The sequence below is a fragment of the Megascapheus bottae genome, chromosome 22, assembly GCF_031878675.1.
Source record: "Megascapheus bottae isolate mThoBot1 chromosome 22, mThoBot2.hap1, whole genome shotgun sequence".
In the NCBI taxonomy this organism is placed as follows: domain Eukaryota; kingdom Metazoa; phylum Chordata; class Mammalia; order Rodentia; family Geomyidae; genus Megascapheus; species Megascapheus bottae.
The window spans coordinates 29,475,804-29,619,982 of record NC_143530.1 but is presented as its reverse complement, the minus strand read 5'-3'; the positions used below and the strand labels follow the sequence as shown (position 1 = coordinate 29,619,982).

At 42.7% G+C, this 144,179-nt stretch overlaps 1 protein-coding gene, 2 long non-coding RNA genes, 1 other non-coding gene and 1 pseudogene across 8 annotated transcripts; 3 read left to right on the top strand and 2 right to left on the bottom strand.

Annotated features, from left to right (window-relative positions):
• The first annotated feature begins 25,833 nt into the window (after positions 1-25,833).
• On the top strand, positions 25,834-50,760 carry LOC150048447 (uncharacterized). 4 transcript variants are annotated; one of them, XR_016539259.1, is made up of 4 exons: positions 25,834-25,863; positions 25,999-26,101; positions 36,155-36,340; positions 50,665-50,760. It is a non-coding gene; the product is annotated as an uncharacterized LOC150048447 (long non-coding RNA). The 4 variants fall into 4 exon arrangements; XR_016539260.1 differs by lacking the exon at positions 25,834-25,863 and adding an exon at positions 39,070-39,210 and having other exon boundaries at positions 25,877-26,101; XR_016539261.1 differs by lacking the exon at positions 25,834-25,863 and adding an exon at positions 39,013-39,210 and having other exon boundaries at positions 25,877-26,101.
• Positions 50,761-52,583: 1,823 nt separating this feature from the next.
• On the bottom strand, positions 52,584-110,248 carry Ly86 (lymphocyte antigen 86). 2 transcript variants are annotated; one of them, XM_090355427.1, is made up of 5 exons: positions 110,047-110,248; positions 80,034-80,120; positions 78,179-78,307; positions 56,164-56,216; positions 52,584-52,862 (listed from the first exon to the last, which is right to left on the bottom strand). In XM_090355427.1, exons 1-5 carry the CDS (start codon positions 110,180-110,182, stop codon positions 52,779-52,781), a joined length of 489 nt encoding a protein of 162 aa, XP_090211553.1. In that variant the 5' UTR covers positions 110,183-110,248; the 3' UTR covers positions 52,584-52,778. The 2 variants fall into 2 exon arrangements, with proteins under 2 accessions (XP_090211553.1, XP_090211554.1); XM_090355428.1 differs by lacking the exons at positions 52,584-52,862; positions 56,164-56,216 and adding an exon at positions 69,515-69,593.
• On the top strand, positions 72,910-79,029 carry LOC150048446 (uncharacterized). Its single transcript, XR_016539257.1, has 5 exons — positions 72,910-72,985; positions 75,774-75,953; positions 77,849-78,076; positions 78,199-78,399; positions 78,954-79,029. It is a non-coding gene; the product is annotated as an uncharacterized LOC150048446 (long non-coding RNA).
• On the top strand, positions 93,600-93,703 carry LOC150048445 (U6 spliceosomal RNA). Its single transcript, XR_016539352.1, has one exon. It is a non-coding gene; the product is annotated as a U6 spliceosomal RNA (small nuclear RNA).
• A 10,039-nt stretch (positions 110,249-120,287) lies between the features above and the next one.
• Positions 120,288-120,633, bottom strand: LOC150048443 (small ribosomal subunit protein eS26 pseudogene; annotated as a pseudogene).
• Positions 120,634-144,179: the final 23,546 nt, after the last annotated feature.

The window sequence follows — 144,179 nt, the reverse complement described above, 5'->3', positions numbered from 1 at the left end:
AAAAAAAAAAGCTGGACTAAAAGGAAAACTGCTTCAGTAAGCGTTAGGCTGTGTTTAGGCTTGCGATGAGGTGAGGAAAGGAATTTGGGACTCAAAGGAGAAAGAAAAGCTTTGAAAGAAAGTGAGGAGGCATAAAAGAAACATGGGACCCCTTGTGGAGAAAAGGAGCTCAGATCACAAACTGAGCTATGTGAACAGCATGGCAGAATAGTGGTGTGGCAGAATAGTGGTCAGCAGCAAAACCTCGAGAAAACCTGAGATGGTGGCTCTGCGTGGGAGTGCCCACAAGGAAGGCTCTCGCAAAGCCTGTGCTCACCGGTCTACACATTTGCAGAGAGTTTTGGCTTAAGAGCGGGAAAGGGGAGCTGTCAGGGCCCCAAACTGGGAATCAATCCAGAGGCATTAGCCTGCCAAGCAGAGAAGGGAACTTAGTGCAACAGCCAGTTAAACACCTGATTAATAAGTAAGCTGCTGGCTGCTTCAGGTGTGAGTGCACCTGTGATTTATCTAATCCAGCAAAGCTATACCCTGAGATCACTAGGGTTTCTCTCTCCCTCTCTCCCTTTCCCCCTCTCCCTCTTCCTCCCTCCCTCCCTCCTTCCCTCCCTCCCTCCTTCCTCTTCCTCTCTCCCTCTGCCAGGTAAAGCCTGGGTTGTGCTGAGAAGTTTGGGGGGAGGGGACTTTTAGGAGAAAGTTGAAAAGGTAATCTGACTTTTTGGTGGGTGTTTTGCTCTTGCTTATACATGGAAGTGGCCAGGAAAAAACAAATCAACCTTGTTTTACAAACTTGAGAGCTCCAGAAGTGACCGTGGAGACAGACATGAGCACAAGGAACTTGGCTATCATGGATTGTTACAGACTTGACCTTATCTCCCACCTTGCAGGCTTTCTTGTATATATATATATTTTAATTCTTCTTTTGTCCATGTCATTTCCCCCAGTTTTGCTGAAGGTAAAAGTATGTATTTAGAGGACTGCTCCAAACTGAAAATGTATAATGTGATTTTAAAAGTTCACAAGTTGAGCCAAATACAGTAGTGAATACCTATCATCTTAATTCTCTAGGAGACAGCAGGAGGAGGATCACAAGTTTGAGTCCAGCGGTATATGGTTAGAGAAACCCTGTCTTTTTATTTTCCTTTAATGTTTATTTTTGCTAGTACTGTGGCTTAACCCAGGACCTGGGTCCTGTCTCCGAGCCTCATTGTAATCAAGGCCAGCACTCTACCACTTGAGCTACAGTATCACTTCTCTCTTTTTTCTGTAGTTTATTAGAGATAAGGGTCTCCTGGACTTTTTTTTTTGGTCTGGGCTGGCTTTGTACTGAGATCCTCAAATCTCAGCCTGAGTAGCTTGGATTAGAAGTGTGAGCCATCATTACTCATCTGAGAAACCCTATCATGAAAACAAGGTTAAAACAGAAGTGTTGGAGATGTACTACAAATGATAAAGCAAGCTTGAGACCTTGAGTTTAATCTCTAGTAACACTCCACCCCCCAAAATTTCATAAATAGAAAATTTTCATTGTTGAGAAACACTCATCCCCACTCAAACCCCTTCTCTAGCACCAACGGCCCTCATGTCCTTACATCTGTATTATGCTCTCTCTGTCTTTTTTTTTTTAAGTTTTGTGGCCAGGCACTGGTGGCTCATGCCTATAATCCTAGCTACTTGGGAGGCTGAGTTCAAAGCCAGCCTGGTCAGCAAAGTTGGTGAAACTCTTATCTACAATTAACCACCCAAAAGCTGCAAGTGGAGCTGTGGCTGAGCACTAGCCTTAAGAAAAAAGTTCAGAGACAACACCTAGGCCCTGAAGTCAAGCCCTAGAAATGGCATACATACGCATTTAAAAAATTACATTGCTGAGGACCAAACCCAAGTGCTCTACCACTGAGTTATACCTCCATCCTGGAAAAAAAAACCTAATTTTTAAAAATTTCTACTGTCATGTAACAGCATAAAACTAAAAAGTTTAACCTTTTGGGGGGGGAGGGGTGCAGTATCAGAGTTTGAACTCGGTGCCTTGTGTTTGTTAGGTAGGTGCTCTACTGCTTGAGCCACACTTGCAGTCTTGCATTTTGATGCTTACTTTGGAGATGGAGTCTAGTGGATGTTCTTCCCTCAAAACCACCATTCTTAAGATCTCAGTGTCCTGAGGTACCTAGGACTACAGAGTTAACAGTGCCTGGATCATTTAAACTATTTTTTTTTTTTTTTGCTAGTCCTGGCACTTTAACTCAGGGCCTAGGCACTATTCTTGAGCCTTCTCTAGGCTAGAACTCTACCACTTGAGCCACAGCACCACTTCTGGCTTTCTCTGTGTATGTGGTACCAACTCAGGGCTTTGTACATGCTGGGTAAGCACTCTACCACTGGGCCATGCTCCCAGCTCCTTAAACTATTTTTAAGTGTTCGGTTTTATGGTTTAAGTACATACACATCATTGTGTGGCTATTACAACCAAAGTGATTGTGTGTGTGTGTGTGTGTGTGTGTGTGTGTGTTGGGCCTTAAATCCAGGGAGTCATGTTCTAACTTGGCTTTTTTCACTCAAGACTGGTACTCTACTACTTGAGCCGCATCTCCACTTTCAGCTTTTTGGTGGTTATTAATGGGAGATGAGTCTCATGAACTTTTCTATCTGGACTGGCTTCGAGCCATGATCCTCAGATCTCAGCCTCTTGAGTAGTTAGGATTACAAGTGTGAGTTATCAGTGCCTGGCTCCAGTACATGCTTATTTTTCGAAACAAACTCTGTACCCCTTAATCGCTAACTCCTGACTCAGCCTGCCCTCAGCCCTCAGCCATTGATATCCTCACTAGCATCCTGTTTCCTGTCTCAAAGAGTCTGAGCACTCCAGACACTGCATGTAAGTGGAATCATATGGTATCTGTCCCTCAGAGACTGGTTTCTGTCAGTGAAATGTTCTCAAGTTTCTTCTGTGTGGTAGCACATGTCAGAATTTCCTCTCTTCTTAGGACTAAATAGATCCTGCTGCATACATATCTTTCTGTGTTTATCTATTCTTTATTTAACAGAGATTTGGTTAGCTTCCTTCTTGAACTTTTGTCAGTATGGCTGCTATGAACAAAGGTATACCAGTACTTCTTTAAAAAGCCTGATTTCAGATCTTTCTGAGTGTATACCCAGAAAGAATTGTTGGATCATATGACTATTTTTAATTGTTTATTTGATTTGATTTTAGATTTGCCATTTTATTTTATTTATTTTTCACTTATGTGATGTTTTGAGGCAGGAACTTTCTAGAAAGTCCAAGCTGGCCTACAACGTGGGATCTACCTTTTCTTAAGCCTCCCAAATGCTAGAATTATAAGAGTGAACCCTTGCACTCAGTTCATTTTTGAATTTTTTTTTTTGCTAGTCCTGGGCTTGAACTCAGGGCCTGAGCACTGTCCTTGGACTTTCTCAAGGCTAGAGCTCTACTACTTAAGCCTCAGCACCACTTCTGGCTTTTTTCTATGTATGTGGTACCGAGGAATCGTACCCGGGTCTTTGTGCATGCTAGGCAAGCACTCAACCACTAGGCCAAACTCCTGGCCCCCATTTTTGAATTTTTTAAGGAACTACCAGGCTGGGATTCCACAACTAGTTTTGCTTGTTTTTAAACTGGATGTGCCTGGAATCATCTAGTATGCACTCTTGTGTCTAGATTTTTGTTCAGCTTCAACTTTCTTGCAACTCAGCTCTCCTTCAACTTGAGTTTATGATATTCAAAGTTTATTGATTTAGATTTTTTTCCTTTATCTGTGGTGCCGGAGATGGAACTCTGGGCCTCACCCTCTCCCATCACTGTTAATGCGATTTTTTTTTTTTTACTTCAGATTTTATCAGTCATGGGGTTTGAACTCAGGGCCTACATGCTGTCCCTGAACATTTTTTGCTCAAAGCTAGTGTTCTACCACTTTGAGCCACAGTGTCAGTTCTGGTTTTAAGATGGTTAATTTAAAGGTCTTGTGGATTTTCCTGTCCAGGCTGGCTTTGATCTGCCATCCTCAGGTGTCAGCCTCTTGAATAGCTAGGGTTATAGGCATGAGTCACCAATACCTGGTTGGCATCTGTTGTTGTCAGGAGCATTTCTCTCTGGCCTCTGCTGAGCTCTTGCCCTCTAGGATGTCAGGACCACTTTGGATTAGGGGAACAGCACCTAGCATATGCAGGTGGAGCTAAGGACCCCCTCCCCACTCCAAAGCTTGCCAGAAATGTGATTATTGATCTAGATGCTTAATAACACAGAGCCTTAATTTCTCCATTGTTGTAAACAACAGGACTCTCAGAGATCTTCAATTACATCTTGATTGCCATCATTTTTGTCCCTCAATCCCAGAAAATTGCCAGGATATTCAGCTCTCATCTGACTGGGAGTTTTTACCTCCCAACTGAAGGCAGGCTTTGCCCAAATCCAAGCCCTTGTGGATTTTGTTTTGAAAGCTTAAAGTCACTCTGAAGATGATACTGGCTGGGGTCCGAGGAAGGGTGTGTGTGTGTGTGTGTGTGTGTGTGTGTGTGTGTGTGTGTGTGTGTGTGTGTGTGTGTGTGTGTGTGTGTGTTGGGGGCTGAGGTTTGTTTTCAGGAAGGGAAACAAGCTGTTCAGCTGCTCATCAGAGGCCAGAGAGGTGTTCCTGTGGCTAAGAGAGGGTCAAGAGGGCCAATATTAGTCAGCTTTTCCTGTAAAAACACCAGAGATAAATCAACTTTAAAAGAGTAAAGTTTTGGGCTGGGAGCTTGGCCTAGTGATTGAGTGCTTGCCTAGCAAGCACAAAGGCCCAGATTCAATTCCTGGGTACCACATACATAGAAAAAAGCTGGAAGTGGTGCTGAGGCTCAAGTGGTAGAGTTCTAGCCTGGAGAAAGTCCAAGGACACAGTGTTCAGGCCCTGAGCTCAAGCCCAGGACTGGCAAAAAAAAAAAAAAAGAGTAAAGCCATGTTTTGGCTCATGGTACATGGTTGCTTGGCTCTATTGCCATTGGGCCCCTGGTGATTCAGATCATCAGGGCAGAAAACTTGTGGTGGAGCAAAGCTGCTTACCTCAAGGTGGCCAGAAAGGAGGGTACAAGAGAAAGTGAGAGAGAGAGGGTGGAGGAAGGAGAAAGAGAGAGCCAAGATTCCAATGCCCTTAAAGGAAACCTCTCCAATGACTTAACATCCTCCCACGAGGCCCCACCTCCTAAAGATTTTACCACTATATTACCTTCTAGTAGTGTCAGAGGCTAGAGATATGTCTCTAACACACAGATTTTAGGGGACATGTATCTAACCTATAGTTGTTGGGGATTTCAGAGGGAGCCCTAGGAATCCGAGTTCTGCTCTGTCACATGGCAGTTACCAAAAGTTGGCCCTCACTTGGAAGGGAATGGCCATTGGAGTTTTCTGTGATCAGCACGAGGACTTCATTAAGTACCTATGGTAGAAAACAATGACATATCAGAGATGTCCAACACACTAGAAGGCCAGAAAGGCCAAAGAAGTGTATCCTTTGCTTAAGATCCTGGGACTTTTCAATCAAGTGCAGAAGCTAAGGTGAAACATGACAGGGCATAAGGGCTGATACTGAATGTCTCATTGTTCTAGTGGCATTGGAACCCAGATAACTTGATAACTTCTTTTTCTTTTTTCTTTATTATTATTATTATTTTTTTTGCCAGTCCTGGGCTTGAGCTCAGGGCCTGAGCACTGTCCTTGGACTTTCTCAAGGCTAGAGCTCTACCACTTGAGCCTCGGCACCACTTCCGGCTTTTTTCTATGTATGTGGTACCGAGGAATCGAACCTGGGTCTTCATGCATGCTAGGCAAGCACTTTAACCACTCGGCCAAACTCCAGGCCCCTATTATTATTTTTCTTTTGGTAGGTTGTAGGGCTTGAACTCTGGCCCTGGGTGATTTCAGCTCAAGGCTAGCGCTCTGCCACTCGAGCCACAGTGCCACTTCTTGTTTTCTGGTGGTTAGTTGGAGATGCATCTTACAGACTTCCTATCCTGGCTGGGTTTGAACTGTGATCCTCAGATCTCAGCCTCCTGAGTAGCTAGAATTACATGTGTAAGCCACCGATGCCTGGTCCATATAACTTCTTACGACCTGCATTCCTGGCTCATTTTGTCCACATAGAAATGGAGTCATCCTAGCAGTCGACTAACATGACCACAGTAGGAATGAAGAGGAGTGCAGTGCATGTGGAAAGCATGTAGCAATCATGAAACACCTCAGTGGTTCCCGTTGGGAGATGACCGGGCTGGTTGCAGAGGGAGCCAGGGGAAATTTCCCACTGGGAAGCAGGCTGCCCTGGACTGCATGGGGAGTGGGCTCTGTGGCTTTCCTCAGCTGGCCTTAGCAGGATGTTGACAGGAGAGCTGCTTCCTTTGTTTGATGGGTAATGCATTACCTCTGATGGCTGATGCTGAAACTATTGCGAAGTTTATTATGAAAAAGAGATTCCAGTGCTCCTCTGGGAAAACATCAGAGACTTCTGAAAACAAAGTTCTGTGTCCACACTCTTGCTAGGTTTTGGATTTCTGTGGAGAGTACTGGAAAACCATTTTGTTGCCCCTGAGCGACCTGAGCGTCCCTTTGTCAGTTACTTTGGCAGGGAGAATGTTAGCTGACTAATGGAGATCTATAGCATCTGCGTGACTATTTAAAAAAAGTTTGTTTTTTTTAAACTAGCCACATTATACAAAGTTATAAAGGGTGAATTGAATTCTATCTTTTTGTCAGTGATGGGGCTTGAACCCAGAGCCTGAGACTTATCCCTGAGCTCTTTTTACTCAAGGCTAAAGTTCAACCACTTTGAGCCATAGCTCTACTTCCAGTTTTTGAGTGGTTAAACAGAGATAAGAGTCTCATAGGGACTTTTCTGCCCTGGCTGGTTCGAATCACATTCTTCAGATTTCAGCCTCCTGAGTAGCTACGATTATAGGTGTGAACCACAGATACCTGGCTGAATTCTTATATTTTATTTTAAATTAATATATTAAAATTGTATTATTATAGCATATAATCATTTAAAGTATAAAGGATGTGAACAAAAATTACTATAAAATATTCATGGGATAGTTTATTTTTTTATACTTATTTTTCTTGGAGATGTTTGAAATCCGTGGTATATGTTACATTTACAGTAGATCTCAAGTTGGACTAACCACATTTTCAGTGACCACATGTGACTTCTGAATTAGACAGTATAGGTCATTTTTTTTTTGCCAGTCCTGGGGCTTGAACTCAGGGCTTGACACTGTCTTAAGCTTCTTATTTTTATTAAGACTTTCTTGTTGCTTAATTGGAGATAAGGGTTTCATGGCCTTTCTTGCCCTGGCTAATTTCAAACTGTAATCCTTAGATCTCAGCACCCTTTGGTGGTAGGAGAGATGCTGGCCCTCATACCTCCTGAATTGACCCCCAGATCATTCCAGAACTATCCACCCTCCTCCTGGCATGCAGTTGTATCAGGGATTCCCTATCTTTTTCCAAAACAGCTCAAAGGGTACAAAAGTGAGAGGATCTAATTCACAAGAAAGAAGCCACAGTCTCTGAAAAGTTCCTCAACACAAAGTTTCTTTTGTTTCACTGCAAATTTAGGGGGAACTCATGTTCTTGTCAGAGCCACAGAAACAAAGGAAATGCTGAACTCAGCAATAATTTGGCAGCTGACAGTTCTAGAAGAGGCCTTCAAAGTATAGGATGTCAGAGGGGAGCATTTTGAAATGTGATTGGATCTCTTCTTCAACTCAGAGAAAACCTAGAATAGTTTTATGAATGTCCTGTTGAATGTTTTGTCTTGCCAGTCAGTGGAAATTGCTCTGCATAGAAATGTAAAAACAAAAAGGGGGGGATGGGGAGCAAGGAGCATAGCCTAATAGTAGAGTACACTTCTAGCATGCACAAAGCCCTGGGTTCGATTCCTTGATACCACAAATACTGAAAGGCATTGTGGCTCACATGATAGAGGACTAGCCTTGAGCAAAAAGTGTCCAAGGAGAGTGCCCAGGCCCTGAGTTCAAGCCCCAGGACTGGCAAAAAAAAAAAGAAGAAATTAAAAAAAAAATAAGGAACACCTGTCTTGGTGGCTCATATCTGTAATCCTAGCTACTCAGGAGGCTGAGATCTGAGGATCTGGGTTCAAAGCCAGCCCAGGCACAAACAAAAGATTCTTATCTCCAATTAATCTCTAGAAAATGGGAAGTGGTGCTGTGGTCCACGGGTAGGGTGGTAGCCTTGAGCTGAAGAGCTCAGCTAGTGCCCAGGCTCAGAGTTCAAGTCCCATGACCACCCCCTCTCCCCCAAAAAAGCCCCCCCACAACTATAGTGCTATTTATCTTGGTCTTGGTCTCCTTAGGAGCTGTGTGTGTGTGTGTGTGTGTGTGTGTGTGTGTGTGTGTGTGTGTGTGTATGCTTGAGTGCTGTCCCTTAGCCTTTTTTTTTTTTTTCTTTCAAAAGCTGGTGCTCTTACCATTTAAGCCATAACTCTCTTTTAGTCTATAGCTCTCTCCTAGACTTTCCTTCCTGGGCTGGCTTTGAACTGGAATCCTCACATCTCAGTCTTTTGAATACATAGGGTTATAAGCATGAGCCACTGACATCTGGCTTACTTTGCCTTTTAGTTAGAGCCTGTGGCTTGTTTTTATTCACATTGATATATTTCACTTCTCTGTAGGGGTTGAGGAAGCAGAGCTCAAGAGTTCCAACCATTTTGTCATTAGTACATGTTTTAGGACAGAATTGGGAAGGAGGTGGAAAAGTCTAGAAAATGACTCTCATACATGGCTCAGACCCCAGGCCAAGCTATGTAATCATAGACTGACAATTTAAAGATACAGAGTGGAGAGATTGCTGCTTAGCCATTCTCCTCCATGAACTCTGTCTTTTTTTTTTTTTTTGGTTGGTTATGGGGCTTGAACTCTGGGCCTGGGTGCTGTCCCTGAGCTCTTCAGCTCAAGGCTAGTGCTCTACCACTTCAGCCACAGTGCCACTTTCAGTTTTCTAGTGGTTAATTGGAGATAAGAGTCTCATGGACTTTTTGTGCCTGAGCTGGTTTTAAACTATGATACACAGCTCTCAGCCTTCTGAGTAGCTAGTAGTACACCCTGATTTTTTCATGTTGCCAGTGGGAGACTGAGGTTTCTCTATTCCATTGAGCATGCTGGGTATCATCTCATTGGGCTCCGACATGACAGTCTCAGCTGTTGGGAGTGGGAAAGATGTTGTCTTGCACCTTGTCCTGGAAAAGAACTTCTTGACATGACTTCTAGCTCAGAATGGATCACCTCAGTGCCCTTGGTCATATTATGGGCTGGTCTCAAGGTTGCACTACCAGCCTCCAAAACTTTGCCCACTATAGTCCAGTGTGCTTCTGTGGCTGGTATGTACTCAGAGCGCCTGTGTCAACTCTTCTGATCACCAACCAGCTAGTGGGTGCATTACTATTAAGGCCTTTGTCAATTCAGAGATCTGCTCTCCTTGGTGAATTAGGGATAGTTTGCTTACTTCTTTTCCTTCCTTTCTTCCTTCCTATTTTTCTTGCTTTCATTCCCCCCTCGCCCACCTCCTTGCTTTCATACTGATTCTGGGGATTGAATTCAGGGCCTGGGAGCTGTCCCTTCGATTTTTTTGGTTTTTGTTTGTTTCAAGGCTGGAACTCTACCACCTGAGCCACAGATCAGCTTTCAGCAATTTTGCCAGCTAATTGGAGAGAAGAGTCTTACAGACTTTCCTGCTTAGAACTGTGATCTTCCTATTTCATCCTTCTGGCTAGCTTGAATTACAGATATGAGCCACCAGTGCCTGGTTAAGGGATATTTTTTTTTAAATGGGGTTCTTTTCCTTTTCCTCCTCTTCTCATTGTTTTACTGACCTTAAATACTGTGCAGGACATCCTTCTTAAAGGAGGCGAAGGCCAGCATCTAGGGATCAGGTTTAAAGTGTGACAGGTTCTTCTGATTACTCAGGAGACAGCTGCTGAGTCTCACGGCTTTCTGGCTTTCCTCAATGGGACCAGCAGCTCCATGTGTGCAGGGAGCTCAGCTCAGCATCTCTGGCTGGGCTCCATGGGGGTAGTGAAGTGGGAGGCACTTGAAGCTTTCCTGCTGCCCTGCAGCTGTTGTGACCATGCAGGCAGCTCCTGCAGCTGCCCAGCTGTGTGCATAGCTATGCAGCAGTGGTCTCATGCAGCGTAGATCCTCAGAATGCATACGTGGTTTACAGAAGCCATTCTGTTAGCATCCTGGTGCCTGGTTTTTCTTTGTTTGTGAGGTCCTATTTATCAACCTAATGGATATCATCTTGGTTGAATCTTAATGAAAGCATTCTTTGACAGGGCTGAGTGTGGCAGATGCTTCATGGAACATTTTCAGAGCATGGTGACCTAAGTTCCTCATGGATGCTCTGCCTTGGCAGGGAGGGTTACACAGCTCTGTACTCGCAGAAGTAGATCTGAGACCATACCGACCAACAGGACATTGCACCTCACTCTGTCTGGTTCATCTGCTGCCTTTGTTTTGATTTGAAGAGATAATACCATGTTAGTGTTCCTGGGGTGTGATTACTTAGTGGCACAAAGGAAAACGTATTCTTCCTGTTATTTATTTATTTATAAATTTCAACTGAATAGGTTGAGAATGCAAAAGAAGTCAGGCTTCGAAGGCAGGTTGAGTGCTTTAATAACATACACATGATCTGAAACCATCCATCCCCCAGCTTGTCTGTGTTTGAGAACTGTGAAGCCGAACAGAGCTATAAAAACCATTCTGTGTAGCCATTCTGCCTGGCTCAGCTGCAGAAGTGCTCTGCTCTGCTCTCCCCACCCCACCCCCAGCGTCAGCTGAATCCTGGCATGGCTGAGGCTCCTGTGAGCCATCACTGCTCACTTTTGCACACCCCACAGCATCTCTAGAAAAGAAAACACACTCAGACTCAGGGCCTGGCCTTTCTCTCTCCCATGGCAGCTCCTAACCTCTGCTTCTCCCATCTTCCCCTTTTTCCCCTTCAGCCCAGCCCAGATGACAGCCACAGATGCCTGAGTACTGTGAGGATGTTGTATGCTAGGTGACCGCATATCACCTTTCCTAGTTGCTATGGTCCCCTGCTCTCTCTCTTTTACCTTATTCCCTAGCATGGAGTCACAGTTCCTAGCCATTGGAACTGTGCTTGGAGCACGAGGGAAAAGGGAATATGCTAGTAAGTCTGGGGCCCTCAGGGCTCAGCAAACTTGCCCTGGGATAGCTTCCTTGATTTTCTTCACTTTGTCAAAGGACTTAGACAAGACTCCCTCTGCTTCTTCGCCATCCATTGGAACTGGCCTGTTAGCCTTTTTTTCTACATGTACACATTTATTACAAACACAGAATGGTTGCAAGGGCATGAAAATTCTCTTGGTTAGGACATGTAGCCATGGGAAAATTATGACTTTGGTGTCTCCCAGAAGTAGTTCAAGTGGAAAATGTAAACAAATGCACCAGGGGTCTAGATTGATTCATATATGACCAGTGAATGAATGTTTACAGAGGGATCCAGGAATTCAAGGTAGATCAGTTCTAGACCAGGTCCTGGCAGGGACTGTTGGGCTCACAGCCCAGGAGGAGGAAGCCAAGCACCCACATGAATCCTGATGAGTGATTCAGTGAGGGGCCAATACTAGAACAAAGCAGCCTTTCCTCCAAAGCACCACCTCCTCCAACCTTGTCCAGCAAGTGCCCAGAACAAAGGAGTAGAACCCCAGACTCTTTTTGGGGGGCAATCATAGGACTTGAACTCTGGCCTGGGTATTGTCCCTGAGCTCTTCAGCTCAAGGCTACTGCCCTACCCTTGAGCCATAGTCCCACTTCCCATTTTCCAGAGATTAATTGGAGAGAAGAGTCTCACGGCTGGCTTTGTTTTGTCTGGGCTGGCTTTGAGCCATGATCCTCAGATCTCAGCCTTCTGAGTAGGATTCCAGATGTGAGCCACCTCGCCTGGCTAACCTTAGACTTTTGTAAGCAGCAATGAAGAGTTGGAAAAGTCTGGATTACATGGAGACTTCTGGGGGGAAAATCCCTTTACACATCCCTCTCTCCAGCTTCCCCCCCCCTAAACAAAAAATAAGAGATTTGTGGTACTTCCGTCATACCAAGCAAGTAGTAGCCTCCTCCTGCTCTCACTCATCGTCCATACAGGTTACAAGTTCTCCACCCTCCAACTCTGCAGACCTTTGCTTTCCTTTTCCTTTTCCAAATTTGTTTAGCCCCTGTCAGTTTCCCTACAATTCCTTTCCTGTCCGCCTACTCTGTCCACCCATAGAGGTCTGTGGTGGAGCACTGAACACCAAGAGACATTATCTATACAGGGACTCCCCTGAGCATAATTCCCATACACGTTGACATCAGAAACACCCACTCTTTTTTTTTTTCTTCTGGCAGAATTATTAGAGAGAGTATACTGTCAGCTGGGATGTAGGGGAAGGGGAAAGGAAAAGTAGCAAGGGGGGAAAAGGATAAAAATTAAAAAATACACCCACTCTTACTGTTGTGGGAAAAGGCTTCAAGTAAGGAACCACTTTTCCCCATGTGGCTTAAATAAGACCTCTCTGGTATGTCCTCCAAATCCAGCACCTTGGAACATAACAATATTGGGATACAAAGACTTTAAAGATGTGGTTACATTAAAATGAGGCCCTTAGGGGCCGGGAGTTTGGCCTAGTGGTAGAGTGCTTGCCTAGCATGCACGAAGACCAGGGTTCGAATTCTTGGTACTACATGCGTAGCAAAAAGCCAGAAGTGGTGCTGTGGCTCAAGTGGTAGAGCCCTACCCTTGAGAAAATCCAGGGACAGTGCTCAAGCCCTGAGCCCAAGCCCAGGACTGGAAAAAAAAATAAATAAAATGAGGCCCTTCGAGTAATTCTTAACCCAATGTACCTGATGTGCTTATAAAAAGAGATCAAAGCCAGGTGCTAGCAGCTTTCATGCCTGTAATTTTAGCTACTTGAGAGGCTGAGATCTGAGAATTGCTATTTGAAGCCTGTCCAGGAAAGAAAGTGAAACTTTTTCTGGTGGGAGGGGTTAGGAGTAAGGGATGATCCTGGGGCTAGTACTCAGAGCCGGGGTGCTGTCCCTGAGCTTCTTTGCTCAAGGCTAACACTATAGCACTTGTGCCACAGCTTCAGTTTCAGCATGGGTGGTTTGATGGAGAAAAAGAGTCTCCTGGACTTTCCTTGCCTGGGTTGACTTTGAGCTTCTGTCCTCCAATCTCAGCCTCTGAGTAGTTAGGATTACAGGTGTGAGCCACCATGCTGCTGAAAATAAGAGATTCTTATTACAATGAATTAGACTCTTATCTTTAAAAAAGCTGGAAGCGGAGTTGTGGCTCTAATAGTAGAGAATCAGCCTTGAGTGAAAAGGGCAAGAGGCCTTGAGTTCAAGCCCCAGTAGGAAGGAAGAAAGGAAAGGAGGGAAGGAGACCAGAAACATAGATCCACACAGAGGTTGTCCATGTGATGACATAGAAAGAAGATACCATCTGCAAGCCAGGGAAAGAAGGCTCAGGAGAAATTAGCCCTGCCCACACCATGATCTTGGACTTCAGCCTCCAGAATTGTGAGGAAACAAATGTCCATTGTTCAGGGCCCCAGTCTGTGGTATTTTACATAGCAGCCCTCAGAGACTAAAACGTCTACTTCCAAACACAGTCCTTGTGACTCCCTTAAAACCCTCAAATGACCCTTGCTTGCTGGAGACAAGTTGAGAAACAAACTTTCAAAATTATTATTATTTGTTTAATAATTAGCTGAGCCTGTCTCCCAAACTAGCCAGATACAAAAATAGCTATTCCTGTCCAGCTGGCTGACTGAATCCACCCCGACCACAGCAACATCCTATCCATGCAATGCCCCACCTACGAAAAGTCTACACAAGAGTGAGTGCAGGATGCTCCCATCTTCAGATTTTTGTGCTCCTCCGAGGACCAGAATCATTCTGGCCTCCATCTACTCAGTGCCATTCGTCTCATAGCCATCCATTTATTCTGTATTTTTATTTACTGTGCTTTCCAGTGCTCTTCATCATCTCCTTTGTCCCCACATGGACAGGTCAGAAAAGCGCTATCATGCCCCAGGGCTTTGTGAAGTTTGTACTTATTTCCCTAGAGCCCCAAATGAAGACCTGGGAGATTTAACTTCTTTGACAACTCTGTATACCTCAGCGGGGCATCTCACCATTATTTACTCCGTTGCCCACACGTTTGCTTAAGATCTGTAAAAACCAAATATAAGGATCTAGTCTTTAGTGGTACACACCTGAAATTCTAGCTACTTGGGAGGCTAAGATCTGAGGACTGACATTGAAATCCAGCCTGGGCAGAGAAGTCCGTGAGATTTTTATTACTGATTAATCAGCAAAAAGCTGAAAAATGGAGGTGTAGTCTTAAAGGTAGAATGACAGGCTTAAGGGGAAAAGTCAAGCAAGAGCTGGAGACCTTTTAGTTCAAGCCCCAGTATGGAAACACAAAACTATAAATAAATGAATAAATAGCCAATGACAATGATGTAGCCCTCAATTGTACCATGTTAAGGACCTCAAAATTTCCAGTCTGAGGGTCATGCAAAGCCACTGGCACCCAATCTTTAAAATCACTTTTATGTATGAAAAGAAGTCATTTGTAAAACATACATGTTGAATTCTTAAGAAGGGTTAACTAGGGAATCCATGTGTAAGCAATTTAACTATTCAAGAGGTTGCATGGAGAAAGAAGTCAGTCTTCCTCCTACTTCGGGGTTGAGAATCCCCCTTTTTTTTTCCTCTGTCAAAATAGTCTTAGGAGGACTGAAAAAGTTGGTGATTTGATACCAACCAAACCAAAGCACAGGCCACCAGCCAGCCAGCCTCCGAGAAAGATGATACTCTGGATGGATGTTTTCAGGGCACACAACCTAGGTAGTTGTATTGCTGTGTTGATCACAGATGGAGGGGCACAGTCAAGGGACAGGCTTAATGCAAGAAACCAAGACTCTGTTTCCAGGTTGAATCTGTACTGGTGTTTCTTCTACAACAGTCCAGGGAGGAATATCAGTCAATGGTTAGGTCTCTTCTATGCATCATTTTTGGAGGAATGCAACCTGAGTTCAGGAAGAAAGGGTTAGCTTCCTTGGTTCTTTGGATAGTTTTGGAACTCCATAGCTTTGTGGGTTCAAGCAAAGCGTGGTTCAGATAGAAAGGCTGTAATCTTGGGGGTCTGATGCTCTCACTTACTTGATCATGGACTTTGTACACTCCTCTGTTCTACTGGCTTCCCACCTAGCTGGTCCCCTGGGGTTGTGTGCTCTTGGAGCCTCACCAGTGCCACCTATCTATAGACAGCAGGAAGGCAGACATACAGGCTACGCACATCTCCACTCTTCTCTTATGAAGCTCAAGTTCAAAGATGAAATTTTGAAGCACTTCCAGATGGTGACAGTTGAGCAGTCCACCAAGTTCAGGGTCCTTCTGGGTATAACCCTGGGCAGTGTCATGGCCTGATTACCTACGAAATGCTCCCTGCTGGTCTATATGTGAAACCAGGACAACTGAGGGGCTTGACACCAAGCAACATGAGAAGTGGCCAGAGACAAAAGCCAGTGCTCAGAGGATGGGGAGCCAAGTGCAGAGAGGTACTTGGCTTCTGGGTCTGTTGCTGAACCAGAATTTTTCATGTGCTCTTGCTTGTTTGTTTGAGATGGGATTTTGCTGTTTTGCCCAGACTGGCCTTGAACTTTCCATCTTTCTGCTTTCCCCTGTAGAGAAGCTGAGAGTACAGGCATGTACTACCACTGTGTTTAAATAAATCATCGTTTTAAATCTCCCTGGAGATTTCTGGAGTTATTATTTGAGGCAAAGTCTTTGTTTTAAAAACTGGTTTGAACTAAATATTCTTTTACCTGCAATTGGCAATTTTCTAATGTATGCAGGACATTCTTCCATAATAAGAGAAAGCTATAGCACTGTACCATCTTTCCTTACTTTGTAAGTCTCAGTCTCTCCCCCCACCTCTGAGACAGAGGCTTTGTAGCCAAGTCTGATCTTGAACTTGATCTTGCTTCAGCCTTCTAAGTGCTGGGATCGTAGGCATTCATTACTACATCCTGCTATATTGTGTTTTATACCAAAGGGGACATATGTAGGTGTGTGTGTGTGTGTGTGTGTGTGTGTGTGTGTGTGTGTGTGTGTTGCCAGTACTGGAACTTGAACTCAGAATCTCATACTCTCACATGGGTTTGTTCATTCAAGTCTGGTACTCTACCACTTAACTCATTCCTCCACTCCCAACTTTTTTTTTCAGGTTAATTGAAGATAAGAGGTTCTTAGATTTGTTGGCCCAGGCTGGCTTTGAATTGGGATCACAGATCACCACCTCCTGAGTAGCCAGGATTATAGTGCACAGCTTACCAAGGTAGTCTCAATAAGACTTTAGAACTCAAAAATAAAAGTGGACTAGGGGGAATCAAGGCAGAAAGCAGCAGTTGGATTCTCAATGGAATTCTACTCCCAAAAATCACCTAGACATTTCCCTCCTAAAAGGTGCTATGCTTACATGCACTATCTTCTTAGGTAATGGATTACTTCACAAGAGTCACCTCTGAGGTCTGAATCATTACTCCAACCATACCCAGGGTTCCGTTAACTCTGGAGTCTCATTTCCCCATGTTAGTTCCTTAAGGATTCCATTTTGGAGTCCATTTTGCTTAGGAGGTGAAAAAATTACAGTAAGAATGGACAGAAATTGAAGCAAGACCCCCGAGTGTGACCTTAGACACCACTGGCTACGCTGTTGCACTGTAGCAAGCAAACCCTCATAGACAATTCTACCAGGTACAGATGCTGGTTGCCTTTCTGGGTTGTTGTAGCACAATGGCCTCAGGGAGATACTGTTTTGATTGCCTACAAGCCATCCCCCTTTCCTCACAGGAGACCCTAGGAACAATCACAGCCCTGGCATGGCCTGAGATAACCCCAGCCGAGGAATATTTAGGGGTAAGATGCATGAATAACAGGAAATGCTAATACTGCAGTTTGATGACATGGTTACTAATAAACACCTGGCTTGGGTGCTGTCCCTTAGCTTTTTAATTTTTTGTTGGTCACAGGGCTTGAACTCAGGGCCTGGGCACTGTCCTTGAGCTCTTTGGCTTAAGGCTAGTACTCTATTACTTTGAGTCACAGTGCCACTTCCAGTTTTCTGGTGGTTAATTGGAGATAAGAGTTCAATGGACTTTCCTGCCTAGGCTGGCTTTGCACCTCAATCCTCAGACCTCATCCTCCTGGTAGCTAGGATTGCAGATGTGAGCCATCAGTGCTTGGTTTTGTCCCTTAGCTTTTTTTGCTCACGGCTGATGTTTTACCATTTGAGCTACACTTCTATTTCCAGCTTTGTTGGTGAATTGGAAATGAGTCTCATGAACTTGCTTGCCCAGGCTGACTTTACATCTCTCAGATCTCAGCCTCCTGAGAAACTAGGATTACAGGTGTGAACCATCAAGGCCCAACTTCTTAAATGCCTAGTAATCTTTGAATCATCAAAGTTGATGACTGGAAGTATTCTATTCAGGTTGCCTTGTTTAGCCCTGCCATGATCAGCTGGAGGTCATGGAGGGAAGGGGAACCTGGGATTCACTGTGTTGACTTCTTACCCAATGCCCTTTCTCCACACTCCACCCCCTACTGAGCATGCTCATTTATGGCAGCTCTTATTGCCACAGTCCCTTCTCATTGGTTCATGCTCACCGGCTGTTCTCTTGAGGATAAGATTGCACATATTTTTATATTACTTCCCACTCCTCCCTGTCTGCCAGTGTCCCAGTGCTGTTGGGTCACAGCCACTGAGATGCTGGCTGAAACCAGTCAGAAAGAACTTCCTGCCAAGTGACTTTTGACCAGGCAGCTGGTCCAAGGGACTTGGTACAAAGTAAAGTTTGAGTTATGTTATACATCAGCCCAGACTTAATTTGGTCAGGCTCAAAAGTATATCCCAGTTACTCTGCACACCCTAACAAATATGCAGTGTCAGGTCTGCAAAGAGATTTAGGGTGAATTTAGGCTTTTGGTTTTCTAACAATGACCCCAAGGAATCCCAGAGGGCTCTTGGCAGGCAGGGTTGAATGGGCGGCCTCCGATTCAAGCTCTGAAAGAGAAGATGCAGAGCAAATTTAGGTATAAGAGTTGTCCCCTCCCCTCAGTATTTTTATTTATTCATTTATTTTGCAAAGGAAGTTTTTTTTTGGGGGGTGGGGAGGTTTGTTTTCTTCTTTCCATTTTGTTTTGTGTATTTAGTGGTGTTGACCTCAGGGCCTCCCACTTTGTAGGCAAAGTCTACCATTTAAAGCACACCCCAGAACTGGGGTGACTCACAGCTATGATTTTAATTGCTCAGAAAGCTGAAAGATGTCAGCCAGACTGGGCAGAAAAGCCTGTGAGATTCTGCCTCAAGAAAACAAAATAAAAGAAAACAAAAAAAAAACCCAGCAAAACAAATCTGACTAAAGTGATATAACACCAGCCAAGCAAGCAAGCTGGTTAAATATGGTCTTGAGTTCAAAGTCCAGTATCATCCAAAACAAAAACAAAAAAGACACACATGGGCACACTAACACACAAATACTCTCATTTTGTTTTGTTTTCAGGTAGAGTTTACCTCCTTTTCCAGTTTTGGATCACGATCCTCCTATCTCCACTCCTCAGGTATTTCTGAGATTACAAAGTGTGTATAGTTCACCTAGAAAAAGAAAAAGGGTATTGATACTAGACGACGTCCATAGCTATGAATCTAGTAGAGTGCTCTCATTTTTGAGAAGGGAAATAAAAGTTTAGAGGGGAAAGGGGATAGTGATTGATAGGTGTACAACTTTATATCTGCCTGATGACATAAGCAGGGCTGGAGTATCTAGCTGAAAGTACCACTTGCTAACGCAGGGGAAAGACCTGGGCTCTCTAATGACTTGGCTTTGGGCTTTATTGAGAGTTTCATAAACCAAATCTGTCTTGACTGCTTACCTGGCAAAGCAAAGAGATAAAGTGGACACTTATTCTATGGAAAACATTACCAGCTCAGAGTGGATTCCTCCAGCTCATCTGATAATACATCCTACTTCCACCTTTTCATTTCCATTTCAATAACTTTATTTTTCTCTTTAAGTTATTTTTTTTTACATTATGTCTCAGTGCACTTAAAAATCTTATCCAGTTTGTTTATTTGTAGAGTTGTAGGTACATTCTAGTTACCACAAATGAGGGAAACTATGCAACTTGTGTTTCTCTGGGTCTGACTAACTTCACATAAAATATAATTTTTTTCAAGTCTTTCCACTTCCTTATGAAAGGTACAATATCATTCTTTCTGACAGACAAGTGTGATAGTCTTAGGAGAGAAATGCAAAGGCACAATGGGACATGAGCGATCATATAAAATAATATTTATCAAATGACCTCCAGGATTTGGAAACAAGAGGTTTTCTTTGTTGCTATTTTTTTAAGTTTTCTTCAGGCTTGCTTATTTGCTGATCTGTCTTGGGGGGGGGAAGGGGGACACAGAAATGGAGGGACAAAGACTGAACTCAAGGAACACTCACTGGATACTCACTGGATACTATGTTGAATGAACTATATAGCTTGTGGGTGGAGACAGGAGGGAAAAACTGGGAGAAAATGAGGGAAGAGATGACACTTCTTAGAGACATGTACTTTTTACCTGACTTAGGTAACTATGGCCCTTTTGTATATCACCTTCATAACAACAACAACAACAACAGCAAAAACCACATGGGAAAGAATGCCTAAAGAGAACTACTGTAAAAAAAAAAAAAAAAAAAAAAACCAAAAAACATTCTTTTTTAGGTAGGGTCTGGTGTTCTTGACCAAGATTGGCCTTAGACCACAATTTTCCTATTTACAGTCTCTCATGTAGCTGGGATCTCAGCTGGGTCACCATTTTCAGCTTGTTAGTTGAGATGGGGTCTTGCATCTTTTTGCCTAGGCTTGTCTTGAATCATGGTCATTTCATATACATGTTAATTTCAAATAATTTTTTTCTCTTTAAGCCCACAGATGTCCATGTTCCAGAGGATGAAATGGCTGTCAGGGTAACACAGAACCAATACACCACTTGTAAGTAGCAGAGAGCTACATCAAACTGACAACGCTTTAGTCCAAGTCTGCAGTCCTAAATTGCTTTTTTCCCCTTTTCTTTTCTCCCTCCCTCCCTCCCTCCCTTCCTTCCTTCCTTCCTTCCTTCCTTCCTTCCTTCCTTCCTTCCTTCCTTCCTTCTGTGTCTTTCTTTCTGTCCTTTTGTCTGTCTTTCTGCCTTGTTTTCTGATAATACTGAGGTTTGAATTCAGGACTCTGACACTTGAGCTACAGCTTCACTTCCAGTTTTCATGGTTAATTGGAGATGAGTCCATGGATTTTCTTTCTGGGGCCGTCTTCAAACCTCCCTCTTCAGATTTCAGACTCCTGAGTAATTAGGATCACAGGTGCAAGCCAGCAGTGCACAGGAGAGTTTTGTTTTGTTTTTAAGGTATTGGAATTCAGCAGCTGCCATTTACACGTGAGCCTTGCAAAGGGCTGACACTCATTAAACAAAACTACACTTGGGGTTCCCTTTATCTTGCTGGGCAGTGGTAAAGCCCCCCAGTAGCTGTTCTTACAAGAAGTTTGTTGAGTCCCTTCTATTAAGGCAATCTCTCCTATTCAGGCTTTTGTGATTCATCCACATGTAGCCTCAGTCCCCTTGCAGGCACCCAGTGGAAAATACTGCTCACCTTGCTGCTGGGCCTCAGGGTGGGTCTTGGAGCAGCTGTCCCTCTGGGACGTGGGTGAGGCAGGGTGCTGCACATGCGAAAGCAGGCGATGGAGAGATAAGCAGTGGGTTGTGCAGGGAGAAATGGCTCCTAGGTGAGTGCGCCAACCTTCAATGGTGCAAGACATTTTCAACTGTCCTCGTTTTTCTTTTTGCCAGTCCTGGGCTTGAGCTCAGGCTTTCTCAAGGATAGAGCCCTACCACTTGAGCCTCAGTACCACTTCTGGCTTTTTTCTATGTATGTGGTACCGAGGAATCGAACCCGGGTCTTCATGCATGCTAGGCAGGCACTTTAACCACTAGGCCAAACTCCAGGCCCCCTGTCTTTGTTTTTCAAAAGATGCTGTGTCTCAACAGTGATGGCAAGTCTGAAGCCCTTTCTCTCAGGTGTTACTTGTCAATCAACCCTGAGGGTGGTCTGCCTCCTTCCCAAAGCTGTGTAGAGACCAGGGGTCATTTGAATAAATTGAACTGATATAGGTGTAGGGAGGAAGATGGGATGATGAGAAGAGAATGCAAAAAGAAGTGGAGCTCCTGCTCTGGCTGGAGCTTTGAGGCAACTCATTAGGAAGTGTTTTGATGGTTGTATCTCATACTGGGAAAGGCGATGGTGCTAGGCTTTTTTCTTTTCTTCTTTGTGCTGCTACTGGGCTTAAACTTGGGGATTCTTATTTTTGCTGTCTCTCTTGCTTACATCTAGTGCTCTACCACTTGAGCCTTGTCTCCTATCCAGCTTTTTTCTGGTTAATTGGAGATAAGAGTCTCTCCAGGATTTGTCTTTCCAGGCTGACTTTGAATCGTGATCTTTAGCTCTTCATATCCTCAGTAGCTAGGGTTGCAGGCATCGTCACCAGTGCCTGGTTTCTATATTGCTGTTTTTTTTTTTTTCCACCTAGAAAATCTTTTTACCATGTTAATTAACAGCAAGACAGATACAGGGGTCCTTTTTACTGTGCTCTCTTCTCTGAGAATAATGTACTTTTTTTCCTGTCAGTCATGGGACTTGAACTCTGGGCCTGGGTGCTATGTCTGAGCTCTTCAGCTCAAGACTAGCTCTCTACCACCTGAGCCACAGCACCACTTCCAGTAATGGATTTCTCTTTTTTTGTCAGTCATTAGACTTGATCTCTGGGCCTGGCCATTGTCCCTAAGAGGCTACCGCCCTACCCCTTGAGCCACAGCGTCACTTTCCTTTTTCTGGTGGTTAATTGGAGATAAAGAGTCTCATGGATTTTAGTGCCTGGGCTGGCTTTGAACTGGGATCCTCAAATTTCAGCTTCCTGAGTAGCTAGGATTATAGGCATGAGCCACTAAGCCCACCCAGCCAATGATGGACTTCTTTTCAGCTAGCTAAATGCTAAGTGATGGTGATAATCCTTATTTTTCTATATAACTTTCAAAGAGCCAGGCGCCAGTGGTTTATAACTGTAATCCTAGCTACTGAGGAGGCTGAGATCTAAAGATGGAAGTTCAAAGCCATCCTGGGCAAGAAAGCACATGAGATGTCTCCAAAGAACCACCAAAAATCTGAAAGGGTAGCTGTGGCTCTAGTAGTAGACTGTTAGCCTAGAGCAAAAAGACTCAGGGACAGCACTCAGGCTCTGAGTTCAAATCCCAACATGCACACACACACACACACACACACACCCCAGCATATTCCTCTCTCAGGCAGCTACAAATCTAAATATCACATTTTAAATTTATTATTCATTTATGTATTCATTCGTTCGGCTTCTTCACAAAGATGAGGCAAATATCAGCAAAGAATCTCTGGGCAGGAAGTTCGTGCCAAAAATAATGTTGAAATGACATTTGGCCTCTCCCATATAGATTGCTGGAACTGCTATTTATTTTATTTTATTTTTTTTTACAGAAACGACCCCTGCCATGGGTGTGGGAGAATCCAGTCTCACTGATTCCTCCCCCAGATAAACTCCAGGCCCACAAGGTGCATCTCAAGGACCAAGGACCTGCAGGCTAGTCTCATCTGGAGCCAGCAGGAGAGGAGAAGAGGGACGTGGCAGTTTTTTGGGCTATGACATCTTCACCAGGGCATTCCCTCAGATTCCATCTACTACCCTTCCCCCACCTCTAAAAATAAACTGCAGTGAATTAAAGAACAGGCCCGAATAAATGATCTAGTCACACATTATGCATTTGTGATGCATGTGCATCACAAGCACACACACGTACACACACTGCAGAGGGTTGCCTTTGTTTAAAGAAATCGCATCTCTTCTCTGGCTGTGGGCTTCTTCCCTTTCTTTGTCTTTGCCTTCTGTCTGTCTGGGAAAATCTTTTTCAGCTCCCAGGACCAGAACTGTGGTAAAGGACATCCCAGAGCCTTGCCAGTGGCCCGCTGGAGCTGTAGGGAGATGCTCCCCAACCCTCTCCTCAGAGCTTTAGAGATTTGGCCCTAGTGACAATTGGTACAGTTTTCAGTGTTTGGTAAACAGCCAGTATCCGGAGCTCTGGGAATAGCCTTATTTAGCTCTTTGTTTTGAGTTTGGGGTTAAAAACTCCCAAGAAGTTTGGTGCAGGGGAAATCAATTAACAGCCACAGCTCGTTCTGAACGGAGCAGCCAAATGGACAGCCCAGCTCTGAAAGTCTCAAGCGGATGGCAGAGAACGAAGTCAATCTAACACGCTTTAGCCAACCCTAGGGGAAATCTGGCTTTATTTCTCCAACTGCTCTACATCTGCCTGGCTGGGCGCCAAGGGGCTGTGAGCACTACAGGGTTGGTATGCTTTGGGTGAGGCTGGTGGCCATAGCAACAGGATAGGATGGGAGAGTCCCAGCGCTGGGAATGAGGACCATGGCCAAGAGGCAGAGCAGGCAGGCGAGAGCTTGGAAGGAGAGGCTGAAGCTGGCCCTGCTGGAGGAATCCAGCATGCTCTGGCGGTGGGAGAGCTGCTGCAGTCAGGAATGGATTACAGGCTCTCTCAACTGGTCCCTTCTCAGGAAGAGAATGGAGTTTGTTCCCAGCAGACAGAGTCAATGAACTTCAATGCCCGTGCCACACAGCCACCTTGAACTATTGAAGTAGAAAGTCCCAGTGGACTTGGGGAGGATGTCTGTTCTCTCTCTAGATGAGTTCTTCCAGAGAAAAGGGGAAACCCAACCCATCTAAAAGCAGCAGGAATCTCTCTGCTGAGATTACAGCTGGGATTGGAGGCAGTGAGTTCTAATTCCAGTAGTGTCTTTATCCTCCCCTCCCCCAGCACGCATGCCACCTTTCCAATCTCAATTTCCTCATTGTAAAATGGGGGTAATGGTGAGGTTGTGGACATGCTGCTCCAATCCTGACCTTCTGTGTCTATGGGGCCGTGAATAAAAGATTACGAGGCACTTTTATAGGCTTAGTCTTCCTTCCCTATTTACTTTTGAAACCATCAAAGGAGTTGAGGACTAGAAAAAAAATGACTACTCCCCCCCTTTTTTTTTCTTCTTCTAAATACTATTTAGTTAGTGTTGATGCCAGTACTAGGGCTTAAACTCAGGATCTCTTGCTCTTGCTTGTTTTTTTTCTTTCTTTTTCTGCAGGTTGGTGTTGAAGCATCACCTTCATTTCTGACTTACACCTTCAGTTCTGGCTTTTTGTTATTGTTGGGGATCAGGGGGTTAACTGGATATAATATTCTAAAGATTTCCTACTCAGCATGGCTTCAAACTGCAGTCCTCAGAGCTCAGCCTCCAGAATAGCTAGGATGATAGGCAGAAAACACTGGTGCATGGTTATTTGTTTTAGTTTACTTTTTAGAGAAGTTTTACATCCACAGCAAAATTGAAAGTGGAAAGAATGGAAAGTTCTCACATAACCCTCCACCCTCAAAGCTACCCCAAAATGGGTAGCTTTCCCATCGGCACCCCAGTCACACTGGTCTATCTGTCTTGGCTGCTAAACCGGCCTGGTCCATCAGGATCACACAAAGGCCAGTGTTGACAGCACAGCTCAGTCGTGCTGATGAACATTCAGTGGGTTTGGAAAAATATGTCATGATTTGTAGCCACCATTCAAGCCGTCACACAGAGTATTTCCAATCCCCTACAGAGCTTCTGTGATCCCCTGTAATCCTGTCTCCCTGTCTCAATAGTTTGACATTTCTAGAATATCATGGTGTTGTAATTTAATCTCTCCACACTCGACATGACATTTTTCTTCCTTCCCTCCCTCCTTTTCTTCTTCTCCTCCTCCATCTCTTCCTCCTCTACCTCCACTTTTACCTCCTTCTCCTGTGCCATTAGTAATCTCAGGGTCTTTCTCTCTTGTTTTGATTTTTCACTGGTGGCTGGCGCTCTACCACTTGAGCCATGCCTCCATTTCTGACTATTTGCTGGCTAGAATTAAGAGGCTCTTGGGTTTGTCTTCCCTGACTAGCTCCAAACCAAGATCCTCAGATCTCATCCTCTTGAGCAGCAAGCAGCATGGACTATCGGCATGAAACACCTGACCTGTCTCTCTCTTCTGACCTATTGTTATTACCTAGCATCACAATTAAAGATGTTAAGGTGGATGATTGTCATAAGTTATCGCCTGTGGGTTTTTATTTTTAATATTTATTTACTTGCTTACTTCCAGAATGGTGCAGCAATTCCTAATGCCTAGACACTCTCTAGCTCACTTCTGTCTGAAACAGCCCACCCAGATCAGTCCACGCTACCGGGCCCTACTGCACCCCTATCTTTCCAGAAATCATTGTCAAAGCCCCAGTACTGAGCACCGGAAAATGTCCATCTCAACCTCAACCACGCAATAGAATCAGACAAGGAATTATTATTATTTTTTTTTAGCAAGAAAAGAATCCATGTCTGGAGATGCTGATTCTACTCATCTTGGATAGGTTCTAAGCTCTGCTATTTTTCCCCAAGTGATGCTGTTATGGAAGCTGTATTGTTACCTGTCTGGCATCCTTACCCTATGCCACTGGAGGTACTGCTTTGGTAGTCTGATGTGGATACCGTGTCCAGGCACAGCCTTCAGTGAGGTCACAATGCATCCGTGAGGTAGGCAGCCTCAAGGGTGGTTCTGTGATTTCCCCATCCTTGGCATTTGGGGCCTCAGGTGAGTTCCTCCCTTTAAGCCTGGGTGACACCCCCTAGGCACTTACTTGTACCAGTAACATATGGCAGAAGCAACAGGATGCCACTTCTATGATTTTGTTATAGAAAGTCGGTACCTTCTGTCTTGTCCACCCAGCTTGGATATCTCTGGTCCCTCTCCTTTTGCTCTGAAGAAATGAGCTGAGTGCTGTGAGGAGCCCTGAAGTAGCCACAAGGTCCCAAAGCCTGCTAACACCCTGGTGAGTAAGCTTGAACATGAAACCCTCTTCCATGGAGCTTTGTGGTGAACACAGCCTCAGCTGACTCATGCTCAGCCTTTGTATGTTACCCAGCTTCTGACCTATAAAAGCCATGAGATGATAAATGTTTCTCTCTTTCCTTCCTTCCTTCCTTCCTTCCTTCCTTCCTTCCTTCCTTCCTTCCTCCCTCCCTCCCTCCCTCCCTCCCTCCCTCCCTCCCTTCCTTCCTTCCTTCCTTCCTTCCTTCCTTCCTTCCTTCCTTCCTTCCTTCCTTCCTTCCTTCCTTCCTTCCATTGAATATTAGAGTCTTGAAAACTTTTCATCTTGGGCTGGTTTTACACCATGATCTTCAGAGCTCACTCTCCTGGGTCACTGAGATTATAGATATGAACCATAGCTCCTGGTTTGTTTCTTGTCTTAAGCTATTCAGCTCTGTGATCATTTGTTATAGAGCAAAGTTAATTAATATACTTCTCAAGGGAAGAGCTGGCTCCTTTAAACAGAAGTGCATTATTAGGTGGGACAGGCTTTAATATTGTTTTTTCTTTTCTTTTTCTTTCTTTTCTTTTTTGCTGGTCCTTAGACTCAGGGCCTGAGCACTGTCCTTGAGCTTTCTCAAAGTGAGTGCTCTACACTTGTGCCACAGCACCACTTCTGGCCTTTTCTGTGTATTTGGTACCAAGGAATCGAATCTAGGGTTCTGTGCAAGCACTAGGCAAGCACTCTACCACTAGGCCGCACTCCCAGCCCTTTAACGTTATTTTTGAGAAGTGGACATATAAGATTGTGTTCTTGGAGACAGGGTGATGATCCTGTTGAGCAGGTAAAGCCCAGATGGTTTAAGTGGAAAGCAGGTGTTCAATACGCAGTACCTTGCTGACCAGATGAGTGCTTCTCAAGTGTGGGCCAGTGCACAAACACATGGGGGAATCTTTTGAGGATGATGAGTTTGTTTCACTATGTTTTAGTAGGGTGTGTGTGGGGGGCGGGTAGGTGTGTGTAATTCTACAAACTCTAGGTGTGTGTTTCTGCTGGTCCCGGGACCCAAAATTAGGGAAAATGGAGCTACATGGCTTGGATTTATGTTTCTGTCTATGGCACTTGCTTTTAAATAGTGCTTCTCAGTTCCAAGACAGTGGTACATCTGGAAGGCAGGGAAATGCCCTTCGCCCTTTGGGAGTTTAGAGGGGGAGCAGCGCCCTCTTGTGACCATGTGATGCAAGAGCTAATGAGCCCTTAGAACGCAAGATCTCTGTGGAATCCCATGATAGAAGTGTTTAAATCAAACATACTCAAAGACTGGCAGCCTTTCAAGGTTTTCATTGTTAAGGGATCAAAGTCTAGCTCCAAATCTCCACCAAGCTGTCCTTTTTTCAGTACAAGCTTTTTTTGTTTGTTTGTTTTGTGTTTGGTCAGTCGTGGGGCTTGAACTCAGGGCTTGGGCATTGTCCATAAGTTCTCCAGCTCAAGGCTAGAACTCTACCACTTGAGCCATAATGCTACTTCCAGTTTTCTGGCAGTCTAATTGGAGATAAAAAAGTCTCACAGACTTTCTTGCCTGGGCTGGCTTTGAACATCGATCCTCAGATGTCAGTCTCAGTAGTAGCAGTTTTCAAGTGTCTGTAACTTGTATTTCTAAATATAAAAAAAATACAAGAAATAATTTGTATTTCTAAAAGAAGATTCCCTAGCAGCTTTTTTTCCCCTCTCAAACTTTCACCCAAATTGTCTTTTCCCTGGGAACTTGGATTCTGAGAAACAACAGCAAAATACCCTTGAAAGTCTTTGTTTAAAAATCACCTGTTTCGGGGTCAGGAGTTTGCCCTAGTACTAGAGTACTTGCCTAGCATGCATGGAGCTGTGGGTTCGATTCCTCAGTACCACATACACAGAAAAAGCCGGAAGTGGTGCTGTGGCTCAAAATGGTAGAGTACTACCCTTGAGAAAGCTTAAGGTCAGTGCCAAGCCCTGAGTTCAAACCCCAGGACTAGTTAAAAAAATCACCTATTTCTTGTGGATGAATGGAATGTGTTTACTATAATAGGTATATAATGAATGGAATGTATTTACTATAATAGGAATATAATCTCCTCCCCAGATATATGTACAACACTTCTGCCCTTGGAGGGTGTCTCTGGTCTAAGGGATGTGTTCCTGGCACCAGGCCTCTCCTGACCTGGGCAGTGTCCTCTGCCTCTAGCTCTGCATGTCTGACTAGGAGCGTCTCTGTCTCCCAGACCTCTCAACTTTCTCACCTCCCCATCTTGAGCACTTCTTCCTGTCTTCGCTTGCCAGGCATTTTCTCTGGCCTCCAATTGGCTCTTGGCCAAGGGTGGGTCCAAGGTCAAGCACATAGAAGAAAGTAACAGTTATCAGCCATATCTCAGGCCTCCAACGAACTCTTACCACCCTGGAGAGACTCCACCCCTCAATCTTACCTTCTAGTTGAGAGATCCATCTCTCTGGGTTCAATTCTGCCTTCCTGAATATAATATGACACCTAGATAAACTCCACACCTGGACACACCAGGCCCCCTCTATAAATCCTGCCCGTTGGCATATCATACCTCTAGAGAAGTCCCGCCTCTGGATATGCCTGGCACCCAGATAAGCCCCTTTACTTGAGCTGCTCATCCCTGGTTTAATTTACTCTCCTAGCTAGACCTCATACACACAGATAATAAACTCCCATCACAAGTTTTTCTCCCTTGACTTGCAGACAATGCACTTGAAGAATGTTGTTTCTCTTCAATGTCACATTTCCCAGCCTCTCATGGGCTCTCCTTATAGCTTAAAAGGGCTTTCACTCATGATGTTTTCAAACTTCTCGGTGACAAGATATTCTGAAAAATAGACTTCTGGTCCATTCTGGTTCTAGCAGAGCAGTCTCAGGAGTGGGAATCTGCACTTGTACACAGGCTTCTGACCATTTCTCTCCCAGACTAGCTTGGGGAACACAGCTGTAGCTTCCCCAGGACGCCTTATCCAAACCTCTGGGGCCATTAGAGACTTCACCAGCTCTGTCTCCCATCATCACCCAGCCAAACACTGTTGTCTCCTTTCTCACTTGGAAGATTAAGGCCATCTGCTGTGAGCTAGAAGATTTCCACAGTTTCCATTTTCCCCACTTGGCTCCTTTAGTTAGAAAGTAAACATCTTCACATTGCTGGCTCTCTCTGGATTTATACCTCTCCCTCCCCATCTCTTCTGGCATGAGGATTTTTTTTTCTGATCTTCAATCTCTGCATATTTTTCCTCATCGATGTGTTGCCCCACCTCACTTTTATCTTCTTTCGAACACGCAAACATCTCACAATAACTTGACTTCTCCCTTAAGCAGCTGGCTTGCCTTTTCTGCTTCACTTCCCTTCTCTGGTACTCTCTCCCTGTCTCATCTTCCTTCTTTCTCCTAGTCTCACTTGGTGCCCTGCATAATTCTCAGTGAGGTCAGGGCCTGCTGCAGCAACACAAGGTAGAGATCATGGCTAGAAAGCTGAGGAGGACCTGCCTCATAGACTAAGCAGCGACATTATTGTTGTCACCCAAGGCTCTATTTTGGTGCCTCCTTCCAAATGCACAGGGTCTACCTTTGTGTACACATCCAGCTTTCCTTTACGATAACACAATGCCCAAGATCAACAGTTTTAAAGAGGAAAGGTTTGTTTGGGCTCATGGATTCAATCTGTGCTCACGTGGTCCGGTGGTCCTTGGCTTATGGTGATGAATGCCTCATGGTGGGACCACATGGTGGTGCAAGTTACCCATCTCAGAATGACAAGAAAGCAAGCAAACAACAGAGGAATGAACTGGGATACCAATATCCTCTTCAAGGACACACATTCAAGAACTCTCTCTCTCTCCCCCCCCCCTCACTCCTCTTAAAGTTTTGGGTACCATATGGTAGGGCCATCAGCAAGGGACCAAGCCTTCAGCACCCGAGCATTAGAAAGATCACTTATCTAAATATTAACAGGGTGAATGACTAGAGAGCTCAAAGAAAATGAGAAAAATGACTGCTATGTGTGTGTTGGGGGGGGAATCTTGGTTTTGGATTATGGAAGGCAGAAGGTTGCTGAGGCCTATGAGTATAATTCTTTGCACAGAAGATGGCGTTTATTCCCGAAAAAGGGGGGAAAAGGAAACAAACAAACTAGGGGCTAAAGGATATCTGAGAAAAGTTCCACCTCCAGACCGGACCTAGTGCTGAATAGCATGAAACCAGCCAGGCAGATAGGCTAGGATGGAAATAAAAGTGGGCTGGTGGTTTTGCTCAGCAGCATGGTAGATCAGTCTACCCACATTTTGCTGGATGGAGCTGGCATGATGTGGTGGCACATGAGCTGGAACCCCTGTGTCAGTGAAGACCCCTGGCTTATTCTGAGCCGGAATAAAATAAAAGCTGTGAAGACCAAGTTTGTTCTTCCCCTTCACATCCTCTTCTGAAAGACAGTGGTTGTTCACTGGCTGAGAGAATTCTTTGATAAAGACCCTATTATTGAACCCAGATTCTGAAACTGGTGTAGACACAAAGAAAGGACATTGCCTGGCTGTTCAGAGCAATCTGTTGAACAGATAGCTCTAGGCATCTCTTTCATCTTTTGATAGACATCTTATGGTATCTTTGCTCAATGAAGAAATGATCCAAAGACGTTTAGAGGCTGGGAGGATAGTTCAGTGGTAGAGCCCTTGCCTAGCATGCTCAAGGCCCTGGATTTGATCACTAGCACCACTAAAACAAGAGAATGAAATAAAAGAAGTTTAATAAAAGAAAAGGGAAGTTGAGTTTGAAAGTTGGCTGAGAAGGCTCACCAAAGGAGGTTCTCAAAGATGTTGTATTAATTGTTGTCACTTCTATGGCTCCATCTTGGTCAGCTCAGAGCCAAGCTAGGTCTCCCACGGTTGGCCTATTTTGTGTCCCTATAACAGAACTTCTTGTCTAGAGCTAGATGCTTCACTACAAGTTTAGATCAGATGGATTTTTTGTACATGATTCGTTAGTGTGTTTATAGTATTTAGAGCTATTCTTGCTCAGTTCTGTGTGATAAACGTCAATGAGTGATGAATCCAGGAACTATTTTATTTAATTTTTGTGCCTCTTTTTCTAACACACATGCATACACACACACACACACACACACACACAAACACACACACACACACAAACACACACACACACACACACACACACACACACACGCTCACGCATGCGCACACACACACATCTGACTTTAAGGTGTGGTGGTACATTTCTATTTGGGAAGCTTGAGGTAGAGAATACATTTTGAGGCCTTGTCTCAAAGAATAAATTAGTATGTATGGCAAAACCCATGCCTGTAAGAGGCATACCGACTTGTTGGTTGATGGATTGATTTGGAGTGCTGAGTAGACAGATGCACTGTGTATTTGTGAGTGTCCTTTCAGTGTGAGGCTTCTCCCTAGTGCTGGGGTCACCTCTCCACTCACATCTAGAAACATCTCTTCCTCTTCTTTACCATCAGCAATTCTGGATCATTGTGTATCTGTTGTACAACGTAGCTCTCCCTCTGAGTCGAGAACCTTCTGGACTTGTATTGAGACAGTACTGGTCTTGCCTCTGCAGCTTACTGATATTATAAACCATAAACTTAATGTTGTCAGTGCCTCTCAGTGCTGGTGATGTCATTGCTCAATGCTGGTGGCATCCCTACATAGGTGGCTACCTCATTCAGAGCTTGTCTAGGCCTAGAGGCTTTGGTGTCACTGTGCTTTACTGACAATGGTCATTATGGAGGTGGAGAAGAGGCTAATCACCTTCTTGTCCATCTTAAAGGGTCATAGTCCTCACCCTTAAAACAAAAGATAAGTTCATAAGAAAATATATAATATTAGCTAGGCGCCAGTGTCTCTTCTCTGTAATCCTACTCAGGGGGCTGGGGGTCTGAGGGTTGCCAGCTGAGGTAGAAAAGTCCTTGAAAGACTTCTATCTCCAATTGATTACAGAAACAATCAGAAGCAGTCCTGGTGGCTCAAGTAGTAGGGTGCTAGCTTTGAACAAAAGGCGCTCTAGAATGATGCCCAGGCCCAGAGTTCAAGCCCCAGGACTCGTGAAAAAAAAGTCTCATAATACTTATCCTTTCACATGACATAGTGGCTTCATATTGAAGATTCAAAGGCTCAGAGTAAATGACTCATTTTCATGGGTCTAATAAGTGATGGATAACATATGGAAATAGGACTTGATAAAAAGGATGTGGTTTCCTAACAATACTTGGGATTCTTCATGGCGTCTGGTTATGGGACAGGATCCTTTCTGAGAGTGGCAATCTTAAGACCTCTAGTCAAACAAGGTACATCACAAAATGTCTCCAGTGCCCAGCTTTGACACAGAAATGGGAGGCTAGTAAGATCATATTGTTAAGAGTTTAAAAAAAAATGAAACCTTTTCTTTTTGTTAGTACTGGAGTTTGGAACTCAGGCCTTTATACTTGCTAAACAGGTGCTCTACTACTGAGTCTTGTCTTCAGTCCTGTTTTACCCTGGTTATTTTTGAGACAGGATCTTGTTTCCTGGCCAGGTGTGTGTCTGGCTTGTGGTCTGTCTATTTTTAGCTTCCTGTCATGGTTGGCATGACATTATGGCCAGCTTTTTTCTGTCAACTTGCAATCTTGTGGGCTTTTCTGCCCTAGGCTGGCCTAGAAAGACAGTCCTACCATGAAGCTAAGATGACACTATTGCACCCGGCTCTGAGTCGAGACAGGGTCTCGTGAACTTTTCTGTCTGGGCTAGTCTCACACAACTAGATCTCTGATTCTTGGTCTCCCAGGTAGTTAGGTTGCAGTTTGGAACTACTAGCACCCAGCTGAAAAATGTAAAGCTTTATATCTGGCTTTGGAGGATAAGGACCCTGGTTTCCATATCCCATCTTGGGGAAGAATTTCTGGATTTTGTTTTGATTTTTTTTTTCTATCAGTAGTGGAGCTTGAACTCTGGGCCTGAGCCCTGTCCCTGAGCTCTTCAGCTCAAGGCTAGAGCTCTACCACTTTGAGCCACTGCACCACTTCCAGTTTTCTGGTGGTTATTTGGAGGGTCTCATGGACTTTCATGCCTGGGTTGGCTTTGGACTGAAATCTTTACATTTCAACCTCCTGAATAGCTACGATTGCAGGCATGCACACCTGGCCTTGATTTTTTTCTTTGAGACAAGCCCTTGCTATGTAGCCCAGGTTGGCCTTGAACTCTCAGACCTCTTGTCTCAGCTTCCTGAGTGTTGGCATTAGAATTCTAGTTTTTTGTCTTGCCTCTAGAGGAGAATGAATAAGGAATGATAGGAGGATGGGAAAAGGTTGTAGAGAAACTTAGTGTCTGGGTTAAGGCTTCTGAGGCCTTGAGTTAATTTCTGCAACTCAATACCACAAGTACAAGTGTTAGTAAAGCATGTGGAAAGACATGAGCCATGGCGCATCCTCTGGTTATAAAATGGATTGTTAAAAGAATCAAGATGATGATGACAAGTTGAATTGTAATTTCCAAAAGATCATCTATCTGTCGAAGTCTTTCCTTCTCTTCCCTTTCCACTGCGCCGTCCTGTATCTGAGAATTGAAATTATTTGGCAATAGTTTTTGTAGATTGTGTAGATAAGGTGGTTTGGGTAGAACCTTTTCGAATATGACTGGAGCCCTTAGAAAATGCAATTTGAACCGGGTACCAGTGGCTCATGCCTGTTATCCTAGCTACTGAGATCTGAGGACCATGGTGTTTTGAAGCCAGCCCAGGCAGGAAAGCCTGTGATACTCTTATCTCCAATTAACCACTAGAAAACTGGAAGTGGCACTGTGGCTCAAAGTGGTAGAGCACTAGCCTTGAGCAAAAGAGCTCAGGGACAGTGCTCAGGCCTGGAGTTCAGGCTCAATGACTGCCCTGGCCTCCCATGATATAATTTGGCCTGACATTGTGCAGAAGCCAAGCATTTGCACATTCAATGCATGAGAATTTACCTAATGAGAACAGCACATATCTGCCGCCTCTCCTATCCAGGCCCAGGGCTCAAATGCAGCAAGTGCCTGTTTACCCAGGGGCTCTGATTCAGCCCTTCAAACCTCTGCACAGTTTAGCAAGTGGTTTCTGAAATGAAATGCCATTTTCAAGTAGAACTTGAAAATGCTCCTGCTCCTGTGTTTCGAGAAAAGTCTCTGCTGTGGAGTCACAAGGCATTTCAGGGCTTACTGACAAGCAGGCAGCTATGTTTAATGAGTGAATTCCATAACTTCCAGGTATTTTGTTAGGGCACCATTATCCAAACAGTGCATTGAAGAACTTGGGCTCATTGGAAGAACACTCATTTCCTGGGGTTCTCTGCCAGGTTTTGATTTAGGGAAGTAAAGGGTGGAGGTTTCGGTAGCTATGGCAAGAAGGAGAGGGAGTTGAATAGATGTGTAGAACCGGTGGGTGGGGTGGGTAGGAAGAGTCTGTTGCTCGATGGGGTGAGGGACAAGGCATGTACTTTTGAGGGTTCCCACAGGGTCATAAGTCAGTGTCAACTGGGCAGAATTAAGAACATTGTGTTCTACTATTCCCCTTCAAACCCTTCTGGTTTTAGGAGTGAAGGGAAAGAGGAAACATTGTTCTATCTGTTCCTTTCTCTTTTTCTTTCCCCACTAACCAGACATTCTTAGGAAGCTTTGGGTAGAAGGGAACTAGGTTCTCTTCAAAGTGGCATGTACACGCATACCACAGACAGGTCATATGTATACACATTTCCATGAGGGCGCACACATGCACACACAGACCCCAGACGCGCCCCCCCCCCCGCCCCAACACTTCTGATCTAAACTATGGCATCAGTCTTGCAATTTCTCACAAGGCCAAGGCCTCAATGTGGTTGGTGCTGAGAGAGCTTACCCTTGCCTTAGATTGTCCCTTGCTTCCTCCTGACATGGAGTGTTGCAACTAGTCAGGTTGAACCATGGATCTCAACAGGAGCGAGGTGGCATGGGGTTTGGTGGAGCAAGCAAAGGAAAAGGGGTCCTTCTGCCACCACAGATGGAAATAACACTGCAGAACTCAAACCAAGAGAGTGGTGAGAAAGAATTACCCACTATATTTAAGAAGGGCTTGCGTCATGGTGGAAACCCAAGCTCCTAGGACATGGCTTGCTAAGGGTGTGCTGTAAGTTTACCCACAATGGCGCCTTGGCATTTAGTATTCCCTCTGTGTTCCATCCATTTATCCACATGTACAAAACGGCTGCCTTCCCCTAATCCTCAGTCTTCACCACTCACTTCTAGAGAAGATAAACCCATGACTCCATAACTGGAAAGTCATGATGAAGCAAGTCGTGCGGAGTCTGGGATTGGGCTTTGGGCTTCCTGCCTGCTGTGGCTGGGCCCCACCTTTCCTGGAATCAAGTCTAGAGAAGAAGATTTGCTGGGTTCCTGGAAGGCAGAGATTTGCATGTGCGTGCTTAGGGCATTGCATGTGGGCAGAACACTACTGCAGATGTGCCTAAGACAGGGTGGGGAGAGCAAGCTGGGCCTGGGATGGGCCGTGTGTTCCCTTAACTGGACTTGTCCCCACAGGATGTAGAAGAGCCTTCAGCTCCATCCACGAACGCTATAGGGCAGGGCGGAGCTGGTTGCTCTGTTCATGTGAGTCATGTTGCATAGACTGTACTGAGGAAGATCGCTGTTTGTTGTTGAATATAAAGTAATGGTAGAATAATGATGATGATCCTGATGATGACTGAATTGCTTCCAATGTTAAATTGCTGTTTTTGTATATATTCATGAAAAAATACAAGTCTCAAGACAATCTGTACCCACCTACAAATCCCAGGGAAATCAGAAAAATTCTTTCCCTCTCTCCCTTCTTCCTGTCCCTTCCTTCCTTCCTTCCTTCCTTCCTTCCTTCCTTCCTTCCTTCCTTCCTTCCTTCCTTCCTTCCTTCCTTCCTTCCTCCCTTCCTCCTCCTCTCCTTTTCTTTCTTTCCCTCTCTCTTTTTTTCCCCTTCCTTACCTCTCTTTCCTTCTCTCCTCCCCCCTTTTTTTTTTGTCAGAGCAGTTCTGCTTTACTTTTCAGCCTTTAGGGTGATGCCTGGAGCTGCATACCAAGTGAGGGGAGTCGGGGAGACACAGAGATCGCAATGTACTTGGCATTCGTTCACGGCATTTACATGCGCTGCTTTACTTCTACTCTGACAAGCCTGGGGGACGTGCTGGAATCATCCTTTTTACAGACGAGCAGCTTGGAGCTTAAAGAGATGAGGTAACATGAGCATCACTGAGCAAGTTAAATGAGAAAACCACTTTCTAGATCCACCTCTACCGTCCCCACCCTCAAGGCCTGTGCTGTTTCCACAGTGAACTCCATCCTCCCACCCCCTCTCCAGCTTGTGAACCTGGCAGTTTCTTTCCAGCTGTGTCTCATGCTGGAGAGGTCACCAGGATATACAATCTTGTGCTTGCTTGCTCTTTCTTTCTTTCTTTCTTTCTTTCTTTCTTTCTTTCTTTCTTTCTTTCTTTCTTTCTTTTTTTCTTTCTTTCTTTCTTTTCTTTCTTTCTTTCCTGGGTACTGTCCTTGGAAACTTTTTGTTCAAGGCTAGCACTCTGCCACTTGAGCCACAGTGCCACTTCTGGCTTGTTCTGTGTATATGGTTCCAGGGAATTGAACCCAGGGTTTCATGCATAGTAGGTGAGCATGCTACACTAGGCCATACTCCTGGCCATTTTTTTTTTTTTGCCAGTCCTGCGGCTTGAACTCAGAGCCTGAGCACTGTCCTTTGGCTTTCTCGAGGTGAGAGCTCTACTGTTTGGCTTTTTCTTTTCTTTTTTGTCAGTTGTGGGGCTTGAATTCTGGGCCTGGGTACTCTCCCTGAGATCTTCAGCTCAAGGATACCGCCTTATACCTTGAGTCCACTGCCTGGACTCCTGTTCCTGAGCTTCTTTTGCACAAGGCTCAAACTCTACCACTTGAGCCACAGAGCCACTTTCAGCTTTTTCTGATAGTCTATTGGAGATGAATCTCATGGATCTTCCTGCCTGGACTGGCTTTGTACCACCATCCTCAGTTCTCAGCCTCCTGAGAAGCTAGGATTAGAGGCATGAGCTATCGTGCCTGGCAATTCTGGCTTTTTCTATGTATGTGGTACTGAAGAATTGAACCAAGGATTTTGTGTATGCTAGGCAAGCACTCTATGCTCCCCTCGGGGCTTGCCTTTTTCTCAATCTATTTTTTTTTATTACAGATGTCAGTGTTTCTTTCTTTCCTAAGAATTATTTTAGGGTAACTTAAAAAAATCTAGCTAGGAGTCTGTGGCTCATACCTGTAGTCCTAGCTGCGTAGGAAGCTGAGATCTGAGGATTGTAGTCTGGGTAGGAAAGTCTCCATATTTTTAACCACCAGAAAATCTGAAGTGAAGCTGTGTCTCGAAGTGGTAAAGCGTCAGCCTTGAACAAAAGAGCTCAGAGACAGCTCCCAGGCCCTGAGTTCAAGCCCCATGACCAAAAATAAAAATGTATCTGGCTAGAAGGACAGAATGGAAGAACAGTGGTAGAAGACAATGAATGCATATTAAACTTGGGGGAGGCATGTATCACAGATTCTAAGAGACATAATTGTACCTCTCACCACTCTGAAACCCCCATGCTTTGCATTTGCTGTGCACCAGGCAGCTGTGTCACACCACTGTTCTGGTCTCTCTGGGAGCTTCTGAGGGATGGAAGAAAATCCTGAGGTCATCTGCCAAGGACCATTTTGGAGGTGGGCTTACTACAGAGCCCAGGCTGGTCTTGAACTTTGGACCTTCTTGCCTCTGCCTTCCAGAAGGCTGGGATTATACTAACCATGTAGAGCCTTCTCAAAGGTTCTTGATGGCTTCTAGGACAGCAATCTGAGCAAGACAATATCAAAGACCTTGTCTTCAAGAGTGACAGGACAAGACTTATCCTAGCTACTCAGGAGGCTCAGATCTGAGGATTGAGGTTCAAAGCTAGCCTGGGCAGGGAAATCTATGAGACTCATCTCCAATTACCTACTAAAAAAGCCAGAAATAGGTAGTAGAGCCCCAGCCTTGAAAAAAATTTAAGGGATAGTGCCTAGGCCTACGTTCAAACCTCAATACTGTCACAAAAACAAACAACAAACCCCAAACCCAAATGGAAAAATAAGCTCTGGCCATATTCACTGACTTCTGCTTAGGAAACAGAACTTACTGCAGCTCTCTTGATTGGGCCCACAGTTTTAATCATGAATGTAGTTAACCATATTGTACATGTTTATCATCGGTGCTATAGGCGCATTTCTATACTTCCTTCACTTTTAGAAAGACATGGTGACAAAATCTATGTAGCAAACAGAGATGTATGCTTGGAGAAAGTTATAGTCTCAAGAACCCCAATGCAGATGTTTGGGTGTAATTCCCACCTGAACGAGGCTCACCACATAGAATGAAGTCCCCCTGTAGGCATCTTGTACTCATAACCCTCTCTCCTGCTTCTGGTGGGCCCCACTCCCAACATACAGAGCATGATTGTTTCCTCATTAGGTTCTTTTTTCCTTCCTTGGTTCATTCCTCAATGGGAAAAGAGGGCTAAATCTTTCTGGTCAGGTGACTCTTCTACTTGAACAAGCTTTAAATGGTGACTCTTTACAATTTATGTAAAATCTAATAGACTAACCTGACTTCCCAAATCCTTTCACATGGGCCTGAGTTTCTGCATGTCTCTTCTCCCTCTGTTTTCTGGGACCTGAACAACTCTGCAATGACTGTGAGTGTGACCCAGTTCCTCAAATGTGCCTTTCTAGGCTCATTGCAGGATTCGTGTGGGCACCACAGCTTTTTTGGGAGTCCCAGACACATATCCTTCCTACCTTACACACTGCACTCAGAGCTCCAGTTGCTGCGAACTTACTCGAGGAATCTCATTTGTGCCTGGCAGTTGACCTTTTTAGATGTTGGAAGCTTCCATAGAGATGACTGCATCTTTTCATCCCAGGCTCTTGAGGAAGGACCACGATGTCATTTGCAAGAGGCCTAGGTGACTGATGATGAGCTTCCGATGTGGCCCTGGAAAATGGTGCACTTCCCAGAAGATTGTGAAGTGAGAAGGTCATTTCCACCAGACTCCTCACAATGGGTAAATGATACACCCAGATCTCCAGCTGAGGGCCCAGGGCTGGGGGAGACTTATTTTCTGTGCTTGGTGTGAAATTGGTATTTCTCAGTAGCAGTTTCTCACTGTGTGGCTCTGAGTTCCTGCCTTCCTTCTGCTGTGGTGCAGGCCCATGTTACAGCTTAGCTCAGTCTCAGGATTTTAGAACCAACATTCTCAATTAAAGGGTCTTGGGGCCACAACACCAGAACACCAAGCCCTGGGTTCAATTCCTCAGTACTGCATACACAGAAAAAGCTGCAAGTGGTACTGTGGCTCAAATGGTAGAGTGATAGATAGCCTTGAGAAATCTCAAGGTCAGTGCCCAGACCCTAAGATCAAGCCCCAGGACTGGCAAACAACAACCACCACAAAGTGTGACTTTCTCTGGCCACAAGGGAAACAGAGGCCCGCTCAGGGGAGCCGTGGCATGGACACTCAGAGTCCAGGCCCTCCCGGAATGTGGGGGGACTGAGTCCCAGGGGCCAAGCATGCTCAGACAATGAGAATTATTTCCAGGACATATTAACTGAAGAAGGTAGTAACAGCAGACCTGGCTGGTGTGCATGAGATGGAGGAGGGAATCATTCTGTGTGTATGTGTGTGTGTGTGTGTGTGTGTGTGTGTGTCCTTTGGTATATGTCCCTCAGTGTGTAGGTTGGTAGGTAGTGTATGTATGTGTATATGTAGTCTGGTGTGTGGTGAGCGTATATACGGCATGTATATGTACATATGTGCATGCTATGTATGTGGTGTGTGTATAGAGTATAACATGGATGTGTGGTATGTGTATGTGTGTATATGGTGTGTATACATGTATAAATGGTGGTGGTGATGTATATGTGTGTGTGTGAGTGTGTGTGTGTAGACCAGTTGGGTGTGGAAGCCTTGGGGTTCTCTCAGCATGGCTGGCATCTGTGTGCCGTATTCTGATCACTTCTCAGGGTGAGACCCTGCCTGTGATCCTTATTATTTATGGGCTTAGGTTAAGATTAATTACTTATTAACGCATAAACCTCATTTAGTTGTCCCGATAACCTTGAGGTAGGAACTAGTTTCTTGATTAACACCCATGGAAGAGGTTCTAGAGCTTCTGAGTTGAGAAGTCAGTCTCCTGGGATGCTACATTCATAGAACTAGGCCGCCATCATTCTGTCCTGTGGTATGAGGACTCAAGGCTGGCCTAGGGTTTGCTGTGGAATCCCTGCTTGTCCTATGTAGCAAAACACTGCCTCAAAGAAGAAAAAGTGAAAATCAGGGCAATAGAAACTACTTCCCTTTGCAGCAGAAGGGGGGTATTGTATTCTAGATGTCCTTAGGATGGTTGAGAAAATGTGGCCTGGTGCTTAAATTAAGGGCAGGAAACCTGCTTAACGTGGCCCTCCCTGCCTTCTTCCATGTGCATGTGGAGACAGAACGCTCCCTGCTTTCAGCCCTATCCTGTTGATGGTTCCTGTTGTCCCTGAGTGAGGTGACACCTCATTGTGGCTTCCCAAATCTCCAGGTGTTACCTATGGGATGAGCTTACTCTCATCCATCAACAAATTAAAAGGTAGGAAAAGTGCTTAAAACAGACAGAGCAAGTGTATTTGAAAGCGAAAGGAAAGCTATGAAAGCAGGGAGAGACACTCTGAGGAGAGGGGCCCCACAGATGAGTCCAAGAGAGTCCTTTCTTCTGAGGGAGGGTTTTATTGTGTGGGGCTCCCCTCACATCTCCTCTGGGGCTTTGCCCCAGTTGCTTGCTGGCTTGGGCACATGCCACCCTGGTTCTTTTCATTGGTTGGGCAGGCATCCGGGGCATTATGGGAAGAATCATTTGAGCAAAAGCCTGAGGCACTATGGGAGCATGAAGCTCCATGGCGGACCCCATGCAGTCTGCCACCTATTAGATTCACCACTCTTTGTTGCTTTTTACATAACAGTTCCACTTTCTTTCCCTCAGAAACTTTCATTGTCCAAGCAGCCTCACAATTGTTCAAAAGCTGACAATTGTACCATTCCCACTGATGTCTCCAAGGAAGGCCACTATGAGACCTGTGCCTCTGGGCTGTTGGGTGCTGGAGTGACTCAGGACTTGGAAGACTGAAGTTCTCACCTCCCACCACACGTGGCTCAGCTTCTTGTTGTCAGTTGCAGAACTTCCTGCAGGCTCAGCCTTCTTCAGTGGCATTGTATCTGGCTGGGTGCCCCTTTTACACACCTCTCCTCCAATCCAAGGGTGGATTTCTGGGTAAGGCTGATGTCAATATGAACATTTTCTCCTGCTGAATAGAATGGACAGCTGCATTTTGCTGTTGGGAAAGCATTTGTTGAAGGTTTTCTAGAAATTGCTGGGAGAGTTTGACAGTTTTGTAAAAAACAAACATCCTTTATCTGCAGGATGAGGTTACTTTGTTTGGACTGTGTGTTTTTGAAAGAAGTAAATCATTTTCATAAGCATCAGATTATATCCAGGAAGTATCCTTAGGACAATGTGAAGTTGAGAGAAAGAGAAAGGGGGGGGGGGGGGGGCAGGGTATTTATATTTTTGCAATTAGTCAATACTGCTATCTGCTGGCTGTCTTAGTGAACTACATAGGCTTTCTGGTGAACTCCCTTTCTGTGAGTTCTCTGTGGAGTAAAAGCAAAGTGACAGGAGCATTTATTGGTGTATTTCATTAAACTGTGGTGACAAAGCAGACACAGAATAAAAAAAAGCCACAGAAGAACCTTAAAGTACTTAGACAAAGAATTCATGAGGACAATTTATTGTATTTTCTGGGTTGGTTGGTTTCGGTCAAAGTGAGTGGAGGCAAGAAGATCTCAAATTAAACACCAGTCTGGCATACATAGTGAAACCCTGTCTCAACAACAGCAACAACAACAACAAAATAGAAAAGTGGACATTGAGAAATAAAAATTATGGGGTTCAGCTGGTTGCTGGTGCCTCATATCTGTAATCTTACCTATTCAGGAAGTCGAGATCTGAGGACTGAGTTTCAAAGCTAGCCTGGACAAAAAATGTCCAGGAGATTCTCATCACCAAATTAACCTTTAAAAATCCAGAAGTAGAGCCAGGGCTCAGTTGGTAGAGGGCCATCCTTGAGCAAAAAAGCCAAATGAGAATGTGAGGACTTGAGTTTAAGCCCTAGTACCAGCACAAAAACACACCCTGTTTCCAAAATAATTATGGGGTCCAAAGCCTATTGCTAAATCAGGCACAGAATTTAATCGCTTATGTCATATTGGTTTCCTACATTGGCTCTTACCATCTCTACATATAAATTTTGGGCTAGATGATAAATTCTGGGACCATACATACAATGTACATACCTGGATAGAAAAATTGCTTACATTTCATTCCAGTGAGGGGTTGTACTTGATCCTTAACATTGAAAGTGCTGATGGATATCCAGAGAAGGAGGACATCAGAACTGTAAGAGGGACACTGCTAAAGGCTCCCTTCTTCCTTCTCTTACTCCAGATTCCAGGGGGTTACATGGTTATCCTCTGGGAGGATGATTCTACCAAGGACTGAGCATAAAAGGATTTATTAGGAGAAGACATCTGCCAGAACGGCTGGGAGGGCTGAGAGGAAGGCTAGAAGGCTGCCAGACCACAAGGGAGTAGGTCTGACCCAAGGAGGAGAGGAGAGGCAGTTAGGTTGAAGGCATTGTAGAACACAGAATAGATCTAAAGAAAGTGTGGACTCTTGTGATGGGAAAACATCACAGAAGTTTCCCAGGGTCCCTGTCTCCTGAGGAGCCTGTGCTTGAGCCATCCCCCCCCCCCCACCGGACCCTCAGTGAAGGGTTCTTTGAATGCAATGTGACACACCAGGAGGGATACCACTCTCATGAGGTCACCTTGCTTGACTCTCTCATGGCCACCAGGTCCATCAGAGAAGCTCTCTGCTGACTCATCCCCCTGAGGAGTTTGGTGGCTTGATGGAACCTCATCATGGAGGCAGTAGTGGGTTTCATTCTGCCATTGCTGGTTTTAATTAAGAGATGTAGCGTCACTGTGCTGCCCTAGCACAGTGCAGCTGCTATTCATCATCCTTCTGCTGGTCAGTGAGGGTGGCCTGGTGGTCCCTTCCCTTAGATGTTGCCAGAGTAATGCCAAACTTAACACAGACTCACCATCAGTAGACAGCACAGGAGCCTCAAACAGCTGGGCTCAAGTGATCTCCCTGTCTCAGGGAGCTGGGACTACAGGCTTCCTTCCTACCCCTGCCCTGATGTAGGGATGGATTTATATCCCATGTAGTTAGAAATTGAGAGGCACAATCTCATGGCCCCTTCAGACCCGGAGCAAATATTATACTACACTTGCACTTTTCCTTCCTCTCTCTCTCTCTCTCTCTCTCTCTCTCTCTCTCTCTCTCTCTCTCTCTCTCTCTCTCTCTCTCTCTCTCTCTCTCTCTCTCTCTTCCCTATCCCCTTTTCCTCTGCCTCTTCTCCTCTACCTATCTCTGGATCTTGTTTCTATAAGATAGGCTGTCATATAGGCCATTTGTGAAGCTGGAGCTGCCTGGATCTGGGGCAGCTCTTATGGACTGTGAAACAGAAGCCATGAGTAGAGTAGCCTAGGAATTACCAGGGGCTGTGAAGTAAATGTCTACCTCATGGAAGGCACTTTGTTATTGTTGTTGTTACAGCAGAAGCTACTCCTAACTGAAAATAAGTAAAAAAAATAAATGAAAAACAATCATTTTATTTTTGAAGTATGAAGGTTAAAGGAATGAGCGTTTCTCAGAGGCTAAATTATGTCAAAAAGAAAATCTCCAAGTGCCAGCTCATCAAAGCAGGTATGTTTGCCCTACCTGGTGGTGGCATGTCCTTTCCCCTGCTAGAAGCGCCATCCTCGTAGCTGGCAAGGACAAAGGAAGCCTTTGAAAATAAAGCAGGAGAACGCAGTAAGCACCCTTCTTCTCCCCGGAGTGCTGAGTTAAAAACTCCAGACCTCGGGACTGAGGGTTGGAGCCAGGGAGTCCAAGGAGGAAACTACTTTCATTTTAATTGTCATCAAGTTCCTTGAAAATTTGCTTTAAAGTGATCTCTTTTGACATTTTCAAAGCTAGAGAACATAATAAAATTGTCCTTTATTGGGCTTATTTGTTCAACCCAGTCCTGTTCTTTGGTATTTTCTAGAAGGATATGGATATATATTTTTTTTTTCTCTGTCAGTCAGAGGCCATGAACTCAAGGCCTGAGCTTCACTCAAGGTTAGTGCTCTTAACTCTTTGAGATATAGTGCCACTTTTGGTTTTCTGGTGGTTAATTGGAGATAAGAGTCTACAGATTTTAGCCTCCTAAGTAGCTAGAGTGTGAGCAACCAGAGTCGGATGAGGGTATGGTTATTCTTTATGTGAGCAGTGAAGATTACAGGTGTGAGCCACCTGTATCTGGAGAGGACAAGGTTATTTTTTTTTCCTTTTCCTTTTTCTTTTGGCTGGTCCCGGGGCTTGAACTCAGGGCCTGGGCACTGTCCTTGAGCTTTTATTTTAAAGCTACCGCTCTACTGCTTGAGCCACAGTACTACTTCTGGCTTTTTCTGTGTATGTGGTACTGAGGAATCGAACCCAGGGCTTTGTGCACACTAGGCATGTACTCTTCCACTAGACCACACTCCCAACCCCTAGGATTATTTTTTATGGCAACTTTCAAACATGAATTCATCTTTCAACACTGTGGCTGGGAGATATTGGGTAGTAAACCAAAGCAAAAGCAAATCATAACAACAAAACATTTTGGGCTATGTTGTTCATGGCATTTTGTCAGTATTTGGACTTTCAGTGTTTCAATGCAAAGACAGCAAATTATCTTAAGTTTACTATTCATTGCTTTAGGGGCAGTGTTAAGTGCCTGAGGCTGCTGTTTGGGTCTTAGTTTGTGAGACTGTCCTCTTGCTGTAAATGAGATTAATAACAGTCCTTAGCCAGTAGAGTTGTTAGAAGCATCCAGTCTGATAAAGCTTGAGATTTCAGAGGCTTGGTAGAATATGAATTTGTTGTAAATACACAGCAAACACAAGCTCTTGTTTTCATTGCCATTTACCTTAGCATCTAATCTCCAGGCAGATGGTGGGTATACAGTGGCTCAGTGGCCTGTGACCACTGAACACTTGAGATGAAGCTAGGCCCAGCTGAGATGTGCTATAAAATAAAATACACAGGCTGTATATTAGAGTCTTAGTATAGAAATCACAATGGGCCAAGATCTCACAAATTGCTTTAAAAAGAGATAACATGGTATAATAATAACATTTCACATAATTGGGCTAATTGTGTGTGTTGGTACTGGGGATTGAACTCAAGATTTGAGGCTCTACTACTCGAGCCATACTTCTACTTCTGGCTTTTCATTGGTTAATTGGAGATAAGAATCTCACAGACATTTCTGCCCAGGCTGATTTCAGTCTCTTGAGTAGGTGGAATTATAGGCACAAGCCACCAGCACATAGCTCTAGAAGTTTTCTATTGTTGTTGTTTATAAATCTGTAGGAGGGGTGGGGACTGGGCAAGGATGTGGTAAGGTGAAGAGATTAAATGCTATGACCGTTTGTTGTTTTAACAGAGCAGGCCTAGTGCCAGGCACGTATGCAAGATGATAGACAGAAAGTAGGAGAGAGGCTAAGCACTCTCAACAGTTTTGCCTCCAGAATAACTTTTGGCTGGGAGATTTCCTTATTAAATCGGGGGGTTGGTTGGTGGAGTTGGGGTTCTGGGGAATGGTACGGTTAAGATGATATCAGGCACATCAACTAATAGGCAGAGACTGATATCTGCTTGAGGCAGAATATTCTTTAACTCTTTTTCTTCCATATGTGTAGAGGCAGGAGAAGATTCTGAAACCTGGACTGAGCTGCTAGGTAAGCAGGTACAGGTTGTGACTGCACAAGCATCCCTCGCCAAGGAGAAAGGACAGAGTGAAATCCAGGGGGTGCGGATGTGCTTGTCTTTGCCCACAGGTGAAATCTGCTTGCCAAATTGGATGCCACTGACTCCTGTTCCACCCAGAAAGGGCACTTTTCTCTAACCCACAGAAGTGCCACCTGTGAGATGGTACCATACAGTTTGGGGGTCTGGCTGCATGACAAGGCTTTGTGTCATGAACCAGAGGCCATTGTCCATATTGGAAGGCACAGGGGTCCTTGCTATACAGTTGAAGCCTTGCCCTGGACCAGAAATTATGTGTATTCTCATCTCATTAGCTAGTTACCAGCTCCCAGTATACTGTGTGGCTTCTGGCTCACACACCTTCAGTCAAGACCATATGTAATTTGTGTGGAGCCTATAAAGTCAGGGACATGATAATATTCTGAGTAACTGGCCAACAGATGTCTGTGCTGTTAGAACAATGGCCCTCATACACTAGTTTCTTGCCTAAAGGACACATATTTTATAACCTCCCTGAGTCTGCAGTTCTTCCTTCCCCAGAGACCCCACCCATTGGTTTGGGTGTGAGGCAAATGGATGTCAAAGGGCCAGGTACCTTTGCTTTGCACCAAGGACACAGAACAAGTGCTGAGGCTCATGGGAGGAGGGAGGAAGAGACCCTTGGGGAGTGGGGGAGTGCATCCTAGCCAGCTGAGAGCAGGAAAGCCAGCACTACAGGGAAGAGCCAGCCAGGCCCAAGCTGACTCCCAAATGGCAGTTGTGGAATAACAGGGGAGGGGGGCAGGCTCTGGTGGAACTTGGGATTCTCATCCTGGTATGGATCTGGGAGAGAGAGGGAGGGAAGGATAAAGGAAGGAAAGGAGGGAGGGAAGGAAAATATCACTTCCAGCAGCCCGGAGTCTCTCTAGGCTCTCCTCACTTCTACCTGGTTATATCTAGGGCTTTGTGCCAGCTCAAGACATTCTCACCAGGGTGGTGGACATACCGGCAGCCCCAGCACTTTGGAGACTGCGGCGGGAAGATCATGAGTTGGGGACCATCCTGGGATATAGAGAGAGATGCTGTTTCCAGAGCAAGCAAATAAACCAACAAACCTCCAAGATCTTGAAGCAACTTGAGGGCCCAGCCTTGAGCCTACTATGCTTCCTGTTGTGGATACCTCTAACTCTAATTTTCCACATATTGCTCAAGTGCAGCCAAGCCCTGTACTGGGACACCAAGCACTATACAGGGACACCTCTCTCTGCCCAGCCATTGGGCCTAATGATCATTGTCTTGCCTTGCCATGATCTCTTTTCCATTCTTTCTTGGGATTGCCTAAAAAATAAGCTGACTCTAAGCAGGGATATAATATTTATTATATAATGAATATTATAGTATTTAAAATATGATAAATATCATAATGTTATAACAAATACTAAGATATATAACATGTAAAATAAAATATAATGTATCATGTAACAAAATATACAATGTATAATATATACTATGTTCTATATATTATATTATACTATTCATCACAATGAAATAATGAATTTATTCTATTATAATAAATGCAATATATTATCATATATTAAATATTATAACATACATAATATAATATCATCTATTGTATATAACATAATAACAATTATATATCATATTATGTATAATATAAAACATGTGGCATATGACAACATAATATAATAAAGAATGTATTATAGGTAATACTATATACTACCTATTATATAATTCATTATATTATATAATGCTTATTATTGTTATAGAGTTATAAAATTATAATGAATAATATTTTAAAAATTATTCTAGAGCTCAACAGTAGCAGGTGCTGAATCAAGGTTTATAGAAGGAAGAAATGGAGGATAGGAAAGGAGGGAAGAATTCCCCTCTGCTTGTCCCTTTCTTTAGGGTGGAGTTGACTGTGAGTCAGAGGAAAATGGGATGCATGGGTGCACCCTAAGAAGGGTAGGATGGCTAAAGTAGGTGGATTGCAGCTCAGATCTACCCTAAAATTTACCAGTGCAAAAAGTGCCATAGGTGTGACTCAGTGGTATACTTAGGTTACATTTACAGGCCAATCTACAGCATACATTAAAGGAAAGCTGGATGAGAGGGGATTTGCAAGTGGTTACAAATGAATTAAGTGAAGTATAGTAGACTCTATGGAGAGGTCAAATAGTAGGATCTTTTAAAATGACTAGGCCAAAGCCCAACAAAATCAGCCCCAGGAAACAAGTTCATGTATGTGGGGGTTGAGGAGAGAGGTACTACAAAATTAAGAAAAGGGGGGACGGGGTGGGCCAAAGGGTGGCGAGGATGTTGAAAGGGGGATGACACTAAGACACACTGTATTCATAAACTGCTTTGTTATATTGGCATTTTCCTTGTACAACTACTTAAAGATAATATTTGTTGGGGCCAAACTGAACTACTAAAGCAACCCACTGCTACAGGCATTGGTAAACTGGAGAGCTTTGTCAGCTCTGGTAGGACCTAGCTTGTAAGATGAAGTGAGGGAGGGAGACAGAGGCACTTGGGTTGCTGATGGGGAAACATGAAGCCAGCTCACATCTGAGCCCTAACTGGTGATGTTGAGTTCTCCCTAACGATCCGGGCTAAAATAAGAATGCAAACCTTTTCCATCTCTTACTAGCTATTTTGGGTGTTTTGATTTTCCTCCTGAAAGAAGATGTAATTATTACATTTTCCACTGTTACATTTAGTTTCTTCTTGTCTTTATTTACAGGAAACAAGTTTAATTTAAACTCACATACAACACACACACACACACACACACACACACACACACACACACACACACACTTTCTTCCCAAGGCCCCTTTGGCCTGTTTATAATGTTTCTGTTTCTGGGAGAAAATATTTCCTCTAAATATTGTGAAGAGCCCATTGTCCCAGCATGTAGCTCAGGTACATGCTTCCATTCTAGAAAACAAAACTAGGTGTATCACAATGAGAAGAAATCAAAACACCAGGAACCATTACAGGCTTTAAAAGGGAATGAGGGGGCTGGGAGTTTCGCCTAGTGATAGAGTGCTTGCCTAGCATGCACGAAGACCCGGCCCAGATTCAATTCCTTGGTACCACATACATAGATAAAAGCCAGAAGTGGCGCTATGGCTCAAGTGGTAGAGCTCTAGCTTTGAGAAAGCCCAAGGACAGCACCCAGGCCCTGAGTTCGAGGCCCAGGACTGGCAAAAAAAAGTGGGGGGAATGAGAGTTCATGAGTGCTGTCGTTTAGATCTGGTATGATCCAGGAATTGAAGGTTTGGTCCGTAGCTGATATAAAATTGAGAGGTGATAATACCTTTAACAGATAGGCCGAGCTGGAGGAAGTGAGAGTCTTAAAGAGAATATTGGAATTCTGGCCTCTAACTTTTTGTTGCTTTTTAGCCACCATGAAGTGAGTAGCTTTTCTCTGGTAAGGACTTCTGTTATGATATTCTGCCTTGCCACGGGCCTAAAACCAACAGAGTCAAGTGACCAAGGATTGTAACCTCTGAAACTTCGAGTCAAAACTAAACCTTTCTTATAAGCCATCTTATAAGATTATCATTTCAGGTATTTTGTCACAGTGATTTAAAACTGGCTAATGATGGCGAGTGCTGGCCTTCTACAATTTTCTGGAACAATGATATGGAGGAAATGATATTAGGAAATGAGGCTTGAGCTGCACACGTTCCTGGGGCGGTGCTACTGAGTGGTGGTAGAGCTTTAAGAGATGGGCCTCGTGGGAGGAGGTTAAGCCCCTGCAGTGTGCCCTTGAAGGGATCATCGGACCCAGTTCCTTCCTGTGTTTATTTCACTTGCAGCAGCTATGTGTAAGCAACCTCCTTCACCAAGCCCTCTTCCACGATGGAGTGTGCCTTTATTAACTTGATTTTTGCTGGCATTTTTTCACAGTGTGTACATTTCATTTTAGTCTCACAGGATCCATCGCTCCCAGGTAGATATTATTATAGTTTGCATTTCCAGATGAGGAAACGGAACCTTAGAAAAGACAAGAGATGGGCTGAGAACATGGTTTAGTGGTAGAGTGCTTGCTTAGCTTGCATAAAGCCTTGGGTTCAACTCCTCAGTGCCATATATAGAGAAAAGGCTCTAAGCAGTGGGGTGTGACTCAAGTGCTAGAGTGCCAGCCTTGAGCAAAAGAAGCTCAGGGACAGTGCCCAAGCCCTGAGTCCAAACCCCAGGACTGGCAAAAAAGAAAAAAAAAAAGGAAAGACATAAGCAAAAAAGACAAGCTCCTTGTACATTGAGCAGCCTACAGAGATTCATATGTCAAAGGTGGGCCTGATTCTAGACATGTTCAGAACTTCTAATGTCTTTTTTTTTTCTTTCCCCTTTCCCCTTTTTCTACTTCCTGTTTCCAGGACAGGGCCAGTGTGACTGGTCAGAAGTGGTCATGTGGCTGGTGTTCTTCCAATCAGCATGAATGGCAGGGCTTCAGAAAAAAAGATGGCTTCTCAGGACACAGCCATCACAAAGGCCAACCTGTTCCCATATAGTTAAATCACACTGTTCTGTGTTCTCTTATATAGCCCAAATCTCCCAAGTGAGGCAGTGACCTGTCCCAGAAGGCTCTCCATCACCCTGGCCAGACCTTTGTCTAACAAAGATTTCCTGGAACACTGGAATTTCCTTCAAAACTATTTTTTTTTAATGCTGTATACAAAGGTGTTGGAATTTCCTCTGAAATACAAAGAAATACAAATGGCTATGATTCCTATGAGGGACTTTTGGTCCTGGGCAGAGAATAATCCTGAATCAGACTGTTGCTTCCTTATCAGGAATCTATTATAGATGAATCTTTTTTGTTTTTGTTTTTGTTTTTTTTTGGCCAGTCCTGGGGCTTGAACTCAGGGCCTGAGCACTGTCGTTGGGCTTTCTCAAGGCTAGCGCTCCACCAGCACCGCTTCTGGCTTTTTCTATGTATGAGCTAGTGAGGAATCGAACCTCGGTCTCCGTGCATGTTAGGCAAGTACTCTACCACTAGGCCAAACTCCTGGCTGTATTTGGGATTTTTGATAGTGAGTTTTGAAAAAGTAGTCAACTCTGTTTATGAGAAGAGAAGTAACTTTGGGTTATTTGGTAGATTATCTGGAACTTGTATCCCTTCTTCTTCCTCAAGATAGCTGACTTAAGAGTGCTTGGCTGTGGTACCAGCTCCCCTTAACCACATATCCTGCCTGCTGGGCTACCCAATTCATATCCCATCTTAGTTACTATATTCTGGTAGAGATAAGTAAATGTTGATCATGGCTTTGGCCCTTTCTCTACTTCCATATAACTCATGGTGGGGTAAGTTAATGCTCATGGCAGGACATTAAGACATGGTCCCTTTGGAGACAGAGAAACATTTTCTTTTCTTCCTGTGTTGCATCCTTAATGGCACTGTTGAGTACTAGTGTATTCACTCAGCCTTGTGGAGATCCCTGATTAACCCATAATATTAACCCATGGCTGAGGAAGAGGGGGTGGGGAGGAGGAGGCACAGTGAAAGAGGAGGGGCTGCAGAGCCTGGGCTTCTGAGGTGGCTCCAGCTATGCTTGGTGTGCAACTTGATTGTTCACTGAAGCATTACAGGAGGGTTTCCGCATATGAATGAATGGGCCCACTCTTGGATATGTGGTTTCTTAATATTTCAGGAGACCACTAGTTCTGTGGAGGCAGGGATAGAGTCTATTTTGCTCCCTGATAATCCTAAAGGCATAGTACCTCACAGGTAACATTTAGTAGTAACTCCTGAAAGGAAGGAAGGAAGGAAGGAAAGAAGGAAGGGAGAGAAGAAAGGCAAGAAAGGAAGGAAAGAAAAAAGGAAGGAATTAGTGTCATCACATACAGTTGTCAGGTATAATCATATTTTGGGGGTTTAGATCTTGAATGTTCCCCTGAAGACACATTGTTAAAAGCTTGATCATTGGGAACTGATGAAGTCTTTAAGAGTTAGGCCGAGGGGTGGGCTTTAGGTAATTGGCATGTCCTTGAAGGGGATTTTGGGGACCTGATTCCTTTTTATCCCTCTTACTCCTTCTCTTTGTGAGGTCACATATCCCACTGGTTAAACCATTAGGGCCAAACTAATTATGGACTTGATCTTCCTAGTATCTGTCAGAATGATGGGCAAATGAATGTCAGATGAAGGTAAAATGAGTGTGTGGGGTCTCTGTTATCAACACCCCCTCCAGTTCAAGGGCATAGACATTGTCCAGGAGCAGCAGCAATGACATCATCATCCCTTTAATTTTTGAAATGCTGCCACCCTCTTGACCTTGCTAGAACTGCTCTGCTTGTGGGCACATGTGTCTGGAGGGAATGGCTCTAACCACAGCACAGAACTAAAATTGTTTGTACAGGCAATGGACACAGTTGTGGGACACCTGATTTTATTCTGGGAAATGGAGGGGAGAGACTCTTAAAGAGTGAAATGAATGTGCACCTGAGGTGAGAAGACATTCTGAAAGTTGGTGAGACCACTCAGAGTGTCTCAAGAAGTGGATCATTCCAGGGCCTCATCACATTCACACAGCCTGGTGTCACATGATCCTAGAGTGGACTTCGGCTGTTGCATTCCACTTTCTGTCACTGCTGGTTCTTACAGAGTGGGTGAGGATGGGGGTCCTGGAGTTCCCATGAGATTGAGTTTCCAAACCAGTCAGGAGCAGATAGCAGTTACATTGGCACACGCCACGGTGGAACGTTTTTCATTGTATAATTCCAGCAAGACCTGATATTCTCCCTGAAAGGGCCACAGGTAAAGTATTAGGAACATGATTCAACCATCTACTAAATACTAAATCAACCATCTACTAAGTACAATCATCCCTCCACACCCAAGGGTTTAGCATCCATGAAGTCAACAGTTGATTGAAAGACAATTGCATCTCTAATGAGTACATATTCCTGGAGGAGTGGAAACTGATGGAGTTAGGTAGTGGAGTTAGGATAATAAGTGTTAATAGGATATCTTGTAGCTGGTTGAAGGCAAAGCCAGGAGGTAGGATGGAGGTTAGAGATAGGGATGACTTGGGGGCTGGGGAGAAGGGTGAGACTCTGGATAGAATGTGAAAGATGAGCTAATAGGATTTACTGTGTGGAGAAGATAGAGATGGGCTAAAGGTGATTCCAAAGCTTCTACTCTGAACAACTAGGATAGCCAGAGCCTTTTGCTGGGGTTTGGTTGGAGAGTAATATGTGGCTATGTCTTTTAAAACCAGAACAAAAAAAACAAAAAAGAAAAAACAAAAAACTCAAGCCAGACTCTGTGGCTCTTGACTGTAGCTCTTCAGTCAGAGGCTGAGATCTGAAGATTTCAATTCAAAATCAGCCTAGAAAGACAAATTTAAGAAACTCATCTTCAATTAACCAGCAAAAATTGGAAAATGGGGCCATGGCTCAAGTGGTAGATTGCCAACCTTGAGTGAAAAAGCTACAGGATAAGCCCTGAATTCAATCCATTATTTAAAAAAAAAAACGTATTCAATATTAAAAGTTTTAGGTTCCATGTCCTAAAAGCGAAGAAAAGACTGGGTTTTCTTCTCTTATAAGACTTTTGTATTACACTTAAAAGCCCCAGGAGAAATTTCTGATGAATTCCAGAGAGGGGAGGCTGAAAAGTCTCATTGAGACTTTGAGAAAGTGAGTAGAAATCCAAGATGGCCACTGAGATGATGGCTGAAATGATGGCAACTTAGCAACTCAGAGATTGGGATGGGAATGAAATAAATCCCTGAGACAAAACTCAGTTGAAGAAAGAAAGACACTCTGAACTTCCTTTAGGTTGTGGATGCCTGAGAAGAAGTGGAAAAGAAAAGAAAACCTTGTAAATTATTGCTTTTTTTTTTACAATCCTTTTTATGTATTTCATCAAATTCTTCCCATAGTTGCACACTGAAAATGTCAGAGTGGCCCGAACCCAGATATTTCTTAACTCTCATTTTTCATGAAAAGGAATGAGTCTCAGCTCTAAGTCCTACCAGCAAATACTCAGGATGCAAGCCTTTTGTTTACTTGGTGGAAACCTGCCAGGTTTGGAAGGTTGTCATCTAAAAATGTGTTGAAAATCAAATCCCCAGAGGCCTTATTAAGAGGCTGGACCAAACAGAGCCTTTATGAATGCATTAGGTCATCAGATTGGAGCCCTCCTGAGTGGATAAACTTGTCCATGCACCCATAGTTTAATGGGCCAGGGGATTTTCTGGACAGCAGAGCTTGTTATAAAATCTGGTTTGCTCTGTTTTCTGTGTTCTCTCCTGTGTCCTTTGATATCTTGGGCTTCCTTGGAACTCTGCAGCGATGTCATCTGAAAGCCCCTCAACTGATATGGCCCCTTGACCTTGAACCTTCCAGCCTCCAGAATGTGGGTCAAATCTTCATTCTTTAGGAATTACTCATTCTTTGCTTTGCAGTTAGAACAACTTAGATTTGACCAAGACACAGTTTGGGAGTAAATGTAAGTGTGGTGAAAGGGGGGCCATTATTTGATGGCCAGTCTTCCCAAGCATAGCTCCCAGTCTGTCTACTGCCTCCTACACACACCACCAGCACCCCAGGCGTGTGGAGAGGTGGACATCAGAGGTTCTGTGGATAAGACCCAGCAACCTGGTTCTTTTTTTGTGAGTTCTGGGGCTTGAACTCAGGACTTGGGTGCTATCCCCTGAGCTCTCTCGCTCCAGGCTAGAAATCTATCATTTTGAGCCACAGTTCTACCTCCCTTTCCCTAGTGGTGAATAGGAGATAAGAGTCTGTAAGACTTTCTCCCTTAGGCCGCAGTGATACTCAGATCCCAGCCTCCTGAGTAGCAAGGTTTATAGATTTGAGACAACACCAAGCTCTGAGCTTCTTTGGCTCAAGGCTAACGCTCCACTACTTGAGACACAGTTCTACTTTTGGCTTTTTCTGTGTAGTTTATTGGAGATAAGAATCTTACAGACTTTCTTGTCTGGGCTTGCTTTGAACAATGCTCCTCACATCTCAGCCTGCTGAGTAGCTAGAACCACAGGCATGAGCCACCGGTGCCTGGCAACAGCTCAGTTCTTAGTGGGTTTTGTTCCTGGAGGATTCTTGAAGGTTCAGTGACACATCAGATGCTAAAATCAAACATGTAAGTGCCCGCTATATAGTAATGATTTAAGAGTTTTGTCATTTCTCTCCATTGCTTAAATAAGTGCACGCGCGCGTGTGTGTGTGTGTGTGTGTGTGTGTGTGTGTGTGTGTGTGTGTGGTGTGTGCCAGTACTAGGGGTTGAAGATAGGCATTTGGTGCTGTATCTTAGCTTTTTCAATCAAGGCTGGCATTCTACCACTTGAACCACAACTCACCTTTGGTTTTAGTTTTGTTTGGGGATGGTCCTGGGGCTTGAACTCAGGGCCTGGGCACTGTCATTGAGTTTCCTTTGCTCAAAGCTAGTGTTCTAACACTGGAGCCACAATTCTACTTCTGGCTTTTTTGGTAGTTTATCAGAGATCAGAGTCTCATGGACTTTTCTGCCCAGGCTGGTTTGGAACCTCAGTCCTCAGAGCTCAGGCTCCTGAATAGCTAGGATTAAAGGCATACCAGGGTCCAGCTTAGCTAAAGTCTTGCTATATAGTCCAGGCAAATCTTGAACTTGAGATTTTTCTGCCCCAGTCTCACCTAATTGGGTGCTGAGATTACAATCATATGCTACTAAACCTGGCTAGAAAGTGTTTTCTTAAATGTCAACACAGAAATGTATTGTTTTGGTTGTGGGGCTTGAACTCAGGAGTGCTGTCCCCGAGCTCGTTTGTTTAAGGCTAGTGCTCTACCACTTTGGTGGTTAATTGGAGATAAGAGTCTCAGAGACTTTCTTTCTTGGGCTGGCTTTGAACCACTATCCTCAAATCTTAGCCACTCAACTAGCTGGGATTACAGGGGTGAGCCACCAGCACTCAGAAATGTTTTAAACTATTTCATTCCTTTTGCTTTTCTTCTTTTTCATTTTTCCTTTTGTTTCTCTCCTCTTTCAAGAAATAAACTGTTCAAAACAATAAATAACACAAAACAGAAAATCACGATCTTACCGGTGGAATAATCGCACCAAGATTATTGATAGGACCTGCATAGTAAATTTGCTCTGAAAAACATGAAGCATAGATACTGTTATTTAATCATTTAAAAACTAAAACAGTTTCTCATTATCTGTGCTGACAGATGACAACTGTGGACACTAGAGCGCCATAATCAATAGCCATGGACAAAAATGCTTTAGTTTCTTGATCCCAACAGACTCTTCATTTCATTTATGTGAATACATCTTTTATTGCTCTCCTACCACTTGGCAGGCACTGGGGAGGTGGGTACACATTGTTAACTTTCTACAAAACAGACTGATAATACTGAAACAACTAAAAAGAGTATCTAGGTTGTAAAAGGTATTTAAAAGAAATGAGAAAAGATGTGAAGTTGGGGCTGGAGCTGGGCTGCACAGAATGAAATTACAAGACAGGGTCTCATAACTATTTGATCTCAGACTCAGGCACACATGTTGTCTTTAGTCTTGGGTTCTTTGTTTTTCAGTCATTCTAATGCAAACACAGTGCCCTCCTCACGGCATTGTTAGGACTTGAGAGTTTATCCACATAGACCAGGAATAATAGCATTTGGAAAGCACTTGGTAAGCATCTGTCAGCACTAGCACCCAGGGACACAGTATGTGACAGGATGGTGGGTCCAGGAAAGGCATCTGTAAGGAGAGGACTTTGGAGCTAAGCCATGGATGTAGCTCAGTGGTGGAGTGATTGCCTTGCACGTGTGAGGAGGCCCTGGGTTTGATCCAAAGGAAGAAGGAAAAGAAGAAAAAAAATAACAAAAAAAGAAATGAGGGTGGGAGGGCAGGTGATGGAGAGAGAAGGGAAGAAAGAAGGAAGAAAGGAAGAAAAGGAAAAAGGGAAGGCTGGAAATAAGGCAAGAAGGAAGAAGAAAGCAAGAAACTAAGAGGAAAGTCCCATGGCTAATCCACCAACTATCTTCAACAACTGAGAGAAAATTTTAGGGCAGCAGAGTACAGACAGAGGCCCTGATGTGGATAAAGTTTGGAAGGTGGAAGGCCCAGTGGAAAATGAGTTTGCTGAAGCAAACTGAAACATACTGGGAAAGTGTGGATAAATGGAGGGGCATAGATATTTCAGCACACTGAGGGCGGGGTAGGAGTTTGGGTTTCTGTTCCCACCATCATGCAGAAAGTGTTACAGGCTCCTGTAAAATCCCTTCCTTGTGTTTTACAGAGACCTCTGTGGTGTGGGGAATAGAGGAAGAGCAGAAAGGGGAAGGGAAGGACTGGTGGGAAATGGACTGGTGAAGGTGGAGGTAGAGAAACACTGATGGGAGCATGGCATTCGGAACCAGGACGGCAATGGTATGGAGACCAAGAGCCAGAGAGCACTGCGACCCACACATCTAGCTGAAGGAAGTGCTATTTATCAAGGTGGAGGAACCTGGTGAAAAAATAGCACATGTGGGTGCCATGATGAGACGGCTTTAGTTCAGGGAAATAGTTAATAAACTGTCCTTGAAAGCAATCCAATTTATGAACCTGGAATTTGGAATAAGAGTTCGAGTCAGTTGAATGGAATTTCTCAAGCACTGGGGAGCCAGATAGTAAAGTCTTTTTTTTTTTTTAAATTGTATTTTGTTGTTGGGGTAATGTGTAGAGATGTTACAGTTACATTTGTCAGGTGGTAGGTGCATTACTTCTTGAACATTGATACCCCTTCTCATGTCTTTGTCCCCCTTCCCTTCCCTCCGCCCCTTCTCAATCATCTTGTTTTTCTCCTTCCCTTCCATGCTTCAAACATATTTAATATACCAGGTGACAAAGTCAGATACGGCAACCACATGAGATTAACCATAAGGGAAAAAAAGAGAAAAGAAATAACTTCACATAGTACATTAAGAGCAATCACAAAGGTAAAGCTCTTGTTACCGTATCCTAGAGTTTATTTTGTTTAGTCTCATCCTGTGTGGCCATATGTACAAATGCGTTTGAGCTATTGTGGTCAGAGGAAAGTCTTGATGTGAGATTTTAGGAGTGATATATATATATATATATATGTATATGTGTGTGTATATATAGTTATATAATCTGAAATCATTTAATGGTTTTATTAATATAAAGGTAATGTACAGAGGGCTAGCAGTTATATAAGGTAATGAGTACATTTCCTTTTGGACAAAGTTATCCCTTCCCTCACCCTCTCCTAGTTTTTCCCTCACATCCTCATGCACAAGTTGTATAGTTTATTTTCAACATGGTGTCTATGGTGAATACAGAATTGGTTTGCCCTCAGTCCCTCCATGTCTGTCCCCCCACCCATAAGGATGGGGAAGGAGGTGAAATCGTGGGCGGGTTACTCATGCCACTATTGAAGTCAGCAAAGGGAAGAACCTTACTAGCTCCTCGTTAGCTATTGCTTTCTGATTCCCCTGCTCCATGAACTTAGCACCACAGTGGCTAATACTGGACTCTGGCGTCCGACCATCTGAAGGGAAAGACTGACGATCTTCCTCGTAACTCCAGCAAATGACTTGACTTCTCCTGGGCTCCAGTTTTCTGATCAGTAAATGGAGCAATAGTGACATACACCTCACAGGATCATTATGCACCAGCAGCGGGCCCATGCTAAGTACCTGATAAATATTTTGCTATTAACAAATCCACTAAGCAGTCCATACTAGTAGACAGAGCTCTGCGGGGTGCTGTATACAGCAATGCACATGAATGATATGTGAGGAGTCTTTTAAGTCACTGGCCACCTGAGAATGTAAATCACTGCTTTCTGGGGCTGTGTCTTTTACAGAATTCTGGCTTCTTGTATTCATAACTCCCTGTGCTATGGTGCAGGGTGCAGGGTGGTTGAATGAAGCTGTTGAATGAGTAGAGCCTGGGTCAGGACACAGGTCTGCTAATCCATTTTATTCATGCTCTAATTCACCCTTTCAACCTGCTGGAAGGGTGGGGCCTGGGATAACACTGGATTAAAGAGCAAGCTAGTCAGAGTATTGATGGGGTAACTGGACAGGTGTGGAAAAGAAATAAACCCTTGGTTATTTATTGATGGGGTCCAGCACCAAGCTCTTTTGATGATACAGTGGCTTCCTGCCTTGTCCAACACTTGGCTTTCCATACTGCTAAGAAAGTATTTGGAAACATTTAAACTGTCCCTATTCAAATGGGTTTTGCACCAGCAGCAGCACGGCTCTTATAGAAGCAGCTGTCAAAATTGAGTGAACTGAAAGCATGAGGATAAGTTCCCTTTTAAAACGTCTCCACAAGTGGGAGAAGATCTTCACCAACCAAACAACGGACAAAGGCCTCATATCTAAAATATATCAACAACTCAAAAAATTGAATCACTCCAAAACTAATCTCCAAAGTAACAACCATCCCATTAAAAAATGGGCCAAAGACTTAAAGAGAGTCTTCTCTGAAGAAGAAACAAAAATGGCCTATAGACACATGAAGAAATGCTCAGCATCTCTGGTCATAAAAGAAATGCAAATCAAAACAACTCTAAGATTCCACCTCACTCCAGTTAGAATGGCCAGGATCAGGAAAACGAATAATAACAGATGCTGGAGGGGATGTGGCCAGGAGGGATCACTACTACACTGTTGGTGGGAGTGCAAACTCAGTCAACCACTATGGAAAGAGTGTGGCAGTGCCTCAAAAGGCTAAACATAGAACTCCCCTATGACCCAGCAATTCCACTACTTGGCATTTACCCAACCATCCAGAAACAAGGGCATACTAAATCCACTAGCACAACAATGTTCATTGCAGCACTATTCACCATAGCAAAGATATGGAACCAACCTAGATGTCCCTCAGTTGATGAGTGGATCAACAAGTTGTGGTATTTGTACACAATGGAATTCTATGCTGCTGTCAGAAAGAATGACATCACCCCATTTGTTAGGAAATGGAAAGACTTAGAAAAAATCATATTAAGTGAAGTAAGCCAGACTTAAAGGAACTTAGGCTCAATGGTTTCCCTCATTCGTCATAATCAGTAGAAACCTTGGGCTCTACTAGCAGAGATCTGCAATAGAGCAAAATCTTGATACATAAGGCCATATAGTATGAAGTTAATTGAAAGGACCTCCAGGATATTGAAACAAAAGCCGTATAACGAATGATTGTTGTCCTTAATGTACTATGTTGTCTCTCATCTCCTTTGCTGTCCCTTGGTTATCCCATATTGTTATAGTATCTCACTTTGTTATCTGATATATTGAATTTATTTGTATTTGGTTATTTGAAATTTGAAAGGGAAGGGGGGAAAACCAAGATGGGTGGGTGGTGTGGGGGGGTACCAAGACATGTGAAAGGGTATCAATGTATGTGAATTAATGCACCTTCTATCTGGCAAATATCATGTAATCCTTTTACTAATTACAATAAAAAATGTAAAAAGAAAAAAGAAAAAAAATAAAACGTCTCCACAAACATGGCATTGGTGGCTTATGGCTGTGATTCCAGCTACTCAGGAGGCTGAGATCTGAGGCTCATGGCAGGAAAGTTCATGATACTCTGATCTCTAATTAATCACCATAAAGCTAGAAGTACAGCTATGGCTGAGTGCTAGCCTTGAGCAAAAAAGGGAAGGGACAGCACCCAGGCTCTGAGTTCAAGCTTCAGAACTGGAGCAGACACGTGCACTCATGCCTCCCCAACACACATGCATGCAGGCACATGTGCATGAACGCACCTCTCCACAGCAATCAGGGATTGAACTACTCACTGGACAGAGGAGAGGAGATTCACTGTTAGAGTAGCTCTTGACTTAAGGTCCAGGGTTTCAACATACCTATCTTTTCTTTTCTTTTTTTTCTTTTTTCTTTTTTTATTTTTGGCCAGTCCCAGGTTTGAGATCAGGGCCTGAGCACTGTCCTTGGGCTTTCCTCAAGGCTAGTGTTCTACCCTGAGCCACTGTACCACTTCTGGCTTTTCCTATGTATGTGGTACCGAGAAATCGAACCCGGGTCTTTTTGCATGGTAGGCAGGCACTCTATTACTAGGCCAAACTTCCGGCCCCATACCTATCTTTTCTTTCCTTGGTCAGTTCTTGGTACTTCACAAATATAACACGTAAATATGCAAACATAGCGTGCATACATATTCATGGTGGGTGCCAGATAGTCCTGTTTCACACTAAACATCTTGAAGGTGATCTGAGAAGTACATCTTTTGCTATGCAAACATCATTGGGCAAACATCATAGAGGGTATAATCACTAGATGATATAATCCTGTGGACACCATCATATTATTATATATGGTTTCTGATTGGCTGAAACATTGCTATGTGATACATGGCTACTTGGCTCAGAGTAAGCAAGAGTTGTTCCTTGTTTTGTTTGATGGAATGGGTTTTTGCAATCCACAACTCAAGGATGTGATTTCTAGTGTGCACGAAACACTTGATGAGTCCCAGCCACCAGAGCATGGGAGTCAGAGTCTGAGAACGAAGACAGAATGTGCCAGGCCCTGTGTGGTCTGGCTAGATTCCCTTGAGCATGTTTTAAGTCCAGCTGATGCTTCTGTGCATAGTTTTGGATGACATAAAGTGAAAGTCTCGACCTAGGATGAGTTCAAGGCCCCATGCCCCTACTCACTAGCCAAATGAGGGTGAGCCATTTGCTTAAGTGTCTCCTCAATTCTGCCCTCCCTCACCAAGTGTAACTTGAAATGTCAGCTTGCTAGCAGAGGAGGGCTAGAGAACCTGTATATCGTGGGCACAGCAGGGTCCTCAGGAAGGGGAGAAACTGGTTATTATTCACTGTATGTTGGGGGACAAGGGAGCTGAAATACACAACACAACTAGGTTGTGGAGACCGTTTAGGCTCATTGTGCATTTTCATTACATTTTTTACCTATGAGAGATGGATAAACCTGCTCCTCCCCCCCCCTCTCTCTCTCTCTCTCTCTCTCTCTCTCTCTCTCTCTCTCTCTCTCTCTCTCTCTCTCTTTCTGTGTGTGTCTGTGTGGTACTGGAGCTTGAATTCACGGTCTCATGCTTTCCCTTGGCCTTTTCCCTTGGCTAGCATTCTATCTCTTGTGCCACACTTACACTTTGTGATTGTGGCTCTTGAAGGGACCAAATGCCTGGAAGACCTTCTCCCGTGCTCACTCAGGCCCCTTGATGTGCTAGTGTATATTTTTCAGTATTAGCAGGTTCTTTACTGGCATGGAAGATTTTCATTTTCATTAAGTTGGTCTCCTACACTTTGCACTTTGAATGGTTTTTTTTTTTGTTGTTGTTGTTTTGTCTTTTAACAAGAATTACTAAGATCTTGACAAGAGTTTCAAATAACTCATGCAATTGCCTTTTTGGTTGTTGTTGTGTACCTAATGAAACAACACCTACACTTATACCTCCACTTCTTCCTTTCTCAGATCCTCTCAGGTTCTGAGATTCCTTTAATTAACATCTTTACACTCCAGGACTATAAAAAGAATCCCAATATATTTGCAGCTATTTCTTACTTCCTTTCTTTTGAAATCCTTACTTGCTTTCAAGGATATTCACATCCCTAGTTTTAAACATCTGATACTTTTGAAAACTCATTTCTGTGTTTTGGAGAAGAAATTGATTTCTCTTATTATTTAACTATTTGATTTCATTTACTAATGCACTGTGCCAGGGATCAGTCTCATGCACACTAGGCACGTGTTCTACCACTAAGTTCCACAGCTCTATAATAATAATAATAATAGCAATAATTAATATTATGTACAGGTCCTGGAACTTGAGCCAAGACCTGAGTACCATCTCTGCATTTTTTTTTTGCTCAGAGCTAGTGGTCTACCACTTGAGCCACAGCTCCACTTGCAGCTTTTTGGTGGTTAATTGGAAATCAGAGTCTCACAGAGTTTCTTGTCCAAGCTGACTTTGAACTGTGATCCTCAGACCTCAGCATCCTAAGAAGCTAGAATTACAGGTGTAAGCCACCAGCACCTGGCTGAAAATTCATTTTTAAATGGTGGAGATAAAAGGCCCCCCAAATCTGGAGGACACTGGTGGACACTATGAGACACTGATTGAATGAAGGCTGTTGCCCTGTTTTGCCTTTGTTCTCAATAAGCAGAACAGATTCTGTCCTGGAGTGGGTGTGCTGAGCTCATGCATTCTGCTAGGCAAACCTCCCCCATTTCCCAGCTATTGCTAGCTCCTTACAGCCATTGCCTCCAAATTTGTACAAGTTCTACAAATATATCATCAGTCCTGCTCAGCAATGCAAAAATAATTGAGTACCAATATATGGTGCCTACTTTGTTGGCATCTAGAACAAAGATTTCATTCAAAAAGATTATTTAATTAATTTTGTTCATATTGGGGATGGAACTAGGGCATTTGGTGTGGAAAGCAGGAATACATTCCCGGACCTCATTCTAAGTCCCTTTTCTAGATAAGGCATAGAAAGGCAATCTTCTTTTATTTTTTTGCCAGTCCTGGGATTGAACTCAGGGCCTGAGTACTGTCTTTGGACTTTCTCAAGGCTAGAGCTCTACCACTTGAGCCTCAGCACCACTTCTGGCTTTTTGCTATGTACGTGGTACCAAAGAATCGAACCCAGATCTTCATGCACGCTAAGCAAGCACTCTACCACTAGGCTAAAATCCTGGGCCAGGAAGGCAATTTTCACACCAGTTATATCATGACTGACAAATAAAATATCTTTATATTTAAGACACACGCATGGCCAACATATCCATCCCTTCACCCAGTAAACATTTTTAATGTTTTTTTGTGATGAGAACATTTGAATCTACTTTCTCAGAAAATTTCCAGGGACATTTATGACATCCAGAATGGATTTAATGTCCTCACTGTATCTCTGTCCCGTTGACCAACATCGACCCCCTTCCCTTCTCTGTAGTCCTTTCCACTCTCTACTCCTGTGTTGATGGATTCAGCCTCTCTTCTTCTTGAAAGATCCCACACAGAAAGGGGATTGTGGAAGATTTGTCTTCCTCTGTCCGCCTCATTTCACTCAGAATATTACTTTTTAGGTACATTCAGTTTCAGTTCCCTGGTTCTCTTATATGCTTGGTCTTTTGCTCATAGTTAGCATTCTACTACTTGAGCCACACCTTCTATCTGGATTTTTGTTGGTTAATTAGAAATGGAGTTTCATGGGCTCGTCTTGTTGGGCTGGCTTTGAACCTCCATCCTCCAGAACTCAGCTGCCTGAGTAGCTTAGATTATAGGCTAGAGCCACCAGTGCTTAGCCAAATAATCATTTAAAAAATTATTTCATTCAATGTCCTAGTTTTAGATTTTTTTAACTCTCAGAACTTATTTTTTAGTTAAAAACTTTTTTGGGGGAGGGAATAGGAATTCTGAGGATTGTTCCCAGGGTTTTGCACATTTCTGAGCCATTTCACCCTTGAGCATACAGAGCCTTGGATTTCTTTTGGTTTCTCAATGAACTTTCAGAAGTCTCAATGTTGTGTGCCTGGCTGCATTGTCTTAGAAGAGTCTTGCAGGGCTTCCCAGTTGGTTATACAGATTGGGCCTGGTGACTAGTGAGTGGAATACCAAAATTTGCACCCATTGGGCCAGACCTGGGCTGAGTCTTATGGGCAGATTATTTTGATGTCTGGGTCACAGCCCCTCAGCTTATGTTGGGAGATCCCTACCAGGGTGCCAAAAGGCAGGCCCTCTAACACCTTCCCAGTTCAGGGCTGTCATCTGGCTCAGCGTGGCTTCAGAGCTGCCAGTGGAACCCGGAAAACAGGGAAGTGGAGTCCTGAGGAATGTTCTTAACTGGGTGGAGAGGGGATAGCCTGACATTTAGGACAGTTCTGAGGTGTCCACTGCAGACCCTCAAGGATTCCAATGGATCTGGCCCCAGCTCCCTGCCCTGGTGATCAGCTTCTTGCCACACTTCTGACTGGCTTCTTCTCACTCATTCCCCTCCCTTCTGCCTTTTCCTACTTGGTGTCCACATCCATCCAGGTCCTTGTTTCTGTCTTTGCTAGGAGAGGACACTGAAGGAGCATACCCTGGTAGAAAGTGCCTGCTATGGTTTCAGTATGGTCTGTCCCTAGTGAATGTCCTACTGGCAGTTGGTCCCTGGTTCCATAGAGGTAATGACACTTCAATATGCCTTGGGGTTAAGAGAAATCTATCCTGGTAAAGGTATTGAGGTCTCCTGGGAGTGGGGTCTGCTCTCCAGAAACTGGCTCAGTCATTATGAGAGTAGGGCACTTAGATCTGGGTGTTAACTCTTGTCTCCTCCTATTTCCTGCTTGGCTATCCTGTCCCCTGTATTATAACTCAACCTCAAGTCCTCCTCAGGCATTGTGATCATGTCTTGGACTTCACAGCTTCCAGATCCATCTCATTTCCCCGTCAATCCCTCAGCCCTAGGCATTCTATCACAGCTGCAGAACACAGACTAAAACCACTGCCTGTTTCCCTGTGTACACCAACATTCTCTTTGAGCTAGCTGAGGTACAAGAAACTTGGCTACCAGTACACTTGGACCAGTTTCTGACAATAGGGCCATGAAACCTAGACACTACATCCAAATATCCTGGATGCTGTTCCCTGATTTTTGTGCCAACAACTAGCAAGGAGAATTTTCATACTCTGCATTGTCCTTGTGAATCCTCAGAACCTCACACTTTGGGAGAAGGCAGTGAGAGAGGGGGTGAGGAGGAGACAGAGAGGCAAACAGACAGACAGACAGACAAAATAAGACAGGGAGACAGGGAAAGAGCAGAGAAGACCATAGCTTTGCACAGAAAGGGATAAGGACCAAGCAATAAAGAAAGAGGGGTTAGAGGAGAAAGGCATGACCAGCCTGTTTTCTATAGTCTTTTGAAAAGTAGACCAGTGTGGTGCAACCTTCAATGAAAAAACTGAGTTATTACAAGCTGGATTTGAAGACACTGGGATACCTTGACATATCGGCAGATGATTTTTTGGGAGTGGGGAGATCATTTCTGTTGCTATTGGGAGCTCAGTCATTAGAACTTGTTCAATATGACTCCCGAGCTGGGGCCAGTGGCCCACATCTGTAATCCTAACTACTCAGGAAGCTGAGATGTGAAGATTTGGCTTGAAGCCAGTCTAGTCAGGAAAGTCCATAAGACTCTCATATCCAATGAACCATCAAAAAAACCAAATGCGGAGGTGTGGCTCAAGTGGTAGAGTATCCTTGAGTGAAAAAGGTAAGGGACAGTGCCCAGACCCTGAATTCAATCTCCATAAACACACACACACACACACACACACACACACACACAATATTACTTCTAAATACGTCCAGCATTTTTTTGGGGGGGTGGTTGTGGAGTTTGAACTGAAGGCACTATCAGACACTATCTTGAGCTCAACATTAGCACAGCGCCACTTCTGGTTTTTGCGTGGTTAATTGGAGATAATCTTATGGGTACTTTTCTGCCCAAGCTGGCTTTGAACCACAATCTGAAATGAGTTAATGGCTATCCAAAGCCCCCAGACAAAGCCCACCAGACAAACAGGAAGCTTAACTGAAAATCCCCAGGCAAATGAATCGGGAACTGGGCATTAAAGTTAGAATTATGTGGTTAAAATTTTGCAGACTAACACACAATTCTGTTTCTGTAATCTGCTCACTTGCTTATTCCATCCATTTTTCTTCGCCTTTAAAATGATTGGTTTACTTATATAATTATAGTATAGCCATTGGCCAAGATAATTATGTGTTGTGACCTTATTGGCCACCTGTGAGTTACTATATGTAGCAACTTGTGGTTTTTGTCTCCCTGGTTTTTGAGTTCGGGGCTGCTCACTCTTGAATTGAGTTAGCCCCTAGTCGGTCAGGGCAATAAACTTCAGACTTTTTACCATCAGTCAGAGTTTCAGATCCTCGAGTCTCAGCTCCTTGAGTAGCTAGGATTACAGACCTGAACCACTGGTACTCAGCATTTTGTGTAGTCTCTTTGGCTGTACCAAGGGTGAATGCACTCTGTGATTGCTTAGTGAGATCTTCTTTGAATCACCACCATACTTTAAGGCTCAAAATTATGTAATAGGACTTTAGGTCACTTTTCTACTGAATGGATTATCTTAGCTTAAACTCAGCCATGCTCCTCTGCTCTCTTCCTCTGTATTCAGCCAGGATTGTGAGTAAGTCTTTACTGCATAAAGAGATTTATTGTTATTGACAAACTGAAAATATTCACTGTGAACTTCTAATAGAGCTCTTAAAAAATTACTAAATAAGACTTCTCAGCTGGTACCAGTGGCTTACACCTATAATCTTAGCAACTTAAGTGGCCAAGATCTGAGGATCACAGTTCAAAGTCAGGCAGGGCAGGAAAGTTTGTGAGACTCTTCTCTCCAATTAGCTATCAAAAAAGCTGGAAATGGAGCTATGATTTCAGTGGCAGAATGCTAGTATTTAACAAAAAAAGTGCCTAGGATCTAAGTTTAAGCCCCAGTACAAATATACAGACACACACACACACACAGACACACAGACACACACACACACACACACACACACACACACACACACACACAGTATTCTCTTAGAGCTAGGAGCCTGTAGCTCATACCTGTAATCATAGCTCCTCAGGAGATGGACACCTGGAGGGTCACTGTTCAAAGCTAGTCAAGGCAGAAAAGTCCTTGAACTTATATTGCCAAAAGAACTAGCAAAAGGCTGATTGAGGAATGGCTCAAGTGGCAATATGCCACCTGCACAAGCTAAGTGAGTTCAAGACTCATTGGAGGCCCTCTATTCACACCTCTCCAGTGATTGAGACTTATGCTCACTATCTTTACTTTTTTTTTTTTTAACCCCTAATAGTCGGCTGGTTTCCAACCGAGTTGGTTTCAATATATGAGTCATGTCACTGGCTTTTGGACAAATAGCTTCTTTTCTTGGTAGAGGATGAGGTAGGTGTGGGGGGGGGGATTTTGAGGGGTTTGGGAATTTGTGGCAGTAGCAGCCCAGTAGCAAGCCTTTGATGGAGTTTTGATAGGAAGCAATGTTATGACCTCCCAAAAGAAAGACTCATATCTTGCCTCAGGCCCATAAATAACGATATAATCTGTGACTTTCTCAGAGTTACATGACTTTGCTGAGGACATTTGAATCAAAACATGTACAGTTTGAGATTTCTTGGATTATGTACTTTTTTGCTTTCCTTATCTAGCATACAGTAGTCAGATAAAGTGTGCTAATTTTCTGGGTAGCAATGGTCTCTCACATTCTCAGCCGCAGAAACTGTGAATGTTTTCGTTTATATGGCCACCAATTCTTTGTAGAAAAAGACTTTTGTAGAAAAAATCATACATAATGAATTCTAAGATGGGGATGTTATCTTGCTTTACCTGGGTGGACCAAGGATAATGATAAGAATATTGATAAGAAGAAAATTGGAAGTCAGAGAGACCATGTGAGGATGGAAACAGGGAAAGAATGGCTGACGTGATGAGGAGACAGGTTCCCTTCCATTGTGCTTGCTGTTGCTATACTGATCTTAGATTTCTGACACCTAGACTGGAAGAGAATAAATCAGTGCTGTAATCTGCTAAGTTTGTGATAATCATTAGAGCAGCAATTGGAAATTAATACAGAGGTTTTGAATTAAGAAAGAAGGGACCGGATGATCAGTCTGAGAGGAGTTGGGCTTCCCATACTGTGTCTCTTATAATCATGCATTAAATGTAATCTTGGATTTGAGCAGAAGACAAAGTCTTTGGGTTCGAGCTTGGTCAGGGAGAAGAAATTTCTAGGATAGACATCTACCAATCTGTTCAGAATAGACTTAAAGATAAGTCAGAGGAGTACAGAAATACTAGGGCAGATCCCTATGCACCAGAATAATGTGCAAAACTGCTAGTGTCCTGTATGTAGTTTATCAAATGTGCTAGCTGTGGCTGCCTAGGGGCTCTAAGGGCTTGCAGAGACGTTAAAGTGACATATGAGTCAACATGGAGCTTAGATATGATTGAAACAGCAATGTGTAACTTGTGGTTATCACAGTGGACAGTGTAGTTCTGAGCATTAACAGAAATATGATATGATTTATAAATGTAATTCTAAATTTTCTAATAACCACATTGAAAAAGGAAAAGTAAATGAGACTAATTTGATCAAATGGTTTAACTTGGTGATTAAAATATGACCATTTCAACATGCATTCATATAATGATACACATTGAATTAATGACACGTATTTTTCACACTTTTTTGGGCACCAAGTCTTTGAAACCAGAGCACATTCCCTGCATGTCTCACATCTCCCTTTGAATTGGGCATGGTCCATGTGCTAAACAGCCACAGGTGAGTGATGGGGATTCTTCTGAACAGAGCAGTACCCACTGTTAAATCTTAGATGGGGAAGAGTGGTCCAGAAGGTGAAATCTTGGATTTTCAATGTCCTTCTTCCTGTCAGGTCCGTCTGACATTGCTGTTTAAGCTTTCTTGGAGAATTGCATAATTTCTGGCTGCAAGGGAAAGATTATTTAAATTGTTTTATTTTCCTACCAACCTATTAGATTACTGTGGATGATCAGACTCAATAGACAGCTTGTAGATTGGTGAGCTGATTGGCTCCACTGATATGGAAATGAAGACGTTGGTGATGGGAGGAAAGAGGAGAAAACATGGCTTGATCTGCAGAACTGTAGGCAGCTCTGGATAAGAGGCATCTGACTAAGGATGTTGACTAAGTACGGCAGAGGGCTGAGTTTCTCAGACAAGAGTTCCAGAGTCCATGCACAGCTGAACTTTTGGGAATGTTTACTTGCTTAAAATACAAACACCTTTGAGCACTGGAGACTCATGCCTGTAATCTTCGCTATTCAGAAAGCTGATATCTGAGGAATACAGTTTGAGACTAGCCCAGACAGAAAAGTCTGTGAGACATCTACCTCCAATAACCCAACAAAAAGCTGAAAGATGGGCATGGCTCAAGTGGTAGATCATCAGTCTTGAGCAAGAAGCCACACAAGAGTGTAAGGCCCCGAGTTCAAGCCTTAGTAGTAGCAAAAAAAAAAAAGATTGTAGATGTTAGTATATCATAGTATGGGGGAGCTGTGATTTGTCTTTTTTAAAAGTTTTATTGTTATTATAACAATATATACAGAGGGTTACAATTATATAAGCCTAGTAGAGAGTAAATTTTCTTTTTGGACAATGTCACCCTGTCTCTTGCTCTTTCCCAGGTTTTTCCTCCCATCCCCATTCACAAATTGTATAGTTAATTTTCAACAGAATGGCCAGTGAATAATACTGCTGTATTTGTTCACCCTTTATGAACATTTGGTGGTCCTCTTTCTTAATTAGTTTTTTTAAAATGATTATTGCATGAAAGTATGTAAGACACTGAATTTGATGAAATTTCATAACAGGATAAGGACTTATAAAGAAGGTTGAATTGCCTTAGGGAACTAAAACTGCTTCTGGCTCCAGGTCATCATTAGTTTTCTTATGATAGGTCTCTACTCAAAGAATAAGTTGATTGATGTCAAATAATCCTTTCAATATGCTCATTTGTAAATGCACCCGGATCTGTGGATGGAGAAACCCAGAGCTACTGGATTTCTCATCAGTAGTGTGTGTTCTTTCATGTTACTCAGAAAGGAAGAGTCCTCTTCTGCCTGCTTGTTGCTGGCTCACTTTTTAGGGCAGCCATTTCTCTATGTCTGTGCTCTGTGGTTCATGGTAGGAATTTTCTGCTGATTCAGTAAGCTGTTACTTTGTTGATTGCCCATGAACTTGCAGCCATGACAGCTGCAAAGGAGGAAAGCTACAGCTGCTTTAAGTGTGCAGATGAAGAATACAACATGAAGGTAAGAACGAACATGGAACTTCACATTTTCAATTTCATAGGAAATTCACAAGGATCAGGAAGACTCCATATTTTCACAGTGAGGGAATAAGGAGGCTTGAATCAAAGGCATCTTTCCTGATAATCTTGAAGGAAAAGATCTTCTTAAACTTCCAAGCATCAAAAGAGGCTCCATTGCCTCTCCAGGTGCATGCTAAAATGTATACTTCTGCTGGGTGCCCAAGGCTCATGCCTAGCTACTCAAGAGGCTGAGATCTGAGGGTTGTGGTTCAAATCCAGACCAAGGAAGAAAGTCTATGAGAGGTGTACCTCCAACTAACCACTAAAAAGCCAGAACTAAAAAACCAGAAATGGAGCTCAAGTGGTAGAGCATCAGCCTTGAGTGAAGTCTTGAGTTTAGCTCCCAGCATTGGCACACACACACACACACACACACACACACACACACACACACACACACACGCACATATTTTTGCCAGTGCTGGGCCTTGAACTCAAGGCCTGGGCACTGTCCTTGGATACATTTTGTTCAAGGCTAATGCTCTGTCTCTTGAGCTACAGTGCCACTTCTGGCTTTATCTGTGTATGTAGTACTGGAATAAAAGCTAAGGCTTTGTGCATGCTAGGCAAGCACTCTATCACTAGGCTATGCTCCCAGCCCCAATACAGACTTGTTTTGTGAGACTGATAATCTCTCAAAGCTCAGAGCCCTTGCATGGTTGTTTTTTTTTTTTTTTTGCCAGTCCTATGGCTTGAACTCAGGCCCTGGGCACTATCCTTGGACACTTTTTTGTTTTGTTTTAAAGATTTTTTAATGCTGATTTTTACATCATATTTCAAATGTCATGCTTAACAAACAAGTATTCAAAAAGGGAATCTCTATATGCAATCACTGGCACATAGATTTTAGAACATAATTAAAATTAAGCTGAGGGTTTGGAAGTCACTGATACATATCAATCTATATAATACATTATGTCTATAGTGTATATATCCCATCATAGATTTTCATGTATGTATAGTTATATTTATATCTCCAAGACCAGGTCCATAACTTTGCGTACCTGAATATTGAGTCATCGCTCTTGTACTGTTTGGATCTAATATCCACATATCAAGGAGACCATGCACCTTTTGTTCCTTTGGTCTTGACTTATCTCACTCAACATGATTCTCTCTAGTTTCATCCACTTCCCAGCAAATGCCAGTATTTTATCTTGTCTGTTGGCTATGTAGAATTCCTTGGACACTTTTTGCTCAAGGCTAGCGCTCTGCCACTTGAGCCATCGCACCACTTCTGACTTTTTCCTAGTATGTGGTACCAGGGAATCAAACCCAGGGCTTTGTGCATGCTAGCCAAGCACTCTTACTATTAGACTCTGTTCCTGCCCCTCTTGCATGTTCTTAGCTGCATGAAATAGCTGCCATTGATAATTTGGTGGGTGTTTACTTTCCTCAGTCAAATGCCAAGCTTCACATACAATATTCCATTTTACCCTGATAAGAATCCCATGAGTTGCTCACATTTTCTTTATGGCATAGACAAGGAAACTGGGGCTTAGAGGTTAAGTAAGTTTCCCTAGTCACATGGGTGGGAAATGGAGGTACCATACCAGTCCAGCTCTCTGTAGTCTAGCTTCAAACCCTGTGTCTATTCACTAAGATAGTATAGTGATGCTGTGATGCCTGGACCAGCATCATCAACTCCATCTGAAAACTTGTAAGACATGCAAATTCTGAAGCATCTCTCTCTAGATGTGCTGAAACTTTGGGATATATTCTGTGATGTGCTGCTGAGCAAATAAATCCTCCAAGCCTTGCTGAGGCTATGTTTAACTTTGAGAGCAGCTGGGCTGGGCACCTCCCCCTAGTGGCCAATGGAAACACTGCAGTATGATAAGATAGGGAGCCAGGAATTCTAACAGAATGTTACTCTTAGTAACATCCTGCCTGCAGCTACAAAATGACAGTGGGAAATGTGACGGAAGGAGAAATCATGCAATTTCCTAGGTGGTAGAGACCTATCACTCTCTCCATGAGCCATGGGTAAGAGAATCAGGACATTTGTCATGTGGGATACTTGCAGTGATTGATAAAGGACAAAGCCCACAGCTGGGATTAGAAGCGACTGAGAATGAAGTACAGGGACTATTGGAGCAAACAGCTCATATTAGCAGAGCTCCCAGGCACAGGTGGTCTAAAATGCCCCCAGAAGCCAAAGTTGATAACAGTGGAACAGAGGTGACAAATTTTGTAATCGAGGTTTCAGACATAGGGGCTTAATCCCTTTCTGTTATGGCAGAAATCAATGAGCAAGTTCCCTCGGCTTGCATTTGTTAGCATGTACAGAGAACATTAAATAACTGAATAATGAGGTTTCCAACAGTGACGCCACGTTCCTGGCATGCTTTATAGAGATTGTCAGGTTGTCAGCATAGATTAATGCTCTTGAAGATAGCCTTTATCTGGAAGGTAGATTTTACCTTGTCTTCTGCTATAGCAGTGACAGGATAAGGAATTTTGCAGAAAGTGTTTATGGAAAAATTTTCCCCCAAATCTAGGCCATACACAGATTGCTTTCCCATTGTTCATCCAAAGTTCCCTCCTCCCCTTTCATTAGCCCATGGAAAGGAGCTCATTGAACAGAAATAATGAGAGCATAGAAATCAACCAATGGAATCTGAATTGCTGATCTACATAGAATGCTTATGATTGATTTACAGACATTTCAATTTAGAAAGCTCTGCAGTTAATGACACTCAAATTATTCAGCAAGAACAGGAGCCAAAAAGGAAAATGCCATTGATAAGAGCAAAGAAGGAAAACAAAATAGCCAGCATGAGCATCCATTGTAACCACAGTGGTAGTTTGACTTATTTGCATATGTAAAAAAATATTATAATCCAATCTTTTAGAGCTTGTCAGGGACGATATCTGCCTTGTAGGCAGTATTATGCTAGACTTTAAATATAGTTCTCAGGGGATCTATGCTGCTATACATTGAAATTCATCTAATTATGATATATTCCTCACTTTGGACAAGCACTTAAAGTAGAAAAGTTCAGATTTACACAAAAGATAAACCAGAGAGCAATTATTCCCTAAAGAGTTGTTCTTCACTTGAAAGAGCTCTTACTGTCATATTTCTTTTAGTTACAAGCTTTTAAAATTAATGCAAAATGCAAACTTAAATTTGTCCTATAATGTACATAATCTAAGAACTGAAACATGTCCATATCTGTTGTACATGTTTTGTAATAGAACTTTCTTTTACATTTCTGCTGAAAATTGGTTTTTACAAGAATAGTTGTACCATAAATCAGCAGTTCTTATGGATATCATTCTCTTCTCTATGCTTCTGACTAGCCAGCTCATCATAGGAGAAGCTGCTAGTAAGCTCCATGTTCAACTCGTGGCTAGGAAGCAAGAGAAAAGGAACAGGGCCTCATAAGGTCCTCTCACGTGGCTTTACCTCTCCCTATGCGCCACCCTGAGGACAAAGTCTTTAACAATTTGGCTTTTAGACTATCTATCTATCCATCTATTCTTTATCTATGTAATGGCATAACCCTGCTACAGGTTTCACATAACATAAGGGAAATTGGAAAGTTATCCTTTGTTCAATTTCCGGTTTGTCTGTATTTCAATAGTCGAGCCCATTGGAAAGCAGCTTCACCTCAGGCTGTTTCTCTTCACTGAACATAGCACTGAGGACAACTTGAAGGTGTTGCTTGTGCATCTGTCTTCTCCTCCAGGCAATCAGGGTATCCTTGATAGTAGAAAACACGGTTGGCTCACCTTAGCAGTACCAGAGCACTTGGTACAGATTAGGACTCAGCCATTGTGAAAGGAGATAAAAGAAGGAAGGGAAAAAAAGGAAAGGAAAAGGAGAGAAAAAGGAAGGACAAAGGAGGAAGTAGATAGAAGAAGGAGCGAGAGGGGGAGAAGGAAGGAAATAGTAAATAAGAGAGAGGGAGAATGGAGGGAAGACAAGAAGGGAAGTAAAGAGGAAGAGACAGAAGAGGGAAGGGCTGGAGTGAAGGAGGGAGGCAGGAGGGGACAGAGAAGGTGGGTTATTTGTGGCTGAGGCTTTGGGTTGGTCTAGATGAGGGCAGGAAGAAAAACACTAATAGAGGCAGACTAACAAAGGGTTAACCATACTGAAGCAATGCGTGCATTTACTCAATTCATCAAAAATCTTTCCAGTAGGTTGATGGAAGACTGATATTCTATATTGAGTTAGCTAAAAGAACAAAAAAACATTTTTTTTGTGGGTTTTGGGGCTTGAACTCTGGGCCTGGATGCTGTCCCTGAGCTCTTCAGCTCAAGGCTACTGCCCTATCCCTTGAGTCTTAGCCCCACTTCCCATGTTCTAGTGGTTAATTGGAGATAAGAGTTAGTGCCTAGTCTGGGTTTGAACTGTGATCCTCAGATCTCAGTCTCCTGAGTAGGTAGAATTACAGGCATGAACCGCAGTGCCAGGCTAAACATATATATCTTAATTTGAAACATAGTAGGATCAGTGAACAGTAAGGTTCTTTAATTGATTTTAAAAACTAAACTAGCTAAAATATATATTCATTTCTAGCCAGCGCTAGTGGCTAACACCTGTAGTCCTAGCTACTTAGGAGGCTGAGATCTGAGGATTGTGGTTCAAAGCCAGCCTAGGCACAATACTCCATGAGACTCTTATCTCCAATTAACCACCAGAAAACCGAAAGTGGCAATGTGGCTCAAGTGGTAGAGCACTAACCTTGAGCTGAAGAGCTCAGGGACAGCACCCAGGCCCAGAGTTTAAGCCTCACAACCAGAAAATATATATTTCTATCCATAGATTTCATTGTTCAGCCATTCTTCCTAATTTATGATTAAGGGTTGGGAGCCACCTTGTCTGGATTTCAGCTACTAGTCTCTTACCAGCTCTGAAATATGAAGCTTAGAGATTGTGAAATCTCTGTGTCTCACTGACTTAATGGATGCAAGCCTCTTAGAACAGCAGCTGGTTCAACGCTGGGTAAACTTCGTTTATTCCCTCTGTGTATCTGTTTAGAGCATTCCCTAAGTACTAGCCATACCTGGAACAGAGTCCATCTTCTGCACCTGTAAGTTTCACATCTTTGGATTGAATAAATCATGGAGCAAAAATATTTGAAAACCAGGTCACCCAACCATTCACCAACCAACTATCCAACATTGTTTCTGTACCCACCATACATACCAATTGTTGTTTTATTTGGGGGGGGTTCTTTTCTAAACAGTACAGTATAGCAACTATTTACACAGCAAGTATTTACATGTCAATAACCTAGAGGCATTTCAAGTATACATTAAGATAATCATGGATTCTATACAATGCTGATTTATGGTCTTGTCAGGAGAGAAAATGGAGAAGCACATTTTGAGAGGTCAGATCAGGAGTTTTTAAGAAAAGGCCAGTGAATACATAGTGGGCTCCTGTCTCAAAGACCAGCAGGCAGTAAAAACATTTAACACTGGTAGGAAACTGAGTCATGAAGGCCAGAGAGGAAAAGAACAAAAACAATACCAACAAGCCAATTCAGCTCCAATGGAGAATTGAATTGGGATGCTATGATGACCAGAGACGAGCCAAGAGCCAGGACACGAGGGGACATATGGTATGACATCATGGTACCTGAGCTGGTATGGGTCTAAAGAGGGTCAGGGCAGGGGGCAGAGTCACAGGAAACTCTTAGTCCCAGGCTCTGGCCTGACAGGTTTAGTAACCTATCATCCAAAGCCCCTATCCTGCCTCCAGTGATTCAGGCATAAAGACAAGATGCCAAACCCTACCAACTACCATGTGGACAAGTCAGTGCTGACCAGACCCAATCTCCTCACTTCAGTGACATTTTCAGGGGATCCTAAGACTAGCTTCCTAGTGGCACTGCAGGATGATTATATAGGGACTAAAGAGAGAAGGGTGACCCTGCTCCAGCCTCAGGAAGCTCACAGATTGTGTGGCTAACAGGTAAGGTTCAAAGCCCATAGTACAATGTGTCCAGTGGTACAAGTCAGCCGTCTACAAATCCCCATGATGCACTAGGTTTCCTTCTAGTGACCCTCCTTTAAGTTCCTTGTTTTCTTTTCTTGCAAAGAAACTTCTTTCACCTGCATCTCTTGGACTAGGAAAGGGTCTCCAATGCCTTCTCCAGCTTTTGTTTAGAAAGGATAATTGGGTCATTTTTTCAGGGATTCTTCCTACTAAAATTCCTAGTTTCCTTGAGTAGAGAAGTGGGCAAGAGGATGTTTCTAGAGTGTGAAGTTGAGTTCTACTCCCTATTGGCCAGTAAGAATAGAATGGAGGCTCAGAGTGGGAGGGAAGACCTCGTAGAGAAAGTCTCCTCAAAACAGACGTAAGCTTTCATTGAACAAAATGCCATTTTAAAACTGTACCTTGACTGTCAAGAGAGGACGAAGAGGGGTGGGCTATATTCTGGCTTTCTGATGATTGACTGGAAATAAGAATGTCACAGACTTTTCTGTCTAAGGTGGCTTCGAACCTTGATTTTTTTAGCTCTCAGCCTCCTGAGTAGCTAGGATGACCAGTGTGATCCACCAGTACCTGTATCGTAGGGTCCTTTATTATACAAACCCTCAGCCTAATTTTAATTATGTTCTAAAATCTAAGTGCCAGTGATTGTATATAGAGATGCCCCTCTTGAATACTTGTTGGTTAAACATGTCATTTGAAATATGATGCAAATATCAATGTTAATAAATTCTTTAATGAAAAGGAAGACTTAGAGGAAAAAAAAAAGAAAATGGAAGCAATAACCTAAGGCCCTTAGTTTCTCTGCTTTGAATCTAGCTATCTGATAGTTTTATCTGCTATCTACCCCAATAGAAAAGGCAATGACAAAATGCACTTTGGTTTGTTTTATTTTTCAGAGTCTATTCTGATATTGAGGAGATTCTGCCACTAAAAGGCTAATCAAGAGTACGCCTGGAAGCCTGCTGAATCCTCATGAATTTTTTACAACCGTGGATCCTTTCTACTGCTAACCCCCCTTTTTTTTGTAGAATAAAATACAATAAGGTGCTTTTCATAGCAACAATTTTGTCTGAAATCATCTCTTATCTACCATTTCAGTCTGGTGTTCACAAGAAGTCTATAAGGTAAGACGTCAGGCTCTGATGGATGAACTTAAGGTTGCCCATGGGTGAGGGCCACCAGGGCTCCTGACCTCAGATACAAGCTGTCAGCAAGGGATGCCTTACCTCCTTTTCTTCTTCCACAGAATGAAAACTTGGGCAGGTCTCTTTCACAGATGGGATAGGAAAAGTTCAAAATAGAAGAGCCCTTAGTGACCAGAGCTATGTCAAGGAACAGCTCTCTGATGTCCTCTCCTACAGAAAGGAAGAACAATTCTGTTACTGCATTTCTTCTTATTCAAAGCAATGAAGATTCCTACATTGTAGCTCTCCTTCAGCTACTATTTGTGAGTAATAGCTTTCTACTCCTCCTCTCCCTGCCCCTCTCCCCTTTCCCTCCCTCTTTTTTTTTCTCCTCTACCTTTTCTTCTTCCTCCTCCTCTTTCCTGTGCTGGCCTGGGGCTTGAACTCAGTGCCTGGGCCCTATCTCCGAGCTTCCCCCTCCTCCTCAAGATTCAGCTTTCTTCTTTTCCTCTTAAAACAGCATTTGCACTATGCTACATGGGATCAGATGGGCACCCTGGCTATACAAGAGGCCCTTTGCCTGTTTGGGGCAAGGTAACTCATTGGCCATATCCCCCATTCTGGAGTAGGATGTCTGCAATCTGCCTTCCAGAATGTTTCAAGAAACGTAGTATTATTTATCATTCATGGCAGCAGTGGGGTAGGGTGCAGTCACGCCACAGACTCCTAATGTGTCTGTGGGGATCACCAGAGCACACAGGACATACTGGGAACCTCGGGGAGCTTTCTGGTAGCTTCTAGTTCTTTCTGCCTTTTCCTCCATTACTGCCTTTGTGTTTGACCTATCCCCCGCCCCCACCTTCTTTCTATGGAACAGGAAAGTGGATAAAGATGGGATGCACTGGGTCAGGAGTTTCTGAGACTTGGGAAAAGTCTTTCAAGATAAGTTGAGAGAAATGTGGTTTTCCAGGATGAAGGAAAAGCTTTGGGGAGAAAGAACAAATAGAGGTGAGTAAGGGAAAGAAACAGACTGGACCCTAGGGGCATAGGCAGAGCTGCTTGGGAAGGCCAGAGCCCAGGGATACTGGCAAACAGAGCTGCTTGGAAAGGCCAACAGGACTGGAGTAGAGGGTGGCAGCAGAATGGGGAGAGCAGTCCACACAACAGCAAGAAGCTTGCTAGCATGAATAGCCATTAGTGGGCCTATTTCTTATCTCAAAGCATTTTATTTTTGAGATGCTGCTGGAGTACACTGTGTAAAGTTAATATATAGAGGGACAAGATTACTGGGTTCATTGACTGAAATAGGGAAGAAAGATTTTATGTATCTTCGTTGTCTGGATGGGGCTTTAAGAACATGGATTAACAATCCAGGAAGCAAAATAATGCAAATGATAAACCACACTGCTGGAAGCAGGGGACATATTTACACATGGCACAAATAAGCAAGGGCTCTCTGTCTTCTGTAGATATCAATAATTGCTCTTTCTTTCAGCCTGGGGCAGAAAAGTCCATGAGATTTTGATCTCCAATAAACTATTCAGAAAAAGGCAGATGTGGCTCTGTGGCTCAAGTGAGAGAGAGTTAACCCTGAACAAAAGAAACTCAGGGACAGTGCCCAGGTTCTCAGTTCAAATTCCAAGACCTGAAAAACAACAATGACAAAACATAAAAACAAAAACATGTTTTTTTGCTAGTCTTACTGATTTCAAGTGTTTATATAACCCTAACAAGCATCTGGAGTCTTTTTAGTGCAAAATCACTGCCTTCAATGAGAGTTGCACACTACCTAGGTTTTACCCAGGGAAAGGTCTGCAAATGAAGATGGAAACAGTTCATTGGAGAGGGTGGGAGAGAATAGTTTAGTCAGCTCTTAAAGTGAATGCAAGTCAGCCGGCTGTGAAGAGCAGGAAAATGCTGTACCATGCGTTAATCCAAAATACTGCTTTCTACTTACTCAGAATGAGTCCAATTCTAATGTTGAGATTTGGTTGTAATTGTTTGGAGCACTGGTCAATAGAAAAGCCAAAATCCTGTAACGGATCTGCCAAGAAGAAAACAACAGATTATTCAGGAGTACATTAAATGCTCTGCAAACTCATAATCAAAATTCATATCAATTATGTGGATTGTATTTGTCCAAGTCTAATATATATATATATATTTTTTTTCTTTTTGGTGTGTGTATGCCATACTGGAGTTTGAACTCAGGGCCTCTATTGCTCTGCTGTTTTTCACTTAATGCTGGCAATCTACGACTTGATCCATACCTCAACTTCTAGTTTTTGTTTAATTAGAAATAAGAGTCTTAGGGATTTTCTTGCCTTAGCTGGTTTCAAACTGCAATCCTCAGATTTCAACCTCTCAAGTAGCTAGGATTACAGGTATGAGCCACTTACAGCCTAAGTCATTAATATTTATTTAAAAAAAAACATAGCTGGGCATGGTGGCTCATGTCTGTAATCCTAGCTACTCAGGAAGCTGAGATCTGAGAATCAAGGTTCAGAGCCACCCCGGGGCATAAAAGGACCTGAGACTCTTATCTCCAATTAACCTCTAGAAAATGAGAAGTGGGGCTTGGCTCAAGGGTAGGGTGGTAGCTTACCCTTGAGGGTAATAGGGTGGTAGCTGAAGAAGTCAGGGACAGTGCCCAGGTCAAGTTTAAGCCCTATGACTACCCCCCCACAAAAAACCCTCAACCAACCAACAAACAAACCAAAACATAGAGATCACTATTTTTGATGTCTATGATGTTGTCCCTGACTCCCTCCTCCCATTCTGTCCAGTCAATGTTATGTCCACTCTCACAGCTGTCCAATGTCATTGACCAGTGTAGTATTCACTCTTGCCCCCAACCCCAGGGTCCCAGTTCATGAACTAAGTGCTGTGTCTTGAAGGCTGGGCTTCAATTTTACTTCTTAAAAATTTTTGATCACTCAAATTTCATTATTTAAAATTCGATTTTCATTTGAGTTCTTTCAGTTTCTGAACTTTTGGCCTTAAAATTACTCATTGATTGCCTAGACCATCTCATAAAATATTGATTATTGTAATTAAAGATAGAGGGAGATACATGCAACATTTCAAAGTTAAGACCTTTCTTTGTAGTTCGATTTGATCCTTTTCCAATCTGTCCCATTCAATGGAATAATTTTCTACTTTTTATACCCATCTTTCACCCATAATTTCCTACTTATTGAAGAGCCTTCTATGGCTCATCTATACCTCAAAATGAAGGCCACAGATGGCATATTGCCCCAACATATTGCATGTCGTGATTCTATTGTCCATTCCTTGAGACTGGTTAGTGCCATATACACTCACACCTTTCCAAACAATGTTTGATTTGCTTGTACACTTTCTTCTATGCCAAATGATATTACTGCTTTTTAGGCAGGTACTGTACTACCCAGTAAATATCCCCAACTCTTCTTATTTTTTTTTTGTCAGTTCTGGGACTTTAACTCAGGGCCTGAGCACTGTTCTTGAGCCTCTTTGTGCTCAAGGCTAGCACTCTATCACTTGAGCCACAGCACCATCTCTGGCTTTTTCTGTTTATGTGGTACTGAAGAATCAAACCCAGGGCATCATGCATGCTAGGCAAGCACTGTACCATTGAGCCACTTTCCCAGTCACCTCGTCCTACTTCTTATTTACATTCTGTAGTAAGAATACTCAGCTCTTATTCATTCCTCCTTTTTGAGAAAGCTTCACTGAAAAACACACACACACACATATATATGTAATTTACATGTATATAATTTTATTTATTTATTTTTTTATAATTTTTTATTGTAATTAATAAAAGGGTTACATGATATTTGCCAGATAGAAGGTGCATTAACTCACATACATTGCATGTATATAATTTTATAAATTCTTTGTTACATAGAACTTTTTTTTTTTTTGCCAGTCCTGGGCTTAAGCTCAGGGCCTGAGCACTGTCCTTGGATTTTCTCAAGGCTAGAGCTCTACCACTTGAGCCTCAGCACCACTTCTGGCTTTTTCCTATGTATGTGGTACCGAGGAATCGAACCCGGGTCTTTGTGCATGCTAGGCAAGCACTCTACCACTAGGCCAAACTCCTGGTCCACATAGAACTTATTTTACAAAGAGAAAATAAAGGCTGCCTAGGAGAGTGAGCAGTGGTATCAGAAACTGTCCAAAAATTATATTTTCATTATATTATTCTTATATTTTCATTATATTATTCATTATATTATTTTGGTGCCAGCCTTGGGGGTTAAACTCTAGGCCTGAGAACTGTCACTGCCTGAGTGTTTTTGCTCAAGCTTAGTGGTTTTCTGCTTGAGCCACAGCACCACTTCTGGATTTTTGGTGATGAGAGTCTCACAGACTTTCCTGCCTGGGCTGGCTTAGAATTGTGATCTTCAGCTCTCAGTCTCCTGAATAGTTAGGATTACAGGCTCGTGCCAGTGGTGCCTGGTTTATTTTTTAAATGATTTTTAGTAGTTGTACAAAGTGGTTGTAGAAATCAGTTTATAAGTACAATGCGCCTTAGTAGGTATCACCCCTTTTGCATTCTCCCTATCCCTCCCAACCCATACCCTTTTCTTCAATTTTCCTAGTTCCACAGGATAAGCATTGAATATTAGGATTGCAAAAGTTGCCCAGATATACTTTTGCTTTTCTGAATTCATAAAAGTTATATCTGAAATAATTTTTTCTCCTGGTCCTGGGTTTTGAATTTAGGGCCTGAGTACTGTCCCTAAGCTTTTATGCTCAAGGCTAACACTCTAGCACATGAGCAGCAGCACCACTTGTGATGTTTTCTGAGTAGCTTATTGAAAATAAGGGTCACAAGGACTTGCCCTGTCTGGGCTGGCTTTGAATAGCAATCCTCAGATCTCAGCCCCCTGAGATGCTAGGATTATAGGCATGAGCTACCAGTGTCTAGATCTGAAATAGTTTTTATTGTGTGCAACTAGCAAATAGGTATAGGCATTCTTCAGTGTCTATAAGAACTGTTTCTAGACCCTCATGGATAACAAATTCTGCAGTATGCAAATCTCTGATACAAAATATCTTAGTTTTTGTATAGAGCTTATTTACAGGTTCCTTTATACTTTCTGTATGTGTAAGTGTGTGTGTGTGTGTGTGTGTGTGTGTGTGTGTGTGTGTGGACATGCACGTGCTGGTGTGCTAGTACTGGGGATGGAACTCAGGGTCTGCTCATTGCTTCTTAGAGTGCCACAACTGGCACTCTACCACTTGAACCCCAGCTCAACTTTTGGCATTTTGGTGGTTAATAAGAATCTCACATACTTTGTTGTCTGGGCTGGCTTTGAACTGAGATGTTCAGATCTCAGAGTCCTGAGTATCTAGGATTATAGGTATGAGCCACTGGTACCATCTTCCTCCAATATATTCTAGATCATGTCTAAATTACTAATAAACATTGATACAATGCAACTATTGTGTAAGTAATTGTTACAATATACAGTTCAGGAAAAAAATGACAAGGAAAAGTTCTGTACATGTTCATAGCAGATGCAATTAAAAATGGCATCAAGTCTGGTTTGACTGTATTACTTTGTACTTTGCCATGTGCCTTATCTCACAACACTTAATATAGACATTAGGTTCTTTAAAAGCAGGCAGGATTGTTTTTTTTTTTTTTTTCATTTCCATTCCCTTCATGTTTCCCACTGGACTTAGGAAAGAGAAGCTCATTTAAATGAGGGCCTACCTTGTAGTAATCACTGAGCTGTGCACTTTTGAACTTTTCCATTTGTTTCTCCAGGCTCCCCCATACCTACAACATCTCTCACAAAGTAAGCTCTCTGCACTGCACATAATGAAGGAGTTATTGGTTTCCTCTGCTCCACATCCAACCTGTGTGCTCTGCTCAGTGACCTTGGCCTCTGCAATCATTTCTCCTTTGCCAATTACCAGTGCAGAGGGTGGAGCCAGAGTGGCTTTTTTTTTTTCCCTGTGTCACTGGAGGTGGCCCATGGTCCTGGCAAAGGCAGGTGGTTCCAGCATCCTGCTCTCCTTCTACCTTCCCAGAATCAAGTGGACTCAGCTCCGTGGACCCTTAAGCTTCCATAGTAACTATCTTAGAAGCAGCTACCATTTCTTTGGCAATCTATCTTAGCCCACTAGATCTGTCTTCCAAGCCCTCATGTTCTCATCGGTCCAACCTCTGCCTTTAGGGTTCCTAGCCCTTGGGACATCTCCACTGTCTTATTTTTGTTGCTGTTCTTTTGGTTTTCTGAGAACTGATCAACCAATTCATTACATTACTTTTTTCTATTAAGGTAACTGATACGATTTCTGTTTCTGTGTTTGTTTTCCAGCAGAATCAATGCTGAAAAAATAATATTTTTTTTAAAAAAACAGTCTTGAGAGCTGGGTATGATTTTCCTCACTTCATTGATGATGAAATACAGACTCAGGAAGGTTGTATTAACTTACCCAGATCCCAGCACTAGGAAGTACCCGTGTCAATATCTAAATCTAGAGTTAAAAATGAACAAACACAAGCACATCCATGTCTAGTATTCTGCAGTAATATTCAAAAGTTAGAGTCCCAAATCTATCTGCTGAGTACTGGATTTATAAGGTTGTCTGGAGTATTTTCTCTGCAAGCATTTGCTATTGAATAGCTCTGTTCCATAACTAGTTTTCATTCCAACTGAGTTATGAGCTGAAACATTTGCCAACAACTGTTCCAAACTGTTTTATTGTCCACAGGCTTCTGGCATCTGGATACAAATAATCACCAATCTAACACAGGCACATGATTTGTTTTTTGTTTTTGCTGTTGTTCTTTGTTTTGTTAAATACCTAAGTCACTAAGTTTTGGGGGGTGGGTAATGTGCTTTTGTTCCTTACATCCATTTGATCTTTCCTAAGCAGTCTTTCCTAAGAAAGCTGAGGATTTTTATTTCAGATCAGAAAACAAGGGTCAAGCCAGGCGATGGCTCATGCCTGTAATCCTAGCTACTTAGGAGGCTGAGCTCTGAAGATCCAGGTTCAAAGCTAGCCCGGGCACAAAAGGACCTGAGACTCTTATCTCCAATTAACCTCTAGAAAACAGGAAATGGGGTTTGGCTCAAGGGTAGGGCAATAGCCTTGAGCTGAAGTGGTCAGGGACAGTGCCCAGGCTGAGTTCAAGCTCCATGACTGCCCCCCCCCCGAAACAAACAAAGAAAGAAAGAAAGAAAGAAAGAAAAAAGAAAGAAAGAAAAAAGAAAGTAAGGGTCAAGGAGGATAGAGATCATGGTTCTTAGTTCATATTTGATACGCAATTTGGAAAAAAAAAATAGCCATCATGGTGGCCCATGCTTATAATTCCTTCTGGTCAGGAAGTAGAGATTGGGAAAATTGTAGTTTTAGGCTAGACCAGGAAATTGTTCTGTAGACTCCAACTCAACCAATATAAGTTGGGTTTGCTAATGCATACCTATCATCCCAATTAGGCGGCAAGTATAAACGGGGTATCTTTTTCCAGACCAGCGTGGACATAAATTTGAGACCCTATTAATGAAATAACTAAAGCAAGCCATTCCAGACAGGAAAGTCTGTGGGACTCTCACTTGCAACTAACCACTCAAAATCTACAAGTGAAGCTGCAACTCAAGTGACAGAGTGCTAACCTTGAGCAAAGAAGCTCAAGAACAGAACCCAGGCTCCACATACAAGCCTCAGGACGGGTACACACTCGTACAAAAATAACTGAAGCAAAACGTTCTGGGCATGTGGTTTGAGTAGTAAAGAAAGTGCCTGAGTTCAAACCTCAAGACCACCACCACCAACAAAAAAAAGAGAAGCTCATGATAACAATGCATGCATACCTTCCCAACTGTGGATAAATTTAAGTCTCCTTCAGAGGACAAAAAAAAAAGAGTCCAGCTGTGTACTGCTTAGTTAATTAACAGCTACAGAACTAGAATGTGTGCATAGTAATATTTTAAAATATAGAAAGAATAAGCTAAAGAAAAGGAAATTAAGCATTTCCTTGTTACCAGAAAGAACATCATTGTTAGCAAGCAGTAGGTTTCTCTCTAAGGAAATGCACATAGAAGCAGACAGATTGCTGAAAAATGTCCTGAGGGGCACTGGTGAGCTTTTCTAGTAGTTATTTTGAGTTTACATGTGAGAGTGATGCTTTCTGAGCGTACACATTTCTTTTGCAGCTCTAGAAAAAGTATCATAATTTCCTTTTCATCCTCCATCTTCCCTTTATGGACTCATACTCTGTGCTTCCTTATGTTTCCATTCCAGCACTTGGCAGGCTTTGTGATACATTTGTTTGTTTGTATACCTCAGCTTTTCCTCCACTGATATTGCAAAGGCATGCTCCCAGCACCAGATGTATCATGTCTTAAGATTACATTAAGAGTGCCAGGCATCAGGGGCTCATATATGTAATCCTAGCTACTCAGGAGACAGATCTGAGGATCAAGGTTCAAAGCCAGCCCAAGCAGGAAAGTCTGTGAGACTCTTATCTTCAATTAATCACCAGAAAACTGAAAAGTGGCACTGTGGCTCAATATGGTAGAGTGCTCGCCTTGAACAAAAGAGCTCAGGGATAGCATCCAGGCCATGAGTTCAAGCCCCATAACTGGAAAAAAAACAGATTATACTAAGATTCCAAGTTATTGTTTGTGGAATGAATATGGAAGTGTTTTTTGGAGGTAGTTCAGTGGGAACCTTGAAGCAGTTTCTCAGCCTCCTCATTACTGCCTTTACCTTACTTTAGAGAATCTTGTAGGCTTTTCTCTTCAGTAGCATCCTGGTCTATGGGCTAGGCAGTAGCCTGTCCTCTTTCTTTCCCTCCAGTATGGCAACCAGAGTGTTTCCAGGCAGTGCCATAGTCTCTCCACTGGAGCCTGGGGAGAGAGAAAGAAAACTAACCACTAATGGAGAAGTTCTCAAGTCAGGCCAGGTGGCTCATGCCTGTAATCCTAGCTATAGGAGGCTGAGATCTGAGGATCACAGTTCAAAGCCAGCCTGGGCACGAAAGTCAGTGAGAGTCTTATCTCCAATTCCAGAAAACTGTAAGTGACACTGTGGCTCAAGTGGTTAGAGTGCTAGCCTTGACCTGAAGAGCTCAGGGACAGCGTTCAAAGGCCCAGAGTTCAAATCCCACTGACTAAAAAAAAGGACCCAAAAGACCTATCAAAAAAACCCCAAATGAACAATAAACGAAACACAAGAAACAAGCTAAAGAATTGCTTTCTTAATTAGCATGCTTTACCTGTACAAATGCCTCAGGAATCCCTACCAAAATAAGAGTCAGTGGATTACATTTTTGAAGGCAGTGTCTCTCATATGGTTTCAAAAGTGGTTGGAAAACCCTGAAATTTTGCCTTAAGTAATCTGCCCCCCACACCCAACGTCAGAATTAAAACTCAGGGCCTTGGGCTTGCTAGGAAGGAGCTGTTTTTTGCTTTTGTTATTTTTCAGACAGATTCTCATGTTTTTGTCCAGGGCTGGCCTCAGACCTTAATCCTCCTACATGTAACTACCACATAGCTGGAATTATAAGTATGCGCCACCATGCCTGCCTGCCTTTGAGGAGATGGGGTCTCCCTCACTTATTGTCAGGGCTGGCCTAGGACCTCAATACTTCTGATCTTCTCAGCAAGCTGGAATTACGGCTGTGAACCACCACTCCTGATCTCAAGTATCTTTTAATACATGGAAATCAGATTGTCTGATTCTGAATTGTCTAAAAAAAAAAAATTGAAAACTTAATGAGACTTGGTGCTCCTGGGCTGCGGAGGGCAGAGATAAATGTTACCTTCAGATTCTTCATTATGGAGTAGAAAATGAGCTGCAGAAGGAAGTAAATGTTCATCACAAAATATATGATCTGTTCTCTTTGAATCTCGCTCTTTTGGTCTCTGTGTTAGGCCCCCTTTCTCTCTATACTGTCAATTTCATGGCTTCAACTCAATAGAGGACAGTATTGTAGTGAATGAACCTAGAATGCCCCAAATTATCTCAGTTGCCCCCACACCTGGGGCTTCCTTCCTGGAAGGAAGGCATTTAGGAACACTCTTAGCTGAGTGGCAGTCCTGCTGTGGGGATGAATGAGTTGGTAAAAGCAGGCAGCAGCACCAGCCTTATGTGCAGAGAGCAGCCACAACCAACTCCTGCCGGCACATGTGTGGAGTAGAGCTCCAGAAATAAGCTGGGTTTACAGCAGGACCTCCATGAATCCCAGCCTCAGAGCCTTTTCCATGCCTTATTAATGGACTCTGGTCTTGGGCTGGCTGCACTTGGTCTGTGGTCCAGAGGCTGACTCAGCTGCTTTGGTAATTTCTAGATGCTGTGGGGGTGGGAGCTGGCAGTAGGGAGAAAACATCTCTGAAAATGCAATTTCTGGAAATGTAATTCCTCTGCTGAGAATGCCAGGAGGGGTCAGGAAGGCAGACACACCCTGCTGAGAATCTGTGTGGTTTGCTCTCAGGGAGCTGTAATGGCTTCATGCACCAAGTCCCAGCCTCTGAGTTTCTGGTGGTGTGGTTTGTGGTGGAGACAAGTGACTGAATCTCATGAAGTTAGTCCTACTTATTATGTTTTGGAGCTCTGTGGAGTTTTTTTTTCCTAGCTAACATTATAGTCTGAAATCATTGTAGATAAACTCAGGGAAGCTTCATTGCACTGCCACCATTCAAGAGGTTGATTCACATTTCACCAGAGTCATATGGGTGCATATCTATATCTCCAGAGCTATCATTGGATTTCAAAAAAGGCCAGAAGTCAGCCTACCTTCTCCTATAGCTGGTGAAATTCTCAAAGAAAAGTCACTGTGAAATTAGCTGACATCCTTCCAACTTCACTACCACTGTCACATCTCCAGCCAGCCCCAAGCTTCCATATCCTTCCTGCTAATTCAAAAGCAGTCTTTCTCTCCCTCTCTCTCCTCCTTTTCTCCCCTCCTCTGCCTTCCTCTTAGTCCCTCTGCCCTCTTGTTCCTCTTCTCCACATGTCCCTTTCTAGCACTTATCTTGGCACATAAACCTCCCTGTAGCATTTCCTAACCATCATGGCTCCCATGACTCACTTGACTTTCATTGCTTCCTGTGTATGCTATTAGCATGAAGCACCTGACCCAGAAAAAGGTCAGTGGCAAGAAAAGGTAAGGAGCTTGTGGAAAAGAAGGCTTTTACCTCACACCTCCTGCCTCTGCACCTTCACAAGTGGCTTAACCACGGCTCTCCTGGATGACTTCTGGTTTTCTCACCTGTTCTTCCTCTGGCCCTCTCAGCCTTCTTCCACCATCACACCTCTACCTTGCCTACCGATGCAGACACCGTGGCTCCATTACCCTCCCCTTAGAGTCTACCAGAGGTAAGCTATGAGAGACTAGGAACCACATTTTATTGATTTGTGTGCAAATAACTAATATCTACTCTTGTGGGCCTGCTCAATAATATTGACTGGTTGGACAAATAGCTGGAGAGGTGGGAAAATGAGGCAACAAGATGACAGCAGAAGATGTGGGGACGTTAAACTTTTATTTACAACCTTGACTTTGATGGGAGCCAGCAATTACTTGGGAAGGCTGGGTGTGAGGCTAATGAAATCCATCTCGTTTGCACACTTGGCTTTGATCTTTGAAAAGTTCTAGGAAAGTCCCTTTGCTTTGAAAATAATGGAGGTGGAGGCTGGGAATTTGGCCTAGTGATAGAGTTCATGAGGACCTGGGTATGATTTCTCAGTTCCACATACATAGGAAATCCTGAAGTGGTACTGTGGCTCAAGTGGTAAAGCACTATCCTTCAGGAAAGCCCACAGACAGTGCTCAGGCCCTGAGTTCAGTCACAGGACTGGCCAAAAAAAAAAAAAAAAAAAAAAGAAAAAGATAAAAACAATGGAGGTATTTACGTTGGGACTTAGGATGGTTACACAGTTGGTAATCTGAGGTTAAATAGTAGCAGATATTCATTTTTGAGAGAAAACATAACCCACAGACACAGCTTTATCATTTTCCTTTAGACTGGCTGGCTACCTTTAGACTGGCTGCAAGCTCAGACTGTGTGTGAACCAGATGGAACTGAACATTGAACCACCAGTTTGCCTTCTTATGTGGCTATGTTTGGACTGGGATGTTTTAATTATTCTTGTGTATGAATTCAAAGGTCATCAGAAAACTAAAAGAAGATGGTACGTATGGCTTTAGAAATTCATTATCAACATACTTGTCACCAGCACAACACAGCATAAACTTTCATCTTTTCTGTTTTGAGTGTACTATATTTCTTCCACCTCACCCTTCCACTTTTCCCCTGCCATTGTGAAAAATAAAAGGAATAACTTAGAGTGTGACGAGTGTATTCTAGCGATGTTTTCTGTTATTTCCTTATCTCTTCTTTTTGTCTATGGTCAAATCTTATCTCTATAGAGCAGCTCAATAAACCCCCGATAATCATCATTTCAAAGGATGGCAGCTTTACTTCTGATCAGGTCTCCACTGCCGGAGTTACTAGGAGATAATTGATACATCCAAAGTTGTGTGTATTATACAGTCTTGTGTTTCCATCTGCTTAAATATACAATAAAAATAGAATTAAAACTGAAGAGATTAAGAATTCTAGTGTCCTAAAAGCTCTCTGGTAATGTGCTGAATAGCTTTTATGGGGGGGGGTGAACAATTAATGGGAAATAAAAGTGTCATAGTCTTTCCTGTCTTGGGTTGCCTTTGAACCATGATCCTCAAATATGAACCTCCTGAGTAGCTAGAATTATAGGCATGAGTCACCAGGGCTTGAACTCAGGGCCTGGGTGTCGTCCTTGAGCTTTTCTGCTCAAGGCTCATATTATACTGTTTGAGCTGCAGCACTTCTTCTAGCCTTTTGGTGATTAATTAAAGTTACAAATCTTATATACTTTTCCATCTGTGTTGGCTTCAAGCCTTGATTTTCTCATCTCAGCCTCCTGAGTACGTAGGCTTACAGATATGAGCCTCTGACACCTGGCTAGATGTGCTTTTGAGTGTGAAGGAATGCTTGGGTTGCAGAATTGAAAACTCCAAATCCTTCACTTGTTTCCAACTATGAAATAAATGGAATTCATTACCTCATTAATTCTGCCTTTATGTTGACCAACTAGGGGAGGTCTCTGCATAGCTTATTTTGCCTTCTCAATCTGGTCCTCTAGAGTAAGCCAAGTTTGGCTTCCTTTAGTATGGGAGCTTTGGACCATGGTATAGTGGTCTGTTACCTGAAATTTCACTTGGTATGATTTTCATTATCCATGATCAGCTGAAGTCTGAAAACATTGGATTGAAACTATTCAAAATATATAAAACATACATTTAATATTCTTGCCATTTTGGGTGCTGGGAGAAAATCTCAAGCCATCTGCTTGAAGTTATCTCTTTGTCCAAAGCCTCATTACCCACTCATTAGTCAGTAGCTGCCCAGATTAGCAAACCTATTGTCATAATATCCCTGTGCTATGCACAAGTAATCCTTATTTGATTAAATAATGGTCCTAAAGTGAGGCAAGATGGGACCTCATTCTTGCATTCATAGCGTGAATCAAGAAGTCTGCAACTTTTTGTAAATTCACAAAGCTTTGGAAAGAAAGGCTATGAAATATTGTTTGCAAACAGCTTGATGCACCAAATAATAGTAATAATTATCCTTAAGCACAAGACTGGTAATGCTATTATTTTGGACATGCTAAAAGGAAGTGTAAAATGCTTCCTCCAAGAGAAAAGATAAAACCTGTTCATTTAATACAGAAAACAGGGCTTGCTGAGATCTATGCTAACAATGAAATATTGTCTGGGCCAGAAGTGTGACTTAGTGGTAGAGTGCTGGCCTAGCATGTACTACTCCCTGTGTTTGATCCGTTGGTACCACATATACAGAAAAAAAAAAAAAACCAAAAAAACAGAAGTGGTGCTGTGGCTCAAGTAGCAGAGCACTAGTCTTGAGAAAAATTGCTCAAGGGCAGTGCCCAGGCCCTGAGCTTAAGCCCCAGGACTGGCAAAAAAGAAAAGAAATGCTATTGGACCCAGCAATCTGCATGGTTTAAGATATTAAACCATTAACCTGTGTCTTGATAAGAGGGGATTACTACAAATAGGGTTGCATCAAATTTGATTCTGTGGTTAGAGATGATATTTCTCACCAGTTCTCAGACCTGGCTATATGACAAGCACTGTAAAATACCCATGCCTGAGTCCAACACTTAAGGTGTTGGGTGCTGCCTCAGCACTGAGAATTTTCAACACCTCTAAGTGATTTTATTATGTACTTTATTTAAAAACACTGTTAAGACCTAGATTGTTTCTGGTTTATTTCTTATGGCTGAGCTCCTGGACTCACAATGCACCACTCCATGACAAGTCACTTTCAACTTTTATGAAATTTATGATGTAGGAAGCTTCAAGAGGGGTACCACTTTCTAGGAGGTAGCCTTGAGCTGAAGAGCTCAAGGACAGCACCTAGGCGAGTTCAAGCCCGTGACCCAGAGAGAGAGAGAGAGAGAGAGAGAGAGAGAGAGAGAGAGAGGAGAGAGAGGAGAGAGAGGGAGAGGGAGAGGGAGAGGGAGGAGAGGAGAGGGAGAGGGAGAGGGAGAGGGAGAGGGAGAGGGAGAGAGAGAGGAGAGGGAGAGAGAGAGAGAGAGAGAGAGAGAGAGAGAGAGAGAGAGAGAGAGAGAGAGAGAGAGAGAGAGAGAGAATTGATTAATTACATATTCATCTCTTTTCTCATCTTTTTTTTTTTTTTTCCAGGTCATGGTACTTGAACTCTGGATATGGGCGTTGTCCCTGAGCTCTTCAAGGCTTACTGCACTACCCCTTGAGCCACAGTTCCATTTCTGGTTTTCTCGTGGTTAATTAAAGAGTGTCATGGACTTTAGTGCCGGGACTTGGCTTTGAACTGCTATCCTCAGATCCTTAGATCTCAGCCTCTTGAGTAGCTGGGATTACAGGGTGTGAGCCACCACAACTCGCCTCCCTTTTTCCTCTTTTAATGTAATGTCTACTCTTGAGAAAGAGCACATATTCCCTTGTCTCAACACTGAGGAGTTAGAACCAGACCCACCCCTCCTGAGGCCTCAGCACACTACCCACCAACGACTCTACCAGAATTTCTCAGGAAAGGCAGGACTCTGCTTAGGTGCAATTCATGCAACTACTTCAAAGAGCTTTGTTTCCACTGAGCATCAGCTCCCTAAACCAACACTATCATGGCATGGAAAGATTTGATAGCAGGGTCCAAGGATAAAGAAGACAGAAGTAGAAGAAGGAATAATGAGAATCAGTGGAGGAGGGTGAAAAATACAACATCTTATTAAAAAAAATCCCCAAAAACTCCAGGGGCCAGGAGTTTGTCCTGGTGGCAGAGTGCTTGCCTGTCATGCACAAAGACCCGGGTTTGAGTCTTCAGTGCTATATACATAGAAAAGCTGGAAGTGGTGCTGTGGCTCAAGTGGTAGAGCTCTAGCCTTGAGAAAGCTCAAGGACAGTGCTCAGGCTCTGAGTTAGTCCCTAGGACTGGCAAAACAACAACAACAATAAAAGAAAACCCCAGTGCTCGCTTTGGCAGCACATATACTAAAATTGGAACAATACAAAGATTAGCATGGCCCTCGTGCAAGGATGACATGCAAATTAGTGAAGGGTTCCATATTTTTATCTGATATATTGGATATATGCGTATTTGGTTATTTGAAATTGGATAGGGAAGGGGGGAAAACAAGATGAGGAGCGGGGGTGGGGGAAGGGAAATGGGGACCAAGACATGAGAAAGGGTACCAATATTTGTGAAGTAATGCACTCTCTATCTGGCGAATATAATGTAACCCTTCTGTTAATTACAATACAAATATATGGAAAAAAAGAACCTCCCCCCCAAACTAATGTGGGAGAAGTGCAGAATTTTGGCAGATGTTGGTGGGAGGCATGGGGTTGGGAGAAGCAAGACCACAAGACTCCTGAACCTTGGCATCTGGCCTAGCTGCAGGGTTCACAAGAGCACACTTGGCTGTGGAGAAATCACTTGTAGGTGGTACTTGCTTGGGTATTCCCAGAGCAGAGGTTTCAGAATCAGCTCCAAAAGGACTGTAGAAGGCTAGGGATTGGAGACTATTTTTTTCCTTAATAGCAGGAAAGCTGCCATAACCATTCACATACAACTTTTGTAGAAAACAACATTTTCATTTCTCTGGAATTAAATGCCATGAGTGGGACTGCTGGGGGTAAAAAATATGGGTATGCTGGTAAAAATGTTTAGTTTTATCAAAATTGCCCACCGCTCTCCAATGTGGCTGTGCATGTCACTGATATCCTCTACTAGCAATGAAGGAAAGATCCAGTAAGCAAGGATTCTTGCTGGAGAAGCATGTTGCTGTGGAAAAAAAATTCAGCATCTTGGAATCCAATATAGGATCAATAGTGTCTGCACACACTGAGCTCTAAGGGATCTGGTGTCATCATTGGTACCAGAGAAGCTATGTTGCACTGTAGGAGCAAGGACAGAATGCTGGCTCTGCACAGCTGGTGTCTTGGCTTAGCCACCTTCCTTCATTTCAAGCTGCATTCAGGACCTCTGAAGTAATTGGCCACCCTCTGAAATCTAAAGAAAAAGTGTGATTGTTGAGATTTGTTTCCCAAATGATTTCTCGTGTGAGATCAGTGTTACTCATTTTTCTGTTTTTCATCCTACTCTTCCTATGCCTGATAGTTCACTGCTGTGTCCAATCCCCCTGGGACCTGTAGGAGTGAAAAAATCATTTACAACATTTCCTAAGAAGCAATCCTGTCAACAGAAGTGCTTTTCTACGAGCCTCCATTTCCACATTTAGTGCATCCCAGCGGGTGTGAATGTGGCTGCCTCTGATTAAAAAAGCCAACAAGCTCTGAAGAAACATCAGAGACAGCCTTTCCCAAGCATGAAACTGTAGGCTTCCTACAGACAGCATGGAACTCTCCAGAGAAGGCAAAGAGAACACTCAATGGGAATGTCTGCCAGGATGGATTAGACTGAAATCAGAGAAATACAATTCCTCCTTCCCAAAGCCAGTCCATCAGTATTTCTGGCATCTTGTGCTGCACTGAGAAGGAGCCTGCATAAGTCTGTTGGATTACAGGCTCAGTAAGAGAGCTCTCTCTGCCAAGAGGAGGAGATATTTCCATGGGAAACTTCACATGCCTTGTTTGCATATTATCGCTGATGTGACACAGAAAATTTGGGACTAAGATCCCACGGGTATGAATAATATGGATTATGAGCTCTGGCAATTTAATGTTGGAGGTACAAAAGCAACTGCTGTAGGCTTGCAAAATATATTCTTAAACCCAAGAAATAACTTGTTTCTCTTTCTCCCAAATCCATACATCCTCATGAGGTCCTCTCTTCATTGTTAGAGGACTAAAAAAATGGTTTTACTAAAAAAACGTGAAGAGAATCACATCAGAAAGTGAGATCAAGATGCATTGTATTAATAAATTGCTTTAGCAAATGGCAACTCATTGGACAACTACTTAAAGATAATTTTTTTTAAGTGACATGTGGTCATGAAAAAAAGGTAGGGAAAAATAAGGTGAGAAAATTAGACTCTAGTGGCTCAAGTCTGTAATCTTTGCTACTCAGGTGGCTGAGATCTGAGGATTCTAGTTTGAAGTCAGCCCTGTCAGATAAATCTAAGAGACTCTTACCTCCAATTAACCAGCAACAAACTTAAAGTGGAGGTGTGGTTCAAATGGTTGAGTACCAGCCCTGAGTTCAAGCCCCATAATACACACACACACACACACACACACACACACACACCCCGTTAGAAACTGGCCTTTGGATGAATGCACGAGAAAAAGGCACCTATAGACAGCCCCCAGGGCTTATTCTACTTCTTCCTGTGATAGGGGACTTATGGGTTTATGGCAAAGTAGTTGTAGGCCTCTTTCTCTCTTGCTCATTCTCTGCATACTGTTTTCCAGTACTATGAAGATCCACTGCTCCTTCCAGGAGCCCCCTGGGGGCACTGCAATCATGTGACCTGCACGAGCCCCCCCCCTGCTCCTACTTATGCATATTACTTTTAAAACCTCAGGGACTTATTTTTTGGGGGGTGTTCAGGAAATTTGATATTTGCTAGCAAGCTGATCCAATAAATAAAGATCCCCTGGCAATCTCTTCTTCAGGTATATTTTGAGAATATACATTATACATGAATGAACTTCATTTTAATTTAGTCAAACTGAAGCCAAGTGTAGGTGGAAAGCTATTGTTTTACTCTGGAAAAATGGTCTTCCTGCCCACTCTATTAGAATTCCACACAGCTCAGGGTCAGTCAGACTAGACTTCAGTCTTGTAGTTTCCCTTATGGAACATCTGCCATCCAGTGATCCAGGCTCCAGGGGAGAGTGGTAGTGACTTTTGCATTCATCTTAAGGCCGAATTTGGTAGACTACAGTAAGCTTTCCCACATGTAGACAACGGACCAGGCTCTGTTGAAGAAGCAGGCTCTGATGTCAAAGTTTCAGATTCTAGGGGCTCGAGTCACCTATCTTATTTTTGTCCAGTCTCTTCTGTCATGGTAATTTGTTTACCACAAGCTGTAAGTGATCTTACGAAGTCTTATTCACAGGAGGCCCCAATCTTTACTCTAAATATCTTTTTTCTTTGCTTTCAACACTGTGAATAAAAAACAAAACAAGGGGCCGGGAGTTTGGCCTAGTGGTAGAGTGCTTGCCCAGCATGCACGAAGACCGGGGTTCGATTCCTCAGTACCACATACATAGAAAAAAAGCTGGAAGTGGTGCTGAGGCTCAAGTGGTAGAGTGCTAGCCTTGAGAAAGTCCAAGGACAGTGCTCAGGCCCTGAGCCCAAGCCCAGGACTGGCAAACAACAACAACAACAACAAAATAAAATCCCAGCAGTTCCTATTTATCTATAGTTTAACTTTGCAATTTCCCCAGCAGCCCAGAAATGCTAAGTGGAAAACTCCAGAAGTAAACAGTTCATAAATTTTAAATTGCATGCCATTTTGAAGAGCATGATGAAGTCTTCCTCATGAGAGGGGTAAAAAATGATTTTGCTAAAAATATGAAAAGAATCACCTTGAAGTGCACATGAAAAAATATGGTGGGAAACTTGGCTGCTGTAATCCTAGTTACTTGGGAGGCTGAGATCCGACCTCTCCCTTTCATTTGAGACGTGAATCCTTCTCTTGCCTACTGTATCCACAAGTATGTGCTACCTGCCTGCCAGTCACTCAGGAACAACCACCAGTATTAGAATGATTCCTGAAGAGTCAGGGGGCTTTATTTCATGATGGCTTCCAAATGCAAGAGTATCATTGCTAGCAGTTTACAGTATATTGTCATTGAAAGATTGACCCCCTCCTCCCCTCCACACATACACCCTGTTTTCCTAGGTGTATACAGATACCAGGCAGGCTGTAAGTGCAGACTGCCTGACTCCAGCAGAGCAATATATCTAAGTGAGCTGTAAACATTCTACTGTGGGCCCAACAGAGAAGCCCCCACCTTCCTTGACTTAGTGGCTTTTGCATTAACCTCTGATTCCTTGCTCAAACTCCATAAAACCCAGCTCCTGTCCCAGCTCAGACACACAGTCTCCAAGCTCAAGGGAAGGTTACATCTCTGGTTGCTGCTCTATCTCAATAAATAGTCCTTGCCTGTGGAAGAACAAGTCTGGCCTGTTTTCTTCCTTTCTCCTCCATTTTCCTAACAGTTATAATTACTTTATTTTATTGTTCATTTTTACAGTGACTAATTATGCATTAAACTTATCATATGCATGTGTGTGTAAGACAAAACACCGTATGTATAGGATGTAATACTATTCACAATTTCAGGCATCCACTGGGGATTCTGGGACATATCACCCATGAATAATAACAAGAGAACATTGCATGTCAGTTCCACATGAAGTCGCTAATGGTTTTATATTTGTTGGTCCTCCGAAAATATAACTGAACTTCATAGATTCTTTGTTTATGCAAAGAATCTACAGAGTCTTGAGTAAAGGGGGCAAATCCTCTTAAGAGAAGAACTTCCAGACTGGGAATATGGCTCGGTGGTAGAGTGCTTGTCTAGCCTGCATGAAGCCCTGGGTTTGATTCCTCAGTACCACATAAACAACAACAACAACAAAAAGCTGGAAATGGTGCTACGGCTCAAGTGGTAGAGCACTAGCCTTGAGCAAAAGAAGCTCAAGGACAATGCCAAGGTAGAAAGAGAGAGAGAGGGAGAGAGAGAGAGGGAGGGAGAGAGAGAGAGAGAGAGAGAGAGAGAGAGAGAGAGAGAGAGAGAGAGAGAGAGAGAGAGAGAGAGACACACACACACACACACACACACACACACACACACACACACACACACACACACACAGAACTTCCTGGAAAGGATTCTGTGCACTTTGGAGATACAGGTGTGAGGGAAAGTTTCATCTTAGTTTATGTGATATGTTTGACCCAAACTGCATGAGTTCTCATGGTGCTTTTTGTGCTTGCTGGATGCTTCTGCTGTCCCTGAGCTTTGTGACTGAAGCTAGATGCATTGTCTTTCTGGTTCAGAGACTCCTTCAGAACCGGGGAACATGGAAGCCTGAGTGTCAGCGTGGCTGAGAAGAATTCCCATTTCTATAAGTAGCTTTGTAGTCTGCCTTGTGAATGGGTCTGGTAGGATGCTGAGCTCTCTTTGCAGAATGCCAGGCTCGAGGGGAAATTAACCAGTATAAGACAGCTTCCCCCAAACACAAATGTGTCATTAGGCAGTCTGTCCAAACCTATGACTCAGCTTCTCAAGACATTACAGGAACATGTAAGAGCTGCTTTAGATTCCTTAGCCTGGAGTAGGGCATGTTTCCCTTCCCTCACAGACTTTGAGAATATGACTGAACAGAGAAAACTCGGCTACATCTATGCTGCCACAGAATGATGAACAGACAGTATTGCGTGATCTGGAAAGCCCATCTATGAAGGAGAAGTGGACTGGCATGGAGTGCTCCAGTGCTTACTCCTTTTCTGATTGGAGTCAGAGGCATAAACAATACCAGGAAGTTGCTGGGATAGCAGCATCTGCTGTTTTGAGTGCTCAGAGACCTCACCTCTGTGACTGTGTCTCTAGGAATTACTTAACATGCATATCTGGTGCTAACAGAGCTGGGGAGGAAACTGGGTCACATTTGAAGCACTAGATGTGCAGAAAACCTCATTCTTAGTTATTTGGAAATTTAGAATTCTGTTAGCCATATGGACAGACCAGAAAGAACTGTGTGTTTTTGTCTATCTTTGAAAATAAGTAGGAGTGAAGACAAAGAGTTATAAAATAAGCCATGGAGTCTTGGGGAAAAATACAGAAAAAGAAAACTGATCAGCTCAAGGGGTCCCATCTTAAAAAAAAGTCAGCAGAAAGCCACACCAGCACTCAGTACTAGTAATGGCACAGAATATCTAAGCAGACAGCTCAGGGCTAAGTTCTAAGATAATGAGTTAGCTAAATGTTGCACTATGTAAACAACATCTGTCCCTTCTTCTCAATAACCTCTCTGAGTGTGTGTTGAGATGAGCAGCGTAAGTTCCCAAGGTAGTTTAGTGGCTCAAAGTACAACAATGACAGGACAATGAGCTAGAAGACAATGACCCCTATAAGAGAGAGCACATCATTTGAAGGGAAAGCACCAGAACAGAGAGAATATTGTGAAAAGAAAAGTCTCCTCCTCCTCCTCTTCCTCCTCCTCCTCCTCCTCCTCCTCCTCCTCCTCTTCCTCCTCCTTCTTCTTCTCCTTCTGGGTCATGGGTCTTGAACTAGGCTTGGGCACTGTCCCTGAGTGCTTCAAAGCTACTGTTCTACCCCAGGGCCTGGGTGTTGTCCCTGAGCACCAAGTTCCACTTCCTGTTTTCTAGAAGTTAATTGGAGATAAGAGTCTCAGGTCTTTTTGTGCCCGGGCTGGCTTTGAACCTTCAGATCTCAGCCTCCTGAGTAGCTAGCATTACAGGCATGAGCCACTGCATCTGGCAGAGGCCTTGTCTTAAGACCAGAGAGGACACCATTTAAGTCTCAATTTAATGGCTAACTACAAGTCTAGAATCAAGTGAATGATAGTTCAGAGCTTGCTCCTATGCTGACCTGACAACTCTTCTCATTTGAAACTTTTCATAAAGAGTAGAGAAAGGTTTATTATCTGAAACACATAAGACAAATGTAGGAATTATTTAAAAAGCAATGTGCTTATTATGAACAGAGGATGGATATTTTATTGAGACATATAGATCTAGATAGGAAAGCACTGGAGGCTCAGGCACATTTCTGGCATTGGAAGGTAAATAGAGATTCCTTTCTTGAATACTTGTTTGTTAAACATGACATTTGAAATATGATGCAAAATCAGTGTTAATAAAATCTTTAATAAAAACAAACAAACAAAAAAGGTTAATATGGTAGACAGCCTTACTCTAGCTCAACAGGCTGCCCCTGTGAATCTTATAGGTATAAATTATACTTGTAAAAGGCAAGCATCTGGGGATGCTTTTCTGTTTCCCTCATGGTGAAGCTGGCTCTGTTCTGATGAAGGAGAGTTTAGGAAAACTGGCTTGGAATTCCAAGAAAGAACAAACAACACTGCCTAAGGAACTTGGCCACTCAAGTGTGACCTTGCATGCAGTCTTGCATGCTGTTAATGAACAAGTCACTCACCAGCCTCACATAGCTGCGCAAATACTTGTTTCTGCAAGACCTGAATATACTTTTACAACCCACTTGGCTTCTTCAGTATTCTAGAACAATGCTACCAGTGGCTTGGGATGTGACCTTGTGGGGCATTCTTGAAAAGGCACAATGGCAAGCTAGGTGGGCAGATTCTACCCTTCTCTTTCAGTGCAAACCTTCATGCCATTGTGTGGGCTTTGGAGTGAGCATACGCTAATCCAAGTCCTTGGACAACTGGAATCAGTATTGGCAATCTCTGTCAGCTGGTTGCTCATTCATCACTGGGGCGTGGTGCTTGGCCAGGAGCCCAGTCACACAAGCTGGAGCTCATTCACCTCACTCAAACAAGCCTGCTGCTTTGTGGTGTGCTGTGTGTGCTGTAGCTTTTACAAAACTGATTGCTGGAGTAGAGGACAGCCCGCTTCTCTTGCTGTCTCTTTGCTAATTCTCCTCCTCACACATGAGCAGAGCCAGCTGTCCACAGGGATCTCATCAGAGGGAACGAGTGAGCTGCCCTTCAGAAGACATTTCCTGCCTGCACAAGAGGCCTCTTCACAACCACAGCCCCTTGGCTTCCTTCCCTCTTTAGGTTCCTATTCATGAAGTTATTTAGCACCCCTTTCAAATGGCTGTTATGCCTCCAAGGTGTTTTGGCTGCAAAGGGGTTAACACCAAATGGAACCCAAGAGGAAGTAGTGGCTGGGTCTCTGGAATATCCTCCATGACTTCCTGCCCTCCCAGGACTCATTCACTTTCTATGAACTTTTTAATTTAATCTCCATCTCCTTGTTGACACTTGTATTTCTTAATCATTTTCCTGTCTTTACAGTTGATCCAAAATGTGAGCCCTGCTCTGTGCAGCTTGCTGTTCAAAGTTTGCATGCCCAAAGCTATCATTTTACAATTGCGTCTGTCTCTCTCTGTGTGTGTGTGTGTGTGTGTGTGTGTGTGCCTATTTTTCCTTAATTGTACAGTTTTATAGCCTTGTTAATCTGGGAAAATAAACTCTGAGAGAAATTGCTTTCTGTGTGCAATATTTGGAAGTATTGCTAAATGACTACATGGTTGTGATTTTTTCTTAGGGGGTAGAGCATGTTGTTGTCTCTTTGGTGTTTGCTGTATGCTCCATTTACTTCAGAATTATTAGGTTCTGAGGAAAGTAGGGTGTTTTTTCCCCATCCCTTTTCTTCCAGAGCAAGTTAAATTTCTTTTTTCTTCTGTGAAGCATTCTATGAATGTGCCTTATTCTTTCCACTCTGTAGCTGTCATCTGCAGTTTATCCAATGCTTTGCTGGAGATGTTGCCAGCTTCCTTTTTGTATTCTGAGAGTCTGATTAATTGTCTTGCCTGACTACCCTGATGGATTGATTATTTGGCTGCAATGTGACTCAATGTAGATTTGGTAATTAAGGGACTTTTGGAGGTCAGGAAAATTGCCTGTCCTGTAGCAAACATTAGCAGCTCATGAAGCCTATTTAGGCAGACATGGGCAAGAGTGGTTGCCTTTGAGGACAGGAGAATGGGATTTGACTGTAATCCTGATTAGCTTCAGTATTACAAGCTTGAGTCACCACTACCTGGCCTCCTCCTTTTGTTTATTTTGGTCAGAAGTTGAAAAATCTCCTTCAAAATTCATTAAATTTTAGCAACAATGTCACTTCCTTATTTGATTTGCCTTCAGGGACAATTAAATATACCTCTATGGACTGCAAAATCCCTAGAAAAGATTTATTGAATGTGTAGTAGGTGCTAAGTACTTCTTATGTAGGCCTTTTAATTTTATCCTCTCACAGGTGTATGAGGCAGGTAAAACATCATCACTGCTAAGGAAGACTGAGTTCTGGACACCGGAGGTATCCTTGTCCTGGTTCCTGGAACTATGACCACTACCTGAGATGACCAAAGGAAGTTTCCATGTCTGATTCAAGGATCTTGGCTTGGGAAATGATTCTAATCACAACTGCCAACAGAGGAGACTGACCCAGAAAGGTTTGACACAGAAACAGAAGGCAAGGTGGTGATTAAATACTAACCTCCAAAATGATGTTATTAGGAGATGATGAGGTCATAAGGGTATGGACCACATAAATTGGTTTGGTGCCCTTATAGTAAAAGGCATATACATCATCTCACTCTCTACCGCCTGAGGACATACTGAAAAGATAGCCCAAATCCCACACCAGGAGTCTAACACTGCTAGCATCTTGGTCTCAGACTTTCAACTTCTTGAACTGTGAGAAGCAACCCAAGACTGTGATAATATGTCATGGTACTCTGAGTTAAGAGGAATAAAAGAGAAGGGAAAGGTCAGGACACATGACAAGTGAGATAAAGGTTTAGGATTGGAAGTCAGCATACTTCATTCAAACTCAATGGATACTATTTATGTCTCTAGTCTATGTGAAATGCATATATTCCTTCCCTATTGCTGCTGTAACAAGTTTCCCTTCCCTGGCTTAAAAGAACACAACACAGCATCTGCCTTTTGTTACCCCCTTGCCTCCTGTTTTCTCTGTCAAAGGCTTTATCACATCATAAATCTAGAATCAATTGAGCCAAGGACTTCAGACTAAAATCTCTGAAACTATGAGTCACCATAAATCTTAAAGCTGGTTGCTGGTGGCTCACACCTTTAAATCTTAGCACTCAAGAGGATGAGATCTGAGGACCACAATTTGAAGCTAGCCTGGGTAGGAAAGTCCATGAAACTCTTGTCTCCTATTAACTATCAAAAAGTCAGAAGCAGAGCTGTGGCTCAGTGGTACAGCATCAATCTTGAGTGAAGCAGCTAAGGACAGCATCTAGGTCCTAAGTTCCAGCCCCAAGGCCAGCAAACACACACACACTCACACACACACACACACACACACACACACACACACAATCTTCCTTCAATATGCCAATGTCATTCTTTAAAGAAATAGAAGAGGCAATCCAAAATTTCATATGGAATAATAAAAGACCCCGTATAGAAAAAACACTTCTTAGCAGAAAGAACAGCGCAAGAGGAATCAATACCAAACTTTAGACTATTACAGAGCTATAGTGACCAAAACAGCTTGGTACTGGCACAAGAACAGGCCTGAAGACCAATGGAATAGAACTGAGGACCCCGATATTAACCCATAGACCTATGGCCAACCAAATAGAATGTAAGAAAGACAGCCTCTTCAACAAGTGGTGCTGACTAAGCACCTGCAGAAAACTAAAGTTGGATCCTTCTTTGTCACCCTGCACCAGGATTAACTCCAAGTGGATCAAAGACCTCTAGGTAAAAGCAAATACACTGAAAACTTGACAAGAAGGAATAGGCGATATGCTAGGTCTACTTGTCCACCTGTGGGTCGACACTTTCTTAATAAGGACCAAGAAACACAACAAATCAGAGAAAGGCTGGATAAGTGGGACTGCATTAAACTTTAGAGCTTCTGTAGGGCAAAGGACATAGCTAGCAAATTAACTAGAAAGCTTACAGAGTGGGAGAAGATCTTCACTAACCATACAATGGACAAAGGCCTCATATTTAAAATATATCAACAGCTCAAAAAATTGAATCACTCCAAAATTATTCTCCAAAGAAACAACCATCCCATTAAAAGATGGGCCAAAGACTTAGAGAGTCTTCTCTGAAGAAGAAATAAGAATGGCCTATGGACACATGAAGGAATGCTCGACATCTCTGGCCATAAAAGAAATGCAAATCAAAACAACTCTAAGATTCCACCTCACTCCAGTTAGAATGGCCATGATCAAGAAATCTACTAACAACAGATGTTGGAGGGGATGTGGCCAGGAGGGATCACTACTACACTGTTGGTGGGAGTGCAAACTTGTTCAACCACTATGGAAAGCAGTATGGCAATTCCTCAAAAGACTAAACATAGAGCTCTCCTATGACCCAGCAATTCCACTACTTGGCATTTACCCAAGCGTCCAGAAACAAAGGCATACTAAATCCACTAGCACAACAATGTTCATTGCAGCACTATTTACCATAGCAAAGAACCAACCCAGATGCCCCTCAGTTGATGAGTGGATCAACAAGATGTGGTATTCATACACAATGGAATTCTATGCTGCTGTCAGAAAGAACAACATCTCCCCATTTGTAAGGAAATGGAAAGAAAAAAATCATATTAAGTGAAGTAAGCCAGACTCAAAGGAACTTAGGCTCAATGGTTTCCCTCATTTGTCATAATCAGTAGAAAACTTGGGCTCTCTTAGCAGAGATTTACAATAGACCAAAGTGTAGATACATCGGGCCATATAGTATGATGCTAAATGAAAGGACCTCCAGGATATAGAAATAAAACCATATAACAAGCGATTGTTATCATCTCATCTCTTTTGCTGTCCCTTGGTTATTTCATATTGTTACAATATTTCACCTGGTTATCTGACACATTGTATATATGTGTATTTGGTTATTTGAAATTGGATAGAGAAGGGGGAAAAACAAGATGAGGGGTGGGGTGGGGGTGAGGGGAGGGAAATGGGGACGAAGACATGAGAAAGGGTATCAATGTTTGTGAAGTAATGCACCTTCTATCTGGTGAATGTAAAGTAACCCTTCTATTAATTACAATAAAAGATATATGGAAAAGAAAATAAAGTGGTGGACATTTGGGGCATGTCTCTGGGGTTTAAAAAATTACTTTATTATTTTTTGATCCTTATGCTTTGATAAAAGGGATGGCTCCTGTTAACTGCTTCCTGACAGTTGAACAGGGTAAGATATAAGACTTCTGCTTTTTTTTTTCCTTCAGAAAAATCTGCTCAGTTCCTGATTGGTATTGATAGCCCAGAAACTGCTAGTGAGTTCCTTCTTCTTCCTCAAGTATTTCTAATTATTTAGAATGCTTAACCTACAGACTCCTTCCCTGTCTACACACCCCTTCTTCTCTCTTTCACACACACACACACACACACACACCACATCACCACCACCACCACCACCACCAACAACAACAACAACAAAAAGGAGAGAAGAAACAATCAAAGCACAAATCCTAGAAAACAAAGCATCCTTTTCTTCCAGATGTGTTTTCTCACAGCTGGGCATACAGCAGGATCCCAGAAGTCCCGGCCTATTGTTCCCTGAGGGTGTCTAAACACTGGGCTAGATAGCAGCCGGAGTTCTCTATGGACTCAATGGAAAAGGCCCAGGTGGGGCTGTCTCCCTGGGAACCCAGCAGCTACAAGTTGGGGACCATCTTCACCTGTGTGTGTAGCCATTCAGCACTCAAGAGTTCAGTGACTTTCAGGAGATGGAATGGAGTCCACCCCGCAGAAGTTCCTAGGTCACCTTGCCTTTCTGCTGATACCAAAGTATTTTCAAGACTCACAGTGATCTTAAGACATAGGAATGATGCTTGAAGTTCCATTCTTGCTGGCTACAAGCTCTATTTGCAGCTACACACGGCCTCCACTTTCATATCCATGCTCCCGTTGACTATCTGCTTTCCACAGGCGCCCTCCTCACTTCCAAAGACAGGGAGCTCACTGCCCCCATTGTCACTCTCACATCTCATTCCCACCTGGTTCTAGGCTGGTAACCACGCCTCTGTGCCTTCATAATGCTGTTCTCCTTGCCAATGCTTACTCTTCTCCCGTCCAGCCTGTACACAGAACACTAGACAGCACAGTCATAGGGAACATGGTGCCTGGAGTCAAACAGGCTTGTAATCAGTTTATTTTAATGCCATAGATATGTACAAAATGCTTTGTCTTCTCTGTGCCTCTTGGAACATAATTCTTCCATCCATTTTACATTAGAAAAATTAGCTAAAATTTCTATGGCCATCACAGAGGTAAGTGTCATGTACCAGAGAACAAAATAGGTCAGAAAGAGGTGAGGTTGGTGTCTATATTTGTCTAGGAAGGAATCCTCAAGCTTGAGTTGAAGCTTAAAGAGTGATTATAATAGTGGGATGATCATGGTTCATCCCTAGCTACTCAGAAGGCTGAGATCTGAGGGTCGTGCTTCCAAACCCACTCCAATTAAGCACCAAAAAGCCAGAGGTGGAGCTGTGGCCTAAGTGGTAGAGCACTAGCCTTGAGCAAAGAAGCTCAGGGACAGCATGCAAGCACCCAAGCCTTGAGATCAAACACCAGGACTGGCAGAAAGAAACAAAGGAAAAAGAAAGAAAGGGAAAGAGAGAGAGAGAAAGGAAGGTAGGAAGGAAAGAAAGAAAGAAAGGATTAAAATAGGTACCATGGCACCTCCTATTGCTGCAGGTTTTCTAGTATGTGGCAGGCACTGTGCTAAGTGCTCTATAAACTTTACTCTTATTTTATAGATGTGGAAACTGGGGTGAGAAATATTAGCTAACTTTTCAATACTAACCCACTCATGGATGTAGAGGAAAGCTGTGCCTCCTCTGTTTTCTTATTTCCAGTGCCCGAAACTTGCTTGGCTCTGAGGTTTAGGGACTTCATGGAGAAAGCCCTATCTCCAGAAGGATGTGTCATCCCTGGACGGGCATGTGGTAAGTCTTTGCTCTTTCTTGGATGTCCCCAATCTTCTTGCCTCCTCTGGTGATGAGTTGAAAGGATATTCTGGACTTGGCTAGAGTCTGAGGTCAGTTGACCACAGATACCTTTAACATGGGATGAACTGGAATGATAATGTTGGTCTTGCCATGTTTCCTAGGTCTCCCTATCATTCTACACAGCAGCAACCTCGTGGAAAAAGCAAGAATGATGACATAAGCACTCCTCCCATCCAGCCACTCATTTTTTACTTATTCATGTTTGTTCTTTTTTTATTTTATTAACTTTTTTTTGTCAGTCCTGGGACTTGAACTCTGGGCCTAGATGTTACCCCTGAGCTCTTTAGCTCAAGGCTAGCACTCTACTACTTGAGGCACAGCACCAATTCCTCATGTTTGTTCTTCTGAAAGCAGTAAACCAAGTCATCAAATGGTCATGGTCAGCAGCCTAATACCCAGTTCCTTGGGTGTCAGAAATCAGGACCAGTTGTTTGCATGAGCTTATCTTCACTACTGCCTAATGCAGAATGGGGTCAACCTTAATCGTCAACATCATCCCTCCTCACCACGTCCTTTGGCTCAAATAGCACTTGCTCTGTTTCCCTTCAGATGAGCAGAGTTTTGCAATGCTGTGCCTTTCCAGAAGCCAATCCTAACCTCCACTGCAGGGGTGATCCCGAGGCTGAGTTGTTTTCTCCCTATTTAGGAACTAACTGTTATATCGTGCTCCCCATTCATAAATTAAAGTTGTAATTGTAAATACTTCAGACTAGCTGCATTTGGAGATGAGGTCTTCAATGAGATGATTAGGCTTATTTCAAAAATGTAATTTAATTATTGATATATTGAGACAGAGCCTCACTCTAGTCACTCTGTCCTTAAACTTGCTAAATAGAACAGACTAGCTTCAAACTTGCCATCTCCTGCCTCGGCCTCTTGTGTGCATCACAATACCCAAACCTAACTACTTTTCTTTCTCTGGGCTAGGGATTGAACTTGGGGCCTCACACATGGTTGACAAGTACTCTGAACTGCATCCTCAGCACATGATTAAGCATCAACAATGTCATTAACTGATCCTAATCCAATGTATCTAGTGTCCTTGGAAGAAGAGGAGACCAGGACACAGACACACATAGACATGCACACAGAGACAAATACAGACAGAAACACATGAATTCCTCTTCTAACTCCCACCCCTGAGGAAATACAGGGAGGAGATGCCATCTGCTAGCCAAGGAGAGAGGATTCAGGAGAAACCAATCCTGCTGACTACATGATCTCAGACTTTAGCCTCCATACATGGGAGATGAAGCTCTATTTTTTTTGAGCCACTAAGTGTGTGGTACTTTTCTCAGCAGTCTTAGCAGATGAAGAAGTACCCACTGGGTTGATTTAGATGTTCTCCTCATTGGATTGAAATTTCCCTGTAGGTAGGTTGCTCTGATCCATTAGAGTAACCACCCTATCTCTCATTTACTATCTTGATACATTAGGTATTATCACAAAATACCACGGGACTAGATAGGTTACAAAGAACAGAAATTATTGGCTCAATGCGCTGGAAGAGTCAGAAGTCTGAGATTTAGGAGCTGATGTGTGATGAAGGCCTTTGTGCTGTGTCATAATAGCAGGCATGGAGGGAGAGCAACTTCTGGATTTTGGATAGTGGCACTAACCCACTCATGACTGTGGAATCCTCACAATTTCACATCTTTTATTATAACCTACCTTCCCAGTATGGACGTGCTGCTGATTGAACTTCCAGCTCCTGTGTTTAGGGGGACACATTCAAAGCACAGCCCTCATTTTTGCTATTTTTTACACTAGAGAAAGCCCTGAGCACTCATTGCTGCTTCCTAGGTGCTTGTAGTGAAGGAGAGATAATGGCTGCTGCAGAGCAGGGGTGGCAGCAGAGCACAGGAAGTGCTGGGCTCGGTGACTTTTTGACTTGATATGCCAGGTAAGTGCACTGAAAAGCTAGCTCAGAGGCACAAAGCTAGCTCAGGGGCACAGCTTGGGTGAAAAGCTTGCTGGAGACACCTTTCTCTGATTTTTATGATTTGGAATACTTTATGATCATTGTTTTGGGCAGTACTAGAGTTTAAACTCCAGTACTTGAACTCCAGTATTATTCTTGAGATACTGTCTTGATTCCCCAGAAAGAATGAACTTTCCATCTGTTTAAGGCTTCCCATACTTGCTAGAATTACAGGTATGTAAACCTGAAGTCTCTTAGATTTCTCTACCTTGGGCTTTGAATTAGGATCTTCAAGGTCTCAGTCACATTCTTATCTCCAATTACAGACACAAGCCACCACTTCCTGGCTCTCTTGGCTCTATATGTATTCTTTTTTCTTTTTGGTCAGTTGTGGGGCTTGAACTCAGAGCCTGCCCACTGTTCCTGAGCTTTTTCCCTCAAGGCTGGTGCTCTGCCACTTTGAGCCACCCCACCACTTCTGGTTTTCTAGTGGTTAATTTTAGGAGATAAGAGTTCCTGACCTGGCTGGCTTCAAACTCCGATCCTCAGATTTCAGCCTCCTGAGTAGTTAGGATTACAGGCATGAGGCAGCCTTCAGCACCAGCTTAGACTCTTACTTTCCCTTTCTTGCCCTCTTCTGGGATGTTCTCCCTCATTCCCCCTCCTTCCTCTCCCAAGATCTCTAAGTCCTCAAAGTTCCCTACAGGTAGAAAGAGGCTTGGGCTGTTGGTTCTTCACCATTCTGTTCACCCATACCAGTTCAGCACTTAAGTAGCCCATAGCTGTGGGACTTACATTCCCCATAAACACGTGACATTATGAAAGACCTTACCACAGCTCCGGTAGAGAATCTCCAAGCCGTCTTGGTGGCAGGCCCTGTGCAGGGGCCATGCTTCACTCTCACCATGACCACCGCTGCTGGGAGCAATCAGAGTCCAGAGGAGAAAGACCGCTGTGACTGTGATCATGGCCAGGGCCTGCTTTTGACCGGCAGACAAACAACAGTCTCAATAAAAATGCTGCTACTCTTTTTCCCCCCTGCTCATGGAGGGGAGGGCATGTTTCACTTCTCATATTTTAGGCTCCTGGGACTGTACCATGAGGGCAAACAGCAGGGAGCAGAGACAATTGAATACTGGCTGTAGGACTGTTGGCATTTGAAGCATCAGGGTGAAAGCTGGTCTGGGTCCTGGACAAACTGAGTGTTGATGCTCTGCTCTCCCAGGGAGAGGGCTCAATGATGCAAGAACTCATGCCTCAGGCACCCCTGAGTGGCCCTTGTTAGAGCCCTCTCCCCCATTCTTGGAAGAGTACCAACCACAAGTCATCATGTGTTTTCTACTCGCATCTCCACTGGTTCCTGGTTTGGGCTGTGGGCAAGCACACTAACTGGGACAGCAGGTAGTGTCTGGGGTTTCAATGATTGTGGAATGATAGTTGCAATATGAAATAAGACTTGTGACATGCTGATATTTGACTGTCCTCTGGCTTTGGCTCCACCATTGGGGTGAGGATTTCAGCAATGAATTGTCTAGCTATAGAGTCTTACTTTTAAGAAGAGGGGATGTGGTCTCTGGAGCTGGGGCCAAATATGGTCTGAGGAGTAAGCCTTCTTCCTTCTGGCTTTTGCTTAGTAGGAGGAGCTGGAAGTGTGGAGGAGGGAAAGGATGGCAGGGTCTCCCTTAAAAAAAATGTGTGCTAGTACTGGGGCTTAAACTCAGGGCCTTGCATCTGCCTTTCTTTCTTTTTCCCTCCCTCCCTCCTTCCCTCCTTCCCTTCCTTCCTTCCACTCAAAGCTAGTCTCTACCACTTGAACCAAAAGTCTGCTTTCAGTGTTTTGGTGGTTAATTGGAGGTAAGAATGTCATAGAATTTCCTGCCCAGGCTGGCTTCAAACTTTGCTCCTCAGATCTCAGCCTCCTAAGCAGCCATGAGCCACTGGAGCCTAGCTCACTTGGTACTCTACTACTTGAGCCATGCCTCCATTGCTGGCTTTTTGATGGTTAATTAGAAATAAAATTCTCATGGACTTTTTCTGCCCCAGGCAAGCTTCAATTTCAGTTCTTAGATTTCAGCCTTTTGAGTAGGCAGTATTACAGGTTTGATTGAGCCACCAGCAGCCAGGTAGGGCCTTTCTTAGAAGAGGCTAGATTGATGGCTGGATTGCTGGTGGGAGGATTAATGTCATAGCCTACTTTCCTTTCAGAGCCAAGATTTATTCTTGCTCCTCTGTCCTGATTCAGGACAACCAAGGTTTTTCAACCCAAGACCCCTCCCTACCCCAGTTCACCTTAGTGTAAGAGAACCAGAGTTAGGAAGAAGGTCAGCAGAGCTCAGGAGCAGCAACAGACTGTTTCCCCAGGAGAACAAGCATTTCTTCAAGGACACTTAGTAAATTGACTATTTCTGCTAGTGGCTAAAGAAGAAACAAAGTAATCTCAAAACAGTTTCTTAAAGGAGGTGGAATTTAATTACCAATGAAGATAAATTCATTGAATTAATTGGTGGATAATTTGGCTGTCTTGGGAAATATCAGGGAGTAGTCATGCGGGGAAAGGAAAAGCCTGAGTTTATTTATTTTTTTCTTCCAGCTACCCACTTGATAATAGGTTCAGCAATGCTAGGTTTCCACAGTGGTTCTCAAAGTGTGATTGTGAGAGATAGTTTCCACTGGGGCTTGCTGACACACAGGCACTGGGGGCCTCAGCCCCTAGCATGTCCAATAAATCTGGGCAGGTCTTGAGAACCTGTGTTTTTAGAATGTACCTAAGCCATGCCGATGCTACGCTTGGAGAGCCTTTGCTTTAGGTTATATTATTTGGTTTGATTATATTCTTCTAGAAGGAGGAAGAGGAAGAGAAGGAGGAGCAAAAGGAGGAGGAAGAGGTGAAAAGAGTTTGAGATTAGGACTACAACTATGAAAGAATGTAAGGATGAAGCTTATTCACATGAGGAAATAAGATGATCTAGATAGATAGGGAGGGGAGAAATGGAAGACAGGTGATGGGGAAGGGCTGCTGGTATGTGAGGTGGGGCATCCTGCCTATAGGTAGAAGGAGCCAAAGGTTCTTCAACAAGATCCTTACAGCTTGTTGTGTGACCGACCACCATATTGTGCGATCTTCATTTAGTGGAGACTTAATACTCCTGGGAATATGAGGTGTGTGTGTGTGTGTGTGTGTGTGTGTGTGTGTGTGTGTGTGTGTGTGCGCGCGCGCATGTGTGTAAAGAGAAAACATATATTGGCTGGGACAAGATATCCCCATTGAGAATAACTAACCAATCAAGGGTTGGGCATTGTTCTTCCATAGGACATTCAGGACAATGTTTTTTCTATTTCATGTGCAGATAAATGATATAGCAGCTCTTAATTGTAACATCCAACTCCATCTAGCATTTAAAAAAATCTTTACTAGTAAATATGATTTCATCATTATTGGTATTCAGCTGTGGCAATCCTCCTTGAATTCCTCTCAGTTATTATGCTTGTGTATTGCACAGTGTTTTGGTCAACAATAGTCCATATTTAATTTTTTTGCCAGTCCTGGGCTTGAGCTCAGGGCCTGAGCACTGTCCTTGGACTTTCTCAAGGCTAGAGCTCTACCACTTGAGCCTCAGCACCACTCCTGGCTTTTTTCTATGTATGTGGTAATGAGGGATCGAACCTGGGTCTTCATGCATGTTAGGCAAGCACTCTACCACTAGGCCAAACTCCTGGCCCCAAGAGTCCACATTTTATAGACATCGTCATACTTGTCACATTGCCCACTTGAACCCTTTTTCCTTGTGCTTAGTTTCATCTTATGTTGTTTTATTCATCAAAAGTAGATTTCGCACCAGGCACAAGTGGCTCATGCCTGTAACCCTAGCAACTCAGGAGGCTGGCATCTGAGGACTGCAGTTCCAAGCCAGCCCAGGCAGGAAAGTCCATGGGACTCTTCTCTCCAATGAACTACCAAAAAGCCAGACGTGGAGCTGTGGCTCAAGTGGAAGAGACTAACATTGAACATAAAAGCCAGGCCCTGAGTTTAAGCCCCACGTTAGATACCAAAAGGAGATAGATAGATAGATAGATAGATAGATAGATAGATAGATAGATAGATAGATAGATATTTTCATACAAAATCTACAGCTCACATTTCTTGTAAGAGACCACATCAGGTATCTGACTCAGATCAAAGTCAAAGTAACCAATGACTATGAAAGTGAAAAGTCAGTGGTCGCTATTCTCACCATTCAGAATCATCCCATTCCACTCCAGGACCGATTTTGACGAACAAAAAGCAAAGTGGCAGCAATGTGGAAAAACTTGTTTCACTGAAAGTGATGAGGTGATGGATTTATGGGGAGCCTATATCAGAAATGGAGAAACTTCCAATGGTCTGGACTGAAAGATGCTATGAGGACCACAGTAGATGAAAGAACTTTGTAAGTTGGCCCTTACTTTAATCTTGATTTGACTACTAACTGTTGGTTATTTAAACAGATGGAGAACTTTTACACAATGAATTGTGAGTCTACTAATGTTATTGTGAAGGCAGCTGCAGAATTGATGGCCTAATTTCCAGAATCTACAAAGAGCTCAGGAACCAAACCCTCAGAGAATCAACAACTCAATTAATATATCAGCAAGCTAGTTAAATAGAGACTTCTCAGAAGAAGAGTAAAAATAGTCAGTAGACACATGAAGAAATGATCAACTGATCATTTCTATGATCTCTGACCATAAAGGAAATTCATATCAAAACAACATTGAGATCATACATCACTCTAGTTAGAATAGTCACCATTAAGAATACAAACAATAACAGATGCTAGCATGGATATGGAGTCAGGGAAAGAACCTTACTACACACTGCTGGTGGGAATGTAAACTTGGGGGAATTTCCACAAAAGATTACAATAGGCTATAGTAAAGCCACATGTCTAGCCATGTTCCTTGCTATATTATTTATGATAGACATGGAAGGACATAGTTCTCATTCCCCTCAATTGACAATTAGATCAAACAAGTGTGATATACATACATAATGGAATTTTACTTACCTATTAGGAAGGAAGATATTAAATTATTTGCAAAGAAATGAATGGACCTGAAAAATACCATGTTAAGGGAAGTAAGTCAGGCCCACAGAGACAAAGGATGAAGGTTTTCTCTCATATGTGGAAAGTAGACCTAATTTATAAATATACAAGTAAACCCATAGGGGGTTCTATGCAAGTGATCACAAACTTGTTAATTGAGCTATGGTATTTGCAGGGAAGAATTCAAATGATATAATCTTTAGAAAAATAAACTCGTAGTCCAATAAAATGGATATGAGGAACTGGCACTTGATACGTTGGCAGATGGGGTCAAGGGGAGGATATTAGAGGAATGAAGAGAGGAGGGGAGGGAGAATGAAGTCATAATATTCAATGCATATCCTATGAAACTAGAAAATCTGAAGAAAGGAGCTGAGCAGGGAGAGATGGGAAGACCAATAAGAGGGGTATCCATCAAGATGTATTGCACTTGTAAGCTAATTTGTTGAATGGTAGCTCCTTTTTACAACTACTTAAAGATCATAATTAAAATGAAAGTGCTTCTTTGCTCCTTTTTCTGTGGCTTATCACTCTCCAGCAGGAAGAGACAAGCTTAATCTTATCGGTTTTTGCCTCTTAATTGAGTGAAAACTGAAAACCACCCCCCTATTTTGTAGAAGGAAGCCAGGCTACTTCCTGTCTCAGGATTTTTTTGTGTGTGTGCTGGTATCAGGGCTTAACCTCAGAGCCCAGGCACTGTCCATTAGCTTTCCAGTCAAGCCTGTACTCTACCACTTAAGCCTCAGCTCCACTTTCAGTTTGGAGATAAGCATTTTTCTTCCCTGGCTCACTTTGAAGCATGATCCTTAGAGCTCAGCCACTTGATTAATAGGCATCAGCTGCCAATATCCAGCGCCTGTGTGAGAACCTTTAACAGACCCCTCCTAGTTGAACCTTGAGCTTTTTTTCTCCTCCTTCTTTCCTTCATTTGCCTTTTCTTCTACTTAGAGTGTCCCACTTGTTGGGCAGACTCTATCTCTATTTTCTGTTTTTTTTTTTTTTTGCCAGTCCAGGGCTTGAGCTCAGGGCCTGAGCATTGTCCTTGGACTTTCTTAAAGCTAGTGCTCTAACACTTGAGCCTCAGCACCACTTCCAGCTTTTTCCCTATGTATGTGGGACCGAGGAATCGAACCCGGATCTTCGTGCATGCTAGGCAAGCACTTTACCACTAGGCCAAACTCCCGGTCCCTAGACTCTTTATCTCTTGAGGGACACCTCCAGCCCTCTTTTGTGTTTGTTGTTTTCTAGGTATGGTCTCACTTGATGCTTGGACTGGCCTGGCCTGGCCTGTGATCATCTTACTTGTGCCTTCCTGTGTTGCTGGGGATGACAGTTGTGTGACATTTAATCCTGTGTTTCCCATATTACTAGGATGACAGACACACACTATGATACCTTGCAGTACAATGGAGTCTCAAGAACTTATTCCTGGGCCGGCCTTGATCTTTCACACTTCAATCCGACACTGAAGTAGCTAGGTTTATAGGCTTGAGACAGGATGCCTAACACTGAGCTTTTTGGCAGTCCTTTCTATGGCTTTCAGGTTTCTGGAGGACTTACCTAAGGAAGGTATAGTTCCTGATAGTACATAGAAAATGTATGCACCTGATAGAAATGTATGAAACACAGCCACTCGTTTTCTATTCTATCAGGGAAACACTACCTATCATTCAATAGATTCACTCAATAATTTATTCAGCAAGTATTCATCAAGCAGCTCTACCAGCCCAGTTCCAAACCAAGAAGACAGAAAAACAAAGTCCTTATTTTTATAGAGCTTGCTTTCCACTGTGAGTTGACAGATAATAAACCAATTTGTTGAGTACTATTTTGTAATAAAAGAAAAGAGGCTTTGCTTGTTGGAAACTTGTTTAGGTTTTACATAGAAAATTGGACCGAGCTTTCTGAAGTATTTTCAACTGATTGCTGCATACATACAATAGTTAATTTTTCCCCCAGACCAGGAGCTCATTAAAGTTCTCCAATAACTGTGCGCTTCAATGGACAAACAGTACAAGGCTGATCTGAAATGTCACTCTCCTCCCCTTTTCTTGCTGTTTCTGGATTTATTATCATTGTTAATGTTTAATTATTCCAGGGACACAATATGCAAAGTCTTTGGTTTCTAAATGGGTCTATAAATCCTATGACAAACTATACACAGAAACAAATTTTATTATTTGAGAAACATTTGCTGCACCAGGAACGAGATGGGATTTATACATCAGCCTGATCAATTTTCCAATGATTGAGTGGGCAACCCACTGCACTATCTGATTAAGGCAGAAGAAATTGCTCTGAGATTTAGGGAGGGAGGTCCAATCTAAAAGGACTGATGTTCATTGTATACAAAAATTTTGCAAGCATGGGACAAATTAGCAACTTGTAGCAAAAACTCCATTCTTCAAATTGAGAATGCTCTTAAGAGTAAACTCCTGATGAGATTTTGAAAGTAATTTTTTAAAATAAAAGCTGAAGGACTGCTGGGTGCCAGTGGCTCATACCTATAATTCTAGCTTCTCAGGAGGCTGAGAGCTGAGGATTGAAGTTCAAAGCCAGCCCCAGTGCAAAAAGTCCAAGAGATTCTTATCTCCAAATAACTGCAGAAACTGGAAGTCTCAGAAGAGCTCAGGGACAGCACCTAGGCCCAGAGTTTAAGCCCCATGACTGAAAAAAAAGGGAAAGGTAAAACATTAGATAGGAAGAACTGTAGTAAAGAATGGGAGAGAAAAAGTGGAGGTGTGGCTCAAATGGTAGAGTGTTAGCCTTGAGTTGGAAAGCTAAGGGACAACTCCCAGTCCTTAAATCGAAGTCCTCACTTTATACACCACCCCCCATGATCTTTCACATGATATGTAAGGAATCTTGTGTACTATTATAGCAACCTTTTGTTGCTTCTAGAACTTCCTGGCTATTAAGATGAGATTTATCCCTGTCATATTTAACCCAAATTATTGAAGTGCACATTTTGTTGTACTAGCATGCATTATTTGGAAATAATGGCCTCTTCCTCCTCCCCCCCTCCTCTTTCTGAAAATACCAAGGCTTCCTTTATTTTCCTTTTTTAAAAATGGCCCTGTTGCTAGGAAGGAGACACAGCTCACTGGCTTTGGGAAGCAGCCATAATGCCTGGCACGTGCCAGAAGAGGTGAAGTGGAGTTCTCTTGTCTTGGCAACAGTGACCTGCCGGGGACTCTGGGGAACTTAAGAGATGCTGGACATCCTTGCTGGGAGTAGGCCAGGGGCTTCCAGAGTTCACTGGCTTGCCCCCCTGCTCCTCCTATCATTGAATGGGTCAGTACTTTGTTCTCTTTTGGAAATATTGAGAATATCCAAAATGTAATAAATATGTGTCAGGCCCTCTTTTAATGTCACACACACACACATACACACACACACACACACACACACACACACACACACGCACATTTGTTTCTTTATCCTCAGGGCAGCTCACCAGGTAGATACAACTACATACGACCCTTTCCTAGTCCCACCTACTCCACCACTCTAAAACCCTAAACATTTGTTTTTAAGGAGATTCTTTTGGTAGAAAAATGCTATCTAAATTGAAGACTCTGTTTACAGTTTTCATTGATCCCACCTAGGTGAATCTTAATTTGTTTCACTCACAACAACAACAAATCCCACTAAAGACACATATGAATGATGTGTTGGTACTTATTCTTGTACCAGACTCTATGGGGATGAGATAAAATGGAGAATCTCTATTGAAGAAATCCTGATTTTCTTTCTTGGTGGTACTAGAGTTTGAATTCAAGGCCTTGTGCTAGCTTGGCTGGTGTTCTATCACTTGAGCCATACCTCTAGCACTTGTTTTTGCTGGTTATTTTGATGATGGAATCTCACAGACTTTTCTGCCCAGACTAGCTTTGAATCACAGCCCTCCAAGTCTTAGCCTCCTAAGCAGCTAGGATTACAGGAATGAGCCATTGGCTTCCAGCAGAAATTCTAACTTCTTAAATACCTTCGTGTCCAAGGATTTTTGACAACAGAATTCTACACGTATTAAGTGGTGATCTTCATTTACCACATGAGAAAACTAAGGCATACTTTAACAATGTGTCCAGGATCAAACATGTAGTGAGACCTCTGAAGACTGACCAGTTAAATTCCAGAGCGTCAGTTCTGGACTTTGGAGAAAATGATATCTTGGCTGTTATACACATCTGCTGGCTTATCTTCCAGTTTGTAATATCAGCAAATTAACATCTCCCTCCTCCCCCACCCCAGCTCTTGGAAACCAATGGGACTTGCCCAGCATTGTTGTAATTAGCAACTTGGACCTGTAGCTAGGATTGTAGGCAAGAGTCAACAGTGCCTAGTTAACAGTTGATAGTCATATCTCCTCAGAAAACCAGTTCCCAGTAGCTACCCTGAGGCTCAAAGCTTCCCAGTTATCCAGTTTTCAGACTCTGGTCATCAGCCAATGTTTGAGCATGACTAAATGGTAGGTCTGTAAGCTATAGAGACATCTTCCCCTTAGAAATGTTAAGTGGCCCTAGGAAACCATACTTCGGAGGAACAGAAGAGAGGCTGGATGGAGGCTGGTGACATGCGATATCCCTAAGGAAAGAATGGCTCCTTTTCCATAAGCCCTGGATCAAAGGATTGAAACAAAAGATCAGGTAATTTCAGGGCAAGCTGCTATCAGTCAGAGACTGATCTTTTCCACTGAGTCAGAGGCAAATCTCTGCTTTAAAGCAAAACGTATTTGCCATGTCCAATTGTAATGTTCACTGAATAAAATGGGGGGAAATGCTTTGTGCATATTTCTGTAAAAATAGTGCTTACCAGAGCCGTGGCTTGCCTCCACTCACCTGGAATTTAATCAGGTTAAGTTCTTGGCTGTAAATGGTCATTTTCTGACCCCTAACTGTTTCCTCAGTTAGGCTTTTGATGCTCAAGATCAGAGACTTCGTATTAGGGAGTAAAAAGCTTAAGTGTTACACTAGATGCCAGATGGTTCAAGCCTATAATCCTAGCTACTCAAAAGGCTGAGATCTGAGGATCATGATTCAAACTCAGCTTGGGCAGGAAACTCAGTAAGACTCTTATTTTTAATTACTTACCAGAAAACAAGAAGTGAAACTGTGGCTGAAAGTGATAAGAGTACTAGCCTTGAGTGAACAAGTTCAGGGACAGCTCCCTGGCCCCGAGTTCAAGTCCTATAATCAACCAAAGGGTGTGTGTGTGGGGAGAAGTTCCTGAAAGTGCTTCTGTCTTCACCAAAGGCTTTCCATTGGAGTGAGTGAGGCTATCTCATCCCTCCAAGGACAGATTATGGCCCCTCTCAACTCCATTCTCCAGTAACGCCTACAGTTACCCTGTTGAAGATGCTTCCACAGAACTTTTTTTTTCTTTTTTTTTTAAATTGTAATTAGTAAAAGGGTTACATGATATTTGCCAGATAGAAGGTGCATTAATTCACATACATTGACACCCTTTCACATGTCGTCTTGGTACCCATTACCAAGGGGAGTGTTGGGGAGTGATTACATGGAGAGGACTCTCACAGATTACTGCATTCATGGAAGCATGGATTATCTAAATAATGGTTTTGTTATAAAAGCAGTTCTACTCTGCTTCCCTTCTGATGCTTTATTCATGTTGCAATACAAAAATCCTTTATCAGATGTCAGCACCATGATCTTGGACTTCGAAGTGCAAATCTGAAAAAACATATCCCTCCTTTTCATACACATTACTCAGTCTTAGGTATTTTATTATAGCAATAAAAATTGGCTTAGATGGTCAAACTTGAGATTCTATGGCCCCCTAAGAAATCAACAAAATGCAGTGCCATCTTTTTCTAAAAGTAGATCACATTTTTTCTTACTTTTCCTTTACATTCTTCAAGTGGTACGCGTGCGCGCGCGTGCGCGCACACACACACACACACACACACACACACACACACACACACACACACACACAGCTTTTCTTCATTCTTTAAGTATCCAGATCCTTACATGGGTCTTGGTGGAGGTCGTCCAGCTGCACCAGCAGGTCTAAATCCCTGTGGGGTTGTTTGGTCTTTCTGGGCTTCACGAGACGGTTCCTGACCACCTTGCTGTGAATGGCATGACTCATGCAGTAATGGAGCTTTATGTGGAGCTTGAGAGGCACAGAAGCGTGAAGACACTGGCTTCGGAAATGTCCCTGACGGCCGCGGCCTCTACTACCTTCCGAATGCTGAACTTGTTCATGCCTTTGTTCTTGGGCACGCATTGGGCACAGTTCGTACAGTCAACAGGCTGCACATGGCTGCAACCCTTTATGGCCTGACTGTTGATCCTCCTCTTTTTCACCATCTTGGGAGGGAGGGCCAGGGAGAGCTTTGTACTCTTGTGGATAGTTAGTGTGTGTGTGTGTGTGTGTGTGTGTGTGTGTGTGTGTGTGTGTGTGTGTGCGTGTGTGTGTATCTGTTTAGTGTGTGTTGGACTTGAGCTCAGTGCCTTGCACTCTTGAAGCTTTTTCTCACTTAAGCACTCTGCCACTTGAATCACAGCTCCATTTTTGGCTTTTTGGTAAAGATAAGAGTCTCATGGGTTTTCCTGTCTGGGCTGGTTTCAAACCACCACCCTCCATCTCAGTCTCCTGAAAAGTTAGGAATACAAAAACATGAGAAGGGATATCAATGTGTGTGAAGTAATGCATCTTCTATCTATTAATTACAATAAAAATATATGGAAAAAAGTTAGGATTACAGGCATGAACCCACTGCAGCCTGACATTGTTTAATTTTTTTGGTAAATTCTTGTGAATAGGTATTCTTGCTTTTCAATTATGCTATGGCATTTGAATGAAAGGAGCTAAAGATAAGAAAGTGCTAAATCTAGATAGAACTTCATGAAAATTCCATTCAAGAAACATTATTGTCTCTTCTTTTTTATATTATTTTTCCTTTTTATCTTCAGATAAACTGTTGGGAGGTGGTATAGCTAGGTAATATTCTGCCATGAGTTTTGTTTGCAACTCAGGTTTACTTCGAGGATTATATGTAGACTATTAATAAAACTATTATATATGAAAAAACAAAATAATTTTGTTTCTTTTTAAAGTTTTAAATAATAATAATAATTATTATTTCTTTTTGCCAGTCCTGGGGACTGAACTCAGGACCTGAACACTGTCCTTTGGCTATCCTCAAAGCTAGAGCTCTACCACTTGAGCCATGACACTACTTCTGGCTTTTTTATGTATGTGGTACTGAGGATTTGAGTCCCGGTCTTTGTGCATGCTAGGCAAGCACTCTACCATTAGGCCAAACTCTTGACCTTTAAATTATTTTTTAAGGCAATGTCTCACTGTGTAGTCCAGGCTAGCCTCAAACTCATGATCCTCTGATTTTAGCTTCCCAAGGGCTGGGGTAAGAGGTATGAGGCATAATGCCTGGCTCAGAATTAATTGTTGACATGTGATGCTTTTGGCTGTGGTAATAATCTCTTTTATCTGTAGGTGACTAGCTGGGAAAGCATGTAGGAAAAGGTGATTTCTTCAGGAATGTTTCTACAGCTGCCTCTCTTGGCAATAAACACACAAGTTTGCATGGCAGGGCCACTGTTACCGAGGCAGCCCACACTGCCTTGTCTCCCTGGAAGCTCTTGTGTTTGATAAGCATTATCCCTTTGTACAAACAAGAAATACCCAGCCATTGTTTTTCCCCAAGTGGCATCTAGGAGACAAGCATTTATAAGATGTGGTGGAATAAGACAGACCTTTATCTGCATTCTGGTCCCTCCTCTGACTGCAGTATGATCTTGACAAGTAGTAAATGCTGCATGATACAAACCAGAGAACAGGTTTAAGATCTGAAAACAAGACAAAGGCAGGTGATGGTGGCTTATGCTTAGCTACTTAGGAGGCTGAGATCTGAGGATTCCTATTCGAAGTCAGCTAAGGCAGGAAAATCTGTGAACTGTAACTACTCAGAAAACCAGAAGTGGCTTGGTGGCTCAAGTGGTAGAGTGTTAGCCTTGAGCAAAAGAAACTCAGGACACCGCTCAGGCTCAGAGTTCAAGTCCCAGCACTGCAGGGGGGGGGGTGGTAAAAAAAAAAAAAAGGAAGAAAGAAATCCAGACAAGTCTGGGTGTGGATAGAAAGTGCTTCTTAGATATTCAGCCCTAATATCCTGTTAGCTCTTATTGGAAAACAATTCAGCCTCTTTAAATAGGCACTGGGGATAGATCTTGTGTGTGTGTGTGTGTGTGTGTGTGTGTGTGTGTGTCTGTGGGTGTGTGTCTGTGGGTGTGTGTCTGTGGGTGTGTGTGGGTCTGTGTGTGTCTCTGTGTGTGTTTGGAGCTTGAACTCAGGGCTTCAAACACTCACACAAGGATATTTCTCTACCACTTGAACTATATCTCCACTTCTGTCTTTTTTTTGGTGGTTAACTGAAGAGTCTGACAGACTTTTCTGCCTGGTTTCTTTTGGCCTATGATCTTCATATCTCTAGCCTCCAGAGTAGGTAGAATTATAACTGTCAGCAGCCCACTGACAATCACAGTATGTTTGAAAGAAGAGTGCCAGTTGGGAAAAAATATCTACACAGTCCTAGTCCCTGATGGGCCAGTGCTGAGGGCCCAGGTGATTTTACACATACAGAAGGTTTGTCATTCAGCCAAGCAACTGATAGTTGCAAGCACACAACTTTTGAGGAAAGTGCAAACATTGTAGAAGACAGCAAACAAGGCATCCTATCTGCCCCTTGGCGGGGACGAACAGTTCCTCAAGTCTTCTAGTCCTTGCTACTTCAGAGTCAGTTTTGTGATTAGCTACCACAACTGGTCCTTTGTCAGAAGACAGACAAGCCATGTCCTGCAGTCAGGCCCAGGCCACAAGAATGTGCGTAGATTTTCTGGCCAGTGATGCATGGTTTCAAGATAAATTAAAAAAAATGATTAGGAAAAATGCTCTTTTGTATTATCCACATATTCAGCATGTAGGTGTGCCTCTATCTTTTGTGAGGGATCCAGTTCCCAATATTATTATTATTTTTCACTCAAGGAACTGGAATGTTTCTTGAAGTGCAGTTCTCCTGGCAATGAATTCACGCAGCTTCTGTTTATCTGAGAATATCTGATGTTACTTTCATTTTTTGGAAATATTTTAGTTGTGTAGATTTGTAGGTATATCAGTTGTTTGTATAGTGCCTTCAAGATGGCATCCTTCCCTCCTCTTTTGTTGAATCTGGTAACCACTTAGGAATCATTTTTTGTTATTATTGTTGAATCTGATGGCCAATTAGGGAGCATGCTTTCTTTCTCAGTCATGCTTTTCTTTTGTTGCTTACTTAAATCTGTTTCGTTATAAGTAGTTGTACAAAGCAGTTACAATTTCATTGTTTTGAACAGTTCCCTTTTATCTTTGTTTTCCAGAAATTTGATGATGATGTGCCTTATTGTGGTTCCAGCTCTGTGTGTGTGTGTGTGTGTGTGTGTGTGTGTGTTCCTGTGTGTTTTAGTCTGGAGTTGGAACTGTCTTGGAAATATTTGGAACTGCCAGTTGAATTTACATTTGGAAAATTTTAGGCTTCTATTTCTTTAAATATTTTCTGCTTGAATTTTTATCTCTTTCTTTCTGAATTCTGATTTTTTTTGTATAGATCTCTAATGCTGTTAACTTAAAAAATCTTACTTATTACTTATCCCTTAATGTTTTTGTTTTGATTTGAAATTTAAAATCCCATATTTTTATTTTAAGTGATACAACTTTTTAGTTCATATTAAATAATATATTTCAAATACATTTTATAACAGCTGATTTTTATTATTTCTCTGCCGAGATCACCCACCGTTTCATTCATTTCTTCCTTAAAATCCTTAATCATTGCCTGACACAGTAGCATGCTCTTCTAATCCCAGCACTCAGGAAGCTGAAGTTGGAGATAGATTATAAATTCCAAACCAGTTTGGATTATACATTAAGACACTATTTCAAAAAACAGCCAGTGGCTCTTGCCTGTAACACCTGCTACTTAGGAGCCTGAGATCTGAGGAATGAGGTTCAAAACCAGCCAGGGCATGAAAGTTCCTGAGACGCCAATCTCTGCTTAACCATCAGAAAATCAGAAGTGATGCTGTGGCTCAAAGTGGTCTAGTGCTAATCTTGAACTGATGAGCTTAGGGATAGTGTCCAGGCCCTGAGTTCAAGCACCATGACTGACAATAAAAAAATTCCTTTTAATCATTTTTTGACCATGTGTAGATTTTTATTACTGGCTGCTTACTAAATCAACAAATTAATACATATCTAAGTATCAACATATGTAGCTATTTTGCCATTCATAAGTATTGGGAAATAGGGCATTGTTATTATTTTTAAAATAGTTGTAATTAACATATAATACCATAGATAGACTATAATAATACAAATAATTAGAATATAATAAAGCTTATTTAAGGATGCAATGCTTTTAATCATTTTGATGGTAGCTGTTATAAACTCCTTGTGTTCCTATCAGCTGATATGTTTGTATGAGTGGCACTTTCCTGCTTCTAATTTTTCCATTCAGTGAATACTAATTTTTCAGTGTATACTAATTTTTCCAGTCAGTGATAGGCATTGTGCTGTTGAGAATTTGAATTATCCTGAATTTCATCAGGAAACATTCAACATTCTTAACAGAATCTTTTAACAAATGCCATTGAGGAGCTAACCCAGGGCAGCTAAGCTTTATCACTGTCAGAATTTGGATTAGACACCGTTGGAACAGGCCTACAGGACAGAGGAACGACACCTCAGAGATGTGTCTTTTTTGGAGTTTCACTTTAATTCCTGTAATCTTGCTCACTGTGGCTGATAAAACTCTACTGTCTCCCAGTATCAAGCCTCCTCTAGAATCTGTCATGTTTCTAACCTCTCTTTGGTTATGCTTTGCCAGGGATTGTAGAATTTTGAACTGCATGTGTTTAACTCAGTATTTAGCTGAAGAATCATGAGGATATGAAAATTTAGTCACCTCAGCAACCAGACTTCCATCTGTGTTTTATACCAGATAGATATTGTTCTGTGTGTTGTCTATCTGTGCCATAGCTTAGAGAGAGCCATCTAGATAGAAAGTCAGGGTGAGAGCCCCTCTTTCTTTCACCACAGTGCCACTTGTGGTTTTCTGGTGGTTAATTGGAGATAAGAGTCTAACAGACTTCCATGCCCAGACTGGCTTTGAACTGCTATCCTTAGATCTTAGCCTCCTGAGTAGCTAGAATTACAGGCATGAGTCACCATCGTCTGGCATGTTGCTTATTTTAAGTATCATGCTCTGTAGGTCTCTATGACTGTGGGCAGACATTTTGGAATGTTCTTCATTCCAGAAAGGAATTGACTAGAGCAATAATACAAGCCATTTCATGGAATCTAAGTATTAAGAATGATGGAGAAAATGTCTTCTGGAAAATGGATTATATATTTTATGCTGAAAATCATTTGTATGTAATTCTCCTAGTAATCTGAAGTTCTGTAACAGACAAAGGGGGGTGCTCTAAAAGTTTCTTTGTGTATATCACTTGCATCTTTAACAACAAGCATAATGGTACTTATGCAGTTTGAAAAGGAAATTAAAAAATAGTAAATAACTTGGTGCCAAGCAGAGATTGGGATTTTCACTTTTAATATCATTTCTCCAAATATTAAAAAAAGTCCACAGCATCTTTAAAGTCAGTTTTCTGTAGCATGTAATAATTTTTTCTTCCCTGCATATGCCATCCTTCAGTCACTTAATTTGTATATGTATTCCTATGACCCTGCAGGAAGGTCTTATCTATGATGCACTTCTTATCAACGGTGCCTACAGCTTAATCCTTGGGGGAGAAAATACTATCCCATCTGAGATAAACTTTTTTCATTTGAGCCCATCATGGTCTTGATGGCTCTGAACTATATTTTCTGGATGTGCCCTTATTGGAGGCAGGGGAATTCTGCATTAAATAGTTTTTTTTTCTAACAAGTGGATTGCAACAAGGGGGGAAAAAAACCCAAGAAAACTTCTTTCTACAACCTCTTGGTGATAGCCTTCATGTCTAAGAGTTGTAGACTCCACTTAATTCAAAGTGGGAACAGATTTTTAAAATGTCAAGGACAGCTGGGGAGTGATTCTCTCAAAGCCCCTAGGCTCAAAATACCTGGGGGGAACAGAAGAAGCTGTACTCCAGGTGCTCAAATAGAAACTGTTGCATCTCAAAGATTCTCCTCTAAAACAATTCCTTTTTCTTCTATTTTCTGGTAATTCCATAACATACATGTCTAGTCTTTTTCTCTGTTATCTTATACACAAATTATAAAACCCTTGGACTTTCAAGATAATGACTTTTTAAAGACAAGTACTTGATTTGAAGGTAGATGACTGAAGGCTAGCCAAGTCTTCATAGTCTTAAGATGGATTCTGGGTGGTTTAAGATAGCTTTACCAGCTAGAGAAGGTAAATGTGAGGAGAAGGAGAACTTTCAATCCCATCTTCAACCTCCCCAGGTAGTTCAAACACTTATAAATCATGCTCGTGTCGTAGTTCCCATAAAAACCCTAAAAAGCAGTGTTGATGGGCTCCATTTGGACAGTCCTGGAGGGTGGTGTACCAGAAATGCCAAGGAAAGTCTGCACCATTTGTGCCTCTTCCATTTGAATATTCTCCAGTATGCTTTCCAATATCTCCCAGAATCAATAGGCAAGCATAATTGTTTTCCTGAGTCCCTTAAACTACTTTAGGAAATCAATGGAACCCAAGGAGGGATTGGGAGAGCATCAATTTACAGCCAATGTGTCAGAGAGGTACAGCTGGCATCAGAAAAGCCTACACTTGGGGGAATTGAGCCTGTATAGTGTGAGGTTGTGTCCAGGCAGACTATGCTGGGTTGACAGGAATTGGAGGACACTCAGTTGGTGTTCACCAGAAGTATATTGAGCAACTGAGTGTTGGCAGCATAGAGGAGGAGAAACACAGTTTGTCTTTTCCCCCTCTTCCATCCCCATTCACCTCTGTGTCCCACCTCTGTTACCCCTCAATCTTGAATTGGTACTGCAGATCTAGAAGCCCAGCTTGATGCCACACCTCCATCTGCCCACTCAGACAGTAGGCATAAACATGAAAAGAATGGGCTCATGCACCCACATTGACTCTTGCTGCTGAAAGCTGAGTCTTTTCTCTATTCAAAGCCTCCAGTGGCCTTACATGTGCCATGAAGATAATGACCTGTTTCCTAGGAATGCTTAAAAACGAAGTGAAATTGTTCTTGCAAATACATCTGCTACACACACACACACACACACACACAGAGTTTTAGAACTCATCCCTGTTATGTATTTTCACCTCTGCCTCCTCACCCTGCCCCTGTGTCCTTGCATGGGACTTAGGAAATAGCTTTCAGTCTGGTGTCTCTGCCCGGAGCCTTTCTTTCCGTGCCATCTTCTGTTTCCAAACAATGAGCTGAACCTGAATGGATACTAACTCTGAGCCCCACTGTCTTCCCAGGCCTTTCTTTGTATGTCCATCCAACTTCTTGGTTCAATGTTTTGGGTTTCCTGAGTTGATTATCCCAAATGCCAGTTTTCTTGAAGTCTCTCCATTCATAGAAAGTGGTTTGTGCTCTTTACTTTCCTAGACAGGCCTGGTTGTCTCTGCTTCTTGTCCTTGTCCGTCTTTCTATACTTCCTTTGCTTTCTGTATCAGAGATTTCCATGAAAATTCTCCTGCCACATCTACCCAAATGGTCTCGCTGCTCAGCAATCCCAGCCTAATGATTCAGTACTTCAAGGTTGAGCTCTGCTTTATATATGCCCTGTCCCCTGGACTGGATTACAGCTTCTGTAGGGACCTTCATAGATAGCTTAGCTTTTTAGACTGTAGCAGAGTATTTTACAAGATCAGTACATTGGGGTTAATGGGAGACAAAATGGGATGGGTAAAAAGGTCTTCCCTGACTTGCCTCTTAGTGACTGATTCTTGGAGCTCTGTCTCAGAATAGCTCCTTAGTATTTGGTATGGATTTGCTGTTCCCTTATTCTGGAATAAGATTTCATGGAGCACCTACTGTGTGCCAGGCACTGTGGTAGGTGCTAAAGGTAAATAGTAGAGAAAATGTTTTCTAATTTAGTTTTGTTGGTTGAACTCTTATTTATTTATAAATAAATGGTGGTCCTGGGACTTAAACTCTGGGCCTGGGCACTGTTCCTGGGCTCTCTTTGCTCAAGGATAGGACTCTGTCACTAGAGCCACAGCTCTACTTCTGTTTCCTGCTATTAATTGTAGATAAGAGTTTCATAGAATTTCCTGCCCAGGCTGGCTTTGAACTGAGATACTCAGATCTCCACCTCCTGAGTAGCTAAGATTACAGGTGTGAACTTTACTCATACCTGGATGAACTTTTATTGTAATTTTATTCAAAATAACTCAGAAAAGGTTAAAGGTGAACCTTGTTCTGCTGGGGGGGGGCTGGAAAAATCTCAGTTTGGTGTCTTTAATTTAAAAAAATTACTAAAATGTAAATACAATGAATATTCCAATTAAACATATAAAACAACTATAAAATCATTACCTTTAAAACACAGTGCTAGTCCTTCCAAGATACATGAAGGTAAATAGCTAGGGATCTGCTTTTGTTGAGTATTTGATTTACTGAGATGCTTTTGGCTTCTCCCTCTTCAGATAGCAATTTTATAATATTTTCCTGTGTGAGGGTGAGCATGCTCATTCCATCTTTCATCTAGCATTATTGATTGAATTTGTTATTACAGATAGCCTACAAAAATGACCTTTTCCATTTCCCAGTTAGTTATTGGTAAACTTTTTTGGGTCAAATTTGAACAAACATCTATTGAACTTCTTTCATAGAAAAACTAAAAGGCCCTTTCTAATGTTTTCATGCACTAATTGCAAAAAAATCACAGGAATACTTAAAGAAACATTCAAGCTGGGGACACAGGTGAACCATTTTGTCATCAAGGCACTTATTAAAAGTTTAGGCTTTTATTAGTATTTTATTGGTATTAGTGGTTTGTGCCAACTCCCTGAGAGTATAAGCTTTTCTCATTTACTTAGAAAACGAATTATTATTACTCCTATTACTACCACTATTGTGGTATTGTTGTTATTACCTTAATATTAGTGATAGTGGTGTTTATTATGGTTAGTTATATGTTCTGCCACTTGAAGCATGCCTTCTTTCTTTTTGAAAATTGTATTTTATTGTACAGAGGGGTTGCAGTTACATTTGTCAGGTATTGGGTACATTACTTCTTGAACATTGTTTTTGTCCCCCTTTCCCTCCTTCCACCCCCTCCCAATCATCTTATTTTTCCCCTTCCCTTCCCTATTTCAAATAAACAAATAAGTACAACAGATTAAAGAAAGTTTGGACAAATGGAACTGCATTAAACTGCAGAGCTTCTGTATGGCAAAGGACATAGCTAGCAAGTTAAATAGAAAGCCTACAGAGTGAGAAGATCTTAACCAGTCATATAACAGACATATGGAAGACAAGGGCTTCATATCTAAAATATATCTACAGCCTTCTTTCTTTTTTGGTTTTAGTTTATTTTTTACTTTTTCCTAATACTGGCTTTGGACCACAGTGCTCCTATCTCTGCCTCCCACACGGCTGAAAGTACAGACATGCTCACTCATACTGAGGTTCTTACTGTATTAATTGGAATACAACACAGCCCAAAGAATTTGTTTTTTACTTCTACCTAGAACACAGTACTTCCTCTGTATGTTACTTTTGATTTAACATAAAGTAGTAAATTGCAGTAATGTAACAACTTACTCTTTAATACCAGAATTATTCTCATTGGTTGAGTTGTTTTTCATGGTGGCTTCTGTTTATATTTTATCTATTTTTCAACTGGAAATTTACCTTAGCTTCTTAGGAAGTAAATTTAATGATGACTACAGTAAGATGCTTCTTTTTTAAACCCAAGATGAGCTTTTATTGTTTTATTCATTTTGCTGATATGGTCTCAAACATCTTTTTAAAATGACATCTTCAAGCTTTATAAAAAAAAAAAAAAACAACTCCATTTGAAGCTGGGTCCTGGTGGCTCACATCTGTAATCCTAGCTACTTAGGGAGCTGAGACTTGAGGACAGTGGTTTGAAGCCAGCCCAGGCAGGAAAGTTCATGAGACTCTTATTCCCAATAAACTACCCCTAAAAGCCAGAAATGGAGCTCTTGCTCAGGTTTAAGTTCTAGTCTTGAACAAGAGAAGCTCAGGGACAGTGCCCAAGTCCTGAGTTAAATCCTCAGAATCAGTACCAAAACAATAACAAAAACTCCATTTGCTTTACAACTGAGTTGTATTAAGCTGAGCAATGAAGTATATTTCTAATAGAGGAGAATTTCTATTTTGAGGAATGCTTGTAGAAACTGAAATCTTTGCCAGACAACTGAATCTTTGGCTCACACTTATAACCCTAGCTACTCAAGGGGCTGAGATTTGAGTATCATGGTTTGAAGGCAGTTTGAGCAGACAAATTGGATTTTTATCTTCAATGAACCAACAAAAAGCCAAAAGTGGAGCTGTGACTGAACTGGTAGAGTTCCAGCCTTGAGTGAAAAAGCCAAGCAAGAATACAAGTCCCTGACTTCAAGCCTCAATATTGATGCACACACACACACACACACACACACACACACACACACACACACACACACGCTAACCAAAACCAAAAGCCAAAAATCCCTCAAACCTAAAAACAAAACAAAATAAATGAATCCTTCATGTAGAACATCAAATGTCTGCTCATCACAGTCCATTTCAATCCTTGAGTCTCACACTGAACCCACACCACTCTGGAATTTGATGCTGCGGAAATGTATAAGACAGCCACATCTGGGCCTGAACATCCAGTGCTGATGGGTCCATAAATTGGTGGAGGTGCTTTCCTGGAAACAATTCCTATGCCACAAGCATAAATAATCACTCTACTCTCACTTAACCAAGAGAACGGATGCTTGGCTCTATGGCCTTGATTGAGTACCATCCCCAAAGGCCTTTGGCCAGTCCATTCTACCAGGAGATCTTTAGAGGTTGTCTTGGATGTAAGACCCTTGAGGCTGACTTCTTTGGTGGCACAGTAAGTCAACCTATGGCACAAGATATGCATTGGCCCTATGTTGACATCGAAGACTGGAGTGCTTTAGGACAGTGCTTCGCACAGTGGGGTCAGTGGATACCTAGATATTTAAGAGGTGAAAATCAGGCCCCACCCCAGACCTATCATATCAGAACTGAGGGCTTTGGGTGGTTCTGATGCTTAAGAATGGCTTGGGAATGATTGTTGCTGAGTTATGCCATCTACTATGGTAACCCCTGGCCACATGGCTGCAAAGTTAATTAAAAGGAGATTGAGGACTTTCTAGTGCTCAGTAGCTGCATGTGGCCAGTGTCCAGCAGAATGGGGCATATACTTACTGAATATGTCTACAGTCAGCATAGACAGTGCTGCTTTAGACTGTGCAGCATCCAAGTGCAACCTCATCCCTAACTTCTTCCTGCTCAGGGCCCAACTATAACATTTATCACACTCTAATGGTTTTGTTTATTTATTTGCATTTTGCAATGCTAAGGATTGAAGGATTGAATCCAAAGCTTTGTGTATGCTAGGAAAGTGCTCTATTAGTGAGCTACATCCTTAGTTTTCTCATCATTATTTAGGTACAGTCATATCTGTCCATTGATAAACTCTGTGGGCTATAAGTCTATGCATTTTCCATCTTTATAATCACAGAGCCTGGCTATGACCTTAGAACACATTATTCATGGTTTAGTCAATATGTGTACAAGAAACATAAATGAAATATACCCAAATAAACTATTCTTATAAAATGGAGACACTTTTGCTAAGTTTCTTTTGTAATTCTTAAATGTTTATTTTTGTCTCATTCAGGAAGCTTTCACTTTATTATAAATGCTCTGGTTTGGGGGAGACTAAACTCATTTTTATTTGATGAAGGCCAGTGGTCTCCAAAGAATACATTGGAAACTTTCCAGTTATACATTACAATTATTTTTGGAAACCCAATCTTTTTTGAAATAGTCTCTCTTTGTGTTTCTGTGTCTGTGTTTCTGACTGTCTCTATCTCTTTCTCTCCAGAATCACCAGATTGTTATTGAAATAAATAACACAGGCAGGGAGAAGCATTGATGATAATGCTATTCATTCAATAACACTAATATAAAAGCCACATTATTCCACCTACTTACATCATTTTTATCTAGCTCATGAAAGGAAGATAATTTAATTTCAGGAGATTGGAAGCATTGATTGAACAGGGAGTCCCTAGAGCATTTATTAGACAAATGAGACCAATGAAAAAGAAATGTATTTCTCATCTTTAATTTCCATAAAAGATTTATAGCCAAACACAAGAGAGTTGATTAGGAAAATGCCCCCCAAACCTGACTTGTTCAAGACCTTGAAGCCAGACGTGAGCAGGGAGCTGAACAAAGGTAGCCTTGGGTTTTCTCCTGTATCATTACCTCTTAGACTTGCTGTTTTAGTTCCGAAGCCAAAGGCTACAAAGCCGAGGAGCAGCCATGGCTCCAATCTACTGCATTTCAAATCACAGACCTTCCATATTAATTATAGCCATTATTATAGGGTGCACCCCTTACCTATGATTTTTTCCCCTCCAGGATGAAAGGGATTAAAAAATAGTTAAAATCAGATTTAATAAATGTTTCAATTTGGGCTCAGTGGAGATGAGATTGGAGGAGAATTTGTGTCTGTGTTAAATAAATGACAAAGGGGCTCCGTTTCCTCCTCCTATCAGGTCATGCTCACTTCAGTCTCGCCATTTTTCTCGATGACCTCATTCTATCCAGCTTTCTCCCAACCCCAGCCATTGGTATTTATCTGCATTTTCTAACAAGAAAAGTGTGAGAATTCTCCTAAGCGTTGGGAGACTGGTGGGGTGTGGGGAGAGAATTACAATCTACAATGGCAGTATGTGACTCTAAAGGGTCAAGGCTATGATGAGCAGGCTGAGAGGACCCCTTAACCACCCCCCCAAGGCAGGTCTCTTCTTTCCCACTGCTTGCAGGCATGTTTAGGGCTTTCGGAAGTTTGGAAAGCGTGGTCAACACACTCCCTGGATTTTGCCCAACGCTTCAGTGAAATTCAATTTGAACAAGGAAGAGAGAACTAAGGGTAACTTTACTCCATTACCAAAGCCTGTTCCCATGTCTGGAGCCTGGAGCATTTCAGGAGGAGGGGAGATACAGTCCATGAAGTATGGATTTCTAGGGGCAAGAAGGTCCAGCTCTACCTCTTATGGGTTGTATATGGTCTCCGGGAGCCTCAGTTTGAAAAGGGTGAAGTAGGGTAAAATTCATATAAAGGGAATGTCCTTCGTGTCCTACGAAGATTTATCTACCATTGTCACTTGAGATTACACTGGCATCCCATTCATCACGGCAAGCTTTTTGAATTTTAGGTCATTCCTAGAAGTCATTTCCTTTCTCTAATCAATCCTATCTCTTCCAAGTGTGGGCCCTGCCCATATGCCACACATGTAGTGACGCTTCAGATCCCTGGGCCCTCAGGATGTCTTGAGCAGCCCTGCACATCCCTTGGAGTGTTTTTGAGATTGGTGGGATCTCTATTCCCAGAGACATCCCAAGTTTTCCAGAGCCTGGGAGCACCTCTTCCCTTCCTTTGAGGATCTTTATGTCCCTAAAGAACATCTGGACAATTGTCCAACTGAGAGGTAGCAGACAATCTCTCCCTCTCCAACCTGGCATTTCCTAAACCCGAGCCTGGAGCCACAGGCAGATCAGGCAGCCTGCTCTTCCCTAGGATTGAGTGGGGTTCTCCTGCTTACCTTAGTATGCTACCACCACAGCCCTAGAGGATGAGGGTGGGGGATGAGGGGGTGGGGGGGGATCCTGTCCGTTGTGAGAGCCAGGATGCACTTTTTCCCTTCAAGGGTAGAGACTGTAAACTGCAGTAGAACTCACCAAATATAGGAATGGAAACAAAAAGGGAGAGCATCCAGGAATTGTGGGAGAAGAATCAATGTTGCAATCACTGACTTCAAGAAGAAAAGAGGGACAGAAAGAGGATTTGAAGAAGTAACAATGGAAAGCTCACAAAATTTGGCAAAGTACACAAAATAGTACGTGCAAGAAGACAAGAAACAGGCAAACCATAAGCTGAAAACAAAGGCAAAGAAAAAAAATACATCGAGAGTAAACAGAGATGTTGATTCTAATCAAATGGATCTGTTGTTTTAATGGCAATCCTTTAAAACACCAGAAAGGGGGCAGCCGGGAGTTTGGCCTAGTGGTAGAGTGCTTGCCTAGCATGCATGAAAACCCAAGTTCGATTCCTTGGTACCACATACATAGAAAAAGCCGGAAGTGGTGCTATGGCTCAAGTGGTAGAATGCTAGCCTTGAGAAAGCCCAAGAACAGTGCTTAAGCCCTGAGTTCAAGTCCCAAGACTGGCAAAAATATCAGAAAGGTAAATTTAGAAATATAAGCAGATAAGCTTACTCTAAAATTTATGTGGGAAGAGCATGGGTCTTGGAATGGTAACACAATCTTGACAAAGAACAATAAAGAAGGGAATTTGTCTGATTCAAAGTTTTAGTATGTAGTTATAGTAATTAAGACTGTGTGGAAGGATGGATATATGGATAATTGGAACAGAATGAAGAATCTGAGAACAGAACTATACAGATCTACCCAATTTTGTGTGTGTGTGTGTGTGTACAAACTAAAATGGATTATGGGCTTTAAAGTGAATATGAATCTTTAAAGCTTCTAGAAAAACCTTAGTGTAACATTTTGGGGGTGAGATAAAAATTTATTAGAATTGTCATCACAGGTACAATACATGAAAAGGAAAAAAATCAATACACTAGGCCTCATAAAAATTTAAATTTTTCTCTGTAAAAGCCCACATGGACAGGATAAGAGAAGACATGAACGTTGAGCAACTGTCTGCAAATCTTAGAGTGTAGGAAGGATTAATATCCAAGAACTCCTGAAATGCAATAATCAAGAAATAATTCAATTAGAGACTAGGTACAAAATAGAACAGGAGAATCCTCTAGTACCTCTAGTAGTAAAGTTAGTATATGAGAATGCTCCTCATTCTTGGCCATTGTGACAGTTAAGTATGACTCAAATGTTCATAGTGGTCAGACATGGAATCAACCAGGATGTACTTCAGCCTGTGGATGGTTAAGTGTCCTGAGAGTCACAGGGACTGAATACTGCTGAGTAACACAAAAGAAATGACGAACGCTTATAGAGACATGACTAACTTTTATGATTCCCCAGGGAATTATGCTGAGCAAAAAAAAATCTAATCCTAAAGAGCAATGTTGCATTTATATTACATTTATAGAATATATGCACAGTCCACTTCCGTACTGTTTCCTTTTTAAAAATTATTGTACAGATGATGTACAGAGGCGTTATAGTTACATGAGTCACGTAATGAGTACATTTCCTTTTGAACAGCATCCTCCCCTCCCTCATTCTCTCCTAGTTTTTCCTTTCCTGATTTCCTTACCCCCAAAGTTGTATAGGTCATTTCCAACATAGTGTCTAGTGGGTTTCACTGCTGAATTGGTTTACTCTTTGTTCCACCATTTCGGCCTCCTTTCTTTCTTTCTTTCTTTCTTTCTTTCTTTCTTTCTTTCTTTCTTTCTTTCTTTCTTTCTTTCTTCCTTTCTCTCTTTCTCTCTCTCTCTCTTTCTTTCTTTGTTGGTCATAAGGCTTGAACTCAGGCCCTGGGCATTGTCCTTGAGTTTTTCAGCTCAAAGCTACCACTCTAACTCTTAGGCCACAGCGGCACTTCTAGTTTTCTGGTGGTTAACTGGAGATGAGTCTCATGGCTTTGAACCGCAATCCTCAGATCTCAGCTCCTGAGTAGCTAGGATTACAGGCGTGAACCCCTGGCACCAACCATATGTCGGTGGTTTTCTTGGGAGGGTTTGCAGCAAGGGCTTTACCTTGTCCAGACTCCTCCTTTTGGACACTTTTGGCCAATATGAAATGCAGTTTCTTTCCAGAAGCAAATGAAAGGACAACAAAGTTTCTCCTCCCTTGAGATGTGCTACATTATCATCACTTTCTAAATGTTTGGGGAATGTGATCATAAATATCACTGTGGAATAAATTATGTAGAATATGCCAAAAACTTCAGGGAATAAGCACCCTCGTTCTGCTGATGTTAGTAGGGAGCCTCGTAGCTGTCCTCCCAGGAAGCTCTGGAATTGGACTAGCATTTTGGGAGAGAGGAATAACCTTTCCGTAGAGGTATTGCTTGAGTCCAAAGTTTGACGTTGCAGGGTGGATCATTTCATTACGGAGTTTCTGCATAGCGGGTGGATTTTGTGAGCCAGGGAGATCATGATCTGACTGAAAACATGTAAATGGTGGGGTCCTAAAATAGTTTTCTCCAGTCAGATAACAGAATGACAAATAGAGTCCAGGAGCTGCCCTGTTGCGTAGATTGTAGATACTCATTCATTAGGTCCCCTGTGGCCCTCCATCTAACTCTGAGGAGGACCAATTCCATGATGAGGCAAATTGGAAGTTCTTGAGCAATATACTGGTTGCACATCAGGCAGACCTTACTGCTAAAATCTAGGAGTAATGAACGCACTGAGAAGGACTAGGCAGAGGATGGATGGTGGGGTGGAGCAAGGGGGAGAAGGAGCCTGCTCTAGTCCACAGGAATGGTAAGCCATGGTGTCTAGAGGAAATCAGCTATCATTTTTTCCTGTTGCAGAAAACCACTGGGATTTTTCAGAACAAACTTCATCATTCTGTCTATCTTTTGTGGGTTTTTTTTGGTACATTCCGGGATAGTCAGCTCAAGATGCTATTTTGGCCATCGGAAACCAGATGGACCAATGTACAGAAGGACAGAGAGGTGGTGGTGTTAGAAGGGTGGCTGTGAGTCACTGAAAGTTTCCTCAGGAAGAGTTAAGAGTGCTCCAACAGAGGAAACACCAGCCCCAGGAAACACCAGCCCCAGGAGCTGGTGTTTTCGCCCAGCTTTGGAGTATCTCACTGTTCCTGGTCCTGTGGGGGTGGCTTAGGGTTTAGCGTTATTATGCTGGATGAATCATAATTCGTGTATGGTATGTTAGAAGCTGAGACTAAAACATTCATGAACTTTAGCACAAAAGTTTTTTAGGATTTGGTATTTAAAGGGAAATGCTCTGAGGATACCAGGTTATATCAAGTGCAAGGATTCTGTGGAAGTCTAAAAGAAAGCATCTGACATGAACAGTGTCCCAACAATCTTCCAAGCTTCTTGAGAAGATGTGTTATATACAAAGGAAAAGGTAATTAGAGATCACAGACTGTGGATTTCACACAAACTGTTGGAAGAGGCGCCATGCATATAGAATGGGAGAAAAACATGCACCGAGACAGAAAGTTTATTATGTGTTTAGAAGAGGGGATAGAGCAGTTCAGATGAGCAATTATTTGAGCAAACATGCAAAGGCAAAGTTAGCCAATTAGGAACTGCATTGGCCACAAGTGGAAGAGACTTAGAATGGTTGATTAACCTGACTGGTATTTTTCTCTTCCAACCTGGAGTGTGTGTGTGTGTGTGTGTGTGTGTGTGTGTGTGTGTGTGTGATTGATGATTGGACCTAGGAGCTCATGCATGCTGGACAGGTCCTCTTATCACTTGAGCCACAAGCTCTGCCTTTTTGCTTTTGTATTAAGTTTTTGAAACAGGGTCTTACCAACTTCGAGGGGGTTGATCTTGTAACGGTCTTGTTTTCACCTTGCTAGTGGCCAGGGTAATAAGTAAACATAACTATACCCAGCTATAGCCTGATATCTGGAGGTAAGCAACCCAGGAATTTTTTTAGTGGTTTTTGTGCTGTCAACAGAATCCTGTTCATCACCAGGCTTTTCATTTGTCCATCCTGACTATGTGGAGTTGGTCCTATTTAGCCACAAGATGGCCAGTTGTTCCAGTTAAGCATGGGGTAAGTGGGACACAGGGCCAAAGTTCTTTATCTCAGGTCAAGAGGCCATTCCACTCATGCTAACTAGAAACACCTTGCCACCAAGCACAAAATACAGGCTCTACTGCCAATAAAGACATGGAGGCTTGAGGGTGAGTCAAACAGGCAGGGACAATGCATGGTGGGATGCTGAAATCTGAATGGGTCAGAAATCTGGGGCAGGGAGTTTGGCCTAGTGGTAGAATGCTTGCCTAGCATGCATGAAGATGGGGTGGGGGGGTTCAATTCCTTGGTACCACATATACATAGAAAAACCTGCAAATGGTGCTGTGGCTTAAGTGGTAGAGCTCTAACATTAAGAAAGCCCAAGGACAGTGTTTGGGTCCTGAGTTCAAGCCCCAAGTGCTTGAGGAAATGCTGTGACTGGACCTCATGTGATCCAGGGTCTGCTGACACTCAGACCTCGGGTCCCTGCAGGATTTCTTGTTGCTTTCAAACACACTCATGAATAAAGACACCTCGACTCTCCAGCTGCTCAGACAGTGCTGTGGTCTTCTTTCCATGCTTCCCTATGGCAGCGCATGGTCACCTACCTACCCTGCCAGGGCAATCCCTAGTGTCACCAGGGCTTCTCAAGTGTCCTAGTGCCAGCTTCCTCTCCAAGTGCTGGTCATGATGTGGCAATTTCAGTGCATAGACAGCCCTGTGACCAGACTCTGATCTGGGCCCACTCATTTTTATGAAAGACAATGAAGCCATCACCTGCCTCTGTCATCTTCCCTCTAAGACCAAGGTGACATGGACAGTTCAGTTTGTAGGAAGACTGGAAAGAAATGCCAAGCCTCCCCCACTTATCCTTGTTTTTCTTTCCTGAAAAGAAAAAATCCTGGCTGCTCAGAGGGATGGTTAGACACTTAGGGGGAGATAATGACACTTTGGATAACATGGTGGGAAACAAGAATTCATCACTTTACTAGTTCTGAGTAGAATTTTATTTTTTTTTGGCGGGGGGGGGGAGAGGGAGACCAGTTTCTAAGAATTTGGCACATGCACCATCCTAAAGTAGAAGGCAAACCCTTCTGCTTCTGCCCTCACACTTCGGGGGTATATGTCTAGGGTCCAATCAGATGGGAACTTTTGGGCTCTGGTTCCCAGGTGGAGGGCTGCCTCCAGCAGCACATGGCTAATCAATCAAACCAAAGATGCACTTCTCCCAAGAGGTAAACAAGTGAACGTCTGCCAGGTCCAGGAGAAGCTTTTGTAGATATGAACCCTGTGGAGATGCTTCTCTTTAGAGGATCTGACTGGGAGACACCTTTCCTTTCCTTTCACTTTTCAGTTTAAGTGCTTCCCTGTCTTTTTTGGAAGCTGCTCACTTACCCCAAAGCATGCCACTTTGATTTTTCCTTAGCTTGACCTTGATGCCACTCAAGGTATATTCCTTTCAATTTCACTCTCATCTTTTGTGTCAAGACCTCCTCTATCTCTATACTCTCTTTCACAGATTTAGCTTGTAAATGTATTTTTTAATAAATCAGAAATGATATAAAACTGAAACACTTCTTAAGTTATTTTCATCATTAGTCTTCAAAGTCCCCATTCTCCCCATATTTTAATTTGTTAATGTTGTATTTATTTTGGTGCTGGAGATTGAACCCAGAGCCTCACAGATGCTAGGTCCTTTGACCTACACCCAACTCCATTCCAACATAATCTCCTACATAGCAATTCTTGCCCCATTTCCTTAATAGCTACTCTTCACTGCACTTTGCTACATCCCAATATTTTCACCTAGTGTGTTCTCCACTCACCTTTGCACTATTTGTGCTTTAGCTCCAATGAAGCCCACGGTGGAATGCCATTCCTGTGAATCTTGCAGTTAAGTCATGGCTCCAGTCTCCTGTATTTCTTTGCCCAGGCATAAATCTGTGCAGAACATTGTACCTATGCTGAAGATTTTATGAACATGTTTAATGTGGTGGTTTCCCATTGGCTGCCCTTCTTTCCTGTGTTGGGGAGATTAATTACTTCCTACTCTTTCCAGTCTTACGTTAGACTTGGCTCAATATGTTGAATTCAGCGGGCTTTAGATCAATGATATTAATGAGCGACTGAAGGCTTTTACCCTGTCTGGCAGGTTTAACCCTTGTTGTACCATTTCCTTGGTGTATTTTGACAGTCAGTGAAAGCAACGGCAGTGGATTGTTTCCTAAATGGTGAATTTACTTGATATAAAGAAAGAATTTACGTAATTTCTTGCAGTACCTTCCTCTCTGTGATTGGCTAAAAGCTTTCACCTCTCCTCCACTTCCTGCATTCAAATCCTCACTCCTAAGATCATAGGAACAGAACCCCCAAGAATGGAATTAGCATGCTGATAAAAGAGGCCCCATAGAGCTTTCTGTGTCATGTGAAGATACAAGGAGTTGTTATTCTGCAACCCATGGCAAGGCCTTTACTAGAGTTCAATTATGTTGTACCTTAATTCTAATCTGCTAGACACAGAACTGTGAGAGTTAAATTTTTGTTGTTTCAGGTAACCAGTCTGTGATATTTTGTTACAGCAGTCCAAAACCAAGATACTCTCTTAGCAATCATCTCAAAGTAATCTGTTGCACTTTTGAGGATCATGGCTTAAATAGTCTTTATATAAATGTATGCTCTTGGTATCATTTTTCTCCAAGTCATAGCCAAGCAACCCAAAATACTGCTGTCATCGGGGTGTTCTTTTCTCAATATGGGTGGGAGACAGAGCTGAAGAGTTCAATACTGGTTCTTCAATACTTTGGCTTAGAAAAGACACAAATCAATTCTACTCATAGGCTATTGGTTGACCTACATAATGTTGTCTTGCTTATTAGTAAATAGTAACTATCTCTATTCAGATACACTTTGGCTTTCAAGAGTTAACTCGCACTTTAAAGAACTTTATTGTGGCTGATAGTCTGGAACAACAAGCTCCATATATCCTTCCAAAGCAGAGTTTTTCTTTCTTTTTTTCTTTTTTTCAATCTATAATGGCTCCTTTAAAGAAGAATTGTCCTTACATGAATTTTTTTGAACACTGGCTAGTGCAGGCATGGTGAGGCATGTCTAAAATTCTAACATGGAAGAGGCCGAGGCAGGAGAATTTTGAGTTTGAGAACAAGAGGAGATATGTGACAAAACCCTGTCTTTAAAAAAAAAAAGAATTACTGGCCAAAGAGAGCCATAATTAGTTCTTGCTTAGTCAGCTTCTCCTTCCATAAATCATGTCACTCAATGCTGTCAAATAGTGCCTTCTTCTGACAGTAATGACATTTTCATATCATCATTACCATAAATTTGTATACATAATGAGTGTTCTGAGAAATAAAAGGATTTTGTGCGACAAGAATTTCCTTGCTTAAAAAATTACAAATGTCTCTTTGAATTTTATATACATAAATTTATATATACAATTTATTCTATTATAAATGTTTATATGTTGAGTTGCATATATAAGATAATATATAAGGATGCATATATCATAAAGACAAATTACAACTGTAAGGCTTACAACCCTAAACTTCCTGTCCCCGTCCTCCTTCCAGAGTCTACTCTAATTTAACTATTCAACTGTTTCTTTGAGGATATACCTTCAAACAGATGATCACTCATTATGATATTTCATAATTCCCTTCCTACTTGTGTTCAAATTTAGGAGTTAAATTCCTATTGTGGGAGATGAAAAGCTTGAGCTTGACCGGGAGTTTGGCCTAGTGGTTAAAGTGCTTGCCTAGCATGCATGAATACCCGGGTTCGATTCCTCGGTACCACATACATAGAAAAAAGCCGGAAGTGGTGCTGAGGCTCAAGTGGTAGAGCTCTAGCCTTGAGAAAGTCCAAGGACAGTGCTCAGGCCCTGAGCTCAAGCCCAGGACTGGCAAAAAAAAAAAAAAAAAAAAAAAGAAAAGCTTGAGCTCAAATCTACCAACCTCTATTACACACATTTTCCTACTGGCCCCATCAATGTAAAAAACCGTGTAGAGTTTTTGGTGAGTTAATACTCTGTTTATATCACCACGACCATAGGAACCCTGTTCATAGCCAAAGCAAGTATTGTACTGTGAGTGCATTTCTATTATTACGTGCAATTTTTTGTTTTTCCTGGAGTTTATCGTTGATTTAGTTTAAGGCATATTTTTTGTTGTTGTTTCGTTTTTTTCTTTGTTTTGGTAATGGGGCTTGAACTCAGAGCCTGGGCTCTTATCTCTGAGTTTTTTCACTCAAGGCTAGTGCTCTACAACTGAGTTACAGCGCCACGTCCAGTTTTTCTGGTGGTTAAATGGAGATAAAAATCTCATAGATTTTACTGCCTGGGATGGCTTTGAACTTTGATAGATCTCTGTCTCGTGAGTAGCTAGGATTACAGGTGTGAACCATCAGCACCCAGTTAGTTTAAGATTTTTATTGTTCTTGGAGATTTTTGTGTCACAATCAATAATTCATTCCCACCTTTCCTTCCAGTATAGTTAATTACACTTACTCATTTTAGTAAATGATTATCTAAAACTACTATCACCTTGCTATCAGGGTTTCCTAATCAGGGCTGAATGCTTTCAAACTACATTTTGCCAGCTCCCTTCTCAGCTACATTCTGCCACTGGAAGTATTCACAGAAATTAGAAGGTGTGAAAAGATGGGCTCTGATGCTTCTGGAAGGGGCATTTTTGCAGTATGTGTTAGTGATTCCAGCTGAGTGATGGGACAGGGTGACCCCTGACCCTCACTACAGTACCAGCAATACCTACACTGACCCCAGCAATGGCTCCTGCTTGGCATAACTAGTACATGAGTCATCTCTGGAGCACCCTACCCACAATGCAGCTGGGGAAGGTGGCCTCTCATAAGCACTGGCTCCTGAACAGCATGAAGGCAGCTCTCGGGAAAGCAGGATTGCTGGCAGTGTTACCTATTACTCATTGCTCTTCCATTCTTCTTTTTTTTTCTTATATTTTTTATTGTAACTAATAGAAGAGTTACATTATATTCACCAGATAGAAGGTGCATTATTTCACATACATTGATACCCTTTCTCATGTCTTGGTCCCCATTTCCCTCCCCCACCCCACCCCTCATCTTGTTTTCCCCCTTCCCTACCCAATTTCAAATAACCAAATACAAATATATATGATATATTAGGTAACAAAGTGAGATACTGTAACAATATGAGATAACCAAGGGACAGCAAAAGAGATGAGAGATAACATAGTACATTAAGGACAACAATCATTCATTATATGGCTTATGTTTCTATATCCCAGAGGTCCTTTCATTTAGCGTCATACTATATGGCCTTATGTGTCTAGGTTTTGCTCTATTGCAAATCTCTGCTAGGAGAGCCCAAGGTTTCTACTGATTATGACAAACGAGGGAAACCATTGAGCCCATGTTCCTTTGAGTCTGGCTTACTTCACTTAATATGTTTTTTTCTAAGTCTTTCCATTTCCTAACAAATGGGGCGATGTCATTCTTTCTGACAGCAGCATAGAATTCCATTGTGTACAAATACCACATCTTGTTGATCCACTCATCAACTGGGGCATCTGGATTGGTTCCATATCTTTGCTATGATAAATAGTGCTGCAATGAACATCGTGCTATCGTGTGGATTCAGTATGTTCTTGTTTCTGGACAATTGGGTAAATGCCAAATAGTGGAATTGCTGGGTCATAGGAGAGCTCTATGTTTAATCTTTTGAGGAACTGCCATACTGCTTTCCATCGTGGTTGAACGAGTTTGCACTCCCACCAGCAGTCTAGTAGTGATCCTTCCTGGCCTCATCCCCTCCAGCATCTGTTGTTATTAGATTTCTTGATCCTGACCATTCTAACTGGAGTGAGGTGGAATCTTAGAGTTGTTTTGATTTGCATTTCTTTTATGGCCAGAGATGTCGAGCAT

What these genes read in the sequence shown, in the direction of transcription:
- Ly86 (XM_090355427.1), bottom strand. Translation starts at nt 110,182, where the DNA reads ATGATCACAGTCACAGCGGTCTTTCTCCTCTGGACTCTGATTGCTCCC. An exon ending in CTGTGGAAGAAGAAAAGGAG is followed by an intron (nt 56,217 to 78,178) that starts GTAAGGCATCCC and finishes CATGTTTTTCAG; the next exon opens with AGCAAATTTACTATGCAGGT. An exon ending in TTGGTGCGATTATTCCACCG is followed by an intron (nt 52,863 to 56,163) that starts GTAAGATCGTGA and finishes TGGCCCTTTCAG; the next exon opens with GGAGAATATCAGGTCTTGCT.